The 144179-nt window shown below is 39.9% G+C and overlaps 1 long non-coding RNA gene across 1 annotated transcript; it reads right to left on the bottom strand.

Moving 5' to 3' along the window:
• Positions 1–47819: 47819 nt before the first annotated feature.
• Positions 47820–126129, bottom strand: LOC133098418 (uncharacterized). The gene is made up of 3 exons (XR_009702141.1): positions 126035–126129; positions 87982–88133; positions 47820–47903 (listed from the first exon to the last, which is right to left on the bottom strand). It is a non-coding gene; the product is annotated as an uncharacterized LOC133098418 (long non-coding RNA).
• Between the last annotated feature and the right edge of the window lie 18050 nt (positions 126130–144179).

Below are 144179 nucleotides of genomic sequence, written 5' to 3'. Positions count from 1 at the left end.
GCTGATTGGATGTCAAGACTCAAGACAGCTTTGGAGATCACAGGTTGAAAAACTCCCTGCCTTCCATCAGCGTCAGTCTTTGAATGACTGCATGGAACACAGCCTCTCACTGAGGATTTTATGTACATGAGAAAATAAATTTCTCGTGGATTAAAATTTTTTTTCAAAGTTATTAACTATAAAATGCTACTTTGAAGAAGATTTCAAGCTCTTTAAAAATAATAATATGGCCATATTAAAACTATTTTCTCTAGGAGAAATATCAGCGATTGGGTATTAGAAATATATTTGGCTCAGAAATTGCTTATAAAGAATGTGAATAAATACCAAGAATAATTATTTTGCATGTTATTTTTAGTATTCCTACAATCAATATACATTTTTAAAATTTGGTTTATATTAACTGATATGTGTTATTTTTACTTTAAGAATTTTGTATTTGGGGACTTCCCTGGTGGCACCGTGGTTAAGAATCCACCTGCCAATGCAGGGAACACAGGTTCGAGCCCTGGTCCGGTAAGATCCCACATGTCACGGAGCAACTAAGCCTGCGCGCCACAGCTACTGAGCCTGCGCTCTACAGCCCGCGAGCCACAACTACGGAAGCCTGCCTGCCTAGAGCCTGTTTTCTGCAACAAGAGAAGCCACTGCAATGAGAAGCCCGAGCACCGCAATGAAGAGTAGTCCCCCCTCGCCGAAACGAGAGAAAGCCCACGCACAGCAACGAAGACCCAATGCAGCCAAAAATAAATTTATAAAAAAAGAATTTTGTATTTGAAAATTGTTTTAATAGAACTGTTTTCATCTAGTCGATTAATATTTCAAAATCATGTAATTTAAATTATTTTTGTTGCTCATTTTAATCTCAAATATATGCCAATATGGACAAGCAGCTTTAAGGTCATCCTAATGAAAATGTTCTTTTTAGGAGAAATTATCAGCAGTTTATGAACTTAGAGCTCTCACATACTAAATTTCACAGAAAATTATTTGAGGCTTGGAGATATAGCTAATACTCTCTGATAGAGGCAGGTGGGGCAGGGTCAGTTCAGCAAAGAGTATGGCACAGACTTTGCTTGGGAAGGAACTCTGAAAGTCAATATTGGCCACAAGAAAAAAAGGGAAAAGAAAAGCCAAATATTTGGAATTAAATGATTCTTTTCCAACAATGGTGGTTTTTCACCCATGATCTTGGGTACATCACTGAGCTTCTCTAAGCTTCAGTTTCTTTTTATGTAAAATGGGAATAGAAACAATAACTATGTCTCAGGATTGCTGTAAAATGGGAATAGAAACAATAACTATGTCTCAGGATTGCTGTAAAATGGGAATAGAAACAATAACTATGTCTCAGAATTGCCATGAAAGAGCATGTGTGAAGTTCTTAGTAAACCAGAAAATTATAGGCAAACTTTGACTCAAAACAATCGACAACGCCAGTAGCAGACCTTCAAGAATCAAATAAGGAAGAGTTTTTGGAATGGCCTTAGGATGCCTGGGGAGGATCAGAAAAAGAATGGAGGGAGTAGGCAGGGAGACCACCCAGAATTCAGTCAGGTCTTCTAACTAGACCTTTGGTTTGGTATTTGACTTCCATGGCAGTGTGGGTCGTTTTGTGCTTGGCCAGGAGTTAGAAGACAAAGCAGCCTTCTGCATTCATTCACACATGAATTTTGGGGTCTTACTTGTCTACCTCTCCACCCTGTACAGCTCAGCTGCCCCTCCATCCTAAACTGGGAATTACAGAACCCTATGCCATTGATACATTACTAAAATGCATCTGTGTGACACCATGTTCCTCCTCTTGCTCCATGACATCTGTCTTCCCTAAGGTGGCTGATGTGGACAGAACTCACCAAGACAGACCCACGGCCATGATTTAGGTGCTGACTGGCTTGGCTGTATTCTGGTGATAGATGCCTCCCACCTGGGTGTATTGTGTTCCGGGCTGCCACAGTCATTTCTGTGAGATTTGTAACTTGAGCCATGTTTGTTCCCTGGATTAGAATGCAGAGGCATGGTGTTAAATCTCCACTGGTTAAATATAATCATGTTCTAGGGTTGAATTCTTTTTGTTTCAAAGTCCTTGCATTTAAAACTGGTTACATTTTGCTGTGAGCCCTCTACCCTCGCTCTTCAATTCCACCTTTTCCTATCACTAACCCCACCCCAGAGCCCTATTTCTTTGGGGTCCCAGATCAGCTTGCCTTCCCTGTGTGGTGCTAGTATTTCACAATTCTCTTAGCAGATGGACCAGTCCTGGAAGTGGAATTCAGCCTTCCCCAAAAGCTCACTTTAGAATCAATTTTCAGAACAACCTATTAATGACTCATAATTATGAGCCAGAGAGAGACTCCACTTTCTCAGCTTTCATGGTAGACAGACAAACAAACAGACAAACAAAATTATTACCTACAGTGACTTGAGCATTGCCTACATCAGAAAGAAAAGAATGGAGAAGCACTGTCATCAGGGTGCTTTATTTACTATTCCAGAGGACTGAAAACAATTCAGCAAGATACTTAAGAGCACAGGCCTTGGAGTCCAACAGACTCAGTTCTGATCTGTTCTAGACTCCACTGTCTTGTGCAACTTTGCACAAGTCACTTTTCATCCCTAGATCTCAGCTTCCTATCTGTCAAATGAGAATGATATTGACGGCTACCTCATGAGGTTGACGTAAGGATCCACTGAGATGATGCATATAAAGCACCTAACATAGAGGCTGTACAAAGTAAGTACTCAATCAAGGTAAGTACTCAATAACTATTAATATTACAAAGTATATAATCCACTTAAATGCAATATTATAAATTATATAACTTACTGAGTTCCCTGAGAAAGGAATGAGTCACCTAAGACCATGACCTGGGTTAATGGCAGAGCATGAACTTCCACTAAGCACTCATTTCATTTAGCATTTACTGAAAGTCTACTTTGTGCTAGGCACTGAGCTAAGTGCTAGAGGTGCAAGGATGAATGAGACAAGGTCAATAGCCCCATTGAGCCCAGACATTATTTATCAGAGGACATGAACCATGTGTGTAAAGAGTTCAAATTTGTTAAGGGAAGTAATAGAAGTACATTCAAAGAACAGAATTAGCTGGAGTAATTCTTTCTCAGATAAAGTAAGTCTTATAATAAAGTCAATAAGAAACTTAGTTTTGAAGGATGCCAAAAGGCAAAGTACAGAAAATAGTATCCCAGGAAGAACAAAGAGTATACAAAACATAAGCAAAATGCATGAAGGTCTGAAACTCCATGGTGCATGTGACAAAGTTTTTTAAACTTAATTAATTAAACTTGCTGATGTACAAAGTACTATGTAGGATTAGAGAAAGCAACCTGCTGCAATGCTCATCTTCTCACCCTTGTGTCACTATGACGGGCTCTTTGGGAATTGAAACCAAATCAGGAGTTATAGAAAAGTTTGAGGACACAATTATCACTGGTGATAAATACTTTTAAGGAAGTATCCCCAACACCTGGCCTAGTACCTGGCATATAGAGTATTCAAGATACATTTGTTGAACAAAGGAAAGATAGAAATTGGGGGCAGCGTTTTGTGGGAAGGAGAGAGGTAGGATGGGAGATTTGCATCTCCACAACCTGGTACCAGAGGCAACTCTTGGAATCATACAGAACTGAGCTTGTGTCCTACTTCTTCCATATATTACCTGTTTGCCCTTAGGCAAATTGTTTATCTTTTTGATACCTACCTCAAATTCCTCATCTCTAAAATAGGGGTAATAATACTTACAGAAGGTTTGTAGATTGACAAGAGACTATTTAAATCATTTAGAATCATCCTGTTCAGTACTTGACCACTTCCCTTTAAAACTTCAATCTTAAATCAGTCTTTCCAGAGCTCAATTTTAAATCTCAGGTTATGTCTTATAACAAGACAAATTCTAAGGGGGAGGGAATAAGTGAGACAAGAGTCCCCAAAAGGACAAGTGGAACATGAAAGCAGAGCATGAGAGCATAATTTCATTTAGGACCAGCTCGGCAAATACACACTCTACCAATTTATCTGGAACTGGTAAGTGTATTCCTGGGGAAAAAGTTGATATGTTAGGGATAATGATGTTCATGGAATGATCTGCAGGTTGTAACAATCTGTGATTCTAACCAAGGCAATGTTTAAGCTGATCAAAGAAATCAAGCGTCCCTTTTGCAGCCCAGCTCCTTGCCTTGTTAAACATTGCCATTAGTCCAAGACGCTTACTCACTTCACCCTAACTTTATTTACTGATTGTAAGATAACACTCCTTGGTAACTGAGCAGGTGCTATTTGATGCCAGAGATGCACAGAAGGAAGCAGAATTTATCCCTGCAGTAGCATCCCCATTAATCATGTAGACAAGACATGGAGATCAGATGCATTCTTCTCTGTTAACAAGCAAAGACAAAAGCGGTTATGGGGCTATCTGTAACCAGGACTAGTTGAGTGAAGCTGTGAGCAACTCATGGTAGGTTGTTTTACCTTTCATATAGTCCCCCCTGCCCCCACATACACACCCTCTCTGAAAGGTGTCATTCACTTATGACACTGCCCATACTGTTCCCACTTGACCAAGTTTGACAACTACCACCAATTTCTGAGAGATTTTCTTCCCCTCTAGTGCCTTTTGTGGTCACCTGTAATGGAGGATGACAAATAATCCTTCCCTCTTCTCCCTCGTCCCCAAGCCTCCACCCAAAATAAACTGTTACAGTCATGAGAAATATTTTTAATAAACAAACAAAAAACAAACAAAAAAATCTTAAAAAGTACTGTGACCACAGAACTGTGACTAATATTGGAATTTAGCAAGAAGTCAGTTCTGGTTTCATGAGGCTACACTAAGAATCTGGGAACATTTTGCTACTAAAGCTCATGATGAATGACTCTAGGAAGAAAAGGCTGCAATTTCTAATGTCATTTTTTCAGTATCAGTTTCATGTCATTGGTAATGGGAAGTGACATGTAGGCATGTAGCAGACTGTCTCCTTGGCTAACAAAGATAAGCTACTGTCATATCAGTCCTGGCACCATAGAGCTTCTGGTTTGTAACTCAAATTTGATTCAGAAAGGGGGAGCTATCAGGAAAGAATAATAAATCATTCCATTTCCTCTGTGTTTAGATTAAACCCATCAACTCTCCCAAGAGGCTAACCAATGTACACCTAGCAATAAAAAGAAACTCAATCCTGTGCACTTGAGCCAATTCACTTTTGGTAATTTTTTTTCACATAATTTCAGTTTTCAAAAAAGTTACAAGGATGATACAAACAATTCCTATATAACCTTTTCCCAGATTCAACAACTATTTACATTTTCTTCAATTTATCATTTGCCTGCTTGTGCTATGTGTGTGTGTCTGTGTGCATGTGCAGGTGAATGTGTGTAATGTCTTAAACACTTTGAAAGAAAGTTGCATACCCCTACCCCTAAATACTTCAGCATGCATTTCCTAAGAACACTGACTTACTCAACTACAGTACAATTATCAAAATCAGGTAATTTAACTTTGTTATATTACTATTATCTAATCCACAGATCATATCCAAATTTTGCAATTGTTCCAATAATATCCTTTAGATCTTTCTTCCCCTCAGTGCAATATCCAATATAGAACCATTCATTGCATTTTGTTGTCCTGTTTCTTTGGTTTATTTTAATCTGGAAAAAGTTCCTCAGTTTTTCTCTGTATTTCACAACCTTAGCACTTTTAAAGGTACAGGCCAATTATTTTATAGATTGTTCCTAAATTTGAGTTTGTCTGCTTTTTTGTTCACAATTAGATTGTGATTTTTTTTTTTTTTCTGTCTGAATATCACACAAGTACCACTGAAAAAAAAGAAGCAGAAGACTCTGGAGCCCATAGAAAACCAGTTATCTTGTTCTTATTCCTACCACCCTGAATGGTAACATCTCCTAACATACAGAGCATAGATGTATTCTTCAGCAGGGTATTTCTTTAGTGGTAGAGCCAGCCAAATTTATCCTGAACTAAAGGTTTTTCTGGACCTGCCTTGACAAAGTTAAAAAGCAAGTTTCAAGAGAATCAAACTGATTCTAAATAACTGGATTCCAAAACAAATCCCAACAATATTGAAAAGAATTTTTAAAAACCCAGCACCCAACAATGTGAAATTCAGAATTTATTCATCCAATCAAAAATTATGAATCATACAAGGAAGTTAAAAAATATGACCCACACCAGGAGAAAGAAACAATCAATAGAAATAGACCCAGAAATGACATAGAACTGGTAGACAAGGGCATTAAAACAGAGTAATGAAAGATATAAAAAGGCGCAAAATTTTATAGATGAAAAATGCAATATATGAATAGAAAAATTAACATCAGATTAGACATTGTAGAAGAAAAAGCTGGTGAACCAGAAGACACAGCAATAGAAACTATCCACAGTGAAACAGAGATTAAATAGACTGAAGTGATGAACAGAACATCCATAAGCTTGTGGATCAATATCACACATTCTAACATATGTTTAATTGGAGCCTCCAAAGAAAGTTAGAGTGGGGAAGAAAAAATACTTTAAAAAATAATGACTTTTTTTTCCAAATGTGAAGAAAATCATAAACACACAGATCCAAAATAGTCAACAAACCCCAAGCAGAAGAAACAAGAAGAAATTATCAGTAAGGCATATCACAATCAAATTTTTTAAAACACATGATAAAGAGATATTTTTAATGCACCAGAGAAACAAAGATAAGACTGAAAGGAGGGTTCACATTAGTAGCAATGAACATAAGAAGAGAATGTAATGATCTCTTTAAAAATAACTGTCAATGAAGAATCCTACACCCAGTGAAAAATCTTTCAAAATCAAAGACAAAATGAAGACCTTTTCTAACATAACCAAGATGAGTCACCACAAGAAGAGCAGCACTATTAGAATTACTAAAGGAAGTCCTCAGGCATAGGTAAATGACACCAGATGGAAATTTGGATCTACACAAAAGAAAGAAGTGCTCAGGAAATAATACATAGTTAATTATAAAAGACATTTTTCTCATTATTTTAATTTCCTGAAAAGATAAATGATTACTCAGAGCAATAATAACACTAATAATGAGATTTATAACATTTGCAGAAATGCAATCAATGATAAAAATAATATCTGTAATATTGCCAAGAGAAAGTTAAATAGAAATGCAATTTTCATATGAAACTGTGAAATCAAAATACATATTTTATAATATGTTAAGCATGGGATGAATATTATAAACCCTAGGTAACTACTAAAAAGCAATGCCAAAATATATAGATAACAAGCCAAGAAAGGAGATGGAATTATACAAATATTCAATTTCTCCAAAAAAAAAGAGGGAAAAGCTACCAAAAAAAGATGGTACAAATAGTAGTGGCAAGATGGTAGATTTAAACATAATCATGTTGATAATCACATTAAAAGTAAGTGTTCTACAAAAAGCACAGATTCCCAGATTGATAAAATAAAAAAGACCTAGTTTTAAGCTGTCTACATTAAACCCATTTTAATATAAAGACAGACAAATGTCAAAAGTGAAAGAATGGAAAGAGATATACTATATAACCACAAATCAAAAGAAAGATGACAAGGCTATATTAATATCAGACAAAGTGGATTTTAAAGCAAATAATGTTACCAGGAATAGAGAAGATTATTTCATAATGATAAAGATGTCAATTTAACAAGAGGACATAACAATCTTAAAGTGTATGCACTTAATAACACAATCTTAAAATATAGTAAGCCAATAACTAGTAGAACCTAAAGGTAAAAGAGACAAATAAAAAAGTTTATAGTTGGATAACTCATCACTTCTGACTTAATAATTGATTTAAAAAAAAAAGTAGACAGAAAATCAGTATGGATATAGAAGACTTGAAGAACACAATCTACTTGATGTTTATTGAACAATATATGTAACAGACATTATTTTCAAGTGCACACAGAACATTTACCAAAATAGACCATATTCTGGGCCATAAACCAAGTACCGTACAAAGTATATTGTCTTATCAAAATATAATTAAAAGTCAATAATAGAAATGTTCATAGAAAATCCTTAAATATTTGAAAATTAAATGATACATTTCTAAATAAACCATGGCTCAATGAAGAAATTTAAAGGAAATTGGAAAGTATTTGAATTTCATAAAAATGCACACACAACATATCAAAATTTGTGGGATGCAGCTAATGCAGTGTTTATAAGAAATTTTATAGCATCAAATGCCTACATTAGAAAAGAATATCCCAAGTCAGTTACTTACACTTTCACATTAAGAAACTAGATAAAGTGGAGCAAATTAAATCCAAAGTAAACAGGAAGAATGAAATTTTTTAAAAAAGAGGAGCAGAAATCAATGAAACATAAAAACAAAATGAAGTAGATAACACGAATGAATCAAAAAGCTAATTCTAAAGATAAATGAGCTGGATAAACTTCTAGCAAGCTGATAAGGAAGAACAGAGAGAAGACGCAAATTACAAATATTAGGAACCAGAGAAAGGACAGCACTACAGATCCTACATACCTTAAAATTTTAATAAGGGGATACCATAAGGAAATTTTATGAAAAGAAGCCCAACAACTTGATGAAATCAACAAATTCCTTGAAAGATACAAACTACCGAAGCTCAATGCAAAACACATAGGTAATTTGAAAAGGCTTGCATCTATTAAAGAAAGTGAATTGATAATTTTTAAACTTCCTAAGAATAAAACTCGTTGCACAGATGGCTTCATTAGAAAATTCTTTAAAACATTAAGAAACAATGCAATTATATTCAAAATCTTCTAGAAAATACAGTAGGAACACTTTCCAGCTCATTGATGAGACCAGCATTGCCTTGACACCAAAACCAAGGAAAGAGATTACAAGAAAACAACAGAACAAAAACCCTCATGAATATATATGCAAAAAACTTTAACAAATATTAAGCAAATTGAACCCATCTCTGTAATTCAAGGTAAGTTTGGAAACATTTGGAAATCATCAATGTAATTCCTCATGTTAAGAGTCTTAAAATGAAAATACATGTGAACAGCCCAATAGATTCATAAAATAAATTTGACATTTAACATTTTTTCATGATAAAAATTTCCAGCAAATTAGGAATAAAGGGGAGCTTTCTCAGTCTGATAAAGGACACCTACAGATAACCTACAGTTAATATTACACTTAATGGGTAAAGACTGCTTTCCTTCTTAGATGAAGAACAAGGCAAGGATTCTGCTTTAATTATTTCCATTCAACATTATGCTGTAAATCATGGCCAGAGCAATAAAGCAAGACAATAATAAATAAATGAATGAATGAAATAAGTATTGGAAAGGAAGAATTCAAACTGTTCTTGTTCACAGAGGACATGTTCATCCATGTTAAAAACCCTAGGGAATTTCCAAAAAGGCTCATAGAAATAATAAGTGAGTTTAGCAAGATTACAGTATACTAGGTCAATACATAAAAGACAATTATATTTCTATACATTAGCCACAGATGATCAGAGTTTGAAATTTTAAAAATACCATTTGCATTAGCATCAAACATGAAATAAATAGAAATATATTTAGTAAAATATGCATAAGTCACATTCACTAAGAATTGCAGAATATTGCTAAGACAGATTAAAGAAGACTTAAACAAATGCAGAACTATATCATTTTTATGATCAGAAGATTTTATATTTCCAGAATGTCTGTTTTTGCCAAATTGACCTATAGATTCAATTCATTCATAAACAAAATTTCAACTGATTTCTTTATAAAAATTGGCAAGCTAATGCTAAAATTCATATATAAACTCAAGGGATTCAGAATAGACAAACTAATTTTGAGAATGAAGAACTAAATTGAGAGACTCACACTATGTGATTTCAGTACCTACTCTAAAGCTACAGTAAGACAACTTGGTATTGGCATAATGACATACAGATCAATGAACCAGAAAGTCCAGAAATAAATCCATACATATGTTGACAATTGATGCTTGACAAGTGTGCCAAAATAAGTCAATTGGAAAAATTTTTTTTCCAACAAACTGCACTGGAATGATTGTAGCTCAATATTTAAAAAATTAACAGTGACCTTCATCATACAAGACTGAAAAATGAATCACTGACCTAAATAAAAGAGCTAAAACTATAAAACTTCTAGAAGAAAACATTAAAAAAATGTGAAACTTTGGCTTAGGCAAAGATTTCTTAAGTAGGACACAAAAAGCATGAAATATAAAAGTTAATGAATTGTATTTCTTCAAAATTTAAAACTTTACTCTTCAATAGGTAAGAAAAAGAAATGGCAAACCAGATAGATAGAAGGATACCAAAGAAAATATATGGGTGGCAAATAAACATATGAAATTATGCTGAAACTCATTACTCATTAGGGAAAGGCAAATAAAAAACAGAATGAGATAAAATACACATCCATTAGATATGGCTAAAATTAAAGATTGACAATATCAGATGTTGCCAGGGAGGTAGAGCAACTGAAAGTATTCCACACTGCTGACGAGAACGAATAACAGGACAAGCATTTTGGAAAGCAGTTTGACAGTTTCTTATAAATTTAAACATACACTTACCATAAGACTTAGCAATTCCACATTTAGGTATTTATCAAGAAAAATTTAATATATGGTCACACACTGCATATGAATGCGCAGAGATTTTAGTCCCAACTTCCCCAAACTGGAACAAAGCCAGATGTCCATCAGCTTGCGAATGGATAAACAAATTGTGGTTTAGCAATAAAATGGGATTATCTAATTATCAATAAAAAGGTATTAACTAGCAATACTTTCAACAATACAGATGAATCTCAAAAACATAATGCTAAATTGAAAAATATCTAGCCACAAAAGACTGCATACTGTATGATTCCATTAATACAAAATTTTAGAAAAGGCAAAACTATAGTGAAAGGAAAAGAAAGGAAATAATCAATGATTGCCAGAGACCAGGAGTTGGTAAAAGGGCATTGACTACAAAACGGGTACCAGAAATGATGAAAATATTCCATAGCATCATAGTACGGATGGTTACATGACTTTTTACATTTGTCAAAACTCATTGAATTATATACTTTAAATTGATGAATTTTATTATAGGTAAATTACACCTCAAGAAAGCTAAGAAAAATAATTCTTTATCCATGAATCCTAGAATCCGTGTGTGTGTGTGTGTGTGTGTGTGTGTGTGTAAAACAGTCAAACTGAGACCCAGAGGTAAAAAGATAGAGGATATTTGAAATAATATTGCCAAATGTTTAGACCCTGATATAAATTCAAAAACTATTTTTCTTTCTTTAAAGATTTTTCTTTTTCTTTTCTTTTTTTTTTTTTTTTTTTTTTTGATGTGGACCATTTTTTAAAAGTCTTTATTGAATTTGTTACGATATTGCTTCTATTTTATGTTTTGGTTTTTTGGCCCTGAGGCATGTGGGACCTTAGCTCCCCAACCAGGAATTGAACCCGCATGCCCTGCATTGGAAGGCGAAGTCTTAACCACTGGACCGCCAGGGAAGTCCCCAAAAACTATTTTTAAATGTTGCTAATTAGAATATTTGAGATCATTATGTAGTCAAAAATACAATTCAGAACTTCATCTCACAGGCAAAAGTAATTCTAAATTATTTTTTAAATTGTATTAAAGCTGTTTGAGATACTTTAAAAATAAAAAAGGGTAAAGGAGAAAGGAACTAAGATTCTGAGTTAAAACTATGTGTTAAGTTCTTTCAATGTATTTATTATCTCATTGAATCCTCACAAGAACTCTGAAAGTTAAACTCAGTTATCAGCTCGGGATATCAAGCAGCTATAGATGTGGAAGTGACTCAAGTTTAAGTCTATTTGACTCCAAATCTTTATATCCAGCAGCTCTTATTTTCCATATGCAGGAAGATGGAATTTTATTACAAGGTCATATAAGATCTAATAGACACATCTACATTTAGAAATTTTCTGACTGCCCCCAAGTAAAGATTAGGTTTTTCTGCATTCCATCTGCCAATCATTGTGCTGGGTACTTTGTCATATCTCATTTAAGCCTTTTAACAATCCAACGGTCTAAGCACTATTACTATAGCCATTTTGCAGGTGAAGAAAGTTTCATATGGTTTTTATACAACACTAAATTCTTCATTCTTTCTACACCAATTACTGCTCACTTTCATAAATGACTTTCAGTAGATTTAGGGTCTGTAATTTACTGCTAGAACCAGTAACCACATTCTTTGATTGCAAGTCAAATACTTAGAAGTCATGGGTATACCCAACATGATATTCCTTCATATTGAGCCTATTGGGCATAGTTCACTTACCCTTCCCATGTACCCAACCTCCCTCCACCTGTCATTGCTCTGTAATCTCTCTCCTTCACGTATTTCCTGCCATGACAATTCTCTTCTCTACCTAATAGTCTTTCCTTTAGTGTAGAAAACCAGGGTTCTGCAAAGCATGACCCTTGCCCATGTTTATTTTGTAACCAGCCCCTCCTTCTTTTTCTCTTTAATGTTTTCCAGTGAATACTAACATTAGTCAATAATTCTATGTCACAGACATAATTTCCTATCCCTCTGAATTTCCTTTTACTCAGTTCCTGGGCTTCTGTAGGTAGATAATAGTGGTATTCCATTGGGTGCTGTGGCTAAGTTCTAAAGTCAGGGCATAAGAAAAGAATTTGAATAATATCGGGACTTCCCTGGTGGTGCAGTGGTTAAGACTCCACGCTCCCAATGCAGGGGGCCCTGGTTCAATCCCTGGTCAAGGAACTAGATCCCACATGCATGCCACAACTAAGAGTTCGCATGCCACAATTAAGGAGCCTGCATGCTGCAACTAAGAAGCTGGCGAGCTGCAACTAAGGAGCCCACATGCCACAACTAAGGAGCCCACCTGCTGCAACTAAGACCTGGTGCAACCAAATAACTAAATAAATATTTTTTTTTAAAAAAGAATTTGAATAATATCAAATTTTCTCTTGAAAAATTATTAGAAAGGGGTCACACTGCAAGCAAATGTACAATTTTCCAGTGAATCCATCAGAGTTAACTTTGGAAAATAATTCACCATTTCTTCGGCTGAGCTGTAGTTGCTTGTATTAATGGGCCATTTTATACAAAAACACGTATCTGTATATTTAATAACTAGAATGACTTTCAATGCAGCAAGATGTTCTCACTAAGAGTTACATGGGAAGAGAGGTCACCTAAGGCTGGAGGAATATCTCTCTCATCTCATGCTCACTGGATAGAAAGGTAACTGATAAACCTGCAATTACTGTTATTTTTTATTCCTCGTCTCCCTCTCTCCCTTTTCACTTTAAACCTGGATTAGTACAAATAGTTGAGTTTGCACACATTAAATGCATTTATGATGCAATGGCACTACATAGAGATATAAAGAGCATACTATATAATCTCTGGTGAGTGTGCAGCCCACAATTTAGGTTTTATGGATGACTGGTGTGATTCTCTTGCCCCTCTCTGAGGAACAGTTGTCCAAAGGATTGGAGAAGTTCACCATGATGCTAGATCACTATGTCTAGGACTTACAGGTGAACTGTTACATCAGTCTGCCCTTTTCACACTCCGGGCCAAGAGTTAGTGACATCACCAACTCATGAATAAAGTCTTGATCTCCACGTGGCATGATTTGGGGGCCTACTGTCTCAATTCCCTCATCTATAAAGCAGAGGCAGTAGGAGGTCAGTGATTATTAATTTTGGTCAGATACAAAGACATCTATTTTAAGGGTCTGTTTGGATTTTATTCACTTTCTTCCAAACTTCTGGGTCTTGAAAACATCATCAGATTTTTCCAAAATCCTATTCCCTCTTATTGTTTAAAGCTTTCTTTCCTTTGAAGGCAGTTTAATCCATGTGTTTCTGATTGGTTTTCTCTTAAAACATCAGTGTATTTTTTCCCTAAGAGGTAATGGTATCCAAGAAGCCTTAAAATACACTTCCACAGAAGTTTCTTTTGCTTAGTTTTCCCTTTTTGAAACCTGGAAATTATTCTTTGCCAAATATAAATTAACTCAGACACCAAAAAGTTTGGGTTCAGGTTGAAACTTCATATCCATGAATTTTAAATAGCTTCTAAACTTGGCACAATCTATTCTATATTTGGCCTTCTTAGCCACTGGCTAAAAAAGACAGTCCCTTGATTAAATGAATTTTGGGATCTAAATAATATGAAAAAGCTGAACAAAGGCAGCTAATGATAAAACATTGAATGTCATCATGTGACAAAGGGAAAGATCCAAACTCCTTCTCAGAAGTTTCGGATTGACCATAGGTGCTATTTAAGAAGTTCACGGGCCACTTGCTTTGCTCCCAGAAACCAAATACTAGAATTTCAGGGGATTCATCTAAGCCCTTTGTCAAATGTTCCTGATCATAAAATTCCAGAAAATAGGGCTGGGAGAAGCACAAGTTCATAGATGCAATCCCATGCTGTTGTATAGTATTATAATCCTTACATTGATTCTATCACCCTGCTTAGTTTCCTAGGATTTCAACAGTGAACTCTACAACAGCTATGCAAAAGAGAAAATTCTACTTTCAATTGTCTTTTTCCGTAGTCTCAAGCAAAATACACATTTTCATGGCTGTACCTGACAAACTGTTTGGTTGTGACCACCTTCACAATCCACTCTCCCCAACAAGCAAGACTTGCTGGTCCAAAGCAACAAGGAAACTGTAAAGTTCTGAGTTAAGCTAAATCACTAGCGGTGCTGTGTCAGTTTCCCATTGCTATAATATTCCCGAGTCCACCATTCCATCAGCTTCAAAGCTCTTGATGACACCTGAAAAGTATGGAAGCCAACCCAATAGATGTAAAAATGGACATAGCACTTCCTACTTCAGGCACTCAATAGAGTAGGGTTTTCTTCTGAGAACCTATGACAGTCTGCTCATTCACTGCCTAGTGATCGAAAGCCACCATCTCTCATCAAATATCAACCCTTCCTACTTGTTTCCTGGTATATTGCTTATTCCTCATCTTAAATAACTCACATTTGCCTACTTCACATTTCTTCAAATTCACCTTGTGTTTTTACCACTCCACACATGATCCTGATGTTCCCGTAGCCTGGAATGCCTTTCCCTGTCTCTCTGCCTATTTGATTCCTACTCATCTTCAAAGTCCCACTTACATGCTGCCTTTCTTTACTCCCCAGCCACACGTAGCCCTAATCAGAATTCACTACTCTCTACACTCCAACACTACTGTGTTTAATACCATTATTAGTAGTACTTACAGTTTAATTAGTAATACCGCTAGGACTTTACAGGTCTACCTACTCTACTAAAACATGAATTCCTTGAATTTCCTGAATGTCTTATTCATCTAAAAATCTCCAACAACTGGCATCTAATAGACTTTCAATAATATTTTTTTAATTGAGTACTCAATAGGCAATTAGCCATGTACTGGATCCTATACAACAGTATCATGAAAAATACGATTCTTGATCACAAGCTCTCACATTCCACAATACATTATACAGATATTCTATGTCTTACAATTGGGTTATGTCCCAATAAACCCATCATAAGTTGAAAATATCATAAGTTGAAAATGCATTTAATACACCTTACCTACCAAACATCATAGCTTAGCCTAGCCTACCTTAAGTGTGTTTAAAACACTTACATTAGCCTACAGTTGGGCAAAATCATCTGACACAAAGCCTATTTTACAATAAAGTGTTGACTATCTCAGGAAATTTATTGAATGCAGTGCTAAAAGTGAAAAAAAGAATGGTTGAAAGTGTATCAATTGTTTACCCTTGTGATCACCTGGTTAATTGGGAGCTGCAGCTCACTGCAGCTGGCCAGCATCACAAGAGAGTATCGTACTGCATATCTCTAGCCTAGGAAAAGATCAAAATTCAAAATTCGAAGGCCAGTTTCTACTGAATGCATATCATTTTCTTACCACTGCAAAGTCAAAAACCCTAAGTTGAACCATCATAAGTCAGGGACCATCTGCATAAACACAGACATTTAAGTCATTTATTACCTAAGACAAGGTTGACAATCTTTTTTCTGTAAAAGGCCAGATAATAAATATTTTAGGCTTTGTAGGCTACACGTGGTCTCTGTCACATACTCTTCTTTGTTTTCCTTTACCATCCTTTAAAAATGTAAAAACCATTCTTGGCTTGCAGGTTGTACAAAAACAAGCCAAGAGCCAGAATTGGTCCAGGGATGTAATTTGCCACCCCTGATCCAAGACAGAAGAACCCAATAAAACTTTCTGTAACGTGGAACTGTTTTTTCTACTGCTCAACATGGTAGCCACTAGCCATATGCAGCTATTGAGCATGTGAAATAGGCTAGTCCAACTGAGAAACTAAATTTTAAATTTTACTTCACTTTAATTAATTTTAATTTAAATAGTCATATGTGGGTATTGGTTTGCCTACATGAGTAGATTGTTTAGAGATCATTCAAACTACCAACTCCCTGAAATTAGAGTAGAGTATTTGGGAGTAGACTCAGGATGAGTAGACTATTTGGGAACCAGACAGTCAGCAACTAGAAAATGTAACTGTGATGATGGGTCTCCTTACTCAGTATGATACAAGAAACCAGAAAGCCCCCAAAGTGGTCTATGTGTCACTAAAAAAATCTCTGTCTGTGCACATTCAGAGCAAGGGGAAGATTTTCAGAGCTGGTGGCTATATGAAGTTGCTTTAGCTGTTAGGATTCAGAACGTCAAGATTAATCCTTATCATCTCTAAGTAGCCCCAACCTGATAAACTTGAAAAAATAACTTTATTTTACCTGCTGAGAAAAATGTTTCCAATTCCCTTAAGGCTTTTAAATGCCCTTGCCACCTCATCACATTTCCTAAGAAAATACTGCCCTTCAAAATGGTGGGGGCCTAGTCCCTTAAGAGCCACAGGTTCAAGTGATGAATGAGGTGCATGTGCTTTGCCTCAGCTTAGTTGAAGGCATTTGTTATAGTGTTAGCCTAGTGAGGGACCATGTGATGATAAGCTCAACAAGGAGGGGGTCAGACAAAACAGGAAGGTGTTGATGGATGGTGAGAAAGCAGTGGATCAAGGAATTTGTGGGTCTCCCTGGTCAAAGAACTTCTCAGAGGAATATGAGAGCAAGTAAGCTGGAAGTATAGGAAGTGGTATATGGAGCAACTGGATTTCAAACCAGACTGGAATTGGAGCAGCTACTAGTGATGACAAGGTCTAAGATGAAATTTGGCTGCAGTGCCGTGGAAAACAGCATGTCGTTGGAAATGAGGAAGTAAAGGAATGAGGGTCCAGGGTGTGAGTTGGGTCATCTGCTGTACATGCTGAAGACACGAAAAAGGATGACAGACTTAGGGCCAGGAACCAAAGTTTTCAGAGAACTAGGGATGGGGGTGTGGTGGCATAAACCAGTTTTAAACAGAAGCCAGTAAGATAGGGTAGTAGATGGTACAGCCAGACTACGTTCCTCCAACTCTATTTACATGCCCAGCTACCTCCTAGGCAAAAGCTGGAGTCAGAACACAGCATCAGCTCGTGCTAAGACCTCTACCAATTAACAGTCTCTGCCTTAGTTCATCCTAGGTCAAGGCCACTTCCTGTGTTAGCCCTTAAATACAATAAGAATCTCCAATGTTATCCCAGTCCTCCAAAGGCATTCATCCTGAGTACCTGGGGTTGGGGACTCTTTTCTTTTGAGAGAGACTCTGATAAGGACTCTTAGTAGTCAGGGTTCTCCAGAAAAACAGGGAACACAATCAGTAAGGGGTGTGTGAGTGTGTGTGTGTAGAGCGGGGGTGGGTGTGGGGGGCTGTTATTTCAAGGAACAGACAACTCCTCAAAATCTGCAGGGTAGGCTCACAGGCTTAAGACTCAGGGAAGAGTTGATGCTGTAGTTCGAGTCTGAAGCCAGTCTGCTGGCAAAATGTCCTCTTCCTCAGAGGAAGTCAGTCTTTTTCTTAAGGCTTTCAACTGTTTGGATGAGGCCCACCCTCATTATAGAGAGCAATCTGCTTTACTCAAAGTCTACTGATTTAAATGTTAATCTCATCCTAAAACATACCTTCACAGAAACATGGAAGACTGAGAGTGGGAAATTGATATAACTTAGGCAGGATTTTAATTTAAATATGTACTGCTTCAATCAAACTATGTTTGCTAACTCAGAAGATATCATTCCTTGCCTCCAGGCAAAGTGGACCAATCCCTTGCGTGAGGATATTCGTGGACATTCTGTAATACATGCCAGTCTCAGCTTTTTATGGAGTCACCACTTCTTCTTTCCCTTATCTCTTTCTCAAGGGAATTGTACTTTCTCATTACCTGACCTAATCTCTGGTTTTATTTCATGAAAATTAAGTGCACTTCTGCCTTCATAGAGTATGCTCGCCCACCAGGAGACACAGATAGGTAATTTACATATCTTTAAAGGAGGGTCAAGTGAAGTCCTCCTGAATTCAGGACCTCCCACATCTGTGTTTGTTTTCAGCAAGTTTCCACTGATCTCTCATGAGTGCAGAAAGATGCTATCTACTCCTAAACTTAAGAGTACTACTACATGTATTACAGACATACCTCAGAGATATTGTGGCTTTAGTTCCAGACCACTGCAATAAAGTGAATATCGCAATAAAGGAATTCACATGAGTTTTTTGGTTTCCCAATGCATATAAAAGTTATGCTCACAGTATACTGTAGCCTATTATATGTGCAAGAGCATTTTGTCTAAGAAATGTACAGACCTTAATTTTAAAATACTTACTATTGCTAAAAACTGCTAACCATCATCTGAGCCTTCAGTGAGTCATACTCTTTTTGCTGTGGAGAGTTTTGCCTCAGTGTTGATGGCTGCTGATCAGGAGGCTGGCTGCTGAAGGCTGGGGTGGCTGTGGCGATTTCTTAAAATAAGACAGCAATGAAGGTTGCCTCATCGATTGACTCTTCCTTTCATGAATGATTTTCTGTAGCATGCACGCTGTTTGGTAGCATTTTCTTACAGTAGAACTTTTTTTAAAAATTGGAATGAATCCTCTCAAACCCTGTTGCTACATTAGCAATTAAGTTTATGTAATATTCTAAACCCTTTCTCGTCATTTCAACAATCTTCACAGCATCTTCACCAGGAGTAGATTCCATCTAAAGAAACCACTTTCTTTGCTCATTCATAAGAAGCAACTCTTCATTTGTTAAAGCTTTATCACAAGATGGCAGCAACTCAGTCACATCTTCAGACTCCGCTTCTAATTCTAGTTCTCTTGCTGTTTCCACCACATCTGCAGTTACTTCCTTCACTGAAGTCTTGAACCCCTCAAAGTCATGCACAAAGACTGAAATCAACTTCTTCCAAACTCCTATTAATGTTGATATTTTTACATCTTCCCAGTGAATCACGAATGTTGTTAATGGCATCTGGAATGGTGTACCCTTCCCAGAAGGTTTTCAATTGACTTTTCCCAAATTCATCAGAGGAATCACCATCTACAGCAGCTATAGCCTTAGAAATATATTTCTTAAATAAGAAGACTTGAAAGTTGAAATTACTCCTTGATCCATGGGCTGCAGAATGGATGTTGTGTTAGCAGGCATGACAACAACATGAATCTCATTGTATATCTCCATCAGAGCTCTTAGGTGACCAAGTACATCATCAATGAGCAGTAATATTTTGAAACGAATCTTTTTTTCTGAGCAGTAGGTCTCAACAGTTGGCTTAAAATATTCGATAAGCCATGTTATAAACAGATGTGCTGTCACCCAGGCTTTGTTGTTCCATTTACAGAGCATAAGCAGAATAGATTGAGCATAATTCTTAAGGGCCATAGGATTCTCAGAATGGTAAATGAGCAATGGCTTCAACTTCAAGTCATCAGATGCATTAGACCCTAACAAGAGAGTCAGGCTGTCCTTCGAAGATTTGAAGCCAGGCATTGACTTCACCTCTCTAGCTATGAATGTCCTACATGGCATCTTTTTCCAATAAAGGGCTGTTATATCTACATTGAAAATCTGTTATTGAGTGTAGTCTCCCTCCAGAATTATCTTAGCTAGCTTTTCTGGATAACTTGCTGCAGATTCTATATCAGCACTTGCTGCTTCACCTGGCACTTTTATGTTATGGAGATGGCATCTTTCCTTAAACCTCATGAACCAACCTCTGCCAGCTTCAAACTTTTCTTCAGTAGCTTCCTTACCTCTCTCAGCTTTCAGAGAATCGAAGACAGTTAGGGCCTATCTCTGGGTTAAGCTTTGGCTTACAGGAATATTGTGGCTGGTTTGATTTTCTATCCAGATCTTTCTCTATATCAGCAATAAGGCTGTTTTGCTTTCTTATCATTTCTGTGTTTATATTTAATTTCCTTCAAGAACTTTTGCTTTGCATTTACAACTTGGTTAACTGTTTGGGGTAAGGGGCCTAGCTTTCAGCCTCTCCTGACTTTTGACCCATCTTCCTCACTAAGCTTAATCATTTCTGGCTTTTGATTTAAAGTGAGAGATGTGTGACTCCTTCTTTGACCTGAAAACTTAAAGACCATTGTAGGATGAATTGGCCTAATCTCAGTATGATTGTGTTTTACGGAATGGGGAGGCCCAAGGAGAGGGAGAGGGATGGGGGAATGGCCGGTAGGTGGAACAGTCAGAATAAAAAACACATTTATCAATTAAGCTAGCATTGTTACATGGGTGAAGTTCATGGCACCCCAAATCAATTACAATAGAAAATCTAAGATCACTGATCACAAATCACCACGACAAACGTAACAATAATGAAAAAGTCTGAAATATTGCAAGAATTACCAAGATATGACACAGAAACATGAAGTGATCAAAAGCTTTTGAAAAAATTGTGCCTATAGACTTGATCAATGCAGGGTTGCCACAGACCTTCTAATTGTAAAAACAATGCAATATCTATGAAGCACAGTAAAGTGAAGTACAATAAAACAAGGTATGCCTGTATATCTTACTGACTATAGGCAATTGATTATTGCTTTGGCAGAAGCCTATTACAATGCACAGTGCCTGGCATATAGTAGCATCTTTTATTCTTGTGTTGGAGATGAATACTTGAAAACAAATTCCTGGACAGTGACAATCTTTGTCTAGAACTGTGTGGTACCTGCTGCCTGAATTCCAATGGACCTGTTATTAAAAAACTGTGAATTTATTGCCTGACCCCTGAACTTATTAAAGTGTTCTCAGTGGAAACTTTAAGGAACCCAAAGGAAAACAAAAGACCATCCCCGACGCATTCCCATCAATGTTGGTCATATAATTCTGCATGTATTGAGTAATGTCTCATCTTCCAGTATTATATAGAAACTTGGAGGACAACTGACCACCCAAGGAGGCTGCCTTATGAAGAAACAGTCTATCTTTGATTGACAGAGCAAGCCCAACATGGAGTATAAGAGTGAACAGCATATGCAGGCCATCTGGCAAAAAAAGGAAGAAAACTATACCTTTTAGACTCATGGGCTAATAGTAACAGGAAGCTGGAGTGGCCATGGAAGTAGGAGGACACAGTCAAGTTCAAGTAAACCTCAAAAATGTGTGGATGTAAAACTGGTTAGGTGCACTGAACAAGCAGTGAAATTCTTTTCATCCCACATCCTGCAGAGAATCCTGGTTTTAAAAGAATATTCTGCCATTCTGGAAACGCTAAATGCTCTCATCCTGGAAAGGAGTCATTTTGCCAAAATATACCTTATTTCCACCAATCTTGCCTTTCCTTCTCTTATCTCTAATGTTGCAACTTCAGTAAGAGTCAGGCTTTGAGTAAGAATAAAGCTTATGAGACTGCCTCTACTCAACGAATTTCAACAGTTCCACTTAGACAGATTATGAATTGATGTATTACTTTCAAATTCTGTTGTGTTGAATTGGCTTAATTCCCCTAAGGATTATGGACAACCTAAGTCCAACTTTCTGGGAATTTCCCATTCAACCAACAGAGTGCTAATAAGCACCAAGGAGCCAGAAAGAACGCATTGTGTCCAAGGCAATGCTACTTCTTTTATTTCCAATACTCACATCTATATAAGGTAATTCAAACTGAAGACAAAATTCTCCTAGCCTTTTCCCTTTTATTCATAATCAAAATATACCAAGATAAGGACACTTAAAACCAGTACTGTTTTCTACAAGTGGATCATTAGCAATTGAGTATGACCCCCCAAAAATGATTAATTTCACCACCACTTAAGGACAGAGGAAAAAATAATTTCATCTATTTATTTATTTAAGTCCTTTCTTCAAGAACAGAAAAAATATGAGATTCTGAGTTGTATTAGCATTAGAGGAGAGTTTCTCAATATGGAGGTCTAAGGACCCCTGGAAATCTGTGGAGAGATAGAATTCAGCTGGCCTGTGAACTTAAATGAGAAAAAAAATTGCATCTTCACTTTTGCCAACATCGAATTGAAACTTAGCATTTCCTTCAACTATGAATGTTGACTACAAACCATCGTAGTATTAACAGTACCTGTGACAGGTATTTTCATATCATATTACACTTTTTGTAGATATTTCAAAATATCATTAATACTTATCACTGTTTCAAAATTATAGTAATTATTAAACTCATCATGAGATTTGGTTTTTAATGTATTAATAAACATATTTCTGTATCAAAATTTTTATTAATTTTATAACTGTGTTTCACTGTAACTCATTTCCTTTGTAATCATATATGTTTTATGAGTTCAAAAGCATTAGGAGAAGGTGCCCATCTACAGTGTCTGAAATTGAGAAAGACTATTTTTAAAAATTCTGCTTCTTAATGGTTTTCATAATTTCTTTTTGAACTTTACAGAAACATTTCAGGAACTACTATCTCTGCCACTACAACTAAACTAACATGTTTCTGCTTCCTTTCACCTCTCCTTCTCTCTCCACAGAGAACACTTACTTCACCAGGGTTTAACTCTTTTTCTTTCTGTTCTCCAGCTATATTTGCTCAAGTTGTAGCTCTCAGATTTATATTAATTTTATATTTAGATTTAGCAGGTATTTTTCTATTCCTGAGTTCTTTATTTTGGTTCGTTTTTTGGGCAAGATGTCATTAGGGAGTTGATTTTCAAGAAGTGCTCATGAGTGTTTATATTCCCTGATTTCATGATATTTTGAGATGTCTACAACAAATGTAATTTGTTTGCATCCGTCCTCAAATAGATTAAAATCTTAAAGGAGGCTTGAAGGGGGAATGAGCACACAAAGGCTGGGTGGGCAGAGGAGGAGGGGGGAGGGAAGATAGAGTGATTAGGGAAGACTTTCAAAATTGAAATTGAGCCAAGCCTTGAGAAAGGAGCAAAAGTAAGCTCATCGGAGAGAAGAGAGAAAGGACATCTGGGCAGGGGCGTGGATAGCAGCAAAGACCCAGAGGTAAGGGTGCTTTTGGCCTGTTGGAGGGACAGATAAGCAACCAGTCTATCTGGAATGTGTGTGCTGAGGGGGCTTATGTGTCAGAAAACTGCCATACATCATCTGACACAGTTTTGCACCACTTTGGCCACGGGAGGTCAATTGGCACTTGGTCTCCTAGGGTCTCCTGATTGATAAGTCCAATGGCTGCTACTTAAATCCCTTTGCCCTTTGATCTCTCTGAAGTACTTAACAATACTGAGTACCTTTCTTTTTGAAATTCTGTCCTCTCTTGGTCTATCAGTTACCTTCTGAGTCTCTGGCCTCTCTGTCTTGGTCTCCTCTGTATCATCCCCTTCATCTGGCCAGTCCTTGACTGTGGTGCTCCCGTAGGGTCTGTCATTGGCTCTGTTCTCTTCTCCTTCTACCATCTTTCCCTGAAAAGCTCCTCCATCTACTCTCACCATGTTAACTACCACCCCAAGGCCAATGACTTCTAACTAAATATATGTAGTGCAGGCTGGATCTCTCCTGAGCCCCAAATCCCTACGGATGGGACATCTCTACCTGAGAATCCCAGTTGCTCCTCACATTTGGCATGCCCAAAGCTAAACTTGTGCTACTGTATACATAATACATAACCAGTAAGGACCTACTGTATAGCATAGGGAACTATACTCAATATCTTGTAATAACCTATAATGGAAAAGAATCTGAAATGTATATATATATATATATTCATATATATAAAGCTGAATCACTTTGCTGTGCTTGTGAAACTAACACAACATTGTAAATCAGCTATACTTAAATAAAAATTTTAAAAATTTTAAAAATAAAAAAATAAACTTTTGTCCCCCCCCTGCCCACCCTGCTCTTCTTCCTATGTTCCTCATCTCAGCGTGATTCAGAGGTGGAGGGAGAAAGAAAAGCAAAGGGATAGGGAAGAGACAAAGAAGGGCTCACGAGTCCTGTAGGGCTCTTGCATGTCTTCCCTTCCCATCCCAACAACTAACACTTTAGGGCAGGCTCTCTTCCATTCTCCCCTGTACTCCCATACCAGCCTCCTGGTTGCATCTGGGCGTCTACTCTTGACTTGCTCTAATCCGTCTTCCACAACTGATCACAAAGATTTGGTAAAACGTGAAACTGAGCATTGAGCTTACCTTCGTGGCCTACCTGCCCAAATTTATCTTTCACCACCCACAACCTTGTAAACCCTCTTCCACATACAAATATTTTTTTCTAAAATCAAACAAAACTTTTTTGATAACCCCAAGCACACTCTGATCTCTGACTTCAGACTTTTCCCACGCTACCCTGGTTCTTACCTCCCTTTACCTGGCCATCATTCACTGGCCCTGGAGGGCTCATCTTAGAAGCTCCTTTTTCTAGAAAGGCTTCTCACCATCCAGCCTGCATTAGGCCAGCCTCCTCTGTTCTCCCAGAGACTGGGTGTGCCCCATGACCCTAGACCCACCAGACTCTTTTGTAATTCTTTGTCTCCAGGCCTGCCTACCCATCTAGCCTCTAAGCTCAGGGACACCAGAAACTCTAGTCTCTGTCATTAAACCCTGGCTGCACACCTGGTGAATAGTAGGTGGGTGTTCTATAAATATTACTTATTTTAAGTTCATCCCCCACATGATGGCATTTCTGGAACATCTGAAGTCCAATAAAGACAACAGGACAGAGACTTGAAATTAGGAATATTTCAGAAAATACAGGTGGATGGTTATTATAACAATACCTGCTGGGTGTCATGTGATTTATTCAGATTTCAAAACTCAAAGCTGTCCTTCCCCTCAGAGAACTCACCACCCTACCTAACAGATATTTTTAAATAATGCAGATTGAAACGACCTGAGAACCCCGAGTGCCTATTGATCACTCCTCCTGCATAGGTCATCTGGGGGGCTCATTCAGAAAACGGTACCTTCATTTCTCCCTGCGCTTTGGGGATTGCGTCCTGTCCATGAAGAGAATAACAAGGTTCAACCATACGGATGGGACTAGCATACAGAAGCCACCATCCAGGACCTATCACTCCGGACCAGGAGGCTCTGTGTGACTAGGAGTCCTTCCAGTCACATCGTTACAGTGGTTTGTCTTTCCAGCAAGATCTTATTCCTCGTGACTGTCCTCAGTCTCCATTTCTTAATTTTGCGGGGAGGTCCCTGTGCTCTGCTCGGTGTTCCTTTCACGCTCTGTATCTACACCAACATGGAGGCACCAAACACAGGCTCCTTCTGTCCTCTCTGAAGCAAGCCATCTAAGTGAGGGTCCTGATAAGGAAAATATCCTGAAAAGCTCTAGCCTTTTACCAGGTTTATTTTTTTCTTCTCCCAGCACTCAGCAAACCCCCCAATACACCCATGCCTCACCTCTTTCCGCCTTAAACCCTCATTTGTCAGTTTCTACTGGTCTCAATATTTCTTCAGTGTTTGCAGATGGAACAAAAGCATTTTGCCGGATATGCAAGGTGACCCCCTAGTGGTTAAAAGGATCACAGCAGGCTTCCTTCCTCATTCCTCTTCATCTTCCCACCACACCTGGGAGCCTCCAGCTCTGAGCCTCATTCTCTACATGTGTAAATTGGAAATAACAATCCTCATGCATCTGTGAGTCAAATGAGAAAGTGCAAGGTACACTCGAAAACTGCACATTTTAAATACTGCCTATAAGATAGAATTTGAGGGCAAAGCCCCTTTAAGAAACAGGTCAGCTGGGAAATTGCCTTGTTACTATAAGGAACACTAAACCATCACTGGCTAAATAATGCACTAGATAGAAACATTCAGATTGATCAGAGTACCTCTCAGGAAAAGTACTATATGTGCTTAAAGGCTTTTATAACCTGCTTGGAAGAGGGAGAACACAACACTTCCAGGGACATGCTAGAGTGACCACAGATGGACACTATACTACCTTCTAGGGAGGATGGGGCTGTTTTCTGCAGAGCTGCTGTTTTGCTGAGTGGGGTGTGGAGATGTGCCCAGAGCTGAATGACTCTGGACCATCAAGGAGGCATAGGGTGCTGCTCAAGCAGTCGGAACCTCCTTCCCACCCTTCCTCCAGACTATGCCAATTTTCTTTCTAAATAGGGGTTTAAAAAATATAAAGATTTAAAGGACCCCCAAATAATTAGCCTACCTGAATTGTCCCCATGTCTCCTCACTTCCAGGTATACCTGTTAGTGTAAAGTAGGGACTATCTGTATAAAAAGAGTAAATGGCAGCAGCCCAAGGGCCCTTGAGATGGGGGAAAAAATCTCTCAGGTTAACTCATTAAACAAACCTTTAAATCTATTTTCAGAGACAAGAGTAAGACCAGTATGTTATATTTTCTGGGTTCTAGTGAGGTGCTATGGCACTGCATATTGTCTTATTAAAGGTATGAGATTGCGTTGTACTGTTTTAAATGTCTGGATGGGAGGGGTTATGTTAGCATATTATATTCTCTTTGGGGTGGATCCTTTTGCAGAGCATCTTCAACAATGATATTATACACAATTTCCTTCTGTCATGCTAATTTCAGGCCTACCAGAGGCTTGTAGTTTCCCATCCAGGCCCTCCAAGAGAGTCTACAGGTGAAGTGCAGAAATTGAATGCATTCCTCCTCCCCATCACCTACAATTGCAGCCTATTTCTTCTGTAGAGCTTCACAATGCCCATAAAAGCTTGGATAATTGTTTGTTTGAATTCAATAAACTCTTCACTCATGTTAATGGGATTTTTCCAGCAGTCTGAGCCCCACCATGAAATTTCATTTCTTCTTCTTCTCCCCACCCCTGGCCCCATTGTGAGCCACCCATGAAATACTTGTGCCACAACCCCATATTTGCATGGGTCTCCAGTTACAGCTTGAGTATGTTCATGCTCATGGGACACCAAAAGGTGTATAATGGTGCTGTGCTGTGCAGTGACATCCAGGTAATTTCCCAACATATATATGCAACTATGCCCCAACTACTCTATACTTGGCAAAGTTTATACCCGAAAATCGTCCGAAGGATTGTGTCTTCTCTAAGGGGAATAACATTTAGTATGGTGTAGCTGATTTTTTCATTCTAAATTTCCATATTAAATGCCCAGAATGATGTATATCTATATATTGATAGCTATATCTATCTATATCTATCTATCTATCTATCTATCTATCTATCTATCTATCTATCCTCTGTTTCTATCCCCCAAACCAAGTAAAATCCTATATAATTTTGAGGAAGAGGGATGGAGTGGGGAGGGGGGGGTCAGAGGTTATGCTATATGTGTTGAACCCACTAAGTTCAATTATAGCAAGTCTTGTTAAGCATCCTTATTTACATTCTCCTGCCTCTTTGGACACTGAATTTGTGAGTTGTGGGTGGTCTCACATATATATTCTACCTTAATTTAGTTTTGTCCTTCCAGTTTTATTGAGATATAATTGCCATACAGCACTGTATAAGTTTAAGGTGTACAGCATAATGATCTGACTTACATACATCATGAAATGATGACCACAAGTTTAGTGAACATCCATCCTCTCATATAAATACAAAGTGAAAGAAAGAGAAAAAAATATTTTTCCTTGTGATGAGAACTCTTAGGATTTACTCTCCTGGCAACTTTCATATGTAACATACCACTCTGCCTTAATTATAAATTCCAACCCAATTTATGACTCATCACCTCAAGTGAGAGAATGAATGATGACATCTGCTACAACACTGAGTAATTATTCCTCATGACTCAGCCTCCAAGTGGCCATAAATGTGTCTCTGTCATTAAGAACCACTCAAATGTGGTTGCACTAAGATGTCTGGTGTGAATACAACACATTTTTATTTGAAACGAACAGAAACCATAATCTGAGAGATGGAGCATTTTCCCATATTAACAAAGAGTTGATCTACAGAAGTTGCCACCCCAATTTCTGTAATCAGTTTTCACTGAGGACCACAGTATTCTGAAATAAACTGGAATAATCACACTGAGATGACTGCTCCAGCTGCTTAACTGGAATCTCCAACTGCAGCTTAGTAAGAGTTATTCCTATTTAATTCTTTCACTTACATTTAGCAATTATTTATTGAGTTAATATGGTCTACTGGGGGAAAAGAATGCACATCTGGAATTCTGAGTTCTGGTCCCAAACACTAAATAGCAAACTATGTGAGCTTAGTCAATCACTTAGCTTCTCTGGATCCACTTCATCATTTATAAAAAGACAGGTTGTAGCTCACAGGGTAGTTGTGAATTTCAAATAAGACAATAGATTTAAAAATGCCACCAGTAAATTACTGTGCAATTATTATTTCCATTGTTATCGTAACAGTCTCAAGACACTGAAAGCCATATAAAAAGTGTTAAAAGATCAAGAGCTCTCAAAGCAGACTGCTTGGGGACAAACTCCAGCTCTACACTTACTACCTATGGGAATACAGGCAAGACACTTAATCGTATGTCTGTGAAATGGGGCCAAGCATTACCTTATTTATAGGGCTGTTATAAGGATTGAATGAAATAAAGCCCACAGAGCCCTACACAATTCCTAGAACATTCTATAAATGTTCATTTTTATGATTCTACCAGACCATCCAAGCAGAGACTCAAGAAAGAGGCTATAAGAAAGACTGACTCATCTCACCATTTTCCATTAAGACTGATAACAAGACAAGCAAAACTTTGGGAGAATTCTCACACCTCCCTTTTTCCCATTTTCATTACCCAATTGCTCTATCTCTGTAGTGTTTCCTAAAATTAAAATGAAAGGGTAGGGTGCATAAAATCTCTGATCTGAAAGACTGTGATGCTACTGTATATACAGTTGGCCCTCTGTATCTACCAATTGAAATTTCCATCCAGTTAGTTAAATCCACAGATGTGAAACTTGCAGATATGGAGGGCCTATTGTATTCATTGTATTACACCATTTTATATAAGGAATTTGAGCATCCAGGGATTTTGGTACCTTCAGGGGAAGGAACCAATCCCCTGTGGAGACCAAGGGAGGACCGTATATTCTTTTGGGTTTACGTAAAGAAAAAACATTGGTGTTGGGGAGCTTGCAATTCAATGTTTACAAGGAAAGTAAAACAACAGAATTAGCTCAGTGTCAGAATATCTAGAATGAGCTATATGATAAGTATCAGAATCTTAAAGATACTAAGGAGTTCAGAGAAGGGAGACATCAACCCAAACCAATTCCAGACAGTTCATCTCCATCCCAGCGCACTTAGAAGGAGTCTAAGAAACAATAACGTAAAGGTTCTGGGTGAAGGAAGCAACTAAGTCATTAATAAAAGTCAGTGAAGATTGTCCCTTTCACACTCAGCCTAGCTTTGTCTCTTGAGTAGGGACTGTAGTAACTTTCATTGTCAGAGAGAAGTGTGGCCTTACAGGGTTAAAACTGAGCACTAAGAATGCTAAACTCTACACAAGAATCTTAAAGGAATCTTAAGGGCATGGTAAGTTTCTTAAGAAACTATTTTTGTGAGATCTCTGTATGTTTTCGGTGTAAAGTTATGTGAACATCATGTGGCTTTAAGATTTTGGACATTGGTCTTTTTTTTTTTAAACATCTTTATTGGAGTATAACTGCTTTACAATGGTGTGTTAGTTTCTGCTTTATAACAAAGTGAATCAGTTATACATATACATATATCCCCATATCTCTTCCCTCTTGTGTCTCTCTCCCTCCCACCCCCCCATCCCACCCCTCTAGGTGGTCACAAAGCACTGAGCTGATCTCCCTGTGCTATGCAGCTGCTTCCCACTAGCTATCTATTTTACATTTGGTAGTGTATATATGTCCATGCCACTCTCTCACTTTGTCCCATCTTGCCCTGGACGTTGGTCTTTTGAGGAGCCATTACATTTACAAAACTCAGATGTTGCATCTTTGTAATGAAATGACCAGCTATAAAGGGGGATTTTTTTTAAGCCCATCTCTGTTAATTGAACTTTTACATGTCTCTGGGTCACTCACCAGTTCATACACTAATTCTGAATGTGTGACAATAAAGAGTAGAATTTGGCATGAAGAAACGTTCTAGCCAGAGTTTTCAGATACACTAAAAATGACCTCTGTTTCTAAGATGCTTTTCATCTAATATATAAGAGAGGAAACATCTTCCTTACATTTGAGTATACAAGTCTCTTGAGAACTCCTTTCACAAGTGTCATCATCATCTTAGAGGCCTTCCCCTTTGTCCCTCTCTGTCTTGCCAGCTATATATACCAGAGAGTACTGCCACCTGGTAAGGACCACTAGGTTCATGTACTCATGTTTAATCCCAGTTTAGTGGCACTGATGCGTAGGTGAATTTCTGCATGAGCTCCAGGGATACATTTGTTGTGAAGAGAGCATTTTTAAAAAGGAATGTTTAAAATGCGATTTTGTTGCATCTCCTTGATGAACTGTTCCCTAAGTTTGCTTGTCAGCTCCATAACAAAAATGAAAACAGAAAACTGCCAATGGTTTAAACCCCCAAAATAAGCTAGTCCCTACTTGGCATCCAGTTACAACAAAAATGTATTAAAAATTGAAGGGATCTGAAAAATACTGGTTTCTCCTTGTGGCAGAAACCTCTAGATATCTATCTATCAAAATCCTTTCTTTCTTTTTTTTTTTTTTTAACATCTTTATTGGAGTATAATAGCTTTACAATGGTGTGTTAGTTTCTGCTTTATAACAAAGTGAATCAGTTATACATATACATATGTCCCCATATCTCTTCCCTCTTGCGTCTCCCTCCCACCCTCCCTATCCCACCCCTCTAGGTGGTCACAAAGCACCGAGCTGATCTCCCTGTGCTATGCGGTTGTTTCCCACTAGCTATCTATTTTACGTTTGGTAGTGTATATATGTCCATGCCACTCTCTGACTTTGTCCCAGCTTACCCTTCCCCCTCCCCGTATCCTCAAGTCCATTCTCTAGCAGGTCTGCGTCTTTATTCCCGTCTTGCCCCTAGGTTCTTCATGACCTTTTTTTTTTTTTTTTTTAGATTCCATATATATGTGTTAGCATACAGTATTCGTTTTTCTTTCTGACTTACAAAATCCTTTCTTTGCTTTGAGCAACAGCTAGACTATGATTCCCAACATCCCTTTTCGTTAAGTATGATCATGAGTCTAAGACTTCTCTATGAGAATGTAAGCAGAAATGATACCAGGCTTGACCTACAAAAACCTCTTATGTTTGATTCTCCATCCTCTTCCCTTCCAGTTGACCGGTATATTTATCTCCAGGTAGGGTGGCAAACCATTCCATTTCACCAGGAGTTTTCCAGTTTTAGCAAGGAAACTCTCCCTTCCCAGGAAACCTTTTAGTCCCAGGCAAACTGAGATGGTTGGTCACCCTACCTCAAGGTGTCCTTGGAAGCTATATGTTGAAGATGGTAGAGCCACTATCAATCTGGGCCCCTGAATGACCACATGGAGGAGAGCTACCCTGCTACACAGCAAGACTGTTACTTGAGCAAAAAAAAAAAAGTAACAAACTTCCATTTTATTGTGCCACTATATGTTTTGATTTTTTTTGTTTTACAGTGACATGGCCTACTCTAATAAACTCTAAAAGGAGAAAGCAGAGCCATGTCTAAGTAAAACCACAAGAAATAAACTGTAGGAATAAATAGGTGAGGGAGATTAAGAGGTACAAACTTCTTGGGCTTCCCTGGTGGCGCAGTGGTTGAGAGTCTGCCTGCCAGTGCAGGGGACACGGGTTCGAGCCCTGGTCCGGGAAGATCCCATATACCGCGGAGCAACTAGGCCCATGAGCCACAACTACTGAGCCAGCGCGTCTGGAGCCTGTGCTCTGCAACAAGAGAGGCCGCGATAGTGAGAGGCCCGCGCACTGCGATGAAGAGTGGCCCCCGCTTGCCACAACTAGAGAAAGCACTCACACAGAAACAAAGACCCAACACAGCCAAAAATAAATATAAAAATAAATTAATTAATTTTTAAAAAAAAGAGGTACAAACTTCTAGTTGTAAAAATAAATGAGTCTCGAGTATGAAATGTACAGTGTGGAGAGTATAGTCAATCACTATGTGATATCTTTGTATGGTGACAGATCTTAACTAGACTCATTGTGGTGATCATTTTGAAATGTATAGAAATACCAAATCACTATGTTATTTAACAGGAACTAACATAGTGTTGTAGGTCAATTATACTTGAAAAACAAACAAACAAAAACAAACAAATTGATAGAAAAATAGATCAGCTATGTGATTACCAGAGGGTGGAGTGGGGAGGGGGAGTTGATTGAAAGCAGTCAAAAGGTACAAACTTCCAGATGTAAGACAAATAAGTACTAGGGTTGTAATGTACAACATGATAAATATAATTAACACTGCTGTACATTATATATGAAAGTTGTTAAGAGAGTTAATCTATTGAATATTTCTTCAATTTTGTATTTATATGAGATGATGGCTGTTTACTAAACTTACTGTTTAGTCAACAATTTCATGATATATCTAAGTCAAATCATTATGCTGTATGCCTTAAACTTATACAGTGTTGTATGTCAATTATATCTACAAATAAATAAATAAGCAAACAAATAAATTGTAGGAACAACAGACAAAGGCAAATAATGGAAGAAGGGAAAGAGAGGGAGAGGGAGAGGGAGAGGGAGAGGGAGAGGGAGAGGGAGAGGGAGAGGGAGAGGGAGAGGGAGAGGGAGAGGGAGAGGGAGAGGGAGAGGGAGAGGGAGAGGGAGAGGGAGAGGGAGGGAAGGAGGAGAAAGGAAAGAGGGAGGGAAGGAAGGGAGGGAAGGGGGAATGGGTCAAGTGGGGTAACTTGATTTAGAGTTATTCAAATTACCCTTTTCATGAAAAACACATGTAACAGGAACTGACATCAGACCCCCAGTGCTAAGTAGAGGTCTCCCATCACTGTTTTCTTCACACACACACTTCAGAGACCTACCTACCTCTTCGTGAGGTGTTAATAATTACTGAGGTTTACTAGAAAAAGTACCATGTTTATATGTCTTGAGGTCAAAAGTAACAAACAGATAGCCTGCAAGAATGTCATTTGCCGGCATAGCATTTTTAAAACTTTTAATTTTGAAAACCTTGAAGCCAGAGCATACCCTTCCCACAAACACACACACACTTCCTATCATATTGCCTTTGGCACAATATCATTATATAACTTTTCTCAACATGTATCTTAAAGCAAGAGTTTTCAAACCCTTTATTTGGCAACAGAAGTCTTTTTTTTTTTTCAATGAAATCTTGCTCACGTATATCCCTAATATATAAGCAGACGAAAGAGTTGCTGCTCTTTGAAGTGGGAGTGCAAGTTCAAGGGTCAAGTGTTCTCTTCCTTCCCTTGGTCCCCAAGGCCCATCTGCAGAATCCCCAAGACTCCTCAGAACACAGTGTGAAAATCCATGGAACCAAAGAAGTTCCATGACTTATTGGTGTTTCTACAAAAGGTCCAAACATCATATCTTGGTATTCTAAAGGTCTCCAAGATTTGGTCTAAAATCATTTTAGCTTTATTAAACAATCTACTCTCTAGCCCAATGGGACAATTTCTTATTCTCTAAACATCCCCAGTTTCATGCTTCCAACTTCATACCTTTTCTCAGGAGCGTTCTTTTGGAGCCTCTTGTGCACTCTTACCTACTGCTACCGTACCAAGCCTAATTGTCATCTTCTCCCTGAAGCCCCCACTGTCTCTCCAGCCAGGAAGGCTTTTTTGTTTCTCCTCTGTCACTCCACAGTGGCTTTCATGGGACCTGCACAGTCTGCTGAGTATCAAGGTTATTTGTAGAAGTCATGCCGTCTTATCTCCTTTGCAAGATAAAAAGCACTTTGAGGGATGGTAGTAGAGATACATAGCTATCAACCAAAATCCAGTCTTCACTTCCCCTCTAGTTAGAAAGTAGAAGCTGGGTACTTGTAGAGGTTAGATTTCCCAGTCTCCTTTGCAGCTCAGTGAATCTATGCAACTATGTTTTTGACAACAGATAGTGAGTTAAGGTGATTCTACAGCTTCTAGATCTGATTAAAATATGTGGTACGGGCTTATACACATCCTCTCTCCCCAGGCCATAAGCTGGATCCTGGATGTGCCTACATCCAAGCTTCAACCACGTGAGTGGGAATGACATTCTACTGAAGGTAGAACAAAATGCTGGAAAGAACCTGGGTCCCTGAATGACTTTGTGAGCCCAGTTTCCTTCTCATCCTGGACCACTCACCTCAGAATTGTTGGTGAGAAAGAAATGAGCATCTGTTTGCTTTCTGCCACAGTATTTGGGGACTTCCCTGTTATAGCAGCTTATCCCTGCCAATAGCACAGTCAGATCATGTCTTACATTTCTGTGAATTACCCTCACATCTACCACAATGGTCTATATAAAAAGTTGCTCAAATGTGTCTTTTGAATTGAATTACTGCTCTAGTAATTTTCTATTAAATCTTGTGATATTAATTATAGTGCATTATATAGAAAGGGCTGTTTCCTATAATTTTAATTGATATTATTCACAAACATAAAAGTCCTATGTTTATTGATTGATGGTTTTGTCCCTCAGTTCCTGAGAATAAACAATTAATCTGACCTATGAATTAATATCACCCAAAGAGACCTGAATAAAGATGATATGAGATATAATGTTTTCAGGTTTCTTTATATTTACCTCCATGCCCTGTGTAAGGTGCATCAGTCAGACTGGGTTTTGTGTTCACAGTCTTGTTTCACTTCCTTAGAAACCAGAGAATGTGGCACAAATGGAATGTGGTCCTGGAGTTACTGCCCAGGCTAATCAGCTGTTGAAGCAAACAATACCCTTTTTATACATGGTCCATGGTGATAATAAAGGCTATAAGAAAGAAAAATAATCAGAAGTTGAAGGACACTAAAACTATTATCACAAAGTAGCTGAAGTGAGAAAAATATTGCCCACAAGAAAAGGAGTAAAAACAATCCATCACAAGGAATGCACTTATGTCATCCTTCAGTCTTTCTTCCCCTTGGTTTCCAGGCTTTGCACTCTCCTGATTTTCCTTCAGCCTCAGTGATCACTCCTTCTCAGTTTCTTCTGCTGTTTTTCCTCTTCTCCCAGATATCCTACCACTGGAGTGAACCAGGCCCACATCCCTGGTCCCTCCACTTCCTTATAGATACACAGTCACTTGAAATCATGTCTCTGGGCTTTAAACCATCTATTTACTGAAACCTCCCGAATGTTAGCTCAGCCCATTCCTTTGAACTTCTGACTTCAATATCCAACTGTCTACTCAACCTCTCTACTTGAATGTCTAATAGCCATCTTGAACTTAGCATGCCCTGGATGAATTTGTGATCTTCCACCCACAACCCTGCTCCTGTCTTCCCGTCTTACTTGATGGCAACTTCATCCTTTGACTTTTACCACTAGGATTTCATTTTATAATATTTTCCCTCTCAGTTATGCATATCCATGGGTCTCCTCACCATTCCTTGAATTTGCCGACAAGTTCCCACTCTTCCTTGGGCCTTTGCCCCAGCTGCTCTCTGCCTGTGGATATCCCCCAGATGCGGCAAAGCTAATCCCTCACTTCCTTCCAGTCTTTGATCATATGTCATCTTTTCAAATGAGGCCTTCCACAACTACCCTATTTATAATTGAAGTTATATTTATTAAATAAGTGACACATATTTCCTGAACACCTACTTTATGCCAGGCGTTCTGCTAGACCTCGAGGCTACAACCTGAACAGCAGACAAGGGCTCTGCTCTCCTGGACCTTGGGATCTAGTTGTGAGCTATAAGAGAACCACTCACAAGAACTCAGCTTAGATCGCTACATGGTGTTACAGAAACAGGAAAAAGGATACATAACCAACTCTAAAAGGGTGCAATGGAGGAGCATACTACAGAGAGAGGTTTTCAGAGGGCCAGCCTTTCAGAATAGCCTGTGGAAAACTTGAAATAATTATTCAGGGAGATGCAGAGAGGATCCCCCCACCCCACTAAATGAATTCAGTTCTCCACTCCATAATATTGACAAGGGTCCTGCGAAATGAAGGTTGTACACAGAATCAGGAGCCCATGGACTCCCATTAAAAAGAGAATTTAGCTTAGATGAAGCATGGAGGATTTTCTCTAAATGTTTCCAAATTTTAGTGTGCTTTGGGAGACAGATATTCAGGACACGGATGCACTGTAGAGCGTAGTGATATTCATGCAATGTTGAACTTCGAGTGTTCAGAGGTCAGAGCTTGCAAGAAGAGCTAGGAAGCCGGAAGGCTAAACGTGAAAACTTACACAGCCCCTAATCTCCTCCAGCCCCTGCCCCATGAGCTCAGGAGCAGAATCAGGGTTGTAGAAGGACTGAAGGGTTTCGTAGACTGAAGCTGACCACAGATCTCCAGCACCTATAAGATGTCACCACTTTCACTGTTGGCTGTGTGTATTGCACATCATTTCTATAAATTGCAAGTCTTAATATGTTTTTGGAAGGAATGCTGGTCTTTTCTCTTGGATACTGCCAGGAGACCCATGAAAGAAGCCTCTGCTAACTGGCATGATACGAATTACCTGGAGAAAGTTACTTGAACAAATGTACAGACTAAAGTGTTACACAACCCCAAATGCAAGACAAAGACACAGGCCCACGGCCAGGAGTTTTGGAAGTCCCAAAAGAGGCAGGAAAACGTGCTCTTCCTTCTGTACTCTGTATCTCCAGAAAAGAGGCCACCCAACAAACTACCTTAGTTATAGTCAGCACAGAAAGTGAAAAAGTGCAGAATTGGCATATTACCTCTACTTGAAACAAGGGATATAATGCTATATGTCTCAAAGGAAAGGAACTCTTCAGTTCTGTTTTGCTTTCATCATTTCTGCCATAAAAACACAGACTTTTCAGCCTGTAAAGGGTAATACTGACAATATATTTTTAAGTGAAAAAAATCATACTACAAAGCAGATTTTGCATTACTTCCCAAATTTTAAAATATAAACTTATGAACATGCATGTGTTTACATGTGCATGTACGTGAATGCATATATGCATGTGTGCGCACATATACATGTATGGGGCAATAGTCGAGGGAAGGCTGGAAAGATATATCCCAAGATGTTAAAAGTAATCATCACTAGGTATTGAGAATATGAGGGATTTTTTTCCATTTTTATATATTTCACAATCTACTACAACACGTATTACTTTTCAAATCAGAAAACCACATACAATGAACTGATTAAAAGGAGAGGTTTATTGCCAAATATGGATGAGAAGAGACAGAGGAAATGGCTGCAATGAATGAGTTGAGGTTTCCTGCGCTGCACATCAGATCCCAGGGTACTAAAGGAACACGCAGATGTGGTCACAGAACCAGGGTAAGCAATCCTAGAGGAACTGTAGAAAGCAGGCGTGGTTCCAGAAGACTGCAAATTTACAAATGTTGTTCAGATTTTCAAAAGAGGGAGATTGGTGAATTTCAGAGACTCAATCCCAAGACATATGACATCAACCCTTGCATAAATTCAAGCAGAGGTTACTAACCAGATGGCTTCTGAGCTCTTAGCACAGGAAGTTGTAGGCTCCCTGGAAACACATCATGCCAAACTAACTTTGTTTCTTTTTTTGGTTGGACTAAGAGATTTGCAGGGGAGAGGGGCTGAGGCACCTGATAGTCTTCACTGACATCTGCTAATGCTAGAGCTTTCTCCACTGGTGGAATCAGGCAAACAAGGAGAGACGAGAGCAAGCACACCCTCCAGGATGAAAGAGGCATTTGGGAAATTGACCACACGTCTAAGATGGGAGGAAAGGGGAGAAGCAGGTCATGGTGCAGCTCCCTCTACAAGAACACTTCTCAAGAAGCTCAGAAGACTGCTCCTCATCACTCAAATGTCAACTCTTCGGGGCCCCCCCGACCACCCAAATTGAAGTAGCCCCTCTCCAGCCTCTCACTGGTCACGCTGTCAATTTGTTTTTCCTTCACAGCATTTCTCCCTATTTATCTATTCACTTGTCTGCTGTCTATCTCTTTTCACTAGAATGTAAGCCCTGCATGAGCAAGAATGATGTCTATGTGGTTCAAAGCTGAAGGCCCAAGGCCTGGCACATAGTACAGTTCAACAAATAATTTGTTCAGTAAATGAAATCCGTTCCTACTCTGCATTCTGTTTCCTGGTGATATCCACAAAACCGCCTTATTTCAGAGAGCCGTGGCCTCCTTCCCCTCATCTGTGAGCACTAAGGCCTCCAAAGGGGCCTCCCTGCCTTCAGCATCACTACATTTAATCCCTTATCCTCACTATCTCACCACTGGCTCTGATGAGGAGCAAAGATATTTGGCAAAATTCCTCTTCCACCTGTAATGACAAGCACCAGGTATGAGGTGGATAAGCGGTGGGGACATTCTAGCAAATCATTCATAATGATTATCACGAACAAGGACTTTGGCCTCGGACTGCAATATGGAACATCTTACCCTGGCCCACACAGTTGGTTACCTGTGGTTATCGTGGCCCAGTGTCGGACAGACTTTCACCACTTCAGCAGCCAGACACATCCCTCCTCCACAGAGAAGAGCCAATCAGCAGGTTGCCTGTGGAGCAAAGCCCCTCCCTTAACACTTCCCCCCAGAAGGTAGCAGAGGTTCCCTCTCCCTGGGCCAACAGAGCAATGGGGGAGACGAGACAGGTAGCCCCAGGATCTTAGAATTCTGCTGGTTCCTATGGAGTCAAGTTCTCCAGGGCTTCAGCTCAGCCTTCATAGTGTGACCGTTACTTCAGTTTTATATTCTTTAGACCAGAAAGGAAGCCACCTGGCACAGTTATTAAAGGGATAGATTCTGGAACCAGGCTACCCAGCTTCAAATCACAGCTTTACTGTTCACTCTCCATGCTGCTTTGGGCAAGATAGTTAATCTCTCTGTGCCTCAGTTTCCCCAACTGTAAAATGGGGATAGGATAGCATCTAACTCATAGGCTTTCTGAAAAAAGAACATGAGTTAATAAATGTAATGGACTTGGAACCATGCCTACATATATTAAGCACTATATAAAGTTTTTGCCATTGTTATAAATCTGAAAGCACCTAGTATTTCAGTAAATCATCATAAGGGTCCTCAGTATGTATTAGTATTTTTATTAATCACTACGCTCGGCATTAAATTCCAGCACCCACATTCGAAGAAGAACAAGGACAAGCAGGTACCACACCAAAGGGTAAGAAAGAGCATCTAGATTCACATTCTGTTTACACCACATTCTACCCATGAGGCTTTGGTCATGGCATTAGGGCTGTCCAAAATTCCACTTGATCATTCCTTATATTAAAATTAAAAAAATAAGGTAATAGCAATTGTTCAGATTTTCTTATGGCATTATTGTAGATCTAGGAGAACATGCATGTAGGGTGCTTTATAAAGAAAAAAGTACTATTATTAAGACATGAGGTGTTCTTACTGTCACCAGAACTTACTAAATAAGCCAATCATCAACAAAGAGGAAACACAGTTAGTTAAAGAAAAGAGCAACCTCACTGGTCCTCCAGGGTCTGCAACTAACTGGCTGTGTGATCTTGAGAAATCTTTTTGGGCTTCAGTTTCCTCATCTACAAAATAAGGTGGAAAATCACAAATGTCCCTTCTGATCTGCCTCTCATGGGAGAATTGCAAAGCAGGAGCTTTTGAGATACAGGTTTTGCATATGACAAAGCACCATATAGAAAATATTCACATTATTAATTTAGTGATTAATTAATAATCAACATGTTAGTACATGATTGTTGGTTTCCACGAATAAGAACATCTAAAAAATGCCCTCACCAAATATAGGTATACAGACACTGAGTTATTACTCAGCAGGAATAATTTAATTCAAAGCATTATCATATAGTAAGAAGAGTAGGGTTTTGCAAGTTTATGTCAAACAAAATAATCAGGACTATAATGTATATAACGCTAAACTACTGCTGATGTGCAGTTCACTCATTCCTCAAATATTTTTGAGTGCCTACAATTTTCTAGATCCTAGGAAAAACAACAAATATGACAGGAAAAGTCCTGGGCTCACCACACTTGTTCTAAGAGTAAACTAGAATACAGATAAATAAGCACAATGATAACAAATAAGTACAAAAAACTTGATAAATGGAAAGGTGTGCTAAGAGGTCATTTCTAGCAGGAGATGTGCCATATAAAAGAGGGTGGTCAGGGAAGATGTCTTTAAGGGAATGACATTAAACTAAAATCCAAAAGGTAAGAACAATCTACCTTGTGAAGGGATGGGGACAAGTGTGTCAGGCAGAAAAAATAGCAAGAGCTAAGAGCCTAAGATAGGACAGAGCTTGGAATGTCTGAGCAATTGAATATGGGGGAAGGTGACCAAAGCAATACGAATGTTGGGGAAAGAAAGGAGTCGAGATGAAGAGGCCGGATTGGATAGAACTTTGTGGGACGTGGAACAAATTTAGCTGTTATTCTAAGAGAAATAACAGAATTTAGGCTTAATTGGGACATGACATCAGTCAACCTCTCATGGCTACATTCATGTAGACCATGACGACAATTCTTCTCGTGTTCCTATTAACCACTTCTCCATTGTTTGGTTTTTTGTTTTTGGTTCTGCAATTTGCTAACAAGCTCCATCCATTTTCTGGATGCACGTGTGGTATCTTAGATTATTCCAAAATACACCACATATCCAAGAAATCAGGTCTAATTTGGGTGACAGTTTTGGACCTGAAAGTTGATCAACCCTTTCCTGGATGGTCTTATGACTAAATAATTCCAGAGGCTCCAAATGTCTTTCATGAATGCCCAAGGGTTGTCAGGGACAGACACAAGATCAATGGATGAAACTCGTAGAAAGGCAGATTTCAATTCAAAATAGGAAGGGCTTTCTAAAAGTTTAGTTTAACAAAATTGGAAAAGAGCAGGGGTTTACACACTTCTTCTGTAAAGGTTCAGATAGTACGCTTTTTAGTCTTTGCAGACCATACAATTTCTGTCCTAACTATTTAACTCTGTCTCTGTAGCAAAAAAGCAGCCACACACAATACATAAACAAATGAGCCTGGCTGTGTTCCAATAAAACTTTATTTACAAAAAAGTGGTGGACTGGACTTGGCCTGCAGGCTATAGTTTGCCAGTCCCTGGAATAGGCCAGAGAAGGCAAAATGACAGCTCACAAATGTCATCTAGCCCCTAGACATGTTTTATTAGGCCCAAACTGTGTTTTAAAATAGAAAACATTAAGAGTTAGAGGATTTTACAAAAAATCCAGATTCCTAGCTGTTCTTAAGAAAGTGGAAGATTAGTAACACAGGGCCCACATTCCTATGTGTCAACAAGTGTCAACAGTTGTCTGGAGCTGGGTAGTAGCTGCCCACTTTGGAGGGAACATGGGCCCTCTGGGTCACCACAGACCCCACCACAGGCCTCTCGCCTTCCCGACTTTGGGGTTTAATATCAGTTGCCACTTAGCATCATGCTCACCCATTTTTTTCCTTATAGTAGAGAATTATTTCTCTGAACCTGCATCTATATCAAATGTAGGAAAATAAAAGACAGATTGAAAATGCCACATTTCAAGAAAAATGAGAACAGGCATATGGGTTTAATATGCAGACAAAGGATGCTGTGTTGAAAGAATCATTGTTTCTACTTTTCTGCTTTTCTTCAATTTTGAATTTTAAATATTTACATAGGGCTTCCCTGGTGGCGCAGTGGTTGAGAATCTGCCTGCCAATGCAGGGGACACGGGTTCAAGCCCTGGTCTGGGAAGATCCCACATGCCGCGGAGCAACTGGGCCCGTGAGCCACAACTACTGAGCCTGCGTGTCTGGAGCCTGTGCTCCGCAACAAGAGAGGCCGCGGCAGGGAGAGGCCCGCGCACCGCGATGAAGAGTGGCCCCCACTCGCCGCAACTAGAGAAAGCCCTCGCACAGAAACGAAGACCCAACACAGCCAAAAATAAAATAAATAAAGTTATTAAAATATTTACATATTTACATATTTATATCATGTTACATCCTTACACCATAGCTCAGTAACCAAAAAGATAGTTTAGATCTACTTTTGAATTTGATTTTCTTGTTCTGGGCCTATTTTATTCATCTGTTACCTGACCAGCTCCCATAGTAGTTGAGTTTGTACCCTTAGAATAGATCAGTATATAGGCAGTGGGTACCCCACCCCTGGAAGACCGAAAGCTGCTGAATCAGTCAACTGGAAATATTTACATTGTGGATGCTACTTTGGGCTAGAGGCTGTGTCTGATAATCTCTAATGCCTTGATCCTAGAACCTTGGCAGTCTGAATCCCAACCATGGCGGGGTAACTCAATTAATAGTGCAGTCATTCTCACCAAATAATGGACTGGACAAACAGCATTCCATCTATTTCATAAATACAGACATAGGTACCAACTTCATGAACAGAGCTCAAAGTGAAAGACATGTGGATAATCTATTTAATCAAGGAAGAAAACCAAAATAACAATTTAGGCATAGGGCAGATGGTGGCTGCAGAGCAACTGAGGTAATCCCTTGATCCCACATGGAGCAAGTCCTCCCTTTTCTGTCTTTTGAGAATGATCAGGGAATACACGCTTCCTTTCCCACTGGATGCCCAGCCTCTGGAGTCAGTTTTCATCCCATTCATTTGCTTGGCTACAGAGTCATCCAGCCTTTCTTTTTAATTTGTGCAGAATTAACTCCTTCCAGAAGGGGATATCAAGGGAATTCCCTGGCTGTCCAGTGGTTAGGACTCGGTGCTTTCACTGCCGGGGTCCACGCTCGATCCCTGGTCGGGGAACTAAGATCCCGTAAGCCTCTCGGCATGGCCCAAATAAATAAATAAATAAATAAATAGGGATATCAGAAAATGAGAAGGAAGGAAAAAGTTGGGGCACATACACAAACCTAATCAAACACTCTTCAGCTTAAAGAACATCCAGGTAAATGAAAAACTACTGACGCTTATGGTGACTAAAACGATTTATAATCAAACACAATGATTGTAAGTGTGTAACAAAGACGTTGAGACTGATTGGAAACAAATTATGCAAAAATGAAAGTTGTGGGAGACTAAAAAATTATGGGAGCTTGACATTGCTCTTAAATTCCCTGGAATTTTACATTACTTCTTATAAGAAAATAGAAGTGTAAGACATGGCATAAAATACATCATAAAGAAAAAAGTCATTTGCAAACAAGTAAAGAGTACAATCTAGTGTGACCCTTGAATAACTGTGATGCCTTCTGATCGTTTAAATAACACAAACTGAGTTAGCCTTTTTTGCCAGTCGGGAATATGACGACAGTAGATGAAACTGCTGAGAACATCTGATAAGGAAGCTTTGGGCAAGGCCTGTCACGCTATTCAGCAAGATTTTGTGCTCTGGTACTTGCTGAAGGAATTTCAGTTCACCTTTGGATTGTCTACGGATGCCATTTAAAGTAACTAAGTTGCACATAATTAAAGTAAGTATTCTCTAGATGACTTTTACAGAACTAGAAAAATCTAATCCTTTGTCCTCCCCTGTCATAGCTTAAGTCTTAAGATTACCCCTTACGACTCATAACCGCATGGCTGGCCTCATCAATACAACATAAATAATTTACTCTCCTCATTTTGCTTCAGATCAGTGCTCACTCACTAAGTCTTTGTGACTCAGAATCACAACTTACATTACAACTTACATGTAAGCAAAAATCATCTAGACAAACTTACTCGTTTAACAGATAAGCTAGGTTAAAGGGTTTGTAAAACATCATACATGTACTCGGCACCAAAGTCAGGAAGTTGGCCTGTGTCTAAACAATTTCTGACGGAGCTCGGATATGTCATAACTGCTTTATAATGACAATGATAATCACAAACCACAGCAACTAGAATGCAGCATCTGTGTTTATGAAGCAGGGAAGTGTTTTGTTGTTTCCTCATAACCTTTAGATAAGATAGTAACATGTATACTGACATTTTTAGTTAATAATTATTTGTGATATAATACATTAACTCCCATGGAACATGGTCAAGTTCTTTGGCATTTTCCAAATGGTTTAGACATATCTTACAATAAAGACAAAATCCTTGAAGAAGGCCTTTGCCTGTGCTGAGTGAGCATTTTACCCCACGCCCCACAGAATGCAGAGCACCTACCATGAGGGACACAAGCGGTACATTCATTACATTATAAAAACTGTGCCTGTGGATACATTAGCCAGGGGGGGAAAAAATCTAAATTCAATGGTCATGCACACCTGGGAATTAATTTCTCATGCATGGCTTTTCATTTGAAATCCATCAGTTAACTGTCCTCAGCGAATTTCCTGAGGTGCCAATGTCATGATTTCCCAAGTAAACCACAGCACAGATCACAGAAACCTCAATTTTTACACAACGAGCTTCCTCGGCCCTCCATTCCTCACTCCCCACACCCTTCCTTGTTATTTACCGCATTTTACACGTGTATTTTATTTCACGCTTTTATTAATCCAAGTCTTGCCTGCCTCCATCTCAGCAGTAACAAAAGAAGCTGTAGCAAATCAATGAACTCAGAGCTGAGAAACAGGGCCAGCCCTGCGTACCCTTTCGACCCACCGGGCACGGGCTTGCTGAGTGTAACCTGAAGTCTTAAAACACTTTCTAGACCAGCCTGAAAGTAGAAATGAGAACTGGTTTGTCTCTCAAGTCAATGCTTTAAAAGAAAAGACTGGTTGGTGCTGTTTACACTGGGGAAGAAAGGGTGAAAGACAGTAATCCTTGACCGAGAATTTCTAGGAGAAAGAAAGCAGAGTAGGAGTTCTGTTTTCACTTTGAAATTACAGAATTAAGACAGGAACAGAGGGAAGGGGGAGGGTGGGTGCAGAGTTTTGTGTGTTTGTCCTTTAGGCTCGGTTACACGCACCTCACCATGGCTAAACGGAAAGGCCTGTGTTCAGCTGAAGCATTGGCATTTGGGTTTGTGTGGAAAGGCAGGGACTCGGGAACCTTAAGGGCCAGCCCTGCTCTGAGAGGCAGATGTCAACATGCATGGCCCATTACACTTTGCTTCCAACAGCGTTCTGAATGGCTTGCAGGGGAGACCATGCCAGCCTGGGACAGCAGGATGTTCGTGATGTCTCCCAGTGGATGGAGGTTGAAATACTAAACCAAGTAATCTAAGAGGAGGTAAAAAAAAAAAAAAAAAAGAAGCACCGAGGAATCCTCAAGTCAGCTGCAGAATGGTAACTCGCGTTTGCCTAATGGGACATGCATCTTGCATGGCTTGCAGGTTTCATGCCCTGGAATTTCCGCCCCATTGAGACCACACAGGTGACAAGCCAGGCCATGAGGTCTTGAGCCACAGCTGTCCACCTATTCCTCTCAGAGCCAACGTTTCCACTTCTGTAGGACAAAATTGTTAGGGGTGTCTAGCCCTTTTTGTTGGATGGAACTGCCCATTTGATTTGAAATCAGTCGAGCTTGTGATGATATCTTTACCCCACACAGGGCACAGAAGCAATAGATATATCCTTACCCACAGAGACGCTATGGATGGTACACTGGATATTTCTGTGGGGATATGGGCAGATAGGCCAATGTCAAGAGCTTCCCAGGGCAGTATCAAGATCCCCAGCACATCTCAACATGATTCAGTATGGGGGAAAATTCAAGTAATAAGCACAGTTAAGTATCCCACAGCACAGGAGTAAAGGGACACACATAAAAATTAAGCTGATTTCTAAAAAATATAGAGATGCAATATTGCTGTACAGAAGCTTATGGGAGTTTGTGGTCTGAGATTCATATTTATACTTCCTCATATTATCTCTCTCTCTCACACACACACATACATAAACACAGAGAGAGGTTTGTTTTTACCTGTTTAATTTATGTTTCATCTCTAATATTATCTTTTGATTATTATATGGGAGTGTTAATCACTTTAATCCTAGAGCGACTTTCTGCCTTTCCCCTTCTATGATCTCTGTAGCTATTTTAGGAACTCTCTTACCTATTTTCTGTTTCCCTACGAGACAGGGGAATCGCTTTTTATGGGGCACATGAAGGGTATGCGATTAACTAATACACCTCATCTTAGACAGTATCAAGGAGTGGCAGCTGGGACCCCAGCCTCACAGCATTCAGGAGGGAGCTGCTGTTCGCACACGTCTACCTGAATGTCAGGACGATTCTTTCGACTGAGTTGAAGTGGCAGCTTCTCTTGAAGCAAGCACAGCCTAATACCTGTCTTCTTCAATCATGTGTGACTGTGTGTAATTTTTTGAAATACTTATTGCTAGTCCAATCTTCAAATCCTGTTTTTTCCATACTCAATTTTAATCAGTCAGTCTGCAAACATTTACCAGGCTCACAGTCAACAATCAAAGCGCCCTAAATTCAAATCCCAGCCTTGCTACTTGCCATGTGATCTTGGGGAAGATAATTTCTCCCCCTAAACATCAGCTTCCTTTTACTGTAAAATGAGAATTATAGTACTTCCCTCATAGATATTTTTGTAAGAATTAGAAATAAAGATTGTAAGGTACCAATCACAGTGCTCAACAACACACAGGAAGTATTTAATCAATGGGAATTATTATTATTATTTTATAACATTTATAACTTTTCTAATTTTATATTCAAAAATATAAATATTTGTATATAAATACATATTTGTATAAATATAAATTAAATATAACATATTTTATAAATTTTATGATTTATAATATTCATAATAATTACTATTACTTTCTGGGTGCCAGAGAAAATTTAAAGATAAAAAAGACATAACCCCTTCCCTTCAGTGGTAAGAAGTCCTATACACATGAAGAAACAATACATGAAGCTATATATGCTTTATCTCAAACATCACATACTTTGAGATTTGAGAGACATAAGGGAGCCCTTTGTTATGGGGGTGAAGAGAGAATGTTTAGAATACTTACAACGTGGCTCTCAGTCATGTAGCAAATAAGAGTGAGCATTCCTCTATGAGATATATTTCCCATGATGAAGAATTCAAAGATGTAGATAACTCAAGGTTTGAGGGCCCAGAAGTATTTCTATAAGCCAGAGGCTGCTAATACAGGTAGACCTATGACTACTTCAGGAGTGAAAAATATTCTTTCCCATGGCCACGTAAAAAAATCAACCAGTCATACTCTTCCCTCCAAGAGGTGATTCCTTTCTCCTTGAATATAGTCTGGACTTAGTGACTCACTTCTAACGGGAGTGCGGAAAGGTAAAAATAAGCATCTTTAGAGTGAAGAAACATGGCAGACACCACCTCAACCAAGAGATCAAGGCCAACACGGCCAGTGAGAATTCACGTAGATATCATGTACTCTGGATACGATGCAACGAGAAAGGCACCGAGGTATTCACCTCTGTGGTGTTCTTCCAGAAAACCCATAACCCCAGCTTCACCATGAGAAAACAACAGACAAACCCAATTGAAATACATTCTACAAAATACCTGTCAAATGTTCTTCAAAAGCCTCAAGGTCACGAAAAACTGGAAAAGACTGAGAAACAGTCACAGTCTGGAGAATACGAAGAAGGCACGCTGACTACATGCAATGTGGTATCCTGGATTAGATCCTGGAATGGAAAAAAGGACACTAGTGGAAAACTGGTAAAAGCTGAACACAGTGTGTAATTTGGATAATGGCATTGTACCACTGTTAATTTCATGTGTAAGATGTCAACTTTAGGGGAAGCCATGTAAAGGGATATTAGATATCTCAGTACTATCTTTGTAGCTCTTTTGTAAATCTAGATATTATTTCAAAAGAAAAAGATTTTAAAATCAAGCAATCAATCAATAAATCTTGAATAGATTAGAAGAATGGCATTCATTCTTACAAGACATCAATGAAGCACTGTCTAGTTTTCCGTAGAATAGCACAAATAAATTAGTAATTTCCACCACAGTCTCTCCCTCTATATATATATAATTATATATATAAATATGTTACATGTATTTATATACATAATGTATATATATACAAATTTTAACTTATATAATTTTGTATGTAATATACATTACATACATAACTATATAATGTACTTTTATATAATATATATTATATATACATAATTATATATGTATGTGTATACACATACCCATATATAAGCAAAGCACCCCAACTTATGATGTTACAAAAAATTTTTAACCTCAAAAGTTACTTTCTCATAACAAAGGTATAATGGTTGGTTATGTTACCATACCAACTCAAAAATCTGCGTAGTGCAGAACATGGCTAAAATGGGATAAAAACAAACCATGAACCCCAAGTCCTTCAAAGGCCTCAAGGCTAAGGCAAAGTAGCACAAAAGAAAGTATACACACTGTGGGATCAGAAGGAACTACATTCAAGTCCAAATTCTGGCACTTATTGTGTGATCTTGGGCAAGTCACTTTAGGCTTCTTGTATCTCTGGTTCCTTATCTATAAATGACACATGTTGTCAATATCCCAGAATTTTGGCAAAAATTAAATGAGATGAGGCATGAAAAGCACAGCTGCTAACAAATTTAGGCACAATGACTGGCAGCTACAATAAAAGCTCCAAGGCTTCCTGAGTCCTACTTGGTCCAGAATACAATAGCTGTGTAGTAATGAGATACACTGGGTTGGGGATAAGAGTTTGCTGATCTGGCTTTGGTGCTATCAACCAGTGAGAGTCATGACAAATTCTCCATAAAGGACTCCAGTAGTGTTGATGGGCTGGGAGGAGAAAAGGGAGCTTTAGCTGTTAACAAATTAGTAACTGCCTAACCATCCATTTATACTACACTAAGCTATTTGAAAGATCTTAAATAAATCCACATAGTTTACTTTATCTTGTGTTGCAGTTTACCAAGGCAGTGTGACAAGTCACCCTAAAACTTAGTAACTTAAAACAAGGAGATTTATTTTGTCCTCAAATCTGCAAGTTGGATGGGACTCAGTGAGAATGGGTCCTCTCTGATCCACATGGTGTCAAGGTGGGCAACTTGAAATCTGAGGACAAGAATTATCTCCAGGCTCAGTCATTCATACCTCTGGGGATTGATACTGGCTGCTGAGTAGGACTTTAGTTGGAACTATCAGCCAGAATACTTGTAAGTGACCTCTCCATATGTCCAGGGCTTGCTTACAACATGGTGGCTGGATTCTAAGGACAAGTACACTATGAAAGGGAGCCAGGTGGAAGATACACCTTTTATGCCTTAGTATCAAAAGTCGTGAAGCATCACTTTTGCCATAGTATATCCACCAAGACAGACACAAAGGCCCACATCATCTCAAAGGGAAGGAAAATAGACTTTGCCTTTTGATGGGGAAGTGGTAAAGTTCCAAAGAGTGCGTGAGACTGAAAATACCCCTGGGGTGGTTTCTAGAAAATATAGTCTGCTTCATCTTACAAACGGGTGCCACTCAGTTTAGCAAAATTAAAAAAGCAGGAGCAAGAGCAGGGGCCAGTTATTTTCACAAAATCTGGAAACAGAAAAACGAAACACAGTCAAGTCTTAGGTGAACTGAGTGTCTTGACTAACAGAGTTCACCTTCCCCATATTTTAGGAACCACATGCCCCATTCTTTGTCTCTGTACACCTGCTACTATATTCTTTTCCTTCTGTCTGAAGATCAGCTTTCTCTTTTTTTTTTTCTGTGTGTGTGATCATGTGCTATATTATTACTTTTTAAAACATCTTTATTGGAATATAATTGCTTTACAATGGTGTGTTAGTTTCTGCTTTATAACAAAGTGAATCAGCTATACATATATATATATATCCCCATATCTCCTCCCTCTTGCGTCTCTTCCCACCCTCCCTATCCCACCCCTCTAGGTAGTCACAAAGCACCGAGCTCATCTCCCTGTGCTATGTGGCTGCTTCCCACAAGCTATCTATTTTACATTTGGTAGTGTATATATGTCCATGCCACTCTCTCACTTTGTCCCAGCTTACCCTTCCCCGTCCCCGTGTCATCAAGTCCATTCTCTACGTCTGCATCTTTATTCCTGTCCTGCCACTGGGTTCTACAGAACCTTCTTTTTGTTTTTATATTCCATATATATGTGTTAGCATACGGTATTTGTTTTTCTCTTTCTGACTTACATCACTTTGTATGACAGACTCTAGGCCCATCCACCTCATTACAAATAACTCAATTTCATTTCTTTTTATGGCTGAGTAATATTTCATTGTATATATGTGCCACATATTCTTTATCCACTCATCTGTCGATGGACATTTAGGTTGCTTCCATGTCCTGGCTATTGTAAATACAGCTGCAATGAACATTGTGGTACATGACTCTTTGTGAATTATGGTTTTCTCAGGGTATATGCCCAGTAGCAGGATTGCTGGGTCATATGGTAGTTCTATTTTTAGTTTTTTAAGGAACCTCCAAACTGTTCTCCATAGTGGCTGTATCAATTTACATTCCCACCAACAGTGTATGAGGGTTCCCTTTTCTCCACACCCTCTCCAGCCTCTATTGTTTGTAGATTTTTTGATGATTGCCATTCTGACTGGTGTCAGGTGATACCTCACTGTAGTTTTGATTTGAATTTCTCCAATGATTGGTGATGGTGAACATCCATTCATCTGTTTGTTGGCACTGTGTATATCTTCTTTGGAGAATTGTCTATTTAGGTCTTCTGCCCATTTTTGGATTGGGTTGTTTGGTTTTTTGATATTGAGCTGCATGAGCTGCTTGTAAATTATGGAGATTAATCCTTTGTCAGTTGCTTCATTTTCAAATATTTTCTCCCATTCTGAGGGTTGTCTTTTCGTCTTGTTTATGGTCTCCTTTGCTGTGCAAAAGCTTTTAAGTTTCATTAGGTCCCCTTTGTTTATTTTTGTTTTTATTTCCATAATTCTAGGAGGTGGGTCAAAAAGGATCTTGCTGTGATTTACGTCATAGAGTGTTCTGCCTATGTTTTCCTCTAAGAGTTTGATAGTGTCTGGTCTTATATTTAGGTCTTTAATCCATTTTGAGTTTACTTTTGTGTATGGTGTTAGGGAGTGTTCTAATTTCATTCTTTTACATGTAGCTGTCTAGTTTTCCCAGCACCAGTAACTGAAGAGGCTGTCTTTTCGCCATTGTATATTTGTGCCTCCTTTATCAAAGATAAGGTGACCATATGCGCATAGGTTTATCTCTGGGCTTTCTATCCTGTTCCGTTGATCTATATTTCTGTTTTTGTGCCAGTACCATACTGTCTTGATTACTGTAGCTTTGCAGTATAGTCTGAAGTCTGGGAGCCTGATACCTCCAGCTTGGTTTTTCTTTCTCAAGATTGCTTTGGTTATTCGGGGTCTTTTATGCTTCTATACAGATTGTGAAAATTTTTGTTCTAGTTCTGTGAGAAATTCCATTGGTAGTTTGATAGGGATTGCACGGAATCTGTAGCTTGCTTTGGGTAGTATAGTTATTTTCACAATGTTGATTCTTCCAATCCAAGAACATGGTATATCTCTCCATCTGTTTGTTTCATCTTTAATTTCTTTCATCAGTGTCTTATAGTTTTCTGCATACAGGTCTTTTGTCTCCTTAGGTAGGTTTATTCCTGGGTATTTTATTCTTTTTGTTGCAATGGTAAATGGGAGTGTTCCCTTAATTTCTCTTTCAGATTCTTCATCGTTACTGTATAGGAATGCAAGAGATTTTTGTGCATTAATTTTGTATCCTGTTACTTTACCAAATTCATGGATTAGCTCTAGTAGTTTTCTGGTAGCATCTTTAGGATTCTCTATGTATAGTATCATGTCATCTGCAAACAGTGACAGCTTTACTTCTTCTTTTCCAATTTGGATTCCTTTTATTTCTTTTTCTTCTCTGATTGCTGTGGCTAACACTTCCAAAACTATGTTGAATAATAGTGGTGAGAGTGGACAACCTTGTCTTGTTCCTGATCTTGGAGGAAATGGTTTCAGTTTTTCACCACTGAGAATGATGTTGGCTGTGGGTTTGTCATATTTGGCCTTTATTATGTTGAGGTTAAGTTCCCTCTATGCCTACTTTCTGGAGAGTTTTTATCATAAATGGGTGTTGAATTTTGTCAAAATCTTTTTCTGCATTTATTGAGATGATCATGTGGTTTTTCTCCTTCAATTTGATAATATGGTGTATCACATTGATTGATTTGCATATATTGAAGAATCTTTGCATTCCTGGGATAAACCCCACTTGATCATGGTGTATGATCCTTTAAATATGCTGTTGGATTCTGTTTGCTAGTATTTTCTTGAGGATTTTTGCATCTATGTTTATCAGTGATGTTGCCTGTAGTATTCTTTCTTTTTGACATCTTTGTCTGGTTTTGGTATCAGGGTGATGGTGGCCTCGTAGAATGAGTTGGGGAGTGTTCCTCCCTCTGCTATATTTTGGAAGAGTTTGAGAAATATAGGTGTTAGCTCTTCTCTAAATGTTTGATAGAATTCGCCTGTGAAGCCATTTGGTCCTGGGCTTTTGTTTGTTGGAAGATTTTTAATCACAGTTTCAATTTCAGTGCTTTTGATTGGTCTGTTCATATATTCTATTGCTTCCTGGTGCAGTCTTGGAAGGTTGTGCATTTCTAAGAATTTGTCCATTTCTTTGAGGTTGTCCATTTTATTGGCATATAGTTGCTTGTAGTAATCTCTCATGATCTTTTGTATTTCTGCAGTGTCAGTTGTTACTTCTCCTTTTTTCATTTCTAATTCTATTGATTTGAGTCTTCTCCCGTTTTTTCCTGATGAGGCTGGCTAATCGTTTATCAATTTTGTTTATCTTCACAAAGAACCAGGTTTTAGTTTTATTGATCTTTGCTATTGTTTCCTTCATTTCTTTTTCCTTTATTTCTGATCTGATCTTTATGATTTCTTTCCTTCTGCTAACTTTGAGGTTTTTTTGTTCTTCTTTCTCTAATTGCTTTAGGTGTAAGGTTAGGTTGTTTATTTGAGATGTTTCTTGTTTCTTGAAGTAGGATTATATTGCTATAAACCTCCCTCTTAGAACTGCTTTTGCTGCATCCCATAGGTTTTGGGTCGTCGTGATTTCATTGTCATTTGTTTCTAGGTATTTTTTGATTTCCTCTTTGATTTCTTCAGGGATCTCTTGGTTATTTAGTAGTTTATAGTTTAGCCTCCATGTGTTTGTATTTTTTACAGATTTTTTTCCTGTAATTGATATCTATTCTCATAGCATTGTGGTCGGAAAATATACTTGATATGTTTTCAATTTTCTTAAATTTACCTAGGCTTGATTTGTGACCCAAGATACGGGCTATCCTGGAGAATGTTCCATGAGCACTTGAGAAGAAAGTGTATTCTGTTGTTTTTGGGAGGAATGTCCTAGAAATATCAGTTAAGTCCATCTTGTTTAATGTATCATTTAAAACTTGTGTTTCCTTATGTATTTTCATTTTGGATGATCTGTCCATTGATGAAAGTGGGGTGTTCAAGTCCCCTACTATGATTGTGTTGCTGTCATTTTCATCTTTTATGGCTGTTAGCATTTGCCTTTATGTATTGAGGTGCTCCTATGTTGGGTGCATAAATATTTACAATTGTTATATCTTCTTCTTGGATTGATCCCTTGATCATTATGTAGTGTCCTTCTTTGTCTCTTGTAATAGTCTTTATTTTAAAGTCTCTTTTGTCTGATATGAGAATTGCTACTCCTGCTTTCTTTGATTTGCATTTGCATTCAATATCTTTTACCATCCCCTCACTTTCAGTCTGTATGTGTCCCTAGGTCTGAAGTGGGTCTCTTGTAGACATCCTATATATACGGGTCTTGTTTTTGTAACCATTCAGCCAGTCTATGTCTTTTGGTTGGAGCATTTAATCCATTTACATTTAAGGTAATTATCAATAATGTATGTTCCTATTACCATTTTCTTAGTTGTTTGGGGTTTGTTATTGTAGGTGTTTTCCTTCTCTTGTGTTTCCTGCCTAGAGAAGTTCCTTTAGTGTTTGTTGTAAAGGTGGTTTGGTGGTGCTGAATTCTCTCAGCTTTCGCTTGTCTGTAAAGGTTCTAATTTCTCCGTCGAATCTGAATGAGATCCTTGCTGGGTAGATTAATCTTGGTTGTAGGTTTTTCCTTTTCATCACTTAAATATGTCCTGCCACTCCCTTCTGGCTTGCAGAGTTTCGGCTGAAAGATCAGCTGTTAACCTTATGGGGATTCCCTTGTATGTTATTTGTTGTTTTTCCCTTGTTGTTTCTAATATTTTTTCTTTTTATTTAATTTTTGATAGTTTGATTAATATGTGTCTTGGCGTGTTTCTCCTTGGATTTATCCTGTATGGGACTCTCTGTGCTTCCTGAATTTGACTATTTCCTTTCCCATATTAGGGAAGTTTTCAAGTATAATCCCTTCAAGTATTTTCTCAGTCTCTTTCTTTTTCTCTTCTTCTTCTGGGACCCCTATAATTCGAATGTTGGTGCATTTAATGTTGTCGCAGAGGTCTCTGAGACTTTCCTCAATTCTTTTCATTTTTTTTTTCTTTATTCTATTCTGCGGTAGTTATTTCCACTATTTTATCTTCCAGGTCACTTATCTGTTCTTCTGCTTCAGTTATTCTGCTATTGATTCCTTCTAGAGAATTTTTAATTTCATTTATTGTGTTGTTCATCAGTGTTTATTTGCTCTTTAGTTCTTCTAGGTCCTTGTAAAACGTTTCTTGTATATTCTCCATTCTATTTCCAAGATTTTGGATCATCTTTACTATCATTATTCTGAATTCTTTTTCAGATAGACTGCCTATTTCCTCTTCGTTTGGTCAGGTGGGTTTTTACCTTGCTCCTTCATCTGCTCTGTGTTTCTCTGTCTTCTCATTTTGCTTAACTTACTCTGTTTGGGGTCTCCTTTTCGCAGGCTGCAGGTTCATAGTTCCTGTTGTTTCTGGTGTCTTCCCCCAGTGGCTAAGGTTGGTTCAGTGGGTTGTGTAGGTTTCCTGGTGGAGGGGACTGGTGCCTGTGTCCTGGTGGATGAGGCTGGATCTTGTCTTTCTGGTGGGCAGGACCACGTCCGGTAGTGTGTTTTGGGGTGTGTATGACCTTATTATGATTTTAGGCAGCCTCTCTGCTAATGGGTGGGGTTGTGTTCCTGTCTTGCTAGTTGTTTGACAGGAAGACAACTTCCTTCCTGGGAGGGGAGGTGTGGATAGTGACCTGTCCTCGCACACAGGCTTCTTGGTGGCTGCAGCAGCAGCCTCAGCGTTTCATTCCTGTCTCTGGTGTCTGCGCTGATAGCTGTGGCTCGCGCCCATCTCTGGAGCTTGTTTAGGCTGTGCTCTGAATCCTCTCTCTTCATGCACCCCGAAACAATGGTCCCTTGCCTCTTAGGCAGTTCCAGACTTTTTCCCGGACTCCCTCCCGGCTAGCTGTGGCGCACTAGCCCCCTTCAGGCTGTGTTCACACAGCCAACCCCAGTCCTCTCCCTGGGATCCGACCTCCGAAGCCCGAGCCTCAGCTCCCAGCCCCCACCCGGCGTGTGAGCAGACAAGCCTCTCAGGATTGTGAGTGCTGGTCAACACCGATCCTCTGTGCAGGAATCTCTCCACTTTGCCCTCTGCACCCCTTTGCTGCACTCACCTCCGTGGCTCCGAAGCTTCCCCCCAGCCACCCCCCATCTCCGCCAGTGAAGGGGCTTCCTAGTGTGTGTAAACGTTTCCTCCTTCACAGCTCCCTCCCAGAGGTGCAGGCCCCATCCTTATTCTTTTGTCTCTGTTTTTTCTTTTTTCTTTTGCCCTACCCAGATATGTGGGGAGTTTTTTGCCTTTTGGGAAGTCTGAGGTCTTCTGCCAGCATTCAGGAGGTGCTCTGTAGGAGTTGTTCCACATGTAGATGTATTTCTGGGGAGGAAGGTGATCTCCACGTCTTACTCCTCCACCATCTTGAAGGTCTCTCCCTATATTAGTTTTTTCAACATCTTTATTGGTGTATAATTGCTTTATAATGTTGTGTTAGTTTGTGCTGTGTAACAAAGTGAATCAGCTATATATATGCAATGGAATATTATTCAGCCACAAAAAGAAACGAAGTTGAGTTATTTGTAGTGAGGTGGAGGGACCTAGAGTCTGTCACACAGAGTGAAATAAGTCAGAAAGAGAAAAACAGCTTTCTCTTCTTATTCATCAGCTTACACAAACCTAAAACTTTGCCCTCAGCCCCTCTGTTGAAACCACTTGTCTACTGATAGCAAACTGACTTGGTAATCAGGCTCTGTCAGTGCCCTTCTCATATCCTCTCAGCCCTGAAGACTTCTGTACCTAAGACTCCTGAAACCTAGCCCAGTTTCCCGCCAGTACCTACAACTCTTGACCCCAGTATTATCTCTGGCTATTTGGGCCAGATGTGCCCCCAGACAGTGCCTGTGAACTAGCACCTCCTGGAAATAGCCATTAACTAACAGGCAACACCAACTGATGGATAAAGGCCTTGGCTCCCTTGCCCCATAGCATGGGATAACTCCGACACTAAATTTTCTAATTGGATTAAGCTCTAGTCCCCAATGGTCACATGTTTGATCAGTTACCTTTTACTGGCATATTTCCCTTTCCTATCTCTCTTTTCCCTCCCCTACAGATGTTTCCTGAAAACTCCTCTCAAATAAACTGCTGCACTCAAATACTTGCCTGGGGAAAGCAAACTAAGACACTTAATCTCTCTCAGTGCCCTGATTTCAGAACCCTAGGGCTGCAGTGTGATTAGCCCAACTCAAGTCATATGACCATTCTTATCCAATCTTCTGTGATTAGGGGAACAGATCGTGATATAATATGGCTTCCCAGACTTCTGATGGAGAGGTTATTGGTGGGAGCAGTTTCCAGAGAAAGGGTCTATGGGCAGACTGGTACTCCAAACTATGGCCGCCAAATTCAAAGGACGCATTTCTAACTTGTGCATTCACAGTTTCCTTTACACCCAGACATTGCTACCCAAATCTTCTAACAGTAAGCCTCCAAACTTAAAACAGAATTTCTTACCTGAAATCCTGCCTTTACAGATATAGTAAGTAAAGCCCTTTATAACTTACAGGTAGCAGTCTACCAATTACTTAGAATCTATTGTGCTAGACACTTTACATGCAAGCTCATTTTATCCTCACACCATGGGCATGTTTTGAGAAGTGGAAACAGATCAAGAAAGATCTTTATATCGAACAGCTCTTTTAATAGCCAACACATTGGAGCATGGAACAATAGTATTTCAGGTCACTCACCATCTCACTACAGATTATTGTAGAGATTCACCATTATTTGAAAGGTCTTTTAAAAATAAAACCAAACACATAAATAATATTATCTAGAAAGCTGTGAATGTTTGACTTAATCTACTTTGCTGTAATAACTTACTTATGAATGATGCAGTTAAGAAATTCCTTGCAGGCTACTATCTCTGTAAACATAACCCAGAATCCTTTTCTATTTTAGTTTAAAAGAATCCTCCAAAAGTGGTTACAATAATACATCCCTTCCTCCAAAGGTTTTATTTATAAAAATTAAGATCACATTGAATTCAAACACCTAAGTTACAATAGTTTTAGCAGCTCCTGTTCCCCAACAGTTAGACACACCAGGTAAGGACTGAGACCTCCTCAAAGTTTCCACCAGTATTTTCTAGAGTCCCCAGAGTGAATCATTTTTTAAGCTGCAGTCACTATTGGCCTCCAATTTTTCTCTCCTATCCACATTGAACCTATCAATGCCAAGTGATGCTACTTGAAGGAACCACCCCAATACTATGTTGATGGTGCCATCTTGAGCAATGGTTCTTGGAGTCCAAGAGCTGCCAATTCTCCACAAGTCAGGACTGTGCTAGATTATGAGCAGAGTCGACGAGACTGGCCTCTCTCACCTTGCTGTGCTCCACTTTCTGACCTGAGGCCAAAATAGCCCAGAGTGGACCCAGAGTGCCCCATGAATTCAGTGCATTTCTGACAGTCATCCTCTATCAAAAGAGGTTCAAAGCCAGTCCACGGGATCAGATAGGTGACAGACACCGTACAAGTCTCTTCATCCAACATTTCTGCCTCTTATACAAATAACATTCTTTTATATCCCTATGTATTGAGGCAAACAGATAAGGTGAGAATGTGGAAGGAGGTGACGGTGATATTTCTCCTCATCAGTCTCTCACCCCACTTTGTCAAGTTGTCAGAAGCACTACAGTGTTATGCCTCATTCCTTGGACAATTTTATTATTGTTGCCATTCAGCTAAGCTAATTTTCATTGATGCAAAATGTTCATCAGTCGGATGGTACTGGAATGCATCTACACGATGCTCACTACCCCCCCTTCTCCAGGTTGGATTCCTCAGTGGCACAGGAGACCACGAGACAGCCCAAAAGGGACTAAAGTGTTGTAACTGGAAGCAAGAAAAGCTGAAGAATGCTCCAAAGACACACTGAAGCATGGCTTAAAATAATAGGGTAAATCTGAAGATGCTTGAGATTGAAATAGCAGACATCTCTGCTTGGTGGGAGACAGTTATATTTCAGAAATGAAATTGTAAGTGGCACCAGGCTCCGCATATAGTAATTGCTATTTCACATCAAAAAATGACCTTTCCATGTGCACACCTTGGAAAGCACTGTTGCACCTTCCAAATGCACACATAATTCATCTCCCCACACACGGCAACCCACTAAGTATCACCCCTTAAATTATGAGCACGAATATAAAGCAGCCTTCAGTTGTTAAAAATGTACTCTATATTCAGTGGACACTCAATACCTTTGCTGCAATCTGCCCAACGCCCTGCCAGCATGGTCAGTTAAGTATCCAGGCCTAAGAATACGAGATGGGGCCTAATGTTTGCTCTCAACTAGTTCTTTCAAAAATAATTTTTAAGGTAATATAAGTTAAGTGCATTGTGCCAACACTGTGTTTTGTGTACTGAATGTTTTACCTGGAATATCTCATTAATCCCTATGACAACCATAAGGGGCAGGTCCTGTTGTGATTAGAAACCCGGCTTAGAAAGGTTAAGGGATTTGCTCAGTGTCACAGTGTTTGGGCACAACACAGGCAGGATTCAACCCCCAGCAGTCCGACTGCAGATCTCATGTCTTAAATGACTCCAAGGTATAGCCTCCAGATTTTTGGTTCACTGACTCTGTTCTAGCCAGTTCTTCTGACGTGGACAGTCAGTCAGTGTGTTAATAGATGTCTCTTTCTGGAGTCCACTTCCAGGAACTCAATAATCCATCCCCCTTGAGTAACTGTTCTTCCAGCATCTCCTCATGTGCAGTAGTGTTTCGGCAGGGTTGAAAAGGATGGTTTGTGGTAAGTGGTTGGCTCCAGTGGGTTTCAAAGCAAGAAGGGTACCATTTATAGAAAGATCAGCTAAAGGTACTGCCTACTCAACTATGTAGTTAATCAACCCACACAGGGCAGTTAACTTAGTCTGCCTCTCCTCACAACCCACTCATACTATGGCAGAAACCTTTGCAGAATTGGATGACATTTCCAAAACATTCAGAGGCTGACCTCTTGCCATTGTGTGATGTGGCAAACCCACAAAATGTGGGAAGTGCCACTGTGCCCAGTGCGCTAAGGGCCACCATCAATCTTCCCCTATGCATTTCTTCCTCTGACACGCAAGTAGCTGGTGTCACATAAAGGAAGAGGGAAGGAAGCTGAAATTCCTTATTTAGGCCTGTGCCGAGCCCTCAATTTACAAACCTTATTTATGGTTCATAAGAAGCTTTTGTGACCGATATTTCCCCTATTTTACAAATGGAAAAATAGATGTTTCAAGAAGTTAAATATTGTGTCCAAGTATATCTGACTGGTTATTGCTAAGCAGATATAGGAACTCAAGTTTAATGTCAAAGATCAAGCATTCTTCCCACTGACAAGGCAAGTTGTCATAGTTTCCTGATTTGGGTCTGGATGAGGTCAAGAGAATCTTTGGATGCATAAGGGTGTGTTAGAAATATGACAAATGCAAAGAGTAGACCTGATTTAAGAAACTCTAAAAATGAGAGAGGGAGAGGGAGAGAAAGAGAGCTGCAGAGGTGGGAAAATTCACACCTCTCCTGCCACCTTTCAATCCCCAAAAAGGCAGATTTAATCCTAGTATTTTCTGGGATCTAAACACATTCAAACATAAATCACATGGGGAAAAAGAATCATCATTTTGGTAACCCACGCATGTGTTATCTGTGGAAATAGCATCCCCTCCACGTAGCGGCTCCAGGATCCCCACCCCTAGCCCTCAAATTAAGTTTACAAACCTATTACAAAGTCATCGCTGTTGCCTAGGAAATCTGGCAAAGGAAGAAAACAGTGGTTTCACAGTGGTCTGGGTGTAAAGTTAGAATAAGATTGTATTTTAAAAATTGATTTTGTATACTCCTTGGGCCAACTTCCTGGGATTAGAAGTTTCTTTCACACTCCACAGTCTCTTCAGACTTCTCAGATATCAGGAAAAATAAAGAAAATGGAGAGCACAGCAGAACAAAACCATAATTCAGGAGTTGGGTAATAGGTGAAAGATGCTAATCCCAGTTGAGAGAAGTTCATAAAAATGAAGCCTGGCCCCCCTTTGGGGAACAGCAGTACTGCATCATGAATATTTATGGTGGAATATGGGAAGTGTTGGGAAACAGACCCAGCAGGGGCCAATCTACCCGAACAGCTGGGAATCGTTTGGGTGTTAAAATGAAGTTTTAAGGGACACCATTTAGATAAAAATCATATTTGAAAAGAATTATATCTGTGTTCCAAATAACGTCTAGTGTAGAGCAATTTTGAGTTTTATATGCTTTGCAAACATCTGCTTGCTTTTAAACTTTACTCATCTTGTGCCGTAAAGTTGGATTCAGTTTCAAAAATCTCCCATATTTTTCTTTTGGGGTGATCCATTGAAAGGAGTTTATGAAAATGTTTCAAAGAAAAATATTGTGTGTACATATATGTATGTATCATGAACTGACTTTTCAAAAACATTACTTTTAAACAGGTGATGCGTATAGTGGTTAAGCACATAGTCTCCAAAGCTGGATTCCCTAAGACCAAATTCCAGCGCCACACTCCCTACAGGCTGTGTGGCCTTGGGCAAGTTACTTAACTTCTCTGTACCTTAGTTTCCCGATCTGTAAAAACTGGGTCATAATAGCGTCTTCTCCTGTGGCTGTTATGAAGATTAAACAAGTTCCTGGTTTATAATAAGGAGACTGTGTTAGTATTAGCTTTCATCATCATTATTAAAATTATTTCATTGGAATCCTCAGGTACAGCTCATAAAGTGAGAATCACGTTCTCTCCCCAAAAAGTGTTTGAAAGAATTAAAAGAGATGAAGAGCAACAGTTCCTAGCTCAAATGCTATGTACAGGAGTTCTTAGGGGGAATAACTAAGGAGCCAAAGCCCACTTTTGCCACTAGCTCTCATCATTCAGTGTTCCTAAAATGAAAGTGATCATTTCCCAACAAAAGTAGTTACCACCAACTAAACCAAAACTACCATTAGTGGTTTAATGTCTCAATGTCATAACATCTTTTTATATAGTAAGACTCAATTTACTGTGTGTTATCCAGGGGTTTATTCACATGGTATGCTGAGCTGAATCTCTTCTCACCCTGTTTCACAGTAAAGTTTCACAGGAAATTTTCTTTTGGCCCCCAATCCTGATTTTGTTCATTTCTTATTGAATTCATTTATCCGAAACAAAAATAGTAAAGAAATAAAACCACTGAAGACTCCAATAACAGATTGCTTGTAGATTTATTATTGTTATTGCAGTTAACTGTTCATTTCAGCTCTGCAATACTTCCAAATGATTCTGTGAATGATTAATAATTTACATATCCCTTTTGAGAAAATGCCTGAAAGCTGGTTCACTGATGTTTGAAATCCAGATTGCTGCATGCACGAAGAACTCTACCTTGCCCAGAGAGAAGATAACTCATTCCCCACAATCCATTTGCTTTATAGCAGCCAGAGTAAAGATGCAAATACAATCATGTCATTTCACTGCTCAAAACTCTTTAATAACTCCCACATTCCCTGGGGATGAAGACCAAAATCCTTCACAGAGAATTTACAAGGCATGGCTTTGGACTGGCCTCCAGCCTTCCTCTCCCCATGTTTTCATTTGTTCTCTAGTTTTTTGTCTCTCTTTGGTTTTCTTTTGTCAATTATTAAACAATTTCCTAGGGGGCGGAACAGGATATTAAAAGGGTTTCACATGGAGATCACGAAGACTATCACTTGTTCTACGCCATGCATGATGTGGTTTTGGAATTTCAGATGACCACAACTGCCAGTTTCAGACATACCTGTATACTGAGAAACAAACCAATGATGGTTTGATTTTATTTTGTTCTGTTTTGCACTCAACAATCCCCTCAGCTTCAGTGAAAGTGAGACCTCCTTGCATTTCTTCAGGAAGAGAAGAAGCCGCAAGTAGAAACCTGAGTTAGCAGGGACTGCCTTTCATAGCGAGTCTGGAAATGCTGTAGCACTCCTGTAGTTTGGTGGCCTGATGAGCTAGTCTGCTCCATAACCCTGCCCTGCCTCTACTAGGATGACACTTTTCCATCTCAGCTTCTGGATAACTTCTTAGTTTTCAGGTCTAACACTAAATGTCACCCTCTCCAAGAGAAAGTCTCTGGTCCTGAAGATCAGGTCAGATCATTAACTGACTGCATTTCGCTGATCCTGTATTATTTGTATATTTTCACATCTCTGGAATTAGATGTGACTTTCTAACAGTGGGGTCTTCCAAACTCAGGGCAGGTCAGATGGGCAACCTGACACGGCTGTCACGCCAGCACACGAGTGAATGTCGGTGTCAGCCCTGGCAACATGACAGCACGCTGAAGCCCCTTGCCATTTCAGTCTACGAAACATTTAAAGACCATATGAGGAAAGAGTAGAAGTCCTCGTCAATGTCTGAAAAGCTTCTGTTGACACCTTTTGGTAAGATGAAGAAAGCACCAGCATCAAAACTCTGAGAACTAGTGTCAGTTGCTGGGAAGAAAATTCTAGACAATAGTGAGGCAGTCTTTAAGAAATGCTGCTCCCCAACTCTCTTGATGACCAGAGAATGACACTGTATAGAAAAGTATGGACATTGATGACTCTGAGTCAGAAAGTGACCCAAAAGAGTACAACTCTCAATGCAATATCTTATTTAATTTATAGTATGTACAAGAGTGATACATGATAAAAAAAAAATCTATGTTGCAATTAATCTAAAATGAGCTCTTTAAATAAGTATGAAATAAAATGTATCAAAAGCATAGGGTATTAATTTCTTATAATTAAGAAAGTATAGCACTGTAGTTTAACTGGCAGGGTTTTATCTTTCTTAGTAGAATATAAAATAGTGATGTGACATAAGCAAGCAAGTTTTATGAAACATGGTATATATTCATGCATGTACATTATGATCATACTAAAAGAAAGATTAGACTAGTAAGGGAATACTACTTTTCATTCATTGCATTTACTGTAACTGTAATTCCATTTGGGTAATTACTTGTTTAATATCTATTTTCCTAACTTGTCTATCAATATGGAGTGATGCCTGAAATAAAACAAACATTCAATAAATATTTTGTAGAGAACAAGGTATTCTTAGACTTCTGTTCCCGGGTGCACAAATGTCACCTGGGATCTTGTAAATCCACCCACTGACCTCCAGTGCTAGATGGCTGCAGGCTGAATCTGAGCTGTAAATGTGTGCTGCTTAATGGAGTCTTCCCCCCAAAAAATTTAATAAAATTGAATGTCTCTTGATGGGACATGTGGTCTCCAATTCCCTGTCCCTATGGCTCTTATCCATTTACAACTACATTATCTACCTGCCCCTTAAAGGCCTTTGAGTTTAAGATGCCTGCGCTGTGCTTTATATTAATACAAGATAATCATATCCTTTGTGTGGTTATAAGGATAGTTATTGATTTGTGGGGGAAAAAAGCCCCACCCAGGCCACAAATGCACCCATGGCAACATTGGCTGTTGGGAAATTTTTAGACCATCAGAGTCAGAAGGTGGCCCAGTTCTCGCACTCATCATTCATCACTGGTACTTCTCCACTTCTCCATGTTGGCGTTGATGCTTACAGTTGTCCACAGGTGGCAGTGGTCCTTCACTATTGTAAAAGCCCCACATGCCAACGTTGTCCCTATGCCTCGGAATCATGGGCCCAGGGAGATGCTATCTGTGTTCCAGGGCAATTTGTCTGCCTTTATCACTCCACCTGTTGGATGTTAATGCCCATGTGCAGTATTTACACAGGGAAGGAACTCAGGCCCTTGTGGATCATATGATGTGTTTACGTTGCTGAGACTTAAAGGTCAGTTTGCAACTGAAAAGGTATTTTTCCCATGTAGAGTAAATCAAGTACCTTTTCCAGTCTTCCCCCTCAAATAAGAGAGCAGGGAGGAAAAGGCGATTTTGCTGCTAATTTTATTCCCTTACTAGTCTAATCTTTCTTTTAGTATGATCATAATGTACTAGCATATCTCCACCTTGAATTGTCACTATAATGAATTATAAAAACTAAGACATTTTCACAAAACATAATATACAGTCTTCTTACGTGTTTTGCATTTTTAACACCATTCTGTATGTGTAGAGACACACTGGAAAGCTCAGTTTTAAAGGAACTGAAATTAAGCAATATTTTAGCTCTAGCCAATTTTCCCAGGTAACTTAACACTTGATAGATGGAAACTTGAAAAACAAGGTTTCTGTGCATTACCTTTCTTCTATTTAAATCCTGGCAGAATGTGTTTCACTTGTAACTCAGTGACAAAAGCACTGGTTTTCTTAAGAACAATCCACAAGTATAAATACTCCTCAATAACACATGACAAAGTTTTAAATGCTTTTTTGTGAGAGACCATGATATTACCTACAGCAAGGAATAAGTCGCAGCCGATCAGTTTCAATGGACTAACTACCCCAGAGTCCCACTGTATACACGACCATTAGCAACGGTATTTGTTGGTGGTGGTTTACGTAAAATAACTTTCTTCACAAGAGAAAAAAATATATGGTTATAAAGGCAATACTTCTGTGGCCAGGATCAGCCGCTCATTGCTTTTCATGACATGACATTAAGAAATCCTCAAGAAAAGCATAGCCTTTTTAAAAGTACATATTACTGAATAAATGGAGCCTGCTTTAAACAGGCCACTTGAATTGAAAAATCTTTTGCAAAATTGTTCTTGTACTTTCAAATCAGGAAAGGCATGTTAAAGACAAATGGCCCAATTAGACTTGACTCAGAAAAAGATAAGTTGATAAATAATAAATGTTAACAATGTTGTTTTTTTCTATTGAGAGAGATTTATTTCCCCTTCCCTCTCACTCAGAAGTAAAACAACCGGCGTGTGGCTTTTCTTGCTCTGGCAGGGTTAGCTTCTCTCGCACAGCTGTGCACATCTGGTGCCTGAGTCTGCACTAAAACAGAGCTCCACGGCATCATTAGGCAAGCTCCGCGCTCTGTGAGCTGAGCCCCTACTGTGAATGTCCTCCCTGGAGCTGTTTCTTCATTTGACTCCCATACCTAACCTCATCTCGGTCCAATGTTAACAGAGTGCCAGTTTGTTGACCTTCCACAGACTCTCAAAAGTTACTTTATCTCCAGCTGTTGCAAAATGATGATATTGAACATGAGAAATAATACAACACCAGGCAGGTGTCGGAAACCACTGCACTGGTGTTTGTACATTTGAGCATCGGAATCTAGGGCAACACCCATCCTTCTACACTTTGTGGACAGGCTGACAAGGTGCTGGTTCCTCCAGCTTCTTGGGAACGGATCTTGGACCCAGCCAAAGTCATTCCCTTGGAGCTTCTGACTGAGCCAACAAAAGCTGATAAACCTAAAAACCACTTTCAGGGCAAATCCAGCAGATAATTCAAAAGCAATATCCAAGTTGCTAACAGGATAGAAATGAGCACTTATTAAATTACTACTATGAGCCAGGCACTTTACATGCAACATCTCAGTGAATGTTTAGAACAACCTGTGGGGACTTCCCTGCCACTGTGGGCACAGTGGTTTAGAATCCGCCTGCCAATGCAGGGGACTCACGTTCGAGCCCTGGTCCGGGAAGATCCCACATGCCACAGAGCAACTAAGCCTGTGTGCCACAACTACTGAGCCTGTGCTCTAAAGCCCGCGAGCCACAACTACTGAGACCGCAAGCCACAACTACTGAAGCCCGTGTGCCTAGAGCCCTCAACAAGAGAAGCCACCACAATGAGAAGTCCGCGCACCACAAAGAAGAGTAGCCCCCGCTCACCACAACTAGAGAAAGCCTGCCCATGGCAAGGAAGACCCAATGCAGCCAAAAATAAATAAATAAAATAAAATAAATTTATTAAAAAAAAAAACTGTGATAAAAATTTTATTAGTCCCACTTCACAGATGAGAAGACTGAGATTCAGAGAGGTTAGCTAACTCATGTGCCAAGTCACCCAGTTTATTACCTACAGCACATTAACCTAGGTCCATTTACTTGTGAGGCCTGTGGTTTTTTCACTAATTCATTTCCAATGTCACCTTTTCCTGTTTTATTGTCCCTAAAATAATTTTTAAAAATACATGCTTTAGAAAGGGCAATCCCAGTGCTTGTGAAATTTATTCCCTCCATTCGTCTTTAAAGGATCTTGGCGGGGGGATGGGGGGAGGAGTCGGGGGGAAGGAACTTGATATCAACTGTGGCTTTGGATGTGACATTCATTTTTATAATAAATGTTATTTTCCCTGAGTTCAATGCTGGCATCCTTGATTTTAATGAAAAAGGAGGTTCTTCTTATAATGACTGATTTCAATACCAGTAATGTAAGTTACATAGATTCAGTTCCTGGATGTGTATATAATCACAGATATTTAAGAGCAAGTCTACAATTTTCAGTGCAGTCCATGTGTTTCTGGGATCACTTTATCTTGGCCAGTGTCTTTAGCAAAGACATAATCAAGAATATGAATTTTCCCCAGAGAATTCTCAGACTATACAGCATTGCAGCATGGCCCTAGATTCTTACAGCTTCCACGTCCCAGCTGACCAATGCAGAATTACAAAGAGAGGTGAAAGAAGAGATGTAGAATTATAAACAGCATAAGCCTTTCTCCTTAAAGCTCTGGGTGTCCGACTCCCCGTGGTTCATGCCTGTGTAAAGTGTAAAGCAAGTCACCTGACTTTCAAAGAGAATTTCAGATTGACAGCTTTCCAGGGCATTGTCATCCATGTCAATCTCTTAGACACAGCTACAACATTTTGTGTTTAGCTTGCGGTTAGGTTTCAAAGGCAAACTCTTATTCTCTTTGAATGAGGATTCTGACTGCTGAAGACCTGGCCAGTCCAGTTGCAGCCCCTTCCTCCCTTTACTCAAGCAAGACGGAAGACTGGGAAACATCCAAACATTAACTGAACAGCTCACGTGTAGCCCTGTGCAAAGTACAGAGGGAGTGAACCCCAGTGATGCTTGCCTTTCGGGACTTCTGTCCATCCATTTTTCTGAATTAGAAAAAAAAAAAGATGAATTTGATAAATACTGTGAAAAGGTTCCAGACTGATGACTTTATTTCATTTTTAGAATTTAGAACTATTAATGGAAAATAAGACAGCATAATTATCAGCCACAAAATCATTCTATATTCCTATATGGAATATTCAGAGACTTACAGTCATCATCTCAATTTTCCTTGTTCCTACTGTAGAAGAAAAAAAATTTATTTCCACACGTAATATTTTTCTTGAGGTTGACTAGCTATTTTACAGATATATTTGTTGTTGCAAAGACCATCAATAGAAACTAAAAGTAAGTTGCACTCTAGAACACTAGAACCTAGGTCCAGATTGATTTCCATTTGTTAATAGTGCAAACTAATTTAATTAAATATTTTTTCCAGAGTCCTGCTTCACTGAGGTTATGACCTAAGACTTTCTATGAACACAGATATGTCAAGTTTCCTTGTGCACTAAAGAGAGCCCTGGGGCCCACGAAAAAAGATCTGAGTTCACACCCCACTTTTAGAATGATACTGCAGTCAGGTGATATTCCAGAAGTCATGGCACCTGACTTTTTAGCCCTGTTTGTTTCTCTATCCACAAAGAAGATGAAAAACTCCATGATCTCTAGGGCCCCTTCAAGCTGTAACATATTCGTTCTAATGTACCAGGCACATTTTTTTAAATGTATACCATAAAGAGAACATTTTAGAATTTTTTTTAAAACTCAGAAATAGTATTTTTGATAAATATCATATCTAAATTATAAGTAAAGCAAAATGAGGATGTAAGTGAGAGAAAACGGAGACACAATTACTTTCCACATTGTGATAGCGCCTCTAAAAATCTACAACTGTGGAGGAAAGCCAATATTCCTTTGTTTCCTCCAGCAAAAGTCTCTCTCCGCAGCAGTGCCGAATTGACAGAGTATCTGTGCAGAGGGGCACCGGGAGCCCAAGATGACTGTCAGCACATCTGTGCTTCCAGAGTCCTTTCCAGCCTAGGCTATGGGACGTCCGCCCAGCGCCGTGGCCAGACTGCACAGCCCTGGCCCCCATCCCCAGAGGATTACTATGAATATGGGGCCTCGGGGCACTCATCAGCCCTCTACCAATTTCAGAGTTTGCTTACTCATAATCCTCCTTGGACAGAGACCAGTAGAAACTCCTGTGCTAAAGAGTACCCAGCTGTCACCATGTTTTGGAATGTAACCCAACCAAGTTAAGGCTCCCACAACTTAGGGGAAAAAAGCTCTTTTATTAATCATTAGATGTTGCCTGCTAACAAACTAGAATGTTTCGATATCTGGTAAGCATTTAAGAAGCATGACTCACTGAGGCTATCTGACCAAATGAGTTGAAATAGCTACTTCTTTCTGGAGAGTTGGGTTTCAGTGAAATCAAACCCAATTTCAGTTTTTTTTGTTTTTTTTTAACCAGTGACCTGCATGCAACTCTCTCTTGTGCTCACTGTGCCATGCTCTGCTATGCCCCGATTCAGAGATGCTGGGTGCCAGTGACTGAACAAAGGGGAGCTATTGAGCTAGGGGTTCCCTTCCCAACTCTTGTCCCAAAGTTAGTCTCTGGCCCTGATGGCGGCACATTGGCTGTTTCTCCAGATACCATGGTTCAGTCATTTATTCAACAAGTACTTTAATGTCTGTGTTATGCCCTGGGGACATAAAGATGAAGAAACATGGTCCCTGTCCTTACAGAGTGCCCAAGCAGACAGCAAAGACACACTTGAAGTGGCAATTACAATGAGAGAAGTGTGTACCTGGGGCCCATAAGGGGAATAGCCCCTACAGCTGCCTGGTGGAACCAGGGAAAACTTCATGGAGAAGGTAGTGCTTGAGGGCACACTGAGAAGATGAGTAGGCACGTGTCTGCTGGACTGGTTTGGGGATGTGGAGGATGGCAGTGAAGTCTTAGGAAAGGCAATATGCAAAGACACAGGGATATGAGAGAGTTTATGTTCTCAGAACATCAAGTTCAGAGATTCAGACCTTCGCCGACAGAGGGCTCCACGTCCTCCAGCACTTGTTTTGAATAAGGCCCACCTTATAAAGAAGGCAGAATGCAAGGCGTGAGTCAGACCCTGAGGCTCAGGGGTGTGTACTGAGGGGAGAAAAGGGTGCTCCCTTCACGAGGGGATAGAGGTAGAGGTGGGAAAGAGTCTGGAGGTTCTAACAACAAAGTTCACATATCACAATTTAATGCACCCTCATAAGGCTCCCTGAACCACCTCAATATAAAGGGTCTCACTCTATCTCATATGTATTGCATATGTAACTCTCTAAGTCATTTTAGGTCACTGAGCTGGATTGATGGAGTTATCTTACAAAGCTTAAAATGGCATGGAATCAATTTCTTTCACCTAATTCAAGTTTTAAAATGGAGCCATGCTGCTACCGATGATTTGCCATAACACTTGAGCAGGCTGGTGACAGATGCAGAAGAAAGGAGAGTACATATGGTATCATACACCCCTGGAGCCACACCCACTTAATACACTATTGCTCTTTTGTATGTAACTACGTAGTAGAAGTTGCAGGGAAAACCCTCACAATCATCTCACAAAGTAGGAATCCAATCCAAGAAATAATGGAACCAGCAGTGACTCATTTGAATATTTGTTACATGAAATAGGAAAACTTATAATAAATCTTGAAGGATTATTAGTGACTGTACTTAGTATTCAAGGAAGCTGGAAGACTTAGTATATATAAAATCCTGACTTTTAGACCTACTTAATATCACTGAGGGCCAGGCTGAGACATCACTGAAATCTTAAAGGGAGGGGTGAGCATAAGGATAACTAAAAATAAAACACCCACCCAAGATAACTCTCAAATAAAAGTTACAGAGTACACCAAAATAATCTAGTATTGGGTAAGACAGCAGGTAATAAAAAAAATTGGCAGCCAAGAAACCAAAAATAATAAAGCAACTTGAAATGACTTTGTAGGTTTCTAAAACATTCAAGAGGAAAACTGTATCTATAAAACAAAAACAACAGGTTATAAAACCAATGCCTGTGATAATAAATTCATGAATAGATGCCTTAGAACCTATCTTTTTAAAACCTCAGTAGATGGGATAAACAATAGACTGGACATAAAGATATAATTAGTCAGATGATACAATTAATTAAATCACTCAGAACCCAGCACAGAAAGATAATGAGATGAAAATTATTAAAGGAAAGCTGATATATAAAATATATATTGAGGAACTCAAACAAAACTAATAGGTCTCCAGAGAAAATATAAAAAGGCATATCTAGAGATGTAATTGCTGGAATTTTTTTTTTTAGGTCTGTAACCTAGCCTGGACTAACAGGCAAAGGCTTGCTCTTATGATTAAAATGAGCTAAAAAGTGAATGGTAACAGAGCAGTATCTCTAATATTTTCTTGTTGAATTTAAAAATCATAATCAAAGTCAGAAGGAAGTCTTGTTAAGCGTGGCTATGTTGTCATTAGCAATTTGCATAAACCAGAGAAGATTGTTATTGCACATGGAATGACATGTTGCCAAATAACAAACCTGTAAAGTCCTATTGATTGGTTTCCTCTATTAATCCACTTTGCTGGGCATGTTTAGTAGATTGCAAATATTATTCTTTTAAGTTTGTTCCTTTGCTTGAAGTGGTAAGGTATTCAATTTAGATTCCTTAACACACATGCACTAGACTCATTTGAGCTGAATGAGGAAACTTTCCTGGGAACCACAGTGCCTGCCAAATCCTCGTTTCATAAATGTGGAGCAGTAAGCAAAAAAAAACAAAGACCTGAGATGGAAATGGAAGAACTTCGAATCATTTTGAGATGATCTTCCTTTTTATTGGTCTTGCAAATTTAACATGAATTTCCCCTCAGTGCTTTTTAACTACTAACACCCAGTGAAGACGAAAAATACATTATGAGATCTAATATTCTGAGGCTAGGCATAGACCCTACACAGTAAGATGAAGCATATAAGATATAAAAGGTAAGTGATGCTCATTTTGCTGGATGGTTGACATTAAAGGATTCATCAATGGAGGAAGGGAATGTAAGGAAAAGACAGTAGATACTGGGAAGCCACAGGAAGGCCAGAAGGACTTGCACTGATTTTAGAACAGATTCCAAGAGGCTGAATGTACCTCCCACTTTGGGGGGGTGGCAAAAAATTCCAAAGCACTGTCAAGGTAAGCTAAGGACTTGGTACTGGAAGTTCCAAATTTATACATAGTTGTCCCTTGAATAACAGGGGGGTTAATCCACATATAACTTACACTCTTTTAGTTGACCCTCCTTGTCTGTGGTTCCTCTGCATACACAGAGTCAAATGACAGCAGCAGATCATATTGTACTGTAGTATTTACTATTGAAAAATATCCACGTATAAGTGAAGTGGACCTGCATAGTTCCAGCCTGAGTTGTTCAAGGGTCACCTGTAAAGATTTACTTAAGTCTTTTGAGAAATTTATCCTCTGCTGATATCATGTCAGTAACTTCCTGAAAGCATAGAGAATGGAAATTCCATGAAGCTCCGAAAACACCATAGGCAAAAGAAATTCTAGTGGCATAAGCAATGGAAAACTTCCCCACATGTCTTCACCAAAGCTTCCCCCTGCTTTCCCCAGTGAAATTACTGAGGAATTGGTAGACTGTAAGTTCTAGTTGTTAATAAAGAAGCTAATTTGGCCTCCTTATAATCCACTTTTAATCTAATCTCATCTACAGCATTTGTTTAGCCCACGATGTCATAATAATGACTTTAAGGTCACTTTGCTTAATTAGATGATCAAATTCTCCTTAAAAAAATTTTCCCTTACAGCATAAAGTGTATTTCTAACTTTTAAACTGATTGGTATAATACAAAAAATCCCCAAATAGAACACCACCAACTCCCTCATTGAGGGAGAGTTCTGGTCCCTCAATGACTCTGAGAAAATGAAAATGTCCATGTTAGGCTGTTATGGTGACAGCAATGTCTTGAATCCTAATTCTGAGTAGTAACAACTATTTCCTAATTAAGAGAATTTTTGTGCCTTCTCCTTGCCATGATGCACGAGATCTTGTCCAAAATAGAACCACTCTGCACATTCACCTGTAAGCTTATAACAGTGCCACCCTTAAAAAGTCTAGCTGCCATGTGACCCAGTCTGGACACAGGTTTTCATTCAAAGATCAATCAGCCTAGAATCAAAAGAAAATTGCAGAGCTATATGGTACTTTATTGCAATATCTTGATACAATATCAAAGAAGGATCATACATTCATAATGTATGACCAAATCCTTAAAAGCCTCTTTCCATACCTCCTGATCTCATTTCACACCAGGGGGAGCTTTTCCCAAAGACTCTCCACTTCACTCTAAACCTCCCCAAATCCTGGCCACACTGACTTCAGCAGCTCTTCTCCTTTCCACATTTTTGGAATCATTCTCCCTTCAGCACTCTCTAATGAAAATCAAATCAGGCCAGTCTTGATTCTCCTCAATTCTTCCCTTCCTCCATTACCCAGAATCTATTCAACAGAGGATTGGGAAACCCAGCAGACAATGGCAAATTCTCTTTAGTGGATAGGAAGAGGGAGAGGGAGTTCCTATTCTCCTGCAATAATAAGATCATATTAAAAAAAAAATACTGATCACTTAAGAAGATGGCTCCCATTGGGATACTTTGGAAGAATTGTCAACAGTGGTGTGTTCTGAGGCATGTTGTCCTGGATTCAAACTATGGCCAAATTTTTAGGCTCTGTGACTATGAAAGCAGTGAGAATACTTTTTACCAGTGGTGTAAACTCCCACCACAGGCCCTGGGCTTCATTCCACTGACTGTTGAATGGCTTTTTCTCTTGCAGAATCTGCATTTTATTTTCCTGCATCTTTTGGAAGAAAACTTACGTAACTTCTGCATCTAGAATAAACTTTGATGGGTTTAATCAGATATTCACATGCTACACAGCTTCTGTTTCCTATGTTCTACTCAGGCCATTGGTAAACTCTCTTGACATGCATACTGGGGGCAGCATATACATTAGAAGCTGTCCTTTAATCCTATGGTGTGAGGTAAGGCAGAGCCACTGCTTGAACTAATGAAAATGCATCTGTCACAGGTACAGTTGGACACCACCCGATTTAAGAAATCTTGCAAAATTGCCACTTTGAGACAGATGGCACCATTCTGGCCCAAAAAAGTCTCTAGTTTTTTGTGTCTGGTTTGAAAGAGATCTTTTCATATCATATATTTGAGGTGGACAAATAGCTAGAAGGAGAGAACTGTTTTACTCAGGACTATGTTCTGTTTGTTTTTGTTTTGCTTCAAAATAAAGTTAAAGCTCCTCGTCTCACTAACCCAAGGAAGCTGATTGATGGATAATTGACTAGTCAGCATTTCACCAAGTAGCCAGCCATTTCAAGCACAAAGTCTGTTTAATTCCAGGCTGGAGTTACAGCCTTCTGCTGTCTACCACTAATGCCTGAAAGTAAAGTTGAACTACCACTCTTTTGAAGAGTTGAGGTAGGAGGGATAACTTTTTTACTTTATTGATTCTATTAAAAAAGAAACTACTATCAAGATACACACTTCCATAGTTTTTTTTTTCCTATAATGAAGATTTGCATCTACCCACTGATATTTTCTTATACCTGTTCCCCCAAGCAACCTACTATATGAATTTATACTTCAATCGACTGGAATACGAGTGAGATTAGGAGCAGCCAATAACTCTGGGGCAGAAAGCAGCCAACCCACTGGCTCACAATGGGATCAGTCTGTACATTCAGGAACACCATTACCACGCTGGGTCTCCTAAGCTGCCCTACTTATTCTTTCCACACATATTTACTGAGTGTTAATTACACACCTGATACTACACCCAGGGCTAGGGAGACAGAGGTAAATTACACAAACATGATCCCTGCCCTCCTGGAGGGGAAACAGACCCAAATGGTAAGCAAAGAAATAAGTAAAATAATCAAAAGTTCTAAGAAGTGATATGAAGGGAACCAACCAGGACAGGTATGCAGGAGAAGCCTCTTGTAGGTTAAGAAGTTCAGGAAGGGTCTTTTTGAAAGATGGCTTTCTTTCTTTTCTCTGTAATATTCCTTCAAAAATTTGAAGACAGCTAAGGCCTAAGAATATACATTTTCTTTTCTGGGCCCAACATTCACTGTTTGTTTGGCTTGTCCCCTGATAAAATGTTCAGGGAGGGTCCCTTCTACATCTTCCTTGGCTACTTCTAGACATGGGTCTTCCATAATAAGAAAAGGATCCAAAAGATAAGAGACTTTCTTTTGCAGGGGTAGTTGACAGACAAGTCAGAAAAGCTTTGATACTGTATCATTTACTGTCATTAGGAAAAAGCTAGAATCCCAAAATCTGATTCTCAAATCTTTGAGTGCAAATAGTTCCGGGTCTCTGCAAAAAATCTCCCGCTTAGTACACTCATGGTGCCAGCTGCTACCAACTACCACTGGGGAGCCAGACCCACCCTGGGGTTTCCAGGGACTTGATATCCAAAGTCATCATCAAGCTTCTGTTCTTAAAACCACCATTTATCCACCTTTATCTCCTGCTCTTGACTTCCGTCCAGTTCCCCTTCCACTTCCTCCTTGCCCCTGCTGTGCTTCACCCACAGCTGGGCTATCGCAAAGGTCCATCAAGAAATAAGGCAAGGGGATGCATTGCTCAATCCTGTTTATTTAGCTTCAGGAAGAACTGCATTCCCAACCCAAGGTGGGTATATGTGACATTCTGAGTAAATGAAACCAATCTGTTCACAAATGATGAAAACATTTTCAGCACAACATGCAGATATTGATCATGCTATAAAGAAGGCTTTAATCTTATTTACTAAACACCCCCTTGGCTGGCCTGGGCTGCAGCCAGTCAGAACTATAAAAACGCGAGTCCAACTGGTTTGCATATTGCTTTTTTTTTTTAATTATAGTTCCTCCAATTGCCCAGGTTCTGTAAATATTTACTCAATATTTACTGCATTTAATTTAAGAATTCGGTTGTCTCTCTTAACTGGTTTATGAACACCAAACAGAAAAACCAGTTCTTCAGATGGCGGTGATAGCATCTGATTGACACACTGAAACTGGATTACGTATTAAACGAGAAATGCCCTCCTTGAGCCAAGATCACTGTGAAGTGAAAAGCAAGTGACCTTCTCAGTTGATGATGCATCCATAAAATGGTTGGAAAGCTGCCCTATCTGCACATGGAATCAGAAAATAAAATGAAATAAAAAGATTCCATCCCATTCCTCTAATTTCATCATCTTGCTACAGCCATTCTCCCCAGGGCTTTCCTCTAACCCAGTTGCCAAGGAGGCGTGAGGGGTTATCCTCTCTGAAACACCATTAAGGATTCTGTGGGCCCTCCTGGGGCTACTCTGAAAGAGCGCTGTAGGGAAACTGGCTGCTTCTCTGGGCTCATCATATGGAAAGTATATTTCTCAACACAGCTGGCAAACAAATCTCTTTGAAGGAGATAGCCAAGAGGCCCACGATTGGCCCTCAAATAATGAGTTCAGCATCTTTCACTCTCCCCAGTCTACAACATTCTTCCTCCCTTGTAGTTATTTATTATTATTCAATATTTATGCAAGCTATAAATGTACAGAGCACTGAACAGTATCACAGAGAGGGCCAACGCAATAACAACACCTTCTCCCAAGGCCTAGAAAAGGACCTGCAAGTCAAGTCCAATGGCAGAGGCGTCCAAGGAGAGAGGAGGGCAGGAAGATGGATGGACAGCTGAAGCTGTCCAGAGTCAGGGACCCTTTCTAGACACAGTCACATTCTGCTGGATGAGAGCTCCTCTACGCTGCTGTGGATTACAGGAGGAAACAGCTTGACCTCTCCATGCCTTTGGCTATTGCACACTTGTTTTGTAAACAGAAGTTGAAATAGTGACCCAGAATTAAGACGTGCACCATAAACTACAACTCATATTCCAAGGTAGTGGAAACTATTAAAAGAGCAAGAGTTTAGAAAGCAGTGCTTTCACTCAGGGTACATAGCCTGTGAAACACCCCCAACAATATGACTTGTGTCCATATACAAACTGTCCCGATGTCCTCCAACAATGGCCCGAGCATAGTTTCTGCTTACCAGGAAGTGAGTGTGATGAAGTTCAGGCCACGGAAGAAGAACCCAAGGGAATGTCATCAGAAAATGACAGAGCTGAGATCTGAACCACAACTCCCTGACTCCAAGGCCCATACTCCTCCGTTACAGAACGGCTGCCTCTGCCTGCTCCTCCCTTGGTTGCTCTGTACCTTGGTTCCCCGGCATCTTTCCTCTTCAACTCTTCCATCCTATTTTCCCTAAATGGCTATTCACCTTGTACCTTGGACTCCAGGCCTCCTCCAGCCCCTTTCGCTTGTTATTTCTCTCCTCGGCCCCTCTGCTTTTTTAATTTCTGTGTTCTTCCTGGGAAATCGCATTGTCCCTCGTGCTTTAACCACCAGCTCTATGTGGTGGACTTTCCATTGCCTCTCCAGCCCTACACTTGAACTTATGAACTTGGGAGTCAGACAGGCTTGGGATGAAATATCAGCACTGCTCCATAGCACCTGTGAGACCTTCTTCAGCTGTCTAGAACCGTTTCACATCCTTAAAGTGAGAATAATATTTATCTCAAAGCTGAGGTCAAGATCTCCAGGGGCTCTAATGTCCGTTTTCCCCTCCTTTTTAGTAACAGAGTCCTGATTTGTAGCAGAGTACTTTACTGCCAGGCTCTAACATTTCTCAGCCACCCCTTCAGCTTCATGTGATTATGTTCTAGCCAGTGAGAGGCAAGCTGAGGCATCCAAGGGAAAGCCTTTTCTCTACTTCCCTCTTCCTCATTTCAAGAACACAGATGTGATGGCTGAGCTTCATCAGCCATTCTGGATCATGAGGAGATCCTGAGAGTAGAAGCCAGATGCTTGAGTTGGCCAGGCAGAAAGATATATGACTGGGTCTCCAAAGAGACTGCAAAACCACCATAACAGACCTGAACTGCCTACATTTTATATAACAGCAGGGGGACGGTGGGGGGAATCACTGTTTGGCAAGTTTCTTTTCTAATATACATATGCAGCCAAATCTAGCACATCTACCATGTTTTTTCTTCCTCTCCTTCTTCTATCCAGTGAGAAAAATACCCCAGAAAAGACATACAGCAGCTACTGACACTGGAGATGCAACTGGAAGAAAAAGGAGAGAAATACCTTTCTCCTGTCCACCAATCTCCCACTATGACTCCCACTGACTAAACTAGCCAGGAGCCACTTCCGAAGAAGTCGTGGAAATGCTGTTACAAAGGACAGCTTCCTTCAATGGAGAACAGAGCAAAAAAGGGTGGGGGGATGAATTTGAGAACAAATGCCTGACGAATGACATGGCCTGCCCAGAGAATGTTAACTAAATGAAGGCTCATTCGTAAAGCATTTAGCACAGTGCCTGCCATATAATAGGCATCCCAAAAATGCTGGCTCCCTGCCCTTCACTCATTTCTCTTCTGAGTTATAGATTCACAGAGTCATTCATCTCTGCATTTCTCCACACTATTCCACAAGTTCCTCCACCGTTTGTCCAAGACAGAATTCAGCACATTTTGCTTCTACAAAATTCCCTTTCTCCTGTGTTCTAACACAGGTGATGGAATCATGACCATCCTAAGTACTATCCTGATATCTCAGAGTCCTATTAAGACTTTCCATAATCTTCCCTTTCCATAATCTTCCCTCCCCCAATTCCATCAAGTTATCAAAATACAGATGTCTGCCTCCACGGATTTCCTGACCATCCCCTCTAACTCTCATGACCATGAATCTAAATTGCTCTCAATGTCACTGCATCCTATCACACAGAGTTTCTGCCCTTCTCTGTTCATCCACACTATCCAAATCTCTCTCTACCTTCTTTTTCACCAGCTTCTCATTTTTTGGCTCACGTGAGGCTTTGAATTCAGACTCAACTTCTTGGCCTCCTTTCACCATCAATTACATAACTAACGAATGTCTGTATCTTATAGATCAAGTTCACAAAAGCAAGACTTTGGCCCATTTATATTTTCTTGCTATACCATTAAGTTGATTGCCTGTGGCTTAACTGCCTGTGAATGATATGTCTCCCATGACCTGTTCATTGGGAACTGAGAGGGGGCAGGATAGCTTATAACTGACATCTCTTTAAACAGCCCTACTACCACAGCTATTCTTTTCAAACTCAGATATGATCATAGCATCCTCCTGACTAAAACTCACCAAAACTTTCATGACTACCCAGAACAGGAAGAAAAAAATGTTTGGCTTACAAAATTTAATAGGAAATACTTCTGTCATTAAGAGATGAATGTCAGTTTGTGATTCATGAAATGTTAAGTGAAATGTGCTCACTGGGAATCTTTCACAACATGGAAAAAATTTCCAAAAGATCTTTCTACACTCACCCTATGCTCCAGTGTCTTGGATCCAGTGTCTGGGACTTACTTTCCATTTCCAAATTCTCTTCTTTGAGCTTCTGTTCTCTCTGTCGGGAATGCTTTTTCCCTTGATATTTCTACATGTTGAAATCCTACCTAGCAATCCCAAGAAATTCTAACATAGTCTTTGCAATGCTACTGCCCCTCATCACCCCAGAGTTAGCCCCTCCAGACACAAATGGCCTCCCTCCCTTATAAGCTCCAAGAAAGCAGGCACAGCATCTGTTTTTTTGGCCACTGTATTCCCAGTACTCAGGAGAGACCTTGGCTTAGCAAATGCTCCATACGTATCTGTTGAATAACTGTGCACCCCATAGGGCATCACTTCTTCCCTACATGTCTACTGAAGTACTGATGACAGCCTGCCTTAGATTCCAGCCATGTCAGTTCTTATATCTATCCCCTAATAGGAATTGAATAAGAATGTTATTAATCTTGGCATCTTCCAGGCACCTAGAAGACTGCTTTAAACAAACTAGGTTCATGATAAATATTTGTGAAATTGAACAGTTGAGTGTATTCATTCCTTTTGAGGTCAAAAGAAAGATTTGGATCCAATAAGATACTTTTTTCTTCACAAAGGAAAAAAATTAACATTTGGAATCACCTACACATACAAAATAGAAATCTCTAAAAGTCATGAACAAAATTTAGGTTTTTGACATTCCTTAATTATAACGTTTAAAACTGAAATAACTATTTCCATAGTAAGCAATTAATGTTGTTTTCATACTGTCAGCCACTCCTACAAAATAAGATATTCTTAAGTCTCAAATTGTAGAAATAATATATACTTTTTATTACTGGAGAAGTTATCTTATTTCCAACTTTAAGTCACCTTCAGGAAAGATTCTTTTCAAAATTTATTTGAAGTGTCCTTGTATGATCAACAAATAGTTACGACATGCTTGCAAAGATAACTGTTGCTTTAAACAATCATTATGATTACTTTAGCAGAAACAAAGTGAATTTTAAAAAACACATTTGCGGTAGCCCCCAAGCTGCAAGCTTAATCAGCTTTCTGCTTATCGGAGAACTGCTTGCCTCTTTCTTGGTATGCACTCCTGACTCTGTGGTTTGAGCGTAAAAAAGGAAAATGGCTGGAGGCCAGTTTCGTTCCAGGAGTCTGCTCTGGCCAAAGAGCCCCTGGCTAATCCCAGGAGTCTGCTCCGGCTAAAGAGCCCCTGGTTGCTCCCCAGAAGAAGGACGTGCTGCCCTGAAGGGACGGTCTGTAACTCCAAAGAATGGCCCATTGGGCATGCTGACGCATAGTCAGGTGGCAACAGGATCATGTGGAAAACAAGGTTTACTGATTTATTGCCTTCTTTCTGTTCCTTAACTAACCTATATATGTGATCATGTTCTTTGAATAAACTTGCCTTGCAACCATCAGTTGTCTTGGCCCTTCTGATCCCATACTGGTGCTTTTCAGTTCCTTACCCCTCACCGCCAGGAACTCCCAGCTTTCTGCAGCCGGTCTGCGGCAAGTGGCGCCCGCACAGGGACCTGAGTGCGTGAGGCATTTTAGAAGATTTCAGGTAAGTAGAACTCTCGAGTGAGATAGTGTGGCCACAAAAAGAAAAGAATTTTAATTTTAGGACGGTAACTCGAGAAAGAGTCAGAAGTAAAATAATATGGGACAAAAAGGCTCTAAGGAGCGTGATTTATTTGCTCAGGTTTTGCTTTCAATGTTAAAAGCTCGTGGAATTAAGGTAACTACCTCACAACTTCTGGAATTTTTGCAGTTAGTATATGATGCTTGTCCTTGGTTTCCTGAAGGAGGATCGGTGGACTTAGCAATTTGGAATCGTGTAGGAGATGAGTTATCCAAATATCATGAAGCACATGGACCATCTTCTGTTGCAGTTTCCACCTTTAGCTTATGGAATTTAATAAGAGATTGCTCTTTCACAAACCATTCACCAGGCTCATTATGTTAATCAATTATCTAAGAATACTAGTGTAGCATTGGCCTTACAAAGTCATATTGATACCCAACTAAAGACGGAAGTAGATGAATTAAAAAATGTTTTAATAGGATTAGGGGATCAAGTTATGGCTTTAAAGCTAAAAATGCGTTTGATTTGTCATGCTAAATATACTTGGATCTGTGTAACTCAACATTTATATAATGATTCACAATGGGATTGGGAAAAAGTTAAAATGCATATACTAAGTGTATGGACTGATGGACACATTAGCCTTGATATTCAAAAGTTAAATGCCGAAATACAAGCCATTCAAGAGGCCCACCTGGACGAAGATGGACCCCAAAATTTGATTCAAGGACTATTAGATCAACTACAATGGTTAAATCCGATGCAATGGATTCATGGAGGGCTTTCGGGCCTGATATCAATTGGTGTGCTACTTTTACTGGTGATTAGTTTATTGCCCTGTATTCTCAGATTTGTAACAGGGCGCCTTGCTGTCTTGCGTCAGGATGTTCATGGCTTAAAGCTACATTATCAAGCTTTAAAAAATAATAAAAAAGGGGGAAATGCGGTAGCCCCCAAGCTGCAAGCTTAATCAGCTTTCTGCTTATCGGAGAACTGCTTGCCTCTTTCTTGGTATGCACTCCTGACTGTGGTTTGAGCGTAAAAAAGGAAAATGGCTGGAGGCCAGTTTCGTTCCAGGAGTCTGCTCTGGCCAAAGAGCCCCTGGCTAATCCCAGGAGTCTGCTCCGGCTAAAGAGCCCCTGGTTGCTCCCCAGAAGAAGGACGTGCTGCCCTGAAGGGACGGTCTGTAACTCCAAAGAATGGCCCACTGGGCATGCTGACGCATAGTCAGGTGGCAACAGGATCATGTGGAAAACAAGGTTTACTGATTTATTGCCTTCTTTCTGTTCCTTAACTAACCTATATATGTGATCATGTTCTTTGAATAAACTTGCCTTGCAACCATCAGTTGTCTTGGCCCTTCTGATCCCATACTGGTGCTTTTCAGTTCCTTACCCCTCACCGCCAGGAACTCCCAGCTTTCTGCAGCCGGTCTGCGGCACACATTTACTCGCATTAACTCTTTAGTCAAAGGTAACAGTGTGTGGAATTAAACTAAAAATGTATGATTTTATTTTAAGGGTAAAAGAGTGTCCATTGCAGGAGAAATTCCTTTTCTAATGGAATCAAAGATGAGGACCTAGTCTTTGAGGACAAGGCTGAGGACCTGAGGAAGTCATGAGGAAAATACTATCTATAGGAGATCATATAATAGCATATACGAATCTATATAATATACAAATCTATACTAGTTGAAGTTCAAAATATAAGGAAGACTAGCTCTCCAATATTCCATCCACGCACCTTAGTAAACAGAATCATGCAAACTCTGCTGTCATTTCAGGGAAGTTCTGGAACTTCTGCTCCTGCCCTATCCAACACCACACTTCCTAGCCCTCTGAGTTGCCTTCATGGGACAACATTTCTCTTTGAGGGGTTAATGTATACTTGGGTGGCCTCATCTGTCTCCCAGACCAGAACTTCCTTGAGCTTGCAGGTTCTGTGGGAAATGCAGACCAGGCGGGACCAGCTTCTGGAAGGTGCAGCCAAGATCTCCTCCTTGTTCGGTTCTGGTTCCCCTCCTGAACAATTTAGGTAGAACAAGCCAGGCCAGCCTTTCCATTTTGCCTGTTTTCAGCACTGGACGAACTGAAGGGAAGCACCACATCGATTTTCATTCCACCCCTGTTGTTAGTAAAGCTCACCCCCTGATATACATCAGTGCCTCTCAACAGGCTGTTAAAAGCATTTTGGGTGCATCCATCTTCATTGTGTGAAACTGTTCGAAACATTGTAGGATGTCTCACTTCTCTGCTTCCCACCATTAAATTCCAGGAATGCCCCCAGACATTGTTAGCACTAAAAACAACCTCACTCTCTCACTTTGTCCCAGCCACCAAACGTAAAACCGATAGCTAGTGGGAAGCAGCCGCATAGCACAGGGAGATCAGCTCGGTGCTTTGTGACCACCTAGAGGGGTGGGATAGGGAGGGTGGGAGTGAGGCAGACTCAAGAGGGAGGAGATATGGGGATATATGTATACGTATAGCTGATTCACTTTGTTCTAAAGCAGAAACTAACACACCATTGTAAAGCAATTATACTCTAATAAAGATGTTAAAAAAAAAAAAAAAAAACTCACACATTTCCAAACCCTCTAGAAAGATGGTATAGCCTCTGTGTCAAGGCTTGATTTGGTCCAAAAACAAACCGGAGGATGGGTGAACCTTAATCTCCCACACAAATAGTGAGTTATATACTTAGGTTGTGGTATTGGTGCTGCTACTGTTAATACAGCAGGATCAGTCAAGAAAATGTATCGTCTTTACTACTCTGAGACATGGGAGGCACGATTCAAAAACAGCTCTCGCCCCACAAAATTCTAATGAAAATATTATCTCCACTTAGGAGCAGATTTACCACTTCATAAACTCCAGAAATGGCAAGCGGAGTGTGTCCCTAGAGTTAAACTCTCTTCAGACAAACAAAGGGAGGCTAATCCTAACTGACCTCACCCCAAAACACACACGCAGAGAAGATGGTTCCCCCTGTAGATGAGTTATCTGCACTCACATAGACCGTCTGGACAGCTGGCAGAAAGGAAGGGCTTATTTGAGGGCAATACGTACTGAAGATGGACTTTTCAGGCAAATGCTTGTTAGTGTTGTACTGCTCCTTAGAGGACAGGGGTACATCCTGAGGTTTAAGATCTGATGAGGATTCTTGGAGAACAGACCAAATCGTAGCCACAGAAAATAAACTATAGGCAATTAGGTCGACATCTGATCCATTTTCCAGCACACTAAGCTTCACTCATAACCTGTCTTCAGGTTCATGTGTTTCTGCAAAGACCAAACCTGTTTTGCTTTTCAGAATGTAATTCGCTGGACATGAAATGAAATGTCTCTGAGTTGACACCCAAAAGTCCAGCTACAGATGAACCCAGATTATATTTGCAGGCAGCAAGGTATTGAGTTACCAAGTCCTTCCGGAGCATATTTGTTACCATCCTGTTGAAAATCAGTTGGCTTGGCAGAGAAGCTCTCATTTGCAAAGGAGAAAAATGAGGATTGTGCTCACAGGGCTTCATATCTAGCAGGTGTTTGCAGTGGATACAAAGCACTGACTATAAACCTGGCTATATCAAAAGTACCTGAAGACACTGCTGGCAATACAGATTCCCTGGGTTCCACCCATTACGGGCTCAACTGTGTCCCCTCCAAATTCTTATGCTGAAGTCCTAACCCTCTGCCTCAGAATATGACTAGATTTGGAGACTGGGTCTGTAAAAGAGGTAATTAAGGTTAAAGTAGGTCAAGTGGGCCCTAATCCAATACCACTGGTGTCTTTATAAGAAAAGATTAGGACACAGACAAGCACAGAGGGAAGATCATGGGAAGATATAGGAAGAAGACAGCCATCTACAAGCCAAGAAGAGAGGCCTCAGAAGAAGCCAACCTTGCTGACACCTTGATCTCAGTCTTCTGGCCTCCAGAACTGTGATACAATAAATGTCTGATGTTTAATCCACCCAGTCTGTGGTCCTCTGTTACAAAGCCCAAACTGACTAATACATCTCCCTAGACAGAGTGCATCAGAATCCCTAGAGGTTGCAGGCAGAGGTGAGTCTCACACATCAGACAAAGTTTGAGAACCACCAACGTGGACTTCTTCCCAAGATGCTAACAAGCTTTCCCAGGTTGCCCATCACCTTGACCTGCTCTGACAATGGCCACATTCTGGGCCCACTCTTGCCATAGAAACACTCTTAGGTATCCGCGGTGGAGTCTTGGCTCTTCCTCCTTCCCTTTAACTGGACTCCTTATAAAATAATTGCCACATTTTTGTTCTAGGAGTTTCGAAGGAACTTCTCTCCTCAGAACCTGCTTCTGTCAAAGCTATTGGAAAGACAACACAGACGGGTATTTTAAGATGACATGAAAATCTATTTCTTGAAAAAAAAAAAATGTAGGGAGAAAAGAGGATCAGGTCAAGTTGACCAAAATGCTGGACAACTGCTATGAGATGGAAAGCTGAAGCAGCTCAGTAGCTCAAGGATTATATGTTTAAGCGTGAGGTATCATGAGTTACTAGCCCTGAGAGTCTGCAGCTTTTCCTGGGCCTGCAGAGTCAGAGTGTACCAACCTCCAAAGGGGGCATCTGGGAAAGCCATGGCCATTCTCCAAGGGGTTATCATGGAACATCACTCACCTCAATTCATAAACACATAGGTATTAGGTCTGAGGCATTTGCCATATATGATCTAGCTTGAATATTTGCTTTTGTTCAACCAAAAGCGATGCAGGGATCCCTCACCTGCAGAGTTCCTGAGACTCTAGAATCCACCTACAGACAAGAAATTGGACCCTTGCCTATCATTCTGCTTTAGCCACGGCCAAATACCCAAGCCTGAAAGGAAATTACAAAGCCCCTCTTATTTCCACCATTTAAAGTATCCAGTTGGTTACCTAACATCAATGTTTCAAGATTACTGCTCCCTGCCCCTAGATCTGCAGCTTTACATTTTATTTGCCTAGAAGCAAATTTGACCAGCAATACCTCCTATCTGGGCACAGGTACAAGTGTTTCTGTGGCCCAACCCTACACCAATTACTACCATCTAATATAACCTCTTATCCACTGAACTTCCTGGTCATATATTCCTTTATTAATTCAACAAATATGTATTTAATACCTATTACAATTTGGCATATTCCAAGCCTAGGGATACAGTAGTGAACATAGAATAAATTTCTACTCTAATTGAACTTAATTTCTTGTGGTAGAAACAGACAATAAACAAGTAAATAAATATAGATACAATTTGAGATATACGCTGTAAGAAAAATAAAGCAAGGGATGAAATAGAGCAGTGGTTCGCAAAGTTTGGTCTCTGAATCAGCAGAACCACCATGATCTGGGAACTCAGTAGAAAAGCAAACTCTCAGGCTTCACTCAAGACTTTTTGAATCAGACACTCTAGAGATAGGCCCAAGCAATCTGATGTACACTCAAGTTTGAGAACCACTTATGTAATAAAGAATAATGAAGGGAAACTTGCTTTAGATTGGGTGATTGGAAAAAACTTCTCTGCGCAGATGGCATCTGAGCTAAGACCTGAATGTCATTTGTGCTAGGACATGTCTTGGTCTTTTTTTGTTGTTGTTGCATGAAACTGCTTTTATTTAAAAGAACAATTATATATTTACTGCAAACAGTATAAAATCAATAAAAACACTTCCCTCTACTTTAAAAAATGTGTGACATTTCCCTAAGAAATTCCCTGCATTTGGAAGTTCTGGACCTTCTCCACTTATAAATCTGAGTGTATCCTTTCACAGATTTAGAGTTTTGCTACATTTCATAAAAAGAAAAATACAAACAGTGGAAGTACAGGAAGAAGTAGAAGACTTCAAGCACAATAGCCCATCATGTGTATGTTGCGGGCAAGTATAATGAAGACCTTCTCAATAACTGAGGCGTCAATGACTGAGGTTGGCAAAGATACAAAAACTGCAAGAAGTCAAAAGAAATACCTTTCCTCAACGGGAAAGATGACATGATTCAACATGAGTAGAATGATTAAGAAGGAAAGTTTATTGGACTCAGTTACCCAGGTGATTGTTCATCTAGCTCTCATTTGAATTTTAAACATTTGCTTGAAAAAATGATTTCACATCAATTTTTGCTTCTTTTGGAAAGTTCCCATGTGTAATCTATTGATAGCATCTCTGAAGAACAAAATTAGTGATGATGTTTGGTTGATGTTTCTGATGATGGAGAAGACCCAAAAGACTGCTACAAGTGAAGGCATGTGTATGGTCTCAGAATGTCAGGATGGTACAGATACTCTTTCCAGAGTGAAGCAGGACAAATCCTTCATTTATCTTTTCAAAAGGTAAAACAAGGGTTATTCACGGGTCCATTAGAAACTTCTTAGCCAAAAAATCAGCCAGAAGTTTGGGGACAGCATCTTTACTTTTAAAGCTGCCAAAAACAGCTCCTTTCCAGGTACCTCCGGTCAACAGCAACATGGGGTTCATAGAGAGATTTGGGGAATTAGGAAGTATTCCTACAATGACACTTATGCCATATGCTTCCTGAGAGCACAACAATATGGCCATCATTTTGTCAAGCCGAGCAATGACTTCAAATGAAAAGTCCACCCCTCCACCACTCATTTCAACATGTCTTGGTCTTAATTCCCCATAGGGGTCACTTAAGCTCTCCTAAAGTCTTTGGTCTTTATTTTATGCTTAAAAAATACTCTCTGATTATAACTTCCCTGGCTGGCTTCTTAGATGTGTGACCTGTGTAGTCACATAAGTCCTAGTGCTTAGAGGGCCTCACACTTGGTTTAATGCTCTACTGTCACCATCTTGAAATTCTTAGTAATTTTATATCTGAAGTTGTGCTTTGTAAGTGAAGTCTCATGGGACAATGGAGCGTGCACGTCAGCAGAAGAGGTATGGGCAATACGTCTGCTGTCCCATTCACAGACAGTATTTGCACTGCCCTATGGGCACAGAATTCTGGTGGACCTATAATGCACGGGAGTTCAATGACACTCAAAATGAGTTTAGTGTAAGTCTGTTATGTCTACAACTGAATAAGCAGGATCATTGATGGCCCAGAGAGGCGATGCTTTCTCTTCTAACCAGAATTTGCTTCAAACACAGAAAGAATGCAGTGATATTCTAGGAAACAAGAACTACTAAAGAATGCTTTCACAGCTTTACTTACCCACTTTACTTCCCTGTGTTAGCCAACCATTTATGCTGAAAATGATGTCATAGAAAGGAAAAGATAGGACAAGCCATAGTTCTTGTTCCTTTCAGTTCATTCTTACTCTTCAGTAAGCCAAAGGTGGAAAGTGTTGGTATAATGCGGGTGAACTGTGAAGTGAAATCAAAATAACTGAGTTACCATAATGCAGGAGTTCCACTGTTCTGTTAAGAACAAAACACATATGCATGCATGAGCTACCAAATACTCAGTGTGTCATTTTAATGATTCCGCATACAAGTGAAATGTTCTTAAATTTACATTTAACACTGGCAATGCACAATATAAATGGTAAAATTCATACCAATGATTTAAATTTTTTATTTTGATTTACTTAAAATGACCTTAAATGGCAAATATAAAAGAGCATGACACATCGAGGGAAAGACCATGGAAGAGAGGGAATGTTCGTTCCCTTAGTGACAATGTGTTCCTGATTTTTGAAGAAGGGCCCCCCATATTTTGTAGCCAGAGCTGCTTCCCATTGGAGGTCTGCTCACAGAGAGAGAAGGCACGCTCACCACCACACTGACATGCGCATTCTGAGACACGCAGCAGCTCTGCTCTCTTTGTCACAAATGGGTCACCTCGTGGAGCATCAGTCTCTGGGACAATGCCAGGTGGCACTGTTATCAGAAAAGCACAGTGGCAGCTGTATCCAGCAGAGAGAGAAACAAAAAGGAAACTTTCCTCCAGCACATGCCCAGACTCTATGAAAGCAACAGCTTCTTTAGAAATAAACATGTGGGTAGCTTCTAAGACATGGTACGATGTTGAGTCTTAAAAGAATGGGCCCATATTCTTTGAAACCATTGGGCCACTTTCCTAAAAGCAAGGGGTGCAAAAAGAGCTAGCAACCCACACACTTGCCAGAAAAACGAACACAGCATGAAAACATTTGTTAATCGACTAGGGTTAAACCAGTGCACCCTCATCCAAGTAGGACTTGAAGGGGGATTCAAAGTGTTGAAAATTATGAGGTTTGAAGGTCCTGTCTTATCTTACCTCTTATTACAAACTGAAGTTATACCTATACTTAATGGAAATAAGTTCCCCTTTCTCTAATCCACTCTGAACTTGGCACTGCATGCCTCTACCAACCAACCAATTGGAGAAAAAAGAAAAGAGTTTCTTTGACTTTGCCTGCCCAAGGTTCAATCCTGAATGCTAAGAGGGACCTCCATTTGCGGGCAGTTCCAAGGCCTGGTGTGTGTCACCTCACACGATCAGATGCATCACTCCAGCCACTTCAGTTCATGAGAAATCTGGGATCTCTCTCACACGTGGTGCCAGACAAGGCACAAAAGCTGCTTTCAGGAACTTAGGCAGGTTTACGAGGCTGAAAGCGCCAAGATTTCAGGGTTACGGCACTATCCCACTCATGTCTTATTAAGATGTTCCTTCATCATTGGAAATTCCTTTCAGTCCCAAATGATTTCAGTCTTGTTATTGAGCCATTAGGTAAAAGAAAAGGCTTAGAACCAAAATCCTCACCACCCCATCGAAACCATTAGCTTTTGGAGATTGATTTTTACAAGTTACCTAAAGGCTGACCCTGGGGAATACAGTGTTCTCTTAGGTGAAAACATGGGTAACGGATTTATTTTTCACCCTTAAAACAAAGAAATAAATACCTTTTGTTGATAAGTCATGTGTGGGAAATGTTCTGGAAGAGCTCAAAAATGGACTTTCTCCCCAACTCTGCTACAAAAATAAAGAGCTATCTCTCGTACAGAACTTGCAAAGAGGCTGGAAGCCAGAGAAAACGGGGTGGAGCCCCAGCCCTGTTCTTATCCAGCCTCATCTGCCTTCTAGCTTCAGCTGGCCCATCTGCCTCTGTCACCTCGTCTTCAAGGGGTTGGGCTAGATCAGAGACTTTTAAACTATGCTTCGTGAAGTTCTTAGGGAAAAGGTTGCTAAGCCTTGGTGAGCATAAAGAATCACCTAAGAAGTGTGTTCACAATCCATACTCATAATCCTCCACTTCTGAGTTTGACTCAGTAGGTCAGGAAGTAAGGGGGACCCAGGAATCTAAACTGCTAACAAGTTTGCAGCTGATTCTGATGCAAGGACTGTGGAAGTAGCTTCAGAGTTTCGAGGTGAAGGGGTAGATGTGAAAAGGGCCCTACCATCTTCACCACCGCTTTCAGAGAAGCAGCTCAGCCTTCCTGTTTAATGTTTAGTGCCATTTAAGACCTAGCTTGATAAGAGACTCGTTGCTTTGAAAAGCACAGGACTAGATGTCCTCTAATGCTCTGTGCAAAGCCAATGTCTAGGAGTCCAGAAAGCTCATGGTGAGACAGACTTAACTTGAAGGAGATACATGCAGTACTTCAGTAGCCTCCACACTTTCTATGGGAAACTTCTAAAGTGGGTCAGAGAAGAGATACCCCCCCACACACACACCAGATTCCAGGGTATTCATCAAACAATTTCTTTGCCATAATAGATCAAATAGATGCACCTCATCTCTTTAAAAAGTTATTTCAAATAATGAGTGTTATGGGTTGAATTGTGTCCCTCCAAAACATATGCTGAAGTCCTAATCCTCAGTACCTCAGAATGTGACCTTTTGGGGGACGAGGACTGTTACAGATGTAATTAGTTAAGATGAAGTCATACTGGAGTAGGATGAGCCCCTAATCCACTATGACTGGTGTCCTTAATGGAAGACAATGTGAAGACACAGGGGGAGAAGGTCATGTGATGACAGAGTAATGCAGCTGCAAGCCAGGGAATGCCAGCGATTACTGGCCACAACCAGAAGCTAGGAAAGAGGCATGGAAGAAATTCTCCCTCAGAGCCCTCAGAAGGAACCAAGACTGCCCACACCTTGATTTCAGACTTCTGGCCTCCAGAGCTGTGAGAGGATAAATTTCTGTCATATTAAGCCACGCTGCTGTTTGTGGTACTTTGTATGGCATTCCCTGGGAACTAACACAATTACTAAATTTGCAAATGATGAAAAAGAGCCTTGCAAAGGTTGCTCTTTTATCTTAACTTAATTTTCTGTGCAGGAGTATGAAAGATGATCCAATCTTTGCCCAGGTATGAGTGAACCTTCTACCCACCATCCTTCTAAAGCAACAAGGTCCATCTCTAAACTGAGTCTCAATGTGTCATTAAAACAATCTCTAGGTCACAGCAGGCCATGTGGCCCCATCACTCAGTGTGTCTCATCCTTTCACAGAAAGAGGTCATTAATTGGTTTCGGGCATGAAGTCAAAAAGCTTTAAAAAATGTTTAAAAGGAATAAATGATCTCCATGTAAAAGGATTCCAAAAGCTCATGTTCCTACAGGGGGAAGGAAAACATAGTACATTCTGAAGTTTCTGTGGAACTAGGTCATATTTCCATTTCCCTAAAAAGAACTTTCCATGTTTAACCTCAGTGAATACTGTGGTAATTAAAATGCCCTCTCAAAATACCAACCCAGTGGTACTTATAAGCCACTAAATTCAATTAGCCTCTTATTATTAAGGGTCTGTGATAAAATTAAAAATATTTCTTGAAGTAGTATACATTTGAATAGTACCCTCATTTTAGTGAGGGATTCAAAGGGGAATATGGGTTTCACAATTAGGATATTCATTTTTATTCTGCAAGAAAAGGAAATAAACAGGAATCCAATTTAAATAAAACAAATAGTCAAATCTGATAAATGCAATTAAGTGTAGCAGTTAGATTTTACATGTCAAAAATGCCCATGATCTAATGTTAAAACTCTTCTCATTTTCAGTTTTAAAACTTTTTTATTATGAAAGATGTCTTCCATGTCAACAAATATACAAGATGAAATATAAAAGGAACTCTGGTGTTCCTCCCACCTGGCTTGTGATACGGATTGCTAATTGACCAATAAATCCCTTGTAAGACCCTCCCCTGCTGGGTGGGTCCCTCTTCTACCTCCCCCACTCCTGCTATTCTGAGTTTTCTGCTTTAATTTTTGTTAAGTGCAAACCTGAGGCCCAGGCAGCTAGAATCACATTCAGATAAGCTATACTGTTTAAAGTGAGAAGTATTTAACCCCTGTACCTTGACATAAGCAAAGCTGTGACATGACATGAAGACAGACATAACAAACTATCAGAAGTATAAATTGGAAATGACTATTTCTATCACAAAAGGAATCATAATGAAACTCTGAAATAACACATGACATTAAATATAATAAAATTTGATTCAACTAATAAGAATTCTGTTTTCATAAAATTTTTAGGATCTTAAATAATATACAAATTGAGGTAAGATGATTTGTGTTATATATATATATGTGTGCTCACTTGTTCAACAAACACTCATTGTGTATACCCACCACGTGCCAAGAATCTCTTGGTGCTAGGGACACAGTTGAATAAGATGCAGACCTCACTATAATAGTATTTCACACAATCGTATCTCATAAATAATCACAAGGGAAATGAATGAAATGAACAATTGCTTGTGGAAAGTAAACTCCTTGACAAAAACACTAGGTTTCACCGACGGTTGTATGAGTTATAGCCTAATTTTTTTTCCTTTTCTCTCACTCCCCTGCTTTCTTACACAGAAGGATTCTAAGGATTCACCTTCATACAGCACAAAAAGCCATCCCAACAGGGGGGTGGGGGGTTACTGATTCAGAATTACCCAGGAATGTCAAGGAGCTACAAAACTGAAGTCTCTCCAGTTTAAATGAAAGTCACCATAAATCTCAGCAAATTATACCTTAAAAGTATTTTCATTGGTAGAGTTCTACAGCTATACTTGATCCAGTTCCAGTAAAGTATGTTACAACTTTACCATGCAAACATTTTCAGTTCAAAAATATTTACCTAAACAATTACTCCATCCTTCCCATTCCCAACACATACACATTAAAATAAATCTTAAATTGATTATCTTGTATATATAACCAACTGCTAAAAGATATGTGTGTCTGTTTTGGTTTCACGCAACAGAAATCAATTCTGATTAATTTAAGCAAAAGAACAGTAATTGCTGGAACCAAAGGAATTGTTGAACAGCTAAACCTTGAGAAAGACACCAAGACATCCCTAGAGTCTCCATAACTATGCAGAAGTTCTCTCTAATGAGCTAATTTACTCCTAACTTGGCCCCAAGGAGCCCTGGACTCCTGACTATTCCAGTCCATGTCTCAGATTTCCAGGAGCAAGAATCTAGTTGGCCCAGTTTGGATCAAACAGTTACCCCCAGATCAATCAAGGGGCAGCATCAGTGTACATTATGTCTATTTACAGAGAGGGGTAAATGGCTGTGAACAGAACAGTTGTCTTTTGCATTAAAGTGTTTAAAATATTCATCCTCTTTAAGGAGTTAAGTTTCTAAGTTGACCACATTTCTTCTTTTCTAATGCTTATTCTGTGGATAAAACAATTATGGGGACTGCTTAGAAGGAAGATGGGAGACATGAAGGTGTAAAAGAAGAACGAGTATAACATAGAACCTGACACTCTACACTCATCTCAACATGTAAGAACTACTTTGTGATTTATTCTTCATCTACAGACATGGAGAGCTCAGGAAAAACAAGAGTCACTTAGAGGCACAAACGGATCAGAATTCTAGAGTCAAGGGGCCAGAATGAGGTTTACTCCAGAGCCCTAACTAGTGCATTATATTCCACTAAACAGCCAGCAGAGCGATTCCACAGAACTAGTGTCTCATGATATCTCCAATATTGCTCTTACAGGCACACAGTACCTTTCTTTGTGATTGATGAACAACAAAAACAAACAAATAACAATATTTACTCCAAAAAACAGGATGAAGAGGAAGCAAGGATTCCAAGTTGACATATGAAGCTGTCCAAATACAGAAATTTACTTCTTCAAGAAGCAAACGCGTCTACTGTTTCTTTCAGTTGGAAAGGTTGCTTGATGAGTTCAGTCTTGAATTACATGACAAGACTTACACACAGTGAACACTTTGAGTCTAATGAGAAATGTCAAATGGAAAATGTAACTGAAAGAGTCTTGCTCAAAAAGTTCCTGCTGATGAAACCTGAAATCAATATTGATGAATTTGACTTGCTCAATTTTTGCTGAGTGGGATGAACTGGATTGGTAGAAGTTATTTCAGCTGTATTTCCTCCGCACACCAGTAGAGTTTTTTCAGCATTCCTCCAGCCACACATGTGGCATACATTTATTATTTACAATACATACACAGGAAGCGCTTGATTGATGAGATAACCCCCTTTTCAGAAAGATCTTTTCCAAATGGGGCTTTATACTATGTGTTAAATGAAGTACCTTAAAGTGAGTAAGATATACTTTTTCACCCCTAGATGTTATTTCTGGTAAAAATACTACAAGGGTTTTTTTTGTAGATTTTATGTGATGTAAAATATGGTTACAGATAAACATAGATTGTGCCTATATATTTTTCTCTTTACATGCTGTAAGTCCTTGTGCACAGCGTGTATACAAACACATGTTAATATGAGAGGAGAGAGAAAACAGGAGAGGGAAGAGGTTGAGATTAGGATGGTTTCTGGATAAAATGCAATCATACAGAATAGATCATCACATTCATGTGGATTTTAATCCATACGTAGATATTTGTATCATACAATTGTGTTGAATAAGAACTCTGAAGGTTCAAAGTCACATCTGTGGAGTTCTGTAAATGTTTTAAATTTAATTTTGAGACATTTGTATTGCTGTAATACGAATGCTCCCATTTAGTGTTGGAAAGTAAATTTTGCTTTTAAAGGAGGGAGTAACACTTAGTACAATGTCAAATTCATATCCTTTGGTTTGGCATGAGCTGTTGGTTTTAAGTTTATTTACATCCAAATAGACTTCTCCTGCTTTAAGACTCTTTAAGAGTCTTATATATATCAATATATAAAAGGTGAGGATTTCTTTTTTAAAAATAGCTCTTTTCTTCCCATATCATCACATTATAGGGTTCCTTTCAACAGTATTGGGTTGGCCAAAAAGTTCGTTCGGTTAGTGAATACATTGTTCAATAAAATTCTTGGTGAAAATGAAAAATGTCCTTTTACTTAAAACCGAACGAACTTTTTGGCCAATCCAATATTCTCCAAGAGTACACTTCATGGACAATTATATTCACAAAAAGAAATTATTCATACATAATGTATATGTGTGTTTTAATATATATATTTTACATATATTCATATATATTCATTTATATGTGTGTATATACATATATATAAAAAGATGACTAGGATTATATGTGACTTGACATAATAATAACTTGCATTCTTAACATATATCAAGCACTATTCTAAATGACTTACAGATAGGTACTCATTTACTATGCATAACAATTCTATATAAAATAGGCATAGTTGTGATTATTATTATTGTTCTCATCTACAAAGGATGAAACAGAGGTACAGTTAGGTTCTGTAACTTGCCTTAGGTCTCACTCTAGGATGACTGAGTTAGGATTAGTACCCAGCAGATGAAATGCAGAGGCTTCATGCCCACCTACCATGTTAAAGATCAGGGGTCAGCTTTTCTGCCCCTTTTCTCTGTAAAGCTCCATAGGCCACATACAATTTCTGTTGCATGATCTTCTTCTTTTTTAACAATCATTTAAAAATGTTCAGGGGCCATTACAAAAACAGGGCCCATGGCAGATTTGGTCTGTGGGTCATAGTTTGCCAACCCGAGTTATTACCAAATTTTCTCAAACAATAATTTTTTTTTAATGTATATGCAATACCTGTAGATAAAAATAGCTTTACTTTTTGTGGACAACTACTTTGTTGACTGCACAGTTTCTTCCAAAGACCCACCAGTCATGCTTTCCTGAAACATATCTTCTCCACCCTTTACCCATCACATGGTTGAGCCCTGGGAGTCCAGTCCTTGTGTGAATACACCCATCCAGTCTCGGTCGATTGGTCCAAGGTGATCATGTGAACAAATCTGGGTCAGAGAACTGAGAATCCTTACAATGAGTGATACTCTTTATCATTCTGCTTGGGAGTCTATATCAAACGAAAGAGGGGCTTTTCAGTGGCCATGGTTTCCACCACCTGGACAGGAAAAGCAGGGAAAAACAGTCTGCAAAGGGAGAAAAATGAAACCAACACAGGAAGAAGAGCAGAAGCGACAGATGGAGGAAGGATCTTGATGGTGAGTCCTTCGTTCAGTTTATTCCTAAGGCCCAGCTACATGCCTGTCCTTGGATTTCCCGAGAAAACCCCTATTTCCTTTTAATAAATATCTCTCCTTGTCCCCCAAGCTATCTGGCACTGATTTCTGTTGCTTATGACCAAAACTAATATTTTTAATACCTACATACCATTTTTAATTAACCAACATTTTTAGACAGGAAATTATTTTTAGGGAATTGCTCAAAGAGGTGGTACATTTTTTCAGATTACTCAAGGTGTTTTTGGAGTTCTCCATTTAAACTTTTAAATACACCTCCATGGATGGACCTAGAGTCTGTCATACAGAGTGAAGTAAGTCAGAAAGAGAAAAACAAATACCATATGCTAACACATATATATGGAATCTTAAAAAAAAATAAAAGGTTCTGAAGAACCTAGGGGCAGGACAGGAATAAAGATGCAGACACACAGAGAATGGACTTGAGGACATGGGGAGGGGGAAGGGTAAGCTGGGATGAAGCGAGAGAGTGGCATGGACATATATCCACTACCAAATGTAAAATCGATAGCTAGTGGGAAGCAGCCACATAGCACAGGGAGATCAGCTAGATGTTCTGTGACCACCTAGAGGGGTGGGATAGGGAGGGTGGGAGGGAGATGCAAGAGGGAGGAGATATGGGGATGTATGTATATGTATAGCTGATTCACTTTGTTATAAAGCAGAGACTAACACACCACTGTAAAGCAATTATACTCTAATAAAGATGTTAAATAAATAAATAAATTAAATTAAATACATCTCCAAAGTGAGATCTTAATTAAACTGAACACTTATCAAAATGTTATAGTTTATCAACACTACTCATTTTCCCCTATCACCGCCAGCAGCAGACCTAGTCACTCAAAGGCCAGAAGCTGATGTGCAGGGTAGTTTAACAATTTTTCTGGCACTTTTCTTATCTTAGGTTGTCATCCATGACCTGGAACAGTGCCCAGGCCAGAGCAGTCACTCAACACATATCGAGTTGAAGAATCAATTAATACACATTTTCATGATATTTTAATGTTTAATAACACTCAAAAGGTACCTCTTTATTTGAAAGAGATTTTTAGTTTAAATAACTGGTTATACAAATGATTTATTTAAACCTGAAACTTTCCCAAAAGAAAAAAAATCCTAGCTAGAAATAAGAAAAAAGGGGAAAATCAGGCTGAGGGGAATCTTTTTAAAGATAGTTATGTTTAAGTGGAAATGTGATGAATGTAGCAACGAAGGAAAGGGCTTTGGTATTTACCTTTTTGGTGCTATGTAAATAAATCAGATTGCAACAATGTGTACAGAATTTTCAAATCCTTTAGGAACATCTAGCCAAAATTCATGTGTGGAATTAATGCGGGCTATTTCCCCATCATCTCTTCTCCTGGAAGCCACATAACACAGTCACACTTCCAGGGCAAATGGCAAAAATCACTCTCTCTTTTTTTAAATGTGTTTTGAGGAATGGCCAAGGAATCTGCCATTCTGGTGAGATCAGTCCACCAGCTGTTTTCCTGAGTTTATTCCATGAGACAAATGAATTGACTTACATAGATAACATGCTGTATGGCAAAGTGATTTCTTTCTTTAAAACATTCATCGATTGTTAAAGTAAATAACCACATGGACTTTTCAACATCATAAGACTGGCCTATAATTTTTGCCCTGCATCATCTTCCAAAGGGGCCAGTTTCATTAGGAGTCCTATTGAGCCTTCTAGACCAAACCAATGACACTGATGATAATTTGCCACCAAACATTAGCTGGATACAACACACTTGCTATTTCATATTCTTATATGTATACCTGAAGATTCTTTGTTTCAAATACAAAACACCAGAAGACATATTCTGCAGCTTCCACAGCTCTAGTCTCATTTCATTTCCTCTTGACTCAAAACTGCCTTCAGTTGTTCTTTAAGTCTACCCCTTTAAGTCAGGAGGTCATTTGGAAAGAGTCCCATTTGAAAAGCAAGAATCTATATTTAAAACACAGAAACCCACTCTTCAGGGTTTGAAGGTATTTTTATCTAAGCACTCTGTCGATAATGACCGTGGTCCATCAGTTGCCAAACTACTTTCTCTCTTGGGTTCCTTATTTTTTCTTTGTTATTACACAGAATAACAGCTCTTTGGTACTCATACCCTGAAGAAGATTACTTTTCAGTATCAGGCTTCACCAATAAGCCGTTTCCCAGACAAGGACTGCAAATCTACATTGTGACTAAACAGGGTGACTTTCCAGGTAATACTGATGGTAGAAGAAAATAAACAGACAAACAAACAACTAAATCAATGAGAGTGAAAGAGTTTGCTGAGCTTCACTGCATAGTTAAGGCTGCTTATAAATGAGCACTTCACTGGCCTGTCTCATGTAAGAGAGAAGAGTTTAGCCAGGACGGTGATGCAACTCCTCAACCACGCTTCAGGGGCTTGCCAATAAAGGAGAAAACATCCATGACTTAGGGTGGATCCACATCAGCTAGAAAAGGGATGTGGAGAGTTTCAAAGGCTTTCAAGAGACCCTAGTTCATTACAGGTGATCGTTTAATGCAGAGTCACCCAGGCCTGGTGCAGGTACTAGTTGTAAGTCTATACACAATGAGTGGCTATCTTATTAGGGGGAGAAGGGAATACTAGACTTGGAGTCAGGATTTGACTTTGAATCTGGACTATTAAAACTTTCTAGCTAGTTAAATAAAAAATATTCGACCTCAGTCAGCTTCAATTTTCCTTATCTGTTAATTAGAAATCATACTAGTCCACAATCTTGTTTCAAGAGCCAAATGAAACAATCTGTGTGGAAATGCCTAGCCAAAACAATAGGCACATAATAATGAATCAAATTTTTTTCTAATGTCATCCAGAGGACAATGACAACACTGGCCAACTCAAAGCAGCTGAAAATGACAGCTGGCATGGCCACTAAGTAAACCCATAGAAAAATGCAAATCCACATGAAGATGATGTCTTCCTCAGTGGACAGTTTTCCTGCAGCTGGGAATCCAGAGAATTTCTGTGCCTCTAATTAATGCAATAAGGGGATAGAGGACTACTGGAATACATGTAGAGTACACTTAAAATCCAATGACAATGTCAGGGAAGGCCACTTTATAAAAAAATTGAAATTAACAAAACTTAACCTACAATGGCCAGGAACAGTAGGTATCCCTTGTGTTTTATGATTTAAAAACTGTTTATCTGTTGTAGTTTGGGTTTCTCAGGAAAGAGGCTTTGGGATGGAGATTTGCATGAAGGGAATTAATTGGGGACTAACTTCTTTGAGGGAGCAGGGGAGATGTTGAGCTGCAATGCCACGACAACAGCCTCAGACAATTCCACAGGGGGTATGAAGCTGGAAGGCCCATCATAGGTGTCCCAAATTGAGACAAAGGGAGCCAGATATTTGTCCCCATGCTTCGATCAGTCATTGAATGCAGGATACACCCAGAGAGAGGGTGTGAGCTTGGGTGAGGCAGCTTTATCCAGCTGAGGGCATTTCCCCAAAAGGGACTCAGCTATCAGTGGTCAGCAACCATCACTTGTGGTGCTTTAGTTCCTAAAGCAGGATCTGGGTGCACCACAGGTCCACAAGACAGCACTCCTTGCCACCCAAACCACTTGCTTCAGAATTGTGAGTCCATTCCATCTGGAAACAACTCTCATGACATTCTTTCTAGTTTGTATCTTTTCCTGGGGAACTTTTTAAGGGGACAGTTATTAAGACAAATTAGAACTTCTGCCTTTGCTGCTGGTCACAGGACACACTTGGTAGCCATGTCTTCTTTATTACCCAATCTAGACTCCTCTTAACCTTTGCTAGCACCTATGTAGGTCTTGGTGGTTTACCAGGTAGAGACCCAGACCCTCATCCCTAATGGGTCTAAGCCCACAGTCAGCTTGCCTTTCTGAGGCTGTAACTGCAGCACTTGAGCATGTGCCCATTTACTATCAAAATTTTACAGTAGAGAACCAAGAAACATCCCCATTAGATCACCTGGGAACCAAAGGCACTCTTCCCTGTCCCCTGTTATATAAGAGCAGCCCTATCTCTAATGATCAGGGTCAACACTCCTGCTAAGATGATGACTTATTTCCTTGTCTGCCGATGTCTTGTCAATCAGAGCCCAAAGTGGCTCAGATGCAGTTAGAGCTTAATATGTAATAGGATTCTTGCTGTGTCCCCTGATGGAAGTGTTTTGCCTCTGGGAACCTCTAGAACTAAACAGCTTAGAGTTGCAGAAACACAAAGTATAAATTCCCCCAAGTAGGTCACCGGGAGTAATGATAAGCAGGGCTACTTCTACTTCTAACCCTTGGTTCCTGGACCCAATTATTTCACCCATTAAGGACACAGCCTATGTAAATGAATTTTGAGTGTGTACCACAACCTGTAGCATGGCACTCCATCACTGAAGGTTATCACCTCTAAACTATCATCTCAGCTATATTTTCAAAAGGCTATTCCACCTGCCTTGCAAGCTGATGGTTCTGAGTAGCGTGGTACGCGACAGGACACGTGGACCCTTGGTCGTATGTTCACTGCCACACCTCCTTTGATAGGAGCCTCTTGTCACAGGCACTATTTTGTGGTGTCCTGTTTCAGTGGATAAAGCACTCTGTAAGGTATCAGATAGTGTGGGGTGCACTGTTCTGCCACCAGGAAAGGAAAACCCATGCCTGGAATTTATATCTGTTCCAGTCAAGATGAACCACTGTTCCCTTTTACAGTGAAGGGGGGGTCCACAGTGACTGGCTGGTTTTGAAGGGCAGTGCTGTATCAGGAGCTCCAGTTGGATAGGTTGGTAGGTTGGACATTCACAGCAGCAATAGCTAGATCAGCATTGTCGAGTGGGAGCTCATGCTTTTGGGCCCATGCATAAGCTTCCTGTCCCTGCCATCAAGGATACTCTGTTGATGAGCCCATTGTGCCAAAAATGGAGTGGCCAACTACACTCTGGCTGACCTCAACTGTTCAAGTCATCCTGTCTAGTGCCTCTTCGATGAAGGAGGTTTTCTGGTGGTAAATAACAAGTGATATAAAGGCCATCAAACTTCATGCCCACTCTCAAAAGTCCATCCACGTGCCTGCTACTTCCCAAATCTCCTTGTCTCTAATGGTCTAATCTTTCTCTTCCTCCAACCCTTGGCAAACCACCAACCATCCACTACTACTCATATCCGTGTATATATAGTCTTAGAGCCACATCTCTTTCTCACTATGTGGATGCCAGATACACTTGCCAAAACTCTGGCCACTGGGAGGATTTCCCCTAGATCTTTCTTTCAGGGCTGCCCATGAGTAGGGCTGTAGTGAAGCACTAAACCATTTTCATCTTGCACCCACCCATGAGTCAAGTTCAGACTTTCCCTCTCTTGTCAGCTGGATATAGGTACCCTCCCTTTGCAGGTACAAGCTGAGGCAGAGAAACTGGGATAGTGGTAGATGATATGGTGGTCTGGGAGTTTGCTTGAGCACCTTATTTGCACCCTCTGGCCGTGTTCATGCTAAACCCTAGATGTACCACTTCCATCTTTCAATGGATTTCTGCTGGGCCTGTCTGACTTGATAACCAGGTAGTTCTGACAGAACTGAGCTCATAAGAGTCACTTGATGTTCCGTGTTCAGGTGCTCCATCTCTACCAGGGCCCAGTAGTACACCAGGAGCCATTTTTTAAAATTGAAATACAGTTGATTTACAACACTGTGTTAATTTCAGGTGTACAGCAAAGTGATTCAATATACATCTTCTTTTTCAGATTCTTTTCCTTATAGGTTATTACATGATATTGAATATAGTTCCCTGTGCTATATACAGTAGGACCTTGTTGTTTATTTTATATACAGTAGTGTATACCTGCTAATCCCAAACCCCTAATTTATCCCTCTCCCCCATTTCCTCTTTGGTAACCATAAATTTGTTTTCTATGTCTGTGAGTCTGTTTCTAAGTTCACTTGTATCATTTTTTCAGATTCCACATATAAGTGATATCATATGATATTTGTCATTGTCTGACTTACTTCACTTAATATGATAATCTCTAGGTCCGTCCATGTTGCTGCAAATGGCTTTATTTCATTCTTTTTTACAGCTGAGTAATATTCTACTGTATACATGTACCACATCTTCTTTATCCATTTAGCCATCAACGGACACTTAGGTTGCTTCCATGTCTTAGCTATTGTAAACACAGAAGCCATTTTTAAAATAGTACATAATATTCTGCTGCAGATGGCATGGCCTTGCTCCAGAGCCCTTGTGGCTTTTCATAAACTCCACATGGCCTCTTTCCCATCAAACAATCACCTCTAATACCATAGGATCTACTAGGTTGTATGATCTAAGAGGTAACCACGACTTGCTACATAACACTTTCCTGCTCTGAACCCCACTTAAAGCTGGCAGCCTTCTTTGTCCATTGGTAAATGGGTGGGAGAAGTATTCCTAAATGTGGAATATGCTGCTTCTAAAACCCAAAGAGACCTACCAGATATTGTGTTCTCTTCTTAGTGATGCCAGGAACAAGATGCAATATTTTTTCCCTTTATTGAAGTGGATGCCCTAGCATGTACCAGACCACAGGACTCCTTAAGTTTCAATGATGTTGCAGGACCCTGAATGTTTTCTCCTACTCTCTGGACTACATGTGTTTTACCATAGTCCTCCAGTGTATTTTCCATAGTTTTCTTATTTGGTCCAAATAACAAGATGTTATCAATACTGTGGACCAATGTCATGTTCTACAAAATATGCAAATGGTCCTGTTTTCTTTGGACCATATTGTGGAAGAGCAAACTGTCAGACTGTATAGAGGGTGGGAGTGTAAGCATAGCCTTGGGGCAAGACCACAAATGGAAATTATTGAGCATTCCATATAAATGCAAACTGCATCTGGTCTTCCTTCTTCACAAGGATAGAAAAAAGACTATTTGCCAAATCAATGGGTACATCCCACATACCTGAGGTCATATTAATCTGTAAAGGTTACTACATTTGACATAGCAGTTACAGTTGGGGAAACTACCTTGTTGAATGTGTGGAAGTCCACTATCATTTTCCAGGATCATTTGGTTTTTCTATGTGCCAGGGTGTGAATTAATTGGAAATATGATGGTAACCACCACCTCTGTATTATTTAGGGCTCTAAGGGTGGCATTAATCAAATTCTAGTGGGATGTACTATTATTTTATTTACTATCTTAAACATCAGTCATAGGGCAGATTCAGAGCCCTCCAATTGGTCTTCCTCTTTGTGAAGGCTCTTACCACATAGTCTAAGGAACTACTGGGGGATTTCTTCTAATTGCCAAAGGTGTCCACCCCAATTATACATTCAGAGATCAGGGAAGTGACCACCGTATGAGCCCCTGGACCAGTGGGCCCACTATAAGCCAAACCTGGCCAGTACCTCATTTATAACCTGGCCCCTATTTGTCCCTACTTTAATAGGAGGGCAGTGATGATGTTTCAGGACCCTATAAATCAATATCAACTTGGACTGCATGTCCAACAGCCCACAGAGTATGTGGTTTATGCCCGTTCCCCAGTGTATGGTTTCCTAAGTAAATGGCCATAATTCCCTTCGGGAAATGACTGAGAATATAATTAATGTATACAATTACAGTGGTGTTGGAAGGCTGAATACTTAGCCTCTCCTTTAGTCACTGGGTTTCAGGTCTGAAGACTGGCTCAGGTCCTGAAGCAGAGCTAGGAATTGCGAGTTGCTATTAGACCAGCTACCCTCAGACTCCAGATCATCATCCTTGACTCCTTCGATAAAGTAATACTATCAATGGCTGCCCATCTATCTTGCCCCTAAAAATACTGTATTTTGTTACCTATCTCCATAGCTCTCTGTGGATCAGGCTGACCAGCTGCCATTCCAACCTTGCTGTGCATTACCATCCTCACTCCCATCTGGCTTCTGATGGGCAAGTGCCCCTACCTGGCCTATATCATCAGGCTCCAGTCAATCCCATTGCATCATAGCTCGGTTCTATTATAGCACCCCTTCTATCAGCCCTGGTTTCAGAGGGCAGCCACCACTGAGGCTCTCAACAGTACCATGGCCCCTCTCACCAGTGCATTCTTTATCCTTTTGGTAAGTGGACTGTTCTTTAAACCCTCAAACAGAATAGAGCTGGTGGACAGGTTTTGCAGACTAGCATGCCCCTGGTGAAAGTTTTGATCTATTCACCATCTGCGACAGTTCTGGCAATTCTGCTACACTCAGTGTGGACCATCACTTTCTCCAAGCTTTAAGAGCAATTCTAGCAGCATGTTAGATCATATTCTTGGGTCCTTTCCAGGCATTAAATCCTACATCATAGGAGAATGTTCCCACATCAGTAAACATCCCTTACTCAACTGCATCTCCGCCTTCCCACTTGATTCAGTACCTAAAGGATCCATATTTTCCTAGTTCTTGCTGGTATAAGTTGACTAAGCCCTGCAGCTTCTTAGGGGTATAGTTCCTTTCCTCCCTTAACCTAAGAGCTAGGTTCCCTGCTAGGTTATGTTGTAATCTGACCCCAATTGTTGGCCTGCTAGCCAGGAAGGTGTTGAAGCTAGATCCTGAGAGAGCTACATGTTGTCATCCAAGACAAATACTTCCGTATCTTCTTCAAAGAGAGGAGAATGCAAGCCTATACAAGGAGGAACGGGCCTACTGTAGGCCCAGAGTGTTCAGGGAGAAAAGAAAATATTTTGAGGATATAAAATTCTCTAGTGTATTGTCACCGTGCCAAATTTCAAGGTCTCATTTTCTTTCAATCTGTGTCCTAACCTTGGTAGGGCAGACTTGCCAGAGTCGAGATTTTAGCTATCCCTGGTGTTCTGCTACCCTTAGAATTGAGAATTAAGTTATGGGTCACCTGGTTTTTTTGTTCTCCAACTTCAGGAGATGAGAATATTTCTATAAGCTGCCATGGGCTCTCTCGCTTTCACACTTAGGATTAAATTGGTAATTAATCACCCTTGGCCTATCATTGTCTTTTTCCAATTCCTCAATAGGCCCTAGCAAGAGCTATTCAATTCCATAGTCCTGATAACTACTATATGAACCTCTCAAAAACTTGAAATATTGCACCCAGCAGTTCATTCCCTTCCACCTATGTCTCATTCAAGTTCAATACAAGGGAAAATTTTAACAACTGCTTTGCAACTACATGCCAGGGTTATTAATACTCCATCTACCACCAGTGAAGGAGGCTTTATTGCCAGGAAGCTGGCAGGTGATCTAGTTTCAAAATCCCATTTTGGAAACTGCTTCCTAGGACTGTTCCTGGTACCAAGTGTCAGAGGTCAGCTCTCCTTGAAACAGACTCTAATATGAAGATGTGCATGAAGGAAGTTTACTGGTGAATTGTCTTGGGAACAACACCTGTGAGGAGCAAGAGAAACAGGACTGGGTGTGGGGAGACTAAAGTGGGTCACATTTGCCACTGAGGCCTCAGCTGACCTCATGGGAAGGTCTGAAGCTGAAATCGCTCTTGAGGGATGTCCTTAATTGAGTCACAGAGCCCAAGCTCCTACAGACCTTTGGACCAGCCATTGGATGTGGGCTTCCTTCAGGGAAGGATGTAACCTTGTGTAAGACAGGTCTCTTTGGCCAAGGGCAATTTCCAGAGAGAATTACGACAATCCATTTAATGTCCAAATAAGCATTCCTGTTCATTCGGCAGTTGTATTTCTTAGTGTATATAAATTACTTTTCATTCTTATTTATTAACTAGGGTCTTATAATATCAATTACCTGTTAATAGGTCTAAATACCCCAAGGTGAGCTGATACATATTAATGAACTTAAAATACTGAGGCAGGATTTCCCTTTATATTGGAGAAGCTGGCTCTATGGGAACAAGCTCTCCTGCCTTCAGTGAACTCCATGCACTTTCAAAACTAAACAGTCTCACGTTCCTTTATACCCAGAAACTATAGTGGTTATTACAGGTCAAGACTAAAGGGGAAAAGACTAAGTCATCAGGGTAGACTTTGCCATGTGAACAATACATTACACATTTAGTGAAGAGAGTTGAATTTTTTAAAAGCATGTAAGGTCAAATAAGGCTTTGGAATTTATAAACAAGCCTGGGAAAGTCATTTCACTATGTTAAGGGACAGTGCCACACAGCAGCAGGGATCATGGAAGTATGCTAAGAAGTACTCTTAGAGTTGGTGTTTTACTTTTTCCAAAAGTAAAATGTTAGCATAAGTTACTGGTAATGTTAGGATAAGTTACTGACATGGAAAAAAAAAAAGTGGTTTCTCAAGGAAGAGGTCTATATAGAGAATAAATCAATATGCAGTTTGTAGAAACTGTGTCACAATCACTCAAGACCCCTGCCCTGGATATCCTGCATTCACCACTACAGATCCACTTTTTGCCCTCCCCTGCCCTGCTCTGTGCCCTGGGAGGTTGACCCATATAGACTGCGTCAATGATCTGCAATACCTTCCAGCTTCATGTGGGGATGATAAAGGGAGGCGATCAGAGCAGTGGAGAAGAGTGAGTGATGGTCGGTTTTGTTTAGTTTTATTTTTCCCCCTCTGGCTCCTTTGCTACCAGATCACATAGTTTGACTACATCCTTACACCCATACCTCCTGCCTTTCCTACAGCTGGAGCTACCATCTTCCCAGTTCCATCTACTTGCTCCTTTTGGCCTAGGGTGGTAAGGGCTCCACCGCAGCCAAGTCCAAGCAGTGGCAACATCAGTGCTGCTTTTCTTAATTCTTGGCCACACTTTTACGAATAGTTCCTTTATTGAATTCTCAATTACCTCATTTGAGTGTGCCTTACACTATCTGTGGGGGCTGTGACTTACACAACACACTCAACAAATGCTAGTCCCTTTTGCTCAAGGAGTACCTGTCTCCTCTCCACATCTGCACCCTCCCACTGTGCCCCAAGCCCCAGGCCCTCTCCTAACCCCTTCTCCCTGCTTCGTCATCAGCCACTCTTAACACTCCCAGTCATTCTTGAAAGCAGTATCTATTGTACGATGTGATCATTTCTGAGATCTAAAAAGTGATTAGAAAAATTGCAATTGATCCATTTTGTCCCAAACTCCCACTTGGTATGAATTAATACATAAGACCAATGTATTCAAGAGGAACTTCTTTTTATCTTTTAGTCATCTCTGAATCGTTTAGCCTCCAAGCCTGAATTCTGATGGACAACAGGTCATTTCTGCTGGATCAATGCTTAACTCTTTCACCCTTTCCCACGTCAACTATGCCCATAGGATGGGCATAGGGAAGCCTAACCTAATCACTCTGTTAGAGATCTATGATCATGATCACTGACTCCTTTCCCTACTTGACTGCTCAAGCGACAGAGTCGATTGCAAAGCACACTGGACCAAGGATTAGTCAAGCCGTGGTCTAGATTTAACTCCGCCACTAACTAGCTGTGTGACTTAAATATGTCCCTTCCTTCTTCCTGGGCAGTCATTTCCCTGTTCATAAGCAGAAGGCAGTTGAACAAAAACTCTTCCAGCTCCACATAAAGGCTTCACTTTTTGTCTTTTAGCGTAGATTTTCCAACTTCTTCTAATCCCCTTCCCTTGCTGTATTCCTGAAGCTCCTGCCCTAGGTTCACTCCAGCAATGTTATGTCCTTTCTTCTTAACCATGGCTTTGTTTTTGCCTTATGTGTGTATATATTTACTCTTACCTTAAACATATGTGTGTATGAGTGTGCACACACTTCTACATACCCACACATGGGAGATCACAACATTGCCCCATTTACCACATCTTTGAAATACAATTTATGATGAAATAAGAATCAGTCTACATGGTATATCTATCTGACACCCATTGTCCTATCAATTACACACACGTTTTCCAAAAGCATAATGACACTTCAGTCTACAAAAGATGTCAGCTTTTCACTCTTTATCAGATATATACAAGGTGTCCAGAAATATATTGTGGAGCCCACTTGTAGGAGCCAAGCATAACACCTCGCCAAGAAGAGACCTGTTAAAAGTATCAAGTTTCTTCTCCTCGGTGATATCACATGAAATTTTTATAAAATCATAAAATGGGCATATTGATTTAAAAGGGGCATAGGGAGATAAGAATGTTCACTCAGGTTATGAGTTTAACAGGGCTCTGGTTTCCATACACACCCTATGTCATTACTGCAGTTTTCCTCTCTCAGTTGAGAAGTGAATCACTACCCCCAAAGAATCTAATCATCTGGCTACCTTGTGGGCCCCTGAATATGGACATATACCTTTTTTGTTTAAAGTCAATAAGCACGTGCAGGGGATTGAGACCCAAGTATGTGGGTTAGGTCAGAGTAGAGCAAAGACTAAACAAATTCCCCTTGACCGCCATACCAGCAATTAGTTCTGTTTTTCCCATCCAGATCATAACATTTTAAAATGCTAAGAGCATGGTTTGAGAGGAACTTTTGAATGTGTCATAATCCAGGCCAAATATCTGAATTCCCTAGAATAAAAAATCATATCTGCTACCATGCTACTCATGTAAAAATATCCCACAAACCTTCTGGTGCGTGTGGGGAGGTATAATACTTATTGCCTTTGATTCAGAGAGAGGAGGACACACATCATTGTTTGACCTGGTGAGGTCAAGCAGCCATAACGAAGGAAAGAGTAAACTCCTATGAACAGCTGTACGGACCCTGGGTAAATTGAGTGGTACCTTCTGGGAAGCAGATTTCCTTTCTTTCTCCCCACTCACATGCCAAGATAGATAGAGATACAGCAAACCCTCTGCTCTTCGTCTCATTTCATTCATTCATATTTTTAATTTTCCTGAAGTTGATGCTTACTTAGCAGTCATAGAGATAATGATACTAAAAGGTAGATAACAAAGAACAACAGTCCCCTGACTCACTACTCCTTGACTCACCACCATCATCTTTCCTAGAAAACAACCACTTTCAGCTCCCTTAGCTGTTCTTCTGATATGAAACTATTTTTAAAAACTGTGGTTTAGTGCCAATTTCAATTTTAACCACTATGTATTGATTTCTCACTATGGTAGAGAATTCGTTACCTCATTTACATTCCATTCCTCATACCTCCACTAACCTTCTCTACAACCAACAATATAATACACTGTTCATTACTGTGACTACTGAATATTGTTCACTGCTGTGACAAGTATTAAGCATGATTACATTTCCTTTCTCACAGAACCTTCTGCTTGTCCTAAGATTTGCTTAGTTTTCTAGGTACTTATGACCAGACCCCCCCTACACTCTGTCAAAACCTCTCAATACAATTTTCCATATTCTCAAATATATAAAGTAAATTCATTAATTACATGTTTTTTTCTTGCGCTCTCTTCTTGCTCCAGGCTGAAATGTCACTCTCCAGTCCTGCTGCAGAGTTGATGTCCTGGGAGGTTTCTTCTCGTCACCTTGGAAATCCCCCTCACTACTTTTCCATGATGCATTCTCTATTTCCTGGATCCTATGTCCTCCTCGAGTAGCTTCTAAGAAGCATGGGAAGAAGATTACTCGCAAACCTGCATATCTGAAAATGTCTGTCTTTGTTGTACCCTCACACTCAATTATGAGTCTCTCTGGATATAAAATTCTATCTTAATCATTTTCTCTCCAAATTTTGAAGACTTTCCTCTGTTATCTTCTGGGTTGATTCCAGTGTTGCTACTGGACAATGCCATCTTAGTTTCTTTGTGAGTGAGTTGTATTTTGCTCTCTGGAAGATTTCAGAATTTCCTCTTCATCCCTGTCACGAGAACGTATCCTGGTTCTAGTCATGGTTTTAGGGACTAAGTGAAATTTTGCAATATGGAAATTCATGTTCCTTCCATTATGGAAAAACTTTTTGTATCATTTCTCAAAAATTTTCCTCTCTTCCATTTCTGTTTCTGAAAATCCTATTTGCGCCATTCTCTAATTTTTTGCACCAATTCTCTAAATTACTTAAGTATTCTCTCCTATGGGTAACTCTTCAGCTTTTGCTCTATTTTCTGGAAGTAATCCTTGCCTTCATCTTCTTTAAAACTGATTACCATCTAATATGCTCTACACATAGTTTACTTGCTTAGTGAGTTGTCATCTGTCTTCCTTGAGGGCAAACAATTTGTCTGAATTTTTTCCTACCATGTCCCCAGATACTAAGACAATGCCTCAGACTAGTATATAATCAATATATACTTATTACTGAATGAATGAACAAACAAATGAACAGTCCCAGAGTCAGATCTCAAGTGGCAGCAAAAAGACCTTATTTTGAGAAATGTGAGCTAAACGGTGTTCCTAAAATTGCTCCAATCAAAGACTAGGTTGCTCCTGGAGCCTAGGATAAAGCTGAGACTTCAGTCTGGGACTGAGGGGTTAGTTAGGTAAAATTCAGTAAGAGGATCATCAAAAGAGGCCACAGGGCACAAAGAGCTACAGAAGAAGAAAAGCAAATAGCTTTACGGAATTCTAAGAGGAGGGTAGGGAGCTTGCACAAAGATTGACAATAGCCTTTCAATCTTTCTTATATCTTCCAGAAAGGACTCCAAAAACACAGGGTTAAGAAGACTGCCCCCATTTGAAATATCAATAGGAAGGTTTAGAGGCTGACTACAAGTCCCCAAAAACGAAGAAATAAAAGGCAATAGATTCCAAGGAGAAGTACAAAGGCAGCTCCCAGAGAGGGAGAGGGAGAGAGATAGAGATAAAGACAGAGACAGACAGAGAGAGAATGCAAACCACACGCCGTTCTTGGCTAGCAAAAAAACCACATGTTCTGAGATATCAGAGGGGAACCTGAGCTTGGCAAGAGCCTCACCCTCCTCATGCTCTTTCCTGACCACTTTCTTCCTCAGATCCAATAAACCTTTTCATCTCTTTTCAAGCTGTCTGGAGGGAGTCATAAAAAGGCAGACCTGACAGATGCTCGTGTCAGCTCAACACTGCCAAAAGCACACATCCGGGCCCGCCACTCCTTGACATGTCACTGGAAGGTTTCGTTTGGGTGTCCTTCCAGGACAAGCAAAGTAAGCCTTTTTGAACCCACTGGGACCACATAAAGAAGTAGCTCCCAGGAGCTTCTCCATTCAGAGAAGCAGTCCTATGTCATCGAGTTTGCTAGATGCTCAAGAGCATGCAATGGAAGGTTCAAGGTGAATAAAACCAAGCAGAGCATGGGAAAGCCTCAGAGACTGCAAGATTAGATGCTTTCAGGGAAGACATCTATTTTGACATTGAGAAGGCACTGGTTGTACCTTTTTTTTTAAGGCACCCTTAAAGATTCAGTTGATAACATGATGGTAAGTGTTAAAAAAAAAAAAAAAAGCAAGTTAATTTGTTTCCTAGTTTCTTCTTCACTGATGTCTAGTCAAAATGCCAGAGATGGGGGAAAATAAGAGGAAAGGGAACTTTGGAAAATTATTCTCATTTTAGTGAAAGAGCTGGGAGAATTGTTAGTGGGCGGGTGGCAGCAGCAGCAGCAGGGACAGTCATCCTCTTCTCTGAGACTCTGTTTCTGGAGATGAGAAGGTGCTGCCTTCACTCACACAGCCTTCTCCATCTAGATGCTTCTCCTGCCTCCTGCACAACCACATCTTACTAATCTTCCAAGGCCCACATCATAACCCACAGCTGTAAAACCAGACTCCTCTCGTCCCTTCTGGCTAAACACTTAAAACACTTTTTTAAAGTACTGTTATACTTTCAACCCTACCCAACAGTCTGTTTCTTAAGTTCAGGGCTCAGATTCATTTAATACGTCACCCCTACGGCACCCATCATGGTCCTCTGCCTAAAGCAGGTCTTCAACAAAGCCTTCATCAATACACAAGTAAATAAATAAATTAGAACCAAATGAAGATCTCGGGGGTAACCCCACGGATGCACTGGTGAAGAGTGATTATATTGGTGGGGGGAGGGGGGCAGTGTCTAGGCATCACTTTATAAAAGTGGAGACAATGACTTTCCAGAGGAAAACCAGTATATTCCCCATGTTGCCAAACCACTGAGAGAGGCTTTCAGCACAGCTACAACCACGGCATCACTTCACCTAAGACTAATAAAAATGTTCCCAAATGTGAATTTCAACGAAGGCTACTGGACAAATGCTAGCTGATTACCAGGACAGTGGCCCGGGAATCTGGGACCAGAGGGGTCTTAACACATTCACATGGCTGGTGCTCAACAGAGCAGCATATATTTAAGAAAAGAGTCCTGCATAGAGGGTAGGAATATGGGTCTCTAGACTTCCTTGAACACAAACTCTGTAACCTTGGGCAGGTCCAATAACCCGTTGGACACATGAGGCCATCAGGGACCTGCCTGTCAATGAAGAGCTGCACTAGATGACTTTAAAATCCCTTCCAACTCTAGAATTCAGTGATTTTTCATCTGTTCCACATCAGAAAGGCGTTTTAGCTCTATCCAAAAGGCAATCATCCTTGAAACAATTTTTTTTAATCCACGTCTTCAAAATTCTATGGACTCCCTGAAGATCTAGCAGTGCCAAGCAACATATGACTGTTTAGGTGGCCCAACCTAAAGTCTGAACACCTCCTCCCAGATCCCTTCGTTTCATCCTCTTGGTTCCCAGCATCCCTCCTAGGTCCCTCAGCATCACTACCATGCCATGCCCCTCCTAGCCCCTTGTTAACATATGGTCTCCCTAACTCACAGAATTGTCTGCCCTACTTTCGGTAAAGCTACTAGTAAAAAGTTCTGAAATAGAAACCAGATGCACACTCGCACCTTGGGATGTATGTATTATGAAGATGAAACTGCCACATTTCTTCCCCGATGGCTTCACCTCCTTTTCCCCCACCTGGTCATGTGGTGTGCACCTGTGATACATTGACAAGGCTTTAGATTACAACGTGAATGGTTATATCAGGTTCTAGGATGGCCTTGGGCTTTTAATCCCAGCTGAGTTGTGCATGCATCAAGGGTTTTTATTCCCACCTCATCTTTATGGTTCTCATGGCTTCCTCTTACACTCAAACTAATATTTCATGTAGACAAACAAACCCCTTATTCCCTTTCCATCTTCCAAACTTCTTTTTTTTGAAAATTGGTTTTCCCTCCTCTTAATTGTCAGTAGAAATACAAACATGTGCTATGGCTGGGGCTATTACTCCCACTGTAAGATTGCTTGCCTCTTTTGACAGATTGCCTCAGACTGGAAGAATGCCTTCAAGCCTATGGTCTACAGGAAACCTCAACCTTAGAGTCCCTCTCACCTGCCTCTGCCCAAAAATGTCTATTAAGCAAATAAAAGTGGAAAAGAAAGCAACAGGGCTCTAAATAACCCCATGAAACTCAAATGCCAGAGAGCCAGCCAAGTTAAGACCACAGACGAATGATCTATAAGTACAGTGACCAAATTTTCTGAATCAAAACATAGGATTCAATTTGATGAATGATGTGAGACTAGAACAGAGCATTTGAAAGTATAAATATTTTGGAAAATGTAAGATCACAGACGTTAAAAGTCATTACTAAAAAACCTGGCTCCTAAATTTTACGTCAACAAACTATTTTTAAACGCCTACTATGTGTCAGTCATTGTCTTCCTATCTTTACTTTTTTCTGTTTTTATAATCCATATGTAAGGTGACAACCCAGTAAGAATGCAAAACTTTGGATATCCTGACCTCCTGTGGTGGCCATAAATTCTTTGCCACTCATGACATCAAAAAGTGGAATCTGTTTCTCCTCCCCTTGAATCTATGCTGCATTGTGACTTGCTTTGTTTCATATGTTTTGGAAATGATGCTACGTAACTTTCTAAGGCTGGGTCCTAAAAGGTCTACAATTTCCATTTTTGTTCTAGCACTCCCTCTTAGAATCTCTCAGAAACCATGGTGTAAGAAGTTCATACAATGTTGACAAGCCACATGGAGGAAGGCCAAGACACTATGTCAACAGCCCAGCTCCCAGCACTGACCACCAACCATGTGAATGACCACCTTGGATGTACCAGCACAGTCGAGCCTCTAGATTTTGCAGCCTCAACTGACATAACATGGAGCAGAAGAACATCCCAGCTGAGCTCAGCCAACCCACAAAATCATGAGAAAGAATAAGTGAAAGATTTTATTTTAAGCTTCTATGTTTGAGATGGTTTAGTCCCCTGTGATAGATAATAGAAATGCTTCTTTCCCTCAAACTCAATTCTTTTTACTTTATTATGCTAGGGTAATTTATTTCTTTTTTTCTATATTCAATCCCTTCTGTATGTATGTGCGTGTGTGTGTGTGTGTGTGTATATATATATATATATATATATATATATATACACACACTTAGCTAAAACATAGATCCTCATTTCCAAACCTACCTCTGAGTGGCATAGAACTGAAAAATGCTTTGAAATTTATATTTTTCCTGACACTACCCACAGGTATCTCTGAGAAAGAACAGGACAGCAATTTGTTTCTCCACTGATATTAATTAAAGTGCTACCCTTAAAAGGCAGCATGTCTATAGTCAGTTCAAGGTTTAAGCAGAGGCAATTTTACCCAGAAGCAAATGAAGCTTAAGCTCACTTGCACAGGTCCCATCCATGGTCTTGCCTTTGTGTTCACATGTTCTAAGCCCCGGTAAATTTTCAAAAACAGAATATGTTAACTGTAATCTCTTAATGCTGCTGTCTATTTCCACTCTAGCTGCTTCTCTGTTACACTTCCCCTAATGAAAAGGTGGCTTCCAAGTGGCCACAGATATTTTGGGGATCTGATGAAAGGGATAGATGAGCATAGATGTTGTTTGACTTCAGGGGGTTATATTTATGTGGCTTACAGTCACGTTTGTATCTAGTTATCACTAGCCATCCTGGTATAGGAGTAACAGCCAGGAATTCTCCTATAGCCCAAAATGCGAACTCACCCCACACTATAATACAGAGATGCAGGGACAAAGGTCACATCACAATGTGTCCTATGGGGCCCAGCACTGGATGAACTATAGAATGAAAGAGACCATGTGATAAAATGTCCACACCAGATGTTGGTCTGTGGAATATTCTGCCAGTCATCCAACGTGTAAAATTATAAGCAGAGGATTAGAGGATTAGGATCTTATTGACACAGTCAAAATGGAAGTTCTCTCCTTTCAGGAACAAATTTCAGAAATGCACTGATGCCATCATAAACACATCATTTTTTTTGTTGTTCTTTTTTTGATGGTGATTATATGAAATTAAATCTAACAGAAACGAATTCCTGACTTTGATGCGATCTTAATCAGTGCTATGAGGAAGGAGGGCATCTCTGTGTGAAATCATGGAAGTCTGTATTTATTGTTACTATTTACCAATAATAATAATCAAATTGTGATGAACCATTCTATAAGTAAGACTGAAAACTTTCTATGTTCCCTATCAAAATAATATTACAAAATCAGGGCCACGAGAAAAGGCAAAGCAAAAGATAACAGCCAAACAATGTAAGAAAAAAAGTATCAGAGGTGCACCAGACGATAAATTGACAAAAATAGTAAAACAGTATTGTTTACATGTTTCAGACAGAAAGAAGAGAGAAGATGAGAGTCAAAGAGTGCATGTCGAGTGAATCTGTCCCTTCCTAAAAGCCTTTTCTAGAAGCCTCATCCAGCAATTTCTTCTGACTTCTCTTCAGCCAGAAGCAAGTCACACGGCCACTCTAGGGTAAGAAGTAGAAGTAGAGTGTGTCTTTTGTTGAGTTGTTCATTTTCTGGACATTGTTGTTATTCTCCCCACCCAAAACCCTGATTATTTCTAGTGCAAAAGAAGAATGGGAAAATGGGTATTGGTTAAGCAACCAGCAGGATCTGCCTCAGAGTGAAAATCCAATCCAGCCTCATAGAGAGGGATTTCTGTTTACTAATGATTAGTGGTTTGAGAAAAACAGCCCTTTGCTTCAGCTAGCAGCATCAGCTGCCAATGATCATAAGCAAATATTTGATTTTTAGTTCACTGGATAGATCCACCATCTATTAACCTGATCATATACTGAAATACAGAAGACAGCTCCTAAGCCATAACAGGTCAAAAAAGAACTTTCAAGAAAAAAAAAAAAAACAGGGCTATTATCTGGCTTATTCCCTTTCTCTCCCTTCCCTATTGTAATTATCTATATTAAAGAGTTTGAGAAATTAACAGAGACAGCCCTACTACTATACTAAATATCCTTCCTGAGTATTACCTTAGTTCTAATGGTCCAAGAATATTGCTTGGTGAGAAACTTCTGTTTGCTTTGCATTAGGAAATAGTCACTCCTCTGCTCTGGTCAAGATTTTTAATTTGTCTACTAAACTGAGAATTAAGTTGTAGAATCGCACACACCAGAGGTCACAAAGTGAAGGTCCAGAGTAGCCCACCAACACATTTGTTTAGTCCTCACGGCATTTTAAAAATAAAGTAGTTGTCAGCATTTAAGAACCAGGAACTTTGACTCAAAATTCTTGGTTTCTGCCTTTCCTTGAAGATTCCTAAGGTATGGCAACACTAGCTTGTATTTGTACATAACAACTCTCATCTGTAGCTAGTTGTGTCACTCCTTGGGCACACTCCCTCCTCCTCGTGCAGCTCCAGTCTGACTCACCAACTCATTTAAAGTATCTGCCTGGCCTCTGCCTAGGAGTGTCTGGATTTATGAACCTCCACCTATTCCCATACATGTAACTATAATAGAAAATATTTTTCTATTAAAATGATTAAAATGATTTCAGGAATTTACAGGAACCCATTAATCAATGGCTTCCCTATGAAAGATAAAAAAGTAGTGCAGGAAATAGTTCATGCCCTGAAAAGATCATAAAATCTAAAGGTTTTGGAAAAACCAAAACTTCAAAGTAGTTATAGTAGACATTTAGTGGGACAGACAGTAAGTGGCAACTGATAATTTCATGGTAGCTAGAGACGAACACATATTTCTTTTGTAATAAGAAAAAGAATGTAACCAAAAAAATTGCCCAAAAGAGAGATCATGTTTCTGCACTCAACCTTAGAGAGCATCTGTCTATATTGTGGGCCAAATTCTGAAGCATTTTATTATCTTAGCAGACTGGACCCTCTTTAGCCAGCTAGTAGTGTAGGTTTTCCAATGTTAAACAAAAGGAAAAGCCCTGGGCATATAGGGCCATAGTGGGGGTCAAAAGAAAACTGTCCCATTCTATAATGGGGGCTATTGTAAGCCAACAGCTTATCTGTTGTCAAAACGTTACCCTTTCTTTAGAGAAGTGCATGCAGGAGAGAGGTAATATGTTTCTCTGACATTTTGTCATTATTTGCCAAACTGAGCAATAATCTATATGTTTTTAATTGTCATGACACTTAACACTGAGCACTTCTAATGTGCCAGGTACTAGACTAAGAAAATTACAGACACTATCTCATTTACTTAAATCTTCATCATAAAGACCATAAAATAAAAAAAATTAAAAAAAAGGAAACTTGAGGCAAAGAGAGTGATGTAACTTGCTCCAAAAGCTTTCAACCCCTAAAATATGGCATCTAGGAAATGGTGGGGACAGAATGAACTTAAATCTGTGTGACAAGAGTATCTGGGTTTACGGTTGTGCAATAATTATAGCAATAAATACTTTTGAAAAATATTGTACAGGTTATAAAAATGTCTTAATAGACATTAGTTCATTTGATCCTAACAATTCTGTGGCAGTTATAACTTGTTAATAAATATATGATTTTTTTTTCTGTTTTTGTTGGAAAGAAGACTAATGAGCACTGGTTGAATGTGTATCATTTTCAAAGCACTAAGACATAAATGTAGACAACAGGTGAGAAGAATAAGACACAGTTCTGGTCTGTTATAGAGCACCACTGATGCAAGAATGAAGTGCTCTTTATAATTCTTAAGAGAATTAAATCAATGCTTTAACAAAAATACAGGGCTTCCCTGGTGGCGCGGTGGTTGAGAGTCTGCCTGCCAATGCAGGGGACACGGGTTCGAGCCCTGGTCTGGGAAGATCCCACATGCCGCGGAGCAACTAGGCCCGTGAGCCACAACTACTGAGCCTGCGCGTCTGGAGCCTGTGCTCCGCAACAAGAGAGGCCGCGACAGTGAGAGGCCCGCGCACCGCGATGAAGAGTGGCCCCCACTCGCCGCAACTGGAGAAAGCCCTCGCACAGAAATGAAGACCCAACACAGCCAAAAATAAATAAAATAAATTTATTTAAAAAAATATATAATTAAAACTGCAATGGGAACACAGAGAACTGAGTGATCCTGTCTGACTGAAGGAATTCAAGGAAGGCTTCATAGAAGTGAAGGGTAGGATTTTTACAGGTAGGGGTGGGAGTTTGGCAGATGTCTAAGTGGAGGGAACAACACCATGAAGCCATGACACATACATGTATGAAAAATAAAGGGTGTGTTTGAAGAATGGTTCAGTATAGATGGAGCAGGTCAGTAAGTGAACAAAGTGAGAGAAAACAAGAAAAGTAGGATGGGGCTGAGTGGTGGAGGCACTGGACACAACACTGAGAAACCAGAGATTCGTGGATGGTGGGCCCGAGCACAACCGCACTTGTTTCTAAGGGTGATATCCAAGTCAGCCGTGTGATGGACAGACCAGATTAGCAGTGAGCGACTTGGACCTGGGGGCCACACAGAGCTATCCTAGCTTGGTAATAAAGTCTGTGATTTAATTTAAGGATGAAAGAATAGAAAGCCACTTTCATGTTACTACTCTCAAACATATCTAGCTATTCACTTGCCAGTACCTCAAAAAACACAGTTTTCTCACTGAAATTCTTCAATTTCATAAATCAATTCCTCTACCTTGGAAGAATCCATATATTTTCCTTTGAAACTTAATAAAGCTATTTTTTTCTTTTTGAATGAAAAACAAAAACTTTGACCAATGAATTCTTTTAAGTTTACCTCAATTCATCTCCCTGAAAAAAGTATACACATCATTCTCTAGGTTATCCTAAGGAAAGAAGCAGCAAGGTCAGTCAAGAAATGACTACAATAGTTTTGGTTTGAATATACTAGTGTCTGAGCAGATAAAATAGTGCCCCATGTTCATGTGCCATGCATGAGGCCACAGGAGGCGTTATCCCAGACAACCTCGTGGGGTTCTATATCTTGACTTTATGGACAGGAGAACGTAGACTCAGAGAAGTTACAGAGCTCTCCCAAAGTCATAGAGCTAGTAAACAGAGGAACCAGGACTGGACCCCCAGATCTGTCTACTTCAAAGCCCTTGTTCTTTACCATGATATGAGAGCATCACCTAGCTGGTTGATGGCAAATGGATGGAGATATGTAACATAGGCAGTACTGACTCATCTTGATGTTAAATTGAGTGTGGAGGTTTAAGGGGAAGTCTCGCTCTGTCTGCCATGTTAAGGAATCTGGACCATATACTGCAAGGGACATGAAGCCACTGAAAGATTTCAAGCAAAAACGTGATGTAATTAGATTACTGAAAATTGGAAATTATTGAAAAAGTCTACTTAAGACATGATGTCGACTTGGCCAAAGGCAGTGGCAATTTGGAACCTTTTTTTCTGAAACAAAAATTTCCAACAGCATCGCTCTAAGTCTGGGTTTTCCAACCTCAGCACTCTCGATATTTGGGGTGAATAATTCTTTGTTGGGAAGGGGCGGGGTACCCCCTGCATTATAGGACACGTAGCCGCATCCCTAGCCCGTACCCACTAGATGTCAGTAGCACCCCCCACCACCACCAGTTGGGACAACCAAAAATATCTCCAAACAGTCACCTCAGGCTGAGAATCACCAGCTGGAAAACAATCATAATAATCATTGTAAAAGGCTTGATCAAAACCTAAACATAGAAATATTTATAAATGAACAACAGGAAGAGACACACTACAGCAATACTAAAAGTCAGGGTCCCATTCCATGGACTCTATTTGCCCGATGCCTGTGAAAAATGCAGCTAAAGTCAGTCTCAAGAGCATCATTTGAGGGTCAGGGATACATGAGCATCTCGAATGATTGACTTTGAAACATCAAAGAGGACTCAATCTATTTTTGTGTCTGAGGCTGCGTGAAGTTCTAATCTGCTTAGATCTGATTGGATGGCCCTTTGATTGCTCTATTCATGTGTTCATTTAAAGTCTCTTTCATGCCAGGGTTTTCTGACTACACTCATACCCAGCAATCATCCCACTATATCAAGCAGGATAATGTGGCTTTGCTTTAAGCTGAGTTACTCCACAAAGCATAAGCAGCAGATTTAGATTCAGCTGAGGTTTCCGAAAGTTAAGAACGCCACAAGAGTTACCATTTAGGCAGCAAATACCACAAGGTCCTGGTTTAGCTTTTTCTCCAGTTGCAAACATAGTACTTGCAGGTTTCCTTAGATCCTTTTCATTAGGTCAAACCCTTTACGCCAAGCTTCCCCTGGATGCATCCCTGGCTTCTGTACGGGCTGGCATTTGGTAGCTGATAATGAAATCATTTAATGCGCATCATCTGTAGTCACAGCACCCCCAGGAATTAGCCCCTGTTAGGTCCTCCTGTAGCACCATTCTATGCACTGCTAAGAATCAACTTGTTACCAGAAGGAAAGCATATCCTCACGTCATAAGCAATGGAGGAGAGATCACACTACTCAGTGTTTTTGCTGCTACCGGACAAAAGCCGCTCATGGAATGTGCCATTTAACCCAAGCCTGGTGAAGAATTCCACCTCATCTTTTATTCTGATCAGTATCCTTGTTACTCTCACACCCTTACAGAGACCCAAGGCACCCTGGTTGGCCTCCACCCCCACCCAGGCACGGAGTGATGGCAGAAGCATATGAGGAAGTCAGTTGACTTCTTGACCCTACCCAATCATTTGGTGGCTGTCACAGGGATACCAAATGTGAAGCAGAAGTTTGTCAGAGGTGCAGTGGGCTCTGAGAGAAGTTCTGAGAGCAACAGAAAGCCTAAAGAGCCTCCAGGGATCCATCCATCTTCCCAAGGAGCCTTGTGATCTGTGCTTCAGCATCAGGTGTGCCATCTTGAGAAACCATCCCACATTCCAAGCAAAATTAGTTTAATGTTCCCACATAAAAAGGTCCCGAGCCAGGTGGAGGATCATTATATGAGCACACACCGTGGAACTAAAAAGGTTTGCATGCTGCTGGAAGGAATTTATGGGGAAATTTTTTACAGATCCACTTCTTATGTAAATTGTGTCCCCCCTATGATGAGCTCAGTGAAAGTTGCATAGGCAGGAAAGGTTATTTGGGCCAAATATCATTAGGATTTTTGCCTTTGAGAAATAAGATATTCTTCATCCAGATAGTCTTATGAGTCCCAAGAAAGAGAAAGGGGGGGGCAAAAGAAAAAAAAAATTCAAACCTTCTGTGAGAGTACCTCCTTTGCCTTTGTGGGAAGTTGATGTAAATATTTCTAAGTTCTTCTTGCAAACTAGGCTAAAACTGGAGAATAGGGGGAATGAGAAGAGGCTGAGAAATGGCACTGGATGGCAAACACTGAAGAGCTGTGGGTGGGAGGGTTTTTGGCATTTCAGATTTGTTTTCTTTGTCTTCCACTGTAAATTCAAGGTCCTAAAGCCATGGACAGGCCAGGTAACAGGACAGCATAGTAGAATGCCAAAGCATGGACTTGGAGGCTAAACAGATCCAGAGCCTAATTCTGGCCCTGTCATTTGCTAGCATGTAATTCTAATAATAGAAAGCAATGAAAATAACAACTAGATCAGGTGATTCCTGTATTCCATGCCTCCACTGGCACTCATTTCACCCAACGTGGAAGCCATGGCAGTCATTGCAAGACCCTGGATGGCCCAGTCTCTGCTCTCTGCCCAAACACACCAGTGTGACTCTCCACCTTGCACTCCACTCCCACCACAATGGCCTCTGTATTGTTCCTGGAACAAGCAGAGCACACTTCTGTCTCAGGGCCTTTGCACTAGTTATCTCCTCTGTCTGGAATGCTCTTCCCCTCACACTTTCTTCAGATCTTTGCTCACATATCAGCTTATCAGTGAGGGCTCCCCTGTCTAAAATCACAAGGGTCCTCTCCATCCTGCCCCAGGATTCCCTGCTTCATTTTTCTCTGTAGCATTTATTACCAAGCAAAATAATATATACTCATTTGTTACATGGTGTCTGCATCCCACCCAAGGATGTATACTCCATAAGGGCAGAGTTTTTATCTACTTTATTCACTGTCACATCCCTAGAACCTAAAACAATCTCTGGTACGAGGCAGTGCTTATGTGGATGGATGCAATTGACTACCTACTATGTGCCAGGTGCTTTACATAGGCAAGTTTCTCTGAAACTCACTGCCAAGTTATATAAACAATGAATCAATTACACCCAGGTCTTGACTTAGAGCAAGCCAACCACAACAAATTTACATTTCTTTAAACTCAACTAATTATACCCTTCTAATAATACACAGTATTTAAATCAGATAACAGAAAATGAACTCCTAACAATTGTTTGTTTTCAGGAATTCTCTTCCAGTTATCTACTCTTGCATAATAAATTTCTTCAAAGCTTAGTGATTTATATCAATAAGAATCTTACTGTCTTTCTCACTTTTGTAGGTCAAGAATTCTGGCAAGTCTCTGCTGGGTGATTCTTCTGTTACACATGGCATCCATGGAAGTTACTACATGATATTCAGAGTAAGATGGGGTTGTCTGGATGCCAATACTGCTTCACTCACACATCTGACACTCTGATGGGGAGGGTTACAAGGGGCTGTCAACCAAAGTGTCTACAAAATTGAGGCTTTACTTTTAAGGTTAGTAAATCAGACCAGAAAGCAATTCAAGAAAAGAATCCCAAAACATTTTGAACAATGGTAGTATTACTGAAATGGCATTCAACTTCCAAAAAATGTAACATCTTCATGTCCAAGTTCAATATGCTTCTTGAAATAGCAATCTCATAATCTGATGTCACAGTTCACATACTTAACATTCAGTTCTTAAAAATAACTGATGCAGAGACAAAAAACAGTTTATAAGCATAAATATAATGAGAACTTAATTTTCTATTCTTGGGATTAAACTCAGCAGGAGTTTAACTTATCCACTAGTGAAGCAAAAGCATTAAGGTTTCATGACCTCATAACAACAATAAATGAAAGATAAAAGGATAAGACAGAAAATGCATATCTGGGCCACTTTGTACATTTTTAAGGTGAGTATACTTTGTGTAATCTCGGGTTGAAGTAAAAAAATGGATGTGATGGTGGTTTTTTTAAGCAAACAGAAAGAACTATTTTCAGGAGCAGACCTACCATCTCACCTCTCACATCTTCCCTTGCAATAGTTTGGGAGGTAGGGTGGGGATGTGATTCAAGAAGGGCAGAGAAGCAGAACTCCCTGAATCAATTGGATTTAAAAACCAAAATTATCCCAAACCACAATGAGATACCACCTCACACCTGTCAGAATGGCTATTATCAAAAAGACAAGAAACAAGTGTTGGTGACGACATGGAGGAAAGGGAACCCTCTTGCACTGTTGGTGGGAATGTAAATTGGTGCAGCCACTATGGAAAACAGTATGGAGGTTACTCAAAAAATTAAAAATAGAACTATCATATGATCCAGCAATTCCACTTCTGGGTATTAATCTGAAGAAAGCAAAAACACTATTTTGAAAAGATATATGCACCCTCCTGTTCATTGCAGCATTATTTACAGTGGCCAAGATATGGAAGCAACCTAAATTTCATCAATAGATAAATGGATAAAGAAGATGTGGTACATATACACAATGGAATATTATTTAGCCATTAAAAATGAAATCTTGGCATTTGCAATAACATGGATGGAACATGAGGGTATTATGCTAAGTGAAATAAGTCAGAGAAAAACAAATACCATATGATTTCACTCATATGTGGAATCTAAAAAGCAAAAACAAACGACCAAACACAACAAAACAGAAACAGAGTCATAGATACCGAGAACAAAAAGGTAGGGGTTAGGGGAACAGACAAAATAGGTGAAGAGGATTAAGAGGTTCAAACTTCCAGCTACACAATAAATAAATCAGGAGATATAACGTACACATGGGGAATTTAGTTAATACTATGGTAACAACTTTGTATGGTGACAGATGATAACTGGATTTAATGTGGTGATTATTTCATAATGTATAAAAATACTGAATCACTGTTGTACATCTGAAACTTATACAATATTCTTAATTAATTTTTATTGGAGTATAGTTGATTTACAATGTTGTGTTAATTTCAGGTGTACAGCAAAGTGAATCAGTTACACATATACATATATCCACTCTTTTTAAGAGTCTATTCCCATATAGGCCATTACAGAGTATTGAGTAGAGTTCCCTGTGCTATACAGTAGGTCCTTATTAGTTATCTATTTTATATATAGTAATGTGTATATGCCAGTCCCAATCTGCCAATTTATCCCTCCCCTCTTTCCCCCTTGGTAACTATAAGTTTGTTTTCTACATGAAACTAATACAATATTATATTTTAAGTATAACAATAAAAACAAAACAAAAAGAAATCCTGACTTCACTTAGAAGCATCCTCAAAAATGCCTATTAGAATCTTTCCCCAACAGAAGTTCTTCTGTCTTTCAAGGAGCATCTAGCCATGCTCTTTCATTTATTCAGACAAAACAAGGCAAGATAATGCCACACAGGACAAGATAATAGATTGAATCCAAAACTGTGCATTTGGTTGCTGTTTCTGTGTGTGGGCAGATTCACAGGAGCACTGGGGGAGAATGAGGGGAGAACGCGAATGCAATCAGACACAGAGATCACCCAAGAAGGCTTAGAGCCTGCAGTCCACCTGCCTGTCTATTCTCCTTTTCTTTATCTCCATAAGCTGCACTTTTAAACTTTTCTTTCCTCCTCCAGTTCCTCATTCATGGATTGAGATTTTTGGTGAAATCCACATCCTTGTTAAAAAGTTTACGTGGTCTCTGAAATTAGAATATGAATTCTTCCCCTTCCCCCATTTGATTTAAAGACAGAGGTCATTTTGGAATTTGTCTTATCTATTGATGCTGAATCTTAGCAACAACATTTATAAAAAGGAATATCAACATTAACTGAATAATTTTTATTTGTCATAACTCTTCTAAGTGCTTTACATGTACTAATTCATTTAATCCTTAAGGTAACTCTAAAAGATAAGTCCCAGTATTATCTCCTTTTTTCAACGAGAAAATTAGGGTTCAGAGAGTTGAGAAATCTAGCTAAAATCACTCAGAAAGGTGAAGCTGGTATTTGAATCCAGACAGTCTGATCCAGAGCTGGTATGTTATGCTAAACTATATTCATAAAGACACCAGCCATTAAAGCATAAATTTGTTTTCATCTGAGATGATAAATTATGAATTTGGTAATGAGCCTACATACAGGTGACACCATACCATGGAATGCAGATTCCATGACTACTCTCATTCCCAGGATTGCATTCCCAGTGCCTGTGAGGATGCCTGGCCAATCTACTTGGGTATGACTCCTAAATTCGTATTACCTACCTTGACCACAGTGTTAAATTCCAGCCTCCTTTATCCACCTGCATACTCAATGTAATTCAATAATTCAAGGATCTCTTTTTTGTTTAATGATATATCTTAATCACCAAAAACAAACAGTACTTGGCACTTGGCAGGCACTCAACAGATAATTGTTGAATGAATGAATGGATGTCTAAAAGATGTCTTAAATATAACATGGCCAAAATAAAGCTTTCCCCTGCTCTCCCCTGCAAACTTGTTCTTCCTCCATACTTGGTTCATCTACCCAGCTGCTCAGCCCAAACCCTCAGAGTCATTTTTACTTGCCCTGGTGTCATCCCCATAGCCAATCAGTCAGCAACTAGTGTTTTTCTATTACCAAAGTATATCCCTAATCTTCCTGCTTCTCTCCATCTCCCCAGCTTGCCCCCAATTCCAAACCATGACCACCTCTCACCTCCTAATGAGCCCCGTGCTTTCATTCTTCCCCAGGCTGACTTCTAAAAATCCATTCTTTGCTCAGCACATCTCTTCCTGCTGAAATGGCTGGTCATTACACTTTGAACCAAACTCAAACTCCTGGCTTTCCTTATAAAGGCCCTGTGTAATCTGGCTCCTCCCATCTCGCTCACAACGCTCCCTACACACTGGCCACACTCCCCTCATTCTACTGTCTGAACACACAAGGTCATTCCTACTGCTACACTGCATCCCTAGAGGCAGTTAGCATTTAAATTTCCTATATCAGATCTTAATACCCCAGGGGTTGTTAACTACGATATAAGAGAACCTAATCAAGAATTAATGTTAACTGGTGGTTACTTAGCACTTAAAATATTGTTATCCAAAAGCTGAGTTAATTACCAAAAGAGATATCTGATTATTATTGGTAAAATGAGAGAATTTCAATATAGGCAATTAGTTAGAAATATCATTAAGGCTTCATTGCCCTGATGTAAATAAAGTACAGAGATCTGGTCAGCATCATCAGTTCAGCACTCAAGGTCCTAGTCTGATTGTCCTGGATCCCTCCACTTAGATGCCCCGTGACCTGGTCCAGCTATAAGAGTATTTTTGCATCTGCCACAGAGCAAGTCTTGCATGCCAGGTGTTAGCTAGAGTGCCAAGAGTAGACCTACAGAACTGGTTGTAAACCTTTCTTCTGCCTGTTTGACAAATGTTTGTCCACTTGTTAGAATTTGAGTTTGCTTTTATTCTAACAGTCTTGGTTTGAGTTCACCCAGAATCAGATCCTGAGACAAAGATCCCAGTACAAGTAATTTATTTGAGGGGTGCAGGGAATATGGATAGAAGCATGGGATATGGGGAAAGGAAGGCAACCATTAAAGAGTACATTATCAAGCCAGCTAGCACTGTGGGCCCCTGGAGCTTAATCCCACAAGGAAACTCTGAGAAATTATGCAAAATGGGAACCTCACAACCATCCCAACCCAGTAGGCAAGGGAACAGGGGTATTTATACACTGATTCCCAAGAGTTGTAGGTTGAGGACTGCTCCTGTGGCCAGCCATGCGCATGGATGGATATCCTCGTTAGGTTCTGGAGAAAAGCCTTCAGGCACAAGGATGCAGAGGCCAACAGGAGGAACTTGATGGAGCACGTTGAAATGTGCTTAAGGTCTGAGGGCTACAGGCAAGGCACTGACCATGTCTGTGCATAACATCCCACCTTCCTGAACATCATGAGTGAAGACCCATACATACCAAATGCACACCTTATGTGTATACTTCTATCTAACCTAGGTGAGCAGCACATACCAAAAGAATCTACTGAATGTTTGTCATTGCCTGCTATGGGGTGTAGGCCAGTTTTAAACACACCTCCTTAAGGTTTTTGCAATTGCTGTTCCTTCTACCTGGAATGTTTGCAGGTCATTCTTTAAAGAACTCTATCTTCAAAACATAATAACAGAAAGCTCTAAGCAATTTATTGCTCCTCTCCTTTCCCGAGAGGCCTCTCTCTGGCCAACTTAGCTCTCTGGAAGTTTCTCTCATGCAAAAGCACACCCAAGACAGGCCCCAGGCCTCACCACCCAAAGTAACCTCACAGAAGAACTTTCAAAAGAATTTCTAAGGGAGGAAAAACTTTGCTTCTCCACCAGAGGTTCTACCTCCAGTGAGAGAGGTGGAACAGGATAGGTAATTACTCTTTGATGCTTATAAGACGCCCATCCTGATTAGGGTGGAGTCAAAAAGGAAGAACGGGTGCGGAAATCTCTATCCTACATAAGTTGCTGAATTTAAGTGCTGTATCTGCTATCTCCTGCTACAATAACGCTGTGTAACAAACAACCACATAGCTTCAGTGACATGTAACAGTTTGTTCCTTACTTAGTGTCTGAGGTCAGTTGGGAGTCAGCTGGCTATCGGCTGGGGCCACTGGGGCTCCCTACTCCATATGTATCTCATCTTTCAAGGGCTCTATCCAGGCAATTCTCCTGGCAATGGCAAAGGAGCAAGAGTGAGCAAGCCCAATCTCACAAACGCTTTTTAACCCTCTATTTGCATTATATTTGCTAACATCATATAGGCCCAGAGCAACAGTTTGCTGGAGCTGGATCCTCCAGTTTGCAAGAGCCAACTGTGAAATATTCAGAAAGCTTGTGAGTTACCTTTTATATCACTGATAGATTGAAATTTAAAAATCAGCCAACACTACAAATCATGACTTCTTTTTTACCCCCAGAAAGCTGCTACACTACTTTCACAAAGCAAACCACACATTTAAGGTCAGAGCAAAAGGGTAAGCCAGAAATACCCAGCCAGTGTGGAAGGACTCTGTAAAGTTACATGGAAAAGGGAGTGGACGTGGGGAGTGGTGAAGAACTGGGCCCGTTTTTACAATTTATCACAGGTACTCAACCACACCAGAGAAACCATTTCTTTTCCAGGCTCCACTAAGTGTGGAACCAGTCAAATCACTTTTCAATTATTTATTTTTTTGAATTTTATTTTTTATACAGCAGGTTCTTATTAGTTATCTATTTTATACATATTAGCGTATATATGTCAATCCCAATCTCCCAATTCATCCCACCACTACCACCCCCCTGCCCCGCTTTCCCCCCTTGGTGTCCATACGTTTCTTCTCTACATCTGTGTCTCTATTTCTGCCTTGCAAACTGGTTCATCTGTACCATTTTTCTAGATTCCACATATATGCGTTAATATACAATATTTGTTTTTCTCTTTCTGACTTACTTCACTCTGTATGACAGTCTCTAGATCCATGCACATCTCTACAAATGCCCCAATTTCATTCCTTTTTATGGCTGAGTAATATTCCATTGTATATATGTACCTCATCTTCTTTATCCATTCATCTGCTGATGGGCATTTAGGTTGCTTCCATGACCTGGCTATTGTAAACAGTGCTGCAGTGAACATTGGGGTGCATGTGTCTTTTTGAATTATGGTTTTCTCTGGGTATATGCCCAGTAGTGGGATTGCTGGGTCATACGGTAATTCTATTTTTAGTTTTTTAAGGAAACTCCATACTGTGCTCCATAGTGGCTGTATCAATTTACATTCCACCAACAGAGCAAGAGGGTTCCATTTTCTCTATACCCTCTCCAGCATTTGTTGTTTGTAGATTTTCTGATGATGCCCATTCTAACCAGTGTGAGGTGATACCTCATTGTAGTTTTGATTTGCATTTCTCTAATAACTAGTGATGTTGAGCAGCTTTTATGTGCCTCTTGGCCATCTGTATATCTTCTTTGGAGAAATGTCTGTTTAGGTCCTCTGCCCATTTTTTGATTGGGTTTTTTGTTTTTTTAATATTGAGTTGCATGAGCTGTTTATATATTTTGGAGATTAATCCTTTGTCCACTGATGTGTTCACAAATATTTTCTCCCACTCTGAGGGTTGTCTTTTCATCTTGTTTATAGTTTCCTTTGCTGTGCAAAAGCTTTTAAGTTTCATTAGGTCCCATTTGTTTATTTTTGTTTTTATTTCCATTTCTGTAGGAGGTGGGTCAAAAAAGATCTTGCTGTGATTTATGTCAAAGAGTGTTGTTCCTTATGTTTTCCTCTAAGAGTTTTATAGTGTCCAGTCTTACATTTAGGTCTTTAATCCATTTTGAGTTTATTTTTGTGTATGGTGTTAGGGAGTGTTCTAATTTCATTCTTTTACATGTAGCTGTCCAGTTTTCCCAGCACCACTTATTGAAGACACTGTCTTTTCTCCATTGTATATCCTTGTCTCCTTTGTCATAGATTAGTTGACCATAGGTGCGTGGGTTTATCTCTGGGCTTTCTATCCTGTTCTATTGATCTATATTTCTGTTTTTGTGCCGGTACGATATTGTCTAGATTACTGTAGCTTTATAGTATAGTCTGAAGTCAGGGAGTCTGATTCCTCCAGCTCCATTTCTTTCCCTCAATATGGCTTTAGGCTATTTGGCGTCTTTTGTGTCTCTATACAAATTTTAAGATTTTTTGTTCTAGTTCTGGGAAAAAATGCCATTGGTAATTTAATAGGGATTGCACTGAATCTGTAGATGACTTTGTGTAGTGCAGTCATTTTCACAATATTGATTCTTCCAATCCAAGAACATAGTATATCTCTCCATCTGTTTGTGTCATCTTTGATTTCTTTCATCAGTGTCTTATAGTTTTCTGAATACAGGTCTTTTACCTACTTAGGTAGGTCTATTCCTAGGTATTTTATTCTTTTTGTTGCAATGGTGAATGGGATCGTTTCCTTAATTTCTCTTTCTGATCTTTCATTTTTAGTGTATAGGAATGCAAGAGATTTCTGTGCATTAATTTTTTCTCCTGCAACTTTACCAAATTCATTGATTAGTACTAGTAGTTTTCTGGTGGCATCTTTAGGATTCTCTATGTATAGTATCATGTCATCTGCAAACAGTGACAGTTTTACTTCTTCTTTTCCAGTTTGTATTCCTTTTATTTCTTCTTCTTCTCTGATTGCCATGGCTAGGACTTCCAAAACTATGTTGAATAATAGTGGTGAGAGTGCACATCCTTGTCTTGTTCCTGATCTTAGAGGAAATGCTTTCAGTTTTTCACCATTGGGAATGATGTTTGCTGTGGGTTTGTCATATATGGCCTTTCTTATGCTGAGGTAGGTTCCCTCTATGCGCATATTCTTGAGAGTTTTTTTATCATAAATGGGTGTTGAATTTTGTCAAAATCTTTTTCTGCATCTATTGAGATGATCATATGGTTTTTATTCTTCAATTTGTTAATATGGTGTAACATATTGATTGATTTGCATATACTGAAGAATCCTTGCATCCTTGGGATAAATCCCACTTGATCATGGTGTATGATCCTTTTAATGTGTTGTTGGATTCTGTTTGCTAGTATTTTGAGGATTTTTGCATCTATATTCATCAGTGATATTGGTCTGTAATTTTCTTTTTTTGTAGTATCTTTGTCTGATTTTGGTATCAGGGTGATGGTGGCCTCATAGAATGAGTTTGGGAGTGGTCCTTCCTCTGTAAATTTTGGAAGAGTTTGAGAAGGATGGGAGTTAGCTCTTCTCTAAATGTTTGATAGAATTCACCTGTGAAGCCATCTGGTCCTGGACTTTTGTTTGTTGGAAGATTTTTTTTTTTAAGTATTTGTTTATTTATTTATTATTTATGGCTGTGTTGGGTCTTCGTTTCTGTGCAAGGGCTTTCTCTTGTTGTGGCAAGCAGGGGCCACTCTCTAGCGGTGCGCGGGCCTCTCACTATCACGGCCTCTCTTGTTGCGGAGCACAGGCTCCAGACGCGCAGGCTCAGTAATTGTGGCTCACGGGCCCAGCTGCTCCACGGCACGTGGGATCCACCCAGACCAGGGCTCGAACCCGTGTCCCCTGCATTGGCAGGCAGATTCTCAACCACTGCGCCACCAGGGAAGCCCTGTTGGAAGATTTTTAATCACAGTTTCAATTTCATTAATTGTGATTGGTCTGTTCATATTTTCTATTTCTTCCTGGTTCAGTCTTGGAAGGTTATACCTTTCTACGAATTTGTCCATTTCTTCCAGGTTGTCCATTTTATTGTCATAGGGTTGCTTGTAGTAGTCCTTTATGATGCTTTGTGTTTCTGCAGTGTCTGTTGTAACTTCTTTTTCATTTCTGATTTTATTGATTTGAGTCCTCTCCCTCTTTTTCTTGATGAGTCTGGCTAAAGGTTTATCAATTTTGTTTATCTTCTCAAAGAACCAGCTTTTAGTTTTATTGATCTTTGCTATTGTTTTCTTTGTTTCTATTTCATTTATTTCGGCTCTGATCTTTATGATTTCTTTCCTTCTACTAACTTTGGGCTTTGTTTATTCTTCTTTCTCTAGTTCCTTTAGGTGTAAGGTTAGATTGTTTATTTGAGATTTTTCTTGTTTCTTGAGGTAGGCTTGTATTGCTATAAACTTCCCTCTTAGAACTGCTTTTGCTGCATCCCATAGGTTTTGGATCATCGTGTTTTCATTGCCATTTGTCTCTAGGTATTTTTTGATTTCCTCTTTAATTCCTCAGTGATCTCTTGGTTATTTAGTAACGTATTGTTTAGCTTCCATGAGTTTGTGTTTTTTACATTTTTTTCCCAGTTATTTATTTCTAATCTCATAGCATCGTGGTCAGAAGAGATGCTTGATATGATTCCAATTTTCTGAAATTTACTGAGGCTTGATTTTTGACCTAAGATGTGATCTATCCTGTAGAATGTGCCATGTGCACTTGAGAAGAAAGTGTAATCCGCTGTTTTCAGAATGAATGTCCTACAAATGTCAATTAAATCTATCTGGTCTATTGTGTCATTTAAAGCTTGTGTTTCCTTATTAATTTTCTGTCTGGATGATCTGTCCATTGGTGTAAGTGAGGTGTTAAAGTCTCCCACTAATACTGTGGTACTGTCAATTTCCTCTTTTAGAGCTGTTAGCATTTGCCTTACGTATTCAGGTGCTCCTACATTGGATGCATATATATTTATAATTTTTATATATTCTTCTTGGATTGATCCCTTGATCATTATGTAATGTCCTTCCTTGTCTCTTGTAACATTCTTTATTTTAAAGTCTATTTTATCTGATATGAGTATTGCTACTCCAGCTTTCTTTTGATTCCCATTTGCATGGAATACCTTTTTCCATCCCCTCACTTTCAGTCTGTATATGTCCCTAGGTCTGAAGTGGGTCTCTTGTAGACAGCATATATATCAGTCTTGTTTTTGTATCCATTCAGTGAGCCTATGTCTTTTGTTTGGAGCATTTAATCCATTCACATTTAAGGTAATTATCAATATGTATGTTCCTATGACCATTTTCTTAATTGTTTTGGGTTTGTTTTTGTAGGTCCTTTTCTTCTCTTGTGTTTCCTGCCTAAAGAAGTTCCTTTAGCATTTGTTGTAGAGGTGGTTTGGTGCTGCTGAATTCTCCTAGCTTTTGCTTGTCCGTAAAGCTTCTGATTTCTCCGTTGAATCTGAATGAGACCCTTGCCGGGTAGAGTAATCTTGGTTGTAGGTTCTTCCCTTTCATCACTTTAAGTATATCATGCCACTCCCTTCTGGCTTGTAGAGTTTCTGCTGAGAAATCAGCTGTTAACCTCATGGGAGTTCCCTTGTATGTTATTTGTCATTTTTCCTTTGTTGCTTTTAATAATTTTGCTTTGTCTTTAAATTTTTGTCAATCTGACTACTATGTGTCTCGGTGTGTTTCTCCTTGAGTTTACCCTGCCTGGGACTCTCTGCACTTCCTGGACTTGGGTGGCTACTTTCTTTCCCATGTTAGGGAAGTTGTCAGCTATTATCTCTTCAATTATTTTCTCGGTCCTTTCTCTCTCTCCTCCCCTTCTGGGACCCCTATAATGCAAATGTTGGTGCATTTAGTGTTGTCCCAGAGGTCTCTTAGGCTGTCTTCATTTCTTTTCATTCTTTTTTCTTTATTCCGTTCCGCAGCAGTGAATTCCAACATTCTGTCATCCAGGTCACTTATCCGTTCTTCTGCCTCAGTTATTCTGTTATTGATTCCTTCTAGTGTATTTTTCTTTTCAGTTATTGTATTGTTCACCTCTGTTTGTTTGTTCTTTAATTCTTTTAGGTGTTTTTTCTTTAATTCTTCTATGTCTTTGTTAAACATTTCTTGCATCATCTCAATCTTTGCCTCCATTCTTTTTCCGAGGTCCTGGATCATCTTCACTATCATTATTCTGAATTCTTTTTCTGGAAGGTTGCCTATCTCCATTTCATTTAATTGTTTTTCTGGGGTTTTATCTTATTCTTTCATCTAGTACATAGCCCTCTGCCTTTTCATTTTGTCTATCTTTCTGTGAATGTGGTTATCGTTCCACAGCCTGCAGGATTTTATTTCTTCTTGCTTCTGCTGTCTGCCCTCTGGTGGATAAGGCTATCCAAGATGCTTAAGCAAGCTTCCTGATGGGAGGGACTGGTGGTGGGTAGAGCTGGGTGTTGCTCTGGTGGGCAGAGCTCAGTAAAACTTTAATCTGCTTGTCTGCCTGATGGGTGGGGCTGAGTTCCCTCCCTGTTGGTTGTTTGGCCTGAGGTGACCCAGCACTGGAGCCTACAGGCTCTTTGGTGGGGCTAATGGTGGACTCCAGGAGGGCTCATGCCAAGGAGTACTTCCCAGAACTTCTGCTGCCAGTGTCCTTGTCCTCACCGTGAGACACAGCCACCCCCTGCCTCTGCAGGAGACCCTCCAGCACTAGCAGGTAGGTCTGGTTCAGTCTCTTATGGGATCACTGCTCCTTACCCCTGGGTCTCGATGCACACACTACTTTGTGTGTGCCCTCCAAGAGTGAACTCTCTGTTTCCCCCAGTCCTGTCGAAATCGTGCAATCAAATCTTGCTAGTCTTCAGAGTCTGTTTCTCTGGGAGTTCCTCCTCCCGTTGCCGGACCCCCAGGTTGGGAAGCCTGATGTGGTGTTCAGAACCTTCTCTCCAGTGGGTGGACTTCTGTGGTATAATTGTTCTCTAGTTTGTGAGTCACACACCCAGTGGTTATGGGATTTGGTTTTACTGTGATTGTGCCCCTCCTACCGTCTCACTGCAGCTTCTCCTTTGTCTTTGGATGTGGGGTATCTTTTCTGGTGAGTTCCAGCGTCTTCCTGTCGATGACTGTTCAGCAGTTAGTTGTGATTCCGGTGCTCTCGCAAGAGGGAGTGAGTGTACGTCCTTCTACTCCGCCATCTTGAACCAATCCTCCCAAGTCACTTTTTACTGTTACTTACTTTTTTATTTTTTTACTAGTCAGGTCATTTAAAGTCTCATACTGATTCTTCATTTTGGCAACCTTTACTCCTCTCATAAAGATTAATGTGGTCTTGGATGTTAAAAGAACATTTTAAGTCTTTCCAAGTACTATAGCTAATAAAAAGCAGGGACCTGTTTCTTAGTGCCTGTGAGATCCAAGAGCTCTAGGTTGGGATCTCAAACACTGAAGAGATGGAAAAATATCTTGGAGAATTGAGAGGTGGAATCCATCCAAAATCAAACAAGTAAGAGCTGAGAGGAGGTCTCACAACCTCAAGCCCTTGGCTGCATCCTTCAATCAGCCTTTTAAGGAGGCCCAAGGTGCATGCAGGGAATAAAGGGAATAAGGATCAGTCAGGTGAATGTCCCCATCATCGTGTCTAAAGCCTGCCTCCCTCATTTGTCAGATGAAGTAGTAAACTGCTTCTCTAATGACTTAATAGAGACCATTACCTACTGAACAGGAAGCTGTTGTAAAACTCTCCTACCCTGTGTTGCCTCTGGGTTATTGGGTGAGGAGTGTGCTGTGTGAATGACAGACATGGGAAGTGTCATAGCCCGATTCACCTCAGATGTGCCACACACTTACAAAAAGCGTTTTAAAACAGGTTATACCTGTCTTAGCTGTGCTGCTATAACAAAAATACCATATCCTGCATGGCTTATGCAACAGAAATTTATTTCTCACATTTCTGGAGGCTGGAAGTCTGGGATCAGAGTGCCAGGATGGTTGGGGTTCTGGTAAGAACACTTTTCCTGGCTTATAGATGGATTTCTTCTTGTTAGGTCCTCAGAGAGAGAGAGAGAGGGAGAGGAAGCAAGCTCTCTTTTCTTCTTATAAGGGTACTAATCTCAGCTTAAGGATTTCATCCTAATGACCTAGTTCCCTCCAAAAAGCCCCACCTCCAAATGCCATCACACTGGGAATTAGGGTTTCAACATCTGAACTTTGGGGGCGGGGGGGGGGCGTGCACAAATTTCCATCCACAGCAAAACCAACCCTCATCCTAGAGGGGCACACTGCACCTTAGCCTGTGGAAGTCACTGAGAAGTCTTGCAGCAAAGGAAACTGTTTCCCCTTGCATAGCGCAGCATTTCTCCTCTTATTCAACCACAGAACCTTGGAATACATATCAGCTTCACATGGGACAGTAGTGATCTGGAGGACATGGTCTGAGACTGTCCTGGCCTTGGTGGGATGCTTGCAGAAGGGGTTCAGAGGACCACTGAATAGCAGAAAGTACAACAAAGAGAGTGTTACCAGGAATGTTTCATAGCATCCAAGCAGTCTCCTTGCCACCAGTCAGGAGAGGCTAGCAGAACAACCCCCGAGGCTCAGGAGCTTTCAACAACAAACGTTAATTTTGCAATCACTCTTATGTCCTTTATGCATCAACCGGGGAGCTGTGTTCAACATGGTCACTGTGAGACCCAGACCGTCTCCAAACCTGTTTGCTCATCACCAAACAGAAAAGAGAGCATGGTAAAGTGCACACTGGCCCTTAAAGACACATCACCTCCACTCGTGTGTCATCAGCTGGAGCAGCCACATGGCTGCATCTAAGTTCAAGTGGACAGGGAAGGGAAATGAAATCTTACTGTACTAGTTTCCTGGGGCCGCTGTAACAATTACCACAATTACCACAAGCCTGATGTCTTAAAGCAACACAGATTTATTCTCTTACGGTTCTAGAGGCCAGAAGCTCAAAATCCATATCACTAGGCTGAAACCAAGGTGTTGGCAGGGCCATGTTCCCTTCGGGGGGCTCTAGAGGAGAATTCTTTCCTGCCTCTTCCAACTCCTGGTGGCTGCCAGCATTCCTTAGCTTGTGTCCACCTCACTTCAATCTTCAAAGCCAGCATCTTCGAATCTCTCTCTGCTGTGTTTTCATACGACCTTCTCTGTGTGTGTCCAATCTCCCTCTGCCCCACTTATAAGCATACATGTGATTGCATCTAGGCCCACCAGGATAATCTACCCATTTCAAGGTCCCTCTTTTAATCACATTTGCAAAGACCCTTTCTCCAAATGAAGTAACATTTACAGGTCCCAGGGATTTGGACTTGGTGCCTTTGGGGCGCCATTATTCAGCCTAAGGAAAGAGAACAAGAATACTGTATTGATGAACAGCCCAAATGACCGTCATGTTCTATTTTAGTCTCCCCTCCCACCAGCCTTCTCAACTACAGACACAGGGTTCTGAGCACTGTGCCCATCTCAGCTAAGCATTCGTTCCATTTCAGATGGAGTCAGAAATTACATCCAGAGAGGGTCTCAAAGACCCAGTCGTACAGCCCTCTCCTTTTACAAATGAATAAATTGGAGCTCAGAAAATATCATATAGCCAAGGGTCACGTATTGAGTTTGAGATAAAAATAGAACAGAAGTCACAAGACTTGTAATGAGCTACCAGACACTACAGGGTACTCTGCCAGCTGTGTGATTAGCCGCTTGGTAGCCATCTGATTTTTGCCCTTTGAGATATACCTTTCATAGCCACAACCACCTCAACTCACATCACTCTGTCATCAGCCATTTTCTTAGAAATGACTGCCATCTGACGCTTCATCTGTATTTATATTTACTGGTTTGTTTATTGCCTGTTTCCACTACAATGTAAACTCGACATCAGCAAAATCTGTTTTGCTCACTGTTGTATCTCCAGTGTCTATAACACCACCTGGCACATGACTGACATTCAGTATTTGTTAAATGAATGAATAAGTGAATCTGGAGAACTTACTTCCTAATAGTTTACATAAAAATTCTGCCATCATGTTAATTTTGTGAAGCCTGATAATATCTTCTGGAGTATAACAACGAATTATGTTTTCAGCCTGCAATATGGTTGCAATTTTGTAAACTCTTTGTATTTGTCCTGTGCTATTTTAGATTTTGTCCTATTTTTCTAAACAAATTGTTAACTTATAACAATAAAATATATGTAAACTTAATTATCAATACATCTCATACAGCAAAAACACCTTTGCTATAAGTAAACAAAAATCTAGAAAGACTTTATTTACATAAATGGTATGTATTTTTTAACTGACTTAGGTTTCGTGGAGTTTTTTTTTCCAACTCATCCCTGTTTTAGACATTTGCAATCAAGTAAAAACCATCCCCTTTAGTTTTCCTGCTTGACCTTAGAGTGATGTAATAATCCTAATAAATAGGTTATTATGTAAACTTCTCTGACACCAGGTTGCATTTTAAGACTTGGGAGCAGAATCAAGCAGAATAGTAACTACGAATTATATAACTTTGGTTTATAAAACAAATGTCTCTGATAATCAGCAAAAACAAAGTAATGAGCGTAGGGGGAGGGTGAACACATTGTTTTAAATCAAGAAAGGCTGCATTTCCCTGCTTTTAGAGGTGCCCAGAAAAACACTAGCACTTTAGGTGAAAACAACTGACCAAGTCCCTAACGTGGTGGAACAACTATAATGATAACAAGAATTTCATGCACTTCAGAATCTAAAGATTGGTGAAATATCAATAGTAACCAAAGTATATGTATAAGAATTTCTAAGGTGATGGACCTAAAGTATTTGCAACTACGAGTCCCCCATCTTCAGCTTGAGTGCGCTCGACGTGCACTCGCCACTCCCACCATTTGGATGCCTTCTAGGACCTCCAACACACTGCAGCCTCCCTTCCCTCTAAACCTTCAACCTACCATTCCTTCCCTCGGATGCTTTTCTCCCAAACAAGCCCCAGTCTGCCTCCACACACTCAAACTCAGTCCCTCAACCACATCATGGATATAATAATAGTCCCTGCTCATATAAGGTTACGAGAAAAATGAAATGAGCTAATACATATTAGTGCAGAGTCCAGTATTTGGCAAGTGGCGAACACAGAACAAACGTCTATCATTATTTTCACTATTGGTTTTCTCAGCAAGATAGTTTCCCTTGGACAAATATGCTTGAATGACTATTTGGGGCATTTGGCAGGTCAGTGGGGAGATGTTTGGGAACATGCAGCTCATTTGGGGGATTGAAACACCCAGAATAAACACTTCAGTAAGGTTGATTCTGTACCTGAGGCTTATTTCAGTTACTTCAAAATGTAGCACAACCAGACAGAAAGCATTTAACTGGGAGTGAAGGCCATTTATCAGGGCAATTCCAGGGCTACCACAGCTCCAGGGCCTCCTCTTTCTGTCTCAGCAAGAAAATTTATGTATTATTAGCATTTCAGTCAACAGATATTTATTAATACCTATCATGTTCCATGCCCTATCTAGAATCTAGACCTTGGGGAAACAACCTTGAACCAGACAGACAAAAATTCCTGCCCCCATGGAGCTTATTATGCTAAAGGGGGTAGACAGGCAATAAAGAAAATGAACAAGTAAATATGTGTTTACTAGACTCTGGTGTTATGGAGGAAAATGAAGCAGGGTAAGTGGGGTGATCAGTGCCAACCAGAGAGGTAGGTAGTAATTTTAAATAGGGTTATCAGGTTAGGTCTAGGTGTAAAGGTAATATTTGAGCAAACACTTAAAGGAGGAAAAGATATGTGGGTATCTGGAAGAAAAGTGCTCCAGGCAAAGGGAGGAATCAGTGCAAAGGCCCTGAGGTGGAATTATGGCTGTGTGTTCAAAAAAGCAGGAAGGAAGCCAGGGTGGCTGAAGCACAGTGAATCAGGGGAAGAGCTGTAAGGGCCAGATGTTGAAGGGCCTTGCAAACTATGTAAGAAAAGTTGGCTTTCACCCTATGAGAGACAGAAAACCAGTTCAGGGCCCTCAGCAGAGGAAAGGCAAATTCTGAATTATGGGTTTAAACAGCTGTCCCCAACTTTTTGGCACCAGGGACTGGTTTCATGGAAGAAAATTCTTCCACGGACGGGGGGATGGGGGTGTGGTTCAGGTGGTAATGTGAGCGATGGGGAGCGGCAGATGAAGCTTCACTTGCTCGCCTGCTGCCCACCTCCTGCTGTGTGGCCCAGGGGTTGGGGACCCCTGTTTTAGAAGATCCAAACATGGTATAGAATGAGCCTAGTAAAGTCCCCTCTCCCAGCAACCCAGAAGTTTATGAACGGGCAGCCAACCTGCTATGGACTAAATTATGTCCATAATATACTTAACTTGAGCTTCAGGGATTCAGATCTTTATTCCCAGAGAGCCCTATGAGGTGCATTACTATACAAATCCTGGGAGGTTGGGGAGGTGTTTCTAGAATGTGGGAATTTTTGCAACAAAAACAGAGGCTCTTTTAGAGGTATTAGCAGGTCAGAAGGCATCAAATGCTGTGGGAACAACCAGAAGTAAAATTAGATGTAAGGTGTTGTGATGGCTAATTTGTCAACTTGACTGGACATGGGGTACCCTGATTAAAGATTATTTCTGGGTGTGTCTGTGAAGGTGTTTCCAGATGAAACTGGCATTTCAATTGGTGGACTCAGTAAAGTAGGTTGCCGTCCCCAGGGTGGGTGGGCATCATCCCATCCATTGAGGACTGAATAGAACAAAAAGTAGAGGAAGGAGGACTCTGCCCCTTTTTTGCTGCCTCACTGTCAAGCTGGGACATCTCACCTTCTCCTGCCCTCAGACTGAATTACCTCACTGGATTTCCTGGGTCTCCCGCTTGCAGACAACAGACCTCAGCCTCCATAATCACACCAGCCAATTCCTCATAACAAATACATATATATATTTAATATATATTAACTGTGATTTTATGCCATATATATATATATATATATATATATATATATATATCCATCTTATTGGCTTTGTTTCTGTGGAGAACCCCGACCAATACAAATGTCTATAGGCAGTGGTCTTACTTTAAGTTCGTAACTAAGCAACTGTCATATCGCCTATGAACCAAGTATCAATAGGTATCATGGATAAACTGTATTTATAAACAACAAACTTACTGTATTTTCAAACTAGAACAGGGAGATGCTTCCAAATTGGACTAGGGGCCATGGTCAGGAAGGATCTAAAAAGAAAGGGCTGAAGAAGCCAAGGATGGCATCTAAAAGATACGGGGAGTAGACTGATGGCTGGCTCACAGCCCAATAAGAATCTTGTGGACCCACAACACACCCATGTGCATACAGTTTTTAACCTAGGCAATTCCTCATCTTGGAATAAGGTCACTTTCTCATTTTAAAAATAAACTCTAAAAAGGAGTGAAATAAATGGTGATTCTCAACTATGGTATTTACTTGAGTCACCTAGGAGTTTACAAAGAACCTGGAGGCCCCCAGCTCACTGAAGGAGGAGGGGTGGGCCCCCGTGTTTTAATCAAGTTCTCGGGGTTATTCTGATACACACAGGAGTTTAAAGGTCACTAATACAGAGCGCTGGCTCTCAGACTTGACTACCTGTTGGGATCACAGGGGAGTGGTAAGAATTACTAACGGGGTCCCTCCCAGAAACTGATTTAATTGGCCTGGGCATTAGAACTTTTCAAAGGTCCCCAGGGGCAGCCACTGATGGAGAAGAAGAGCTGCTGTCCCCAAAGGAGAATAAGCCGTTCCTATATATCCCAAACCCCATTCAATCATCATCTGAAATCCGTATTCTTATCTGCCATGTTTAAAGACAGAATCCAGAAACCTACAGGCAGTGTTCATCACTGTTATTCAGTAGAATATAATGAAGTCAATAGCAGCATTATTTACAATTACCAAGATACAGAAGCAACCTAAGTGTCCACCAACAGAAAAATGGATAAAGAAGATGTAGCACATATATGCAATGGAATACTACTCAGCCACAAAAAAGGTGAAATTTTGCCATTTGTAGCAACATGGATGGACTTGGAGGGCATTATGCTAAGTGAAATAAGTCATACAGAGGAAGACAAATACTATATAGTATCATTTATATGTGGAATCTAAAAAATACAAGAAAAAAGAAGCAGATTCACAGATATAGAGAGCTAGTGGTTACCAGTGGGGAGAGGGAAGAGGAGAGGGACAAGATAGGAGTAGGGATTAAAAGTTACAAACCATTAGGCATAAAATAAATAAGCAACAAGATACATTGTACAACATGGGGAATACAGCCAATATTTTATACTAACTATAAATGGAGTATAAACTTTAAAAATTGTGACTCACTATATTGTATACCTGTAACTTAAATAATATTGTATAACATCTACACTTCAATTTAAAAAAGAATAAATAAATAAGAATATAATGAAGTCATGGATTAAAAGAATAAAATAATTGGCAAAACCTTGAAAAAAACCAACAGTTCTTTAGTGTTACCATTGTTTTCTCAATTATTATCAATAATGTTATCACTAGTAGTACCTGGAGCTCTGCCCTAACCCTATCCACAGCAGCTATTTTATTTATTACTTGAAAGAAAGCAGAGAGAGCCACTTATCTGAGCTTTCACTGCTCTCTGACAGCTTTGGCTGATGGCAACATTTACTGCAAGAGTCTCTTTTCCAGTGTACACATCTGCCTGCAGAACATGTAACTTTACAAAATGGTAGGGCTTTGATCTGTTTTCTTGGTACTCTTTTTACTGTTCTTTAATCCTCCATTGCAATTTCATTTAAATGAGCACCTTGAGTACAACTATAGAGAAATGGAAAACACTCAAGTTTTGTATTTTTTATCAATTTGATGACTCATTAGCTGTGTGACTTCAGACAAGTTACTTAGCCTCTCTGAGCCTCATTTTTCTCATTTGTGAAATTGGAGCAATAATACCCACAGTTCAGGCATGCTGTCATGATGAAATGAGACCCTGTAGCTAGAGCACAAGGGTAGGGCCTGGCACACAGTAGGTATTCAAGTGCCTGGCACCAGGTAAGCGCTCAACATTGACATTATTCTACGTGGTACGAAAGGGAACATGGCCACAGATAAATGTTCTCTGCCTATTAGAGGAACAAAGTTGAGAATTCTTTGTCTCCTGCCTCTTAGCAAATCTCAGGTTTATCTGGAGAGAAAAGATTCAGGTCAGTGATCTGCATGAGGGCTAAAAAATGCTGAAATTAGCAACTATCGATTTTGTCAACTTTGGGCCCATGTACCATATAATCCTTTTGCCATGTAGATTCTCAGAGACAGAAAGGATCTTGGAGATCATGAAGCCCCATGCATTTTAATAGTAAAGAAATGGAGTCCCTGAATTTAAATGCTGCTTAGGGTATGTTGGATACTAACCAGGGTCAGGATTAGCACCCACGTCTGGAAGAAGCTCTAGTAACACTTTATACGTGTTCTAAACATTTTACCAAAAAAAGCACTTAACTCTAACATTTCTCCCCACCACAGCCTCTAAAGCATAGATTCCCAACCTCGGCACTACTGACATTTGGTACTGGATAGTTCTTTGCTGTGGGGATGTCCTGTGCATTGTATCAATAGGATGTTTAGCAGCATCCCTGGCCTCTACCCACTAGACGCTAGTAGCACCCCCACACAACCAGTTGTGACAACCGAAAATACCTCCAGACACTGCCAAACACCCCCGGGGGACAAAATGGACCTCCAGTTGAGAGTATCGTTCCTTTTTTTTCTGTCATATATATATATATTTTTAATTTTATTGAAGTATAGTTGTTTACAAAATGAGATCGTACAACCATCACAAAACTAAGTTCAGAGAGGTTAAGCAACTCACCAAAGGACACACGAGCTAGTAACTGGCAGAATTGGGGTGGGGGGAGGTGAGAGGGAAGAGACAAAAACAAACAAGTGAACAGAAAATACATATATGGCCTGACTCTTATTCTGGTGATTTCTTCACGTTCCTCTCTCAATTTTACAAATGAGGGAAGGTGAGTTTCATTCTTTCTTCTGTCCCTCTTGGAACAGAAAAATAGATATAAACAAACAAGAACTTGAAAAGCCTGTTGAGGCCAAGTGTTTCAAACATGCTCTGCATGAAAATATCAACAGTTTTCATCACAAGATACAGGAAGTGTGAGTTTACTGTAATTATCTTTAGATGAGACAATTTGAAGGTAAATAACCCACAGGGTATTTTGTAAACATACTTGAGTTATTCCTGCCCCTGGTATATATTGAAGTCAAATTCTTCCAGTGCACAGTTGTCACCCAGCTCAGTGAGAGATGATTCCATTTTAGCACTGGAGATAGAAAAAAACATTTTTTTTTCTATTACAAATGGCCCATAATTTCCCTGAGGAGTGGTTACAAATGTTTGGTTCAACTGTTCAAATTAAAGCAGTTAGAAAGTATTTTAACAACCACTAGGTGAAGGAGCTAGCAATGATATTATGAGTGCGGACAAGAATGTGAGGGCTGAGAGAAAATGGAAATAAGAGATTTGACTTTGTCAAGGTGAGCGATGTTATCTCGAGTAAAAAGCTAACATGGTCTGCCCACCGGAGGTGGGAAAGGTGTTGGGTTACTGGCA

Source organism: Eubalaena glacialis, chromosome 9, assembly GCF_028564815.1.
Source record: "Eubalaena glacialis isolate mEubGla1 chromosome 9, mEubGla1.1.hap2.+ XY, whole genome shotgun sequence".
NCBI classification, from domain to species: domain Eukaryota; kingdom Metazoa; phylum Chordata; class Mammalia; order Artiodactyla; family Balaenidae; genus Eubalaena; species Eubalaena glacialis.
Note: the sequence above shows the minus strand (reverse complement) of the source record. Positions and strands in the feature narration are given on the sequence as shown.